This window comes from Patagioenas fasciata, chromosome 1, assembly GCF_037038585.1.
Source record: "Patagioenas fasciata isolate bPatFas1 chromosome 1, bPatFas1.hap1, whole genome shotgun sequence".
NCBI lineage: Eukaryota > Metazoa > Chordata > Aves > Columbiformes > Columbidae > Patagioenas > Patagioenas fasciata.
Window position 1 is genome coordinate 36,984,542 of NC_092520.1, and position 144,179 is coordinate 37,128,720.

General features: G+C 36.8%; 1 protein-coding gene across 9 annotated transcripts; it reads left to right on the top strand.

Moving 5' to 3' along the window:
* The first annotated feature begins 3,070 nt into the window (after window positions 1-3,070).
* On the top strand, window positions 3,071-100,943 carry PCDH17 (protocadherin 17). Of its 9 annotated transcripts, none has more exons than XM_071805949.1 (7): window positions 3,071-3,392; window positions 3,519-8,123; window positions 33,034-33,092; window positions 33,238-33,410; window positions 73,886-73,969; window positions 88,124-88,198; window positions 96,361-100,943. In XM_071805949.1, the coding sequence occupies exons 2-7, from the start codon at window positions 5,496-5,498 to the stop codon at window positions 97,041-97,043; spliced, it is 3,702 nt and encodes a 1,233-aa protein (XP_071662050.1). In that variant the 5' UTR covers window positions 3,071-3,392; window positions 3,519-5,495; the 3' UTR covers window positions 97,044-100,943. The 9 variants fall into 9 exon arrangements, with proteins under 9 accessions (XP_071662050.1, XP_065699047.1, XP_071662052.1 ...); XM_065842975.2 differs by having other exon boundaries at window positions 5,056-8,123; XM_071805951.1 differs by having other exon boundaries at window positions 3,071-8,123; window positions 33,241-33,410.
* The last annotated feature ends 43,236 nt before the right edge of the window (window positions 100,944-144,179 follow it).

Consider the following 144,179-nt stretch of genomic DNA (forward strand, 5'->3'; position numbering starts at 1 on the left):
AAGCTATCAAATACGTAGTGTGTGCTAAAACTTTGACAGAAAAAGTATTTTAAATATATTGTAAAATCATTGAACAAATAAAATATTCATTACTTGCACAGGCGGATTAAAATCAATAAATGCCATTTTGTTGTTATATACTGTCTGATGTAAGAAACATCAGCCTGGCAGAAGAACATGTTAATATACAGGTATAATGTTTTTATCTGGCTCTTTTCAGTCAGGCACCTAAGGCTTTATTGGGTTTAAGAGCCAGAATTTTTAAAGATGTCAAGATGATATAATTTCCAATAAATCATTAGAAATTGATAACAATCAGCCATATCTGAAAATGAGTATTAAAAATAACTCTGTTGAAGTTAACACTAAAAATCACAATGACGTGTAGGTGTTTCATTTATGATCATCAGTCAGTCGTAGGTTTGAGGATCCAATGCTACTGATTCAGATTTCATTTTCCCTCCTCTTAGTATTCCATGTGTGTTGTTGGTATCAATGGGATCTTGTAAGATGCAAGGTGTTTGATAAAAAGGAAGATTTTACAAGCAAAGTCTCCACTTACATTGGCAAAAGGTTATAGAGTTTTTCCCTTAATTCAGAGTCTCTAGTACTTATTCTACAAACTGCAGAGTACCCCAAATTGTATTGACTTCATTGTGGAGTCAGAGTATTTATGTGTAATGCTGAGTCATATTTAAAAAACAAACAAACAAACAAAAAAAAACCAAAAAAACAAAAGCATTCACTAGGCTAGAGAAAAAAAAAAGTGATGGCGACACTAGCCTCCCACCACCTAAAAACAACCAACTAACCGACCAAACAAACAAAAAAAAACCACAGTAAAATTCATGTTGGTGGTTTTCTTTTTCTTTTCTTTTTCACATACATAAAGCGTAAGAAACATTTTCAGAAATATATTACTTAGTACATGCCACTGTAATAGTGAAACTTCTGGTTTATCCTCCTGGTGCTCTGCTGCTCCCTCAGCAAGGAAATTAGTGTCACCGTATGTGTACCCGCTGAGGCATGCACACACACTATATACCCCCAATGCAGCAGTATCTCTAGCACGCTAGAGGGAGCCATTACATAATTGCAATGACCCTTTTTTTTCCCCAATTAGCAGAACTTGCATAGAAAATATCCGGACATCACAAGACATCCTCCAGGTTTGGCATAGGCTAGGGATTGACGAAAGAACAGCACAGGACTCGTGTTACAGTGAAATGAGGTCTCCTGATAGCTCAGAGGCTTACTCTGGTGTTCATTCCATTTTTAAATTGTGCTGCTTTTATAGGGAACTTCTCCAAATAAGTGACTTAGCCAAATACGCCAGTTTCCATCAGCCAATCTGAAGCCCTCATTCAGAAAGCAAAGCCCATTTTGTAAACATATCCTTTATTTCGTCTGTCTGTCGCTCACACACAGCAAGTTGGCACGTCTGAGAGTAGTGATTTTATGCTGCCACTAATGTATGTATAGTTTATTTATATATTGCATTTTATCGCAGCATTAGTTTTATAACGGTTACTAGCGGACTCGTTCTGCATGGCAAGCTATCCGTTTCAAAGATACAAAGGGGTCTTCAGGACGGGAAGATGGGTCTAGAAAGAACACTTATTTGAATTTAAAAACTCGTAAGACTTTCTCCAAGTCAAATGATATTTACGGGCATAGTAACTCAGAAAGGGCTGTGGGTTATCCTGTTGAGCAAGACGAAAGAGTAGCTTCCTTAACTGGGCATTTTAAGAGCCGCTCCTAAAATAATTAAATAATTGTCACAACGTCTTGTAATTGTTCTAGAGTTGATTTTTTTTTTCCTTTTCTCCCCCTAAATGATTCATGCTACTTACACGCTCATCACCCACAGCTCACAAATGGCAGCTTCATCTCAGTAGGCGCGGATCGAGATCATGAGACCGGCGCTCCAACAATCCGAGCACTCACCTTTCCAGCCTCAGTGCTCCCCCCGCGCCCACCGCCCTGGCCGAGAGCCTCCCGCCGCGGCGGGGGAGGAGGCGGGCGCCGCGCGGGGCGGGGAGCGAGGGGAAGGGAGGACAGGGCGCTGCTGCAGCCCCGAGCCCTGCACCGCAGGTCTGCCGCCGCGCCCGTCCCCCGCCCAGTCGTACCGCGGCTCCGCGGGCATCGGGGGATGCTCCCACCCTCAGGACCTGCCCCTCGAAAGAGGGACACCCACTCGGGGCGACTCCCGTAGGGCCGAGGAGGGGGTGACGGGTGTACTCATCCATCTCCCCCCTCTCCGTCCCCGGGGCGGTGGGAGGGTGCGCTGGCATCCCTGGGGACTCGGGGTCCACGCCGCGGAGTCGAGTTCCTCGCCCTCGCAGTGCTTTGGCGGAATGGGGGGGTGTCACGTCCCTGCGCCTTTCCCACCCGTCATCACGGACGACTTGTTAATATGTCTTAAAAATAAATAAATAAAGGGGGAGGTGGTATAGAAATAAATAAATAACGCGAAGCCGGGTTGGGGCGGGGGGGGGGGGAGGGAGGGAGGCCGGGGCGCGGCGCTGCGGTGCGCGGCGACAAGACACCGCAGCCCGCCCGCTCGCCCGGTACCCTTCGCACGTTGCGCGTCTCCCACCGAACCGATCTAATCAATGACACCCAGCGCCCGCCGCGGCCCCGCCCCTCCCCCGCCCGCCCGCCTCCTCCCATTGGCGGCTCGGCGTCGGGGCCGGTCGCCGTCGCTGCCACCGATTGGCTGGCGGGGAATCCGTATCAATGTTTAAGCCGCGGCGTGAGGTGAATAGAGGCAGTCGGCGAGCGGCGCTGGGCGAGCGCGGCGGCCCTACTTGTGCTGCAGTGAGGGAGGCGAGGGGGAGAGAGAGAGAGAGAGAGGCAGAGAGCGGCTCCAACTGTTGAATTTTCGCCGAATTCTCCACTTACCTGCGGGCGGCTGGTGAAATGGATCTGGTTTATGGGAAGTCGGCGTTACTTTCGCGTGCTGTCTGGCTAAGACTGGCGACCGTCTGTTCGAAAACTACCACTCATCAATGAGGCAGAGAAGAACATTCATTTTTTTTCTTCTTTTCTTTTTCTTTTGAAAGCCTCTCTACCACAGGTTGCAGAATTGTGTACTTTGGGTCCGGACTTAAATAAAGGAGAAAAAAAAAAAACAAACAAAACAGTGCAGAACTGAGACTCGGAACTAGATCTGTGAGCTGTATGTTGGGAACCTATGTTTTTACTGGGGTTTTTTGTTGTTTTTTTTTCCTATTTTTTCTTTTAATATGAAACATCTCTGATTTATATGACACATAACACTGAGGAAAGGTGGTTAAAAACACTCAGCAAAGCAGGAGACAGACGCGCCTCTGTGCCAGTGAGTGGATAACAGCCTTGTTTTCCTGATCCTCAGTCTCCCGGAGAAAGAGGTATAGTAAAAGTGTAGCTGGATCCGACACCCTCTCCCATTCTTTTTCTTTTTTTTTTTTTTTTCCTTCTTCCTCCCCCCTCCCCTCCAAAATATAAACCTGATTAATTTTTTCTCCTGTCTATAGAGTGAGTCAGAGAAGCGTTAGGGAGAAGCTGCAACTAATGTCTGTGAAGGGAGGAACAGGAGGCGATAGTGAATGCGATTTGTTCCGCTGGATCTGACTCATCCAGCAGATTGAAGCACCTGCATTTCTGGATGTGCCATTCATGTATTTCTGTTTTTTAGAAGAACCTGAAATAAAATTTAGTTACCCTTCCCCAATACTTACCTATACATTTTATCGCTGGGAAAGGGATATTGGAGGGGGGGAACGCATCTGACGTTGCCACCGCTTTTCTCCCCTGTACAAAGATGCCCAGAGAGACAGTTAAAGCTTGAAAGGATTGCAAAAAACCGCATCACACCAATCGCGAAACTGCATAGTTTTTAATATAAGCGAATTAGTCGTTTAAAAGATCTCCCACTTTATTCATCGCCAGGATTGTTTTTCCTCTTCTTCTCCCCTCCTCTAAATGAAGAGGACTAGGCGGCAGTGTCATTGGAAGGAGATGCTGAATAGAAAGAAAAGAGAGGCACTTGACAGCACAGCCCTGTGAATACAGAGACTGTTTCCCTTTTAGCGAGAGACTAAGAGAGAGAGAGAGAGTGTGTGTGTGGGGGGGTGGCTTTTCTTTCTTTCTTTCTCTCTTCCCCCCCTTCCTTTCTCACTCTCTCTCTCTCGCTGCTTTTTTTTTTTTTTAATCTATGCGTCCAGCCATGGGTTGCCTGTTGATTTCCTCTCGGTTGGAGAGAAAAGCAAACTGGAATTAAACTGCATCGAGAAAAGTGCAGCTCCTCAGACACGCATACGCACAAACGCATAGATACACATAGAGAAAGGATGTGGTGGTGGCGGCGGCTACTGGCCTGTCTTAAAGAAACCCAAGTGTGCATCTGATTGAGCACAGTCTGTGATTTCTCTCAAAATATGTATTTACTGCTAATAATGACGGTCAGCTGGTGGGTTTAATTTTTTTTTTCTTCACAAAAGGACGAATGAGAGGCTGATAGTAGAGGGAGAGAAAGGAAACTACAAATCCGGACACTAGTTTTTGCAGGGGTTTTTTGTGTATGTTTTGTTTCTGCCTCTTGCCCTGCAATCCTCCTTTCCTTCTGATTCGGGAAAGAAAGAGGGTGTACGAGACAGAGAGGGGGGAAATACCGGTGGCAGCGAGATGCAGCTCTCTGCCGCAAGCAATGCAAGATCAGATCTCTAAATGCAGCAAAACACTCTCTGAAAATCAACAACCCCGCGGTGCAATCAGACATTTCACTGCCTCTCACTGCACACGAAGAGGGCTTCAACAACAAGCTGAGACTTTTTTTCCCCTTCTTGTCTCTCTCCCACCCCTTCAGTCTACTCCATCACAAGCGATGAATAGCAAATAAGATTTTCTACCCCTGCTGACAGACTTGTGGCCACCCTCCTTTCCTATGTATATATGAATACACGTATTTGAAAAATAATCTTTTTGATCGTTTTTAGAAAAACAACCACTGCCGCCGATTTTTTATTATTGTTGTTATTTTTATTATCCTTTGTACATCTGCGGGGATTCAAGGATCGGGAACGCTTCGTCTGCCCGGAGGAGAAGATCATTTGCGAATTTTCTGATTTTTTAAATCCTCCTACTGCTGAAGTTGGACGGCCGAAGTAACTGTGAGGGGACTGCAAGCACGGCAAGCGCTTGCTGAAACGTTGCCGAAGCTGCTCCCCCGCCTCTCTGCCGCTCCCCCCACCCCCCTTGCGATTGCTCCCTCCCTCTGAGCTACATGGTCCATTTGCTGCCTCTCATCCTGTGTCTTTGCAGATGTTTTAGAGCAACAGGTTCAGGAACTTAAAATATAGGGGTGGGGAGAGAGAAGGAAAAAAAAAAAAACACACAAAAAAGAGAGAGAGACGACGGAGGAGGAGGAAGAACAACCCAGAGCAGGAGGCAGAGAAGACGGGGACAACCCTGGTCGCCGCTGCAGCTGCTGCTTTCCCCACCCCTCCTCGGGGATGTACCTTTCCATTTGTTGCTTCTTCCTCTGCTGGGCTCCAGCCCTGTCGCTGAAGAACCTGAATTACTCGGTGCCGGAGGAGCAGGGAGCAGGCACGGTCATCGGGAACATCGGCCGCGATGCGCGGCTGGCGGCGGGCTCGGTGGGAGGCGGGATGCTGCCCGCGGAGCGCGGCGCTCCCGGCGGCGGCCCCGGCGGCGGCCGCGGCCCCAAGTCCACCTTCCGAGTGCTGGAGAACTCGGCCCCTCACCTCCTGGATGTGGACGGGGAGAGCGGACTCCTCTACACCAAGCAGCGCATCGACCGGGAGGCGCTGTGCCGACGCAACACCAAGTGCCAGCTCTCCCTCGAGGTGTTCGCCAACGACCAGGAGATCTGCATGATCAAGGTGGAGATCCAGGACCTGAATGACAATGCACCGGCGTTCCCTTCTGACCAAGTGGACATGGACATCTCGGAAAATGCCGCTCCAGGCACCCGCTTCCCCCTCACAAGTGCCCATGACCCGGATGCTGGGGACAATGGGCTGCGCACCTACCTGCTCACCCGTGATGACTACGGTCTCTTCTCTCTTGATGTGAAGTCCCGTGGTGATGGCACGAAGTTTCCAGAACTGGTCATCCAGAAGCCATTAGATCGTGAGGAGCAGAGTCACCACACCCTGGTGCTGACAGCACTGGATGGTGGTGATCCACCACGTTCGGGCACTGTGCAGATCAATGTGCGCCTCATCGACTCTAATGACAACAGCCCTGTCTTTGAAGCAGCCTCCTATGTGGTAGAGCTGCCGGAGAATGCACCACTGGGTACTGCTGTCATTGACCTTAATGCCACTGATGCCGACGAGGGTACCAATGGAGAGGTGCTCTACTCCTTTAGTGGCTACGCACCTGACCGTGTTCGTGACCTGTTTAGCATTGACCCACAGAGTGGCCTCATCCGTGTCAAGGGCAATTTGGACTATGAGGAGAGCGGCCTCATTGAGATTGATGTTCAGGCTCGGGACCTGGGGCCCAATCCCATCCCTGCTCACTGCAAGGTCACCATCCGCCTCATTGACCGCAATGACAATGCGCCCACCATCGGCTTTGTCTCCGTTCGCCAGGGAGCACTGAGTGAGGCTGCCCCACCAGGAACTGTCATTGCCCTGGTGCGAGTCACTGACCGTGACTCAGGCAAGAACGGGCAGCTCCAGTGCCGGGTGCTGGGTGGTGGCGGTGGGCCTGGAGCCATTCCTTTCACCCTGGAGGAGAACTATGATAACTTCTACACAGTGGTCACTGACCGACCCCTGGACCGTGAGGCACAGGATGAGTACAATGTGACCATCGTGGCACGTGATGGAGGCAACCCTCCACTCAACTCCACCAAGTCATTTTCTGTCCGGATCCTCGATGAGAACGACAACCCACCCCGCTTCAGCAAGAACCTCTATGTGTTACAGGTGCCCGAGAACAACATCCCTGGAGAGTACCTGGGCTCCGTCTTGGCCCAGGACCCTGACCTGGGCCAAAATGGGACAGTCTCTTACTCCATTTTGCCTGGGCATGTGGGTGATGTTTCCATTTACACCTATGTCTCTGTCAACCCCACCAATGGTGCTATTTATGCCCTGAGGAGCTTCAACTACGAGCAGACAAAACACTTTGAGTTTCGTGTGCTGGCCAAAGACTCAGGTTCACCCCACCGTGAAAGCAACGCCACGGTACGTGTTACGGTGCTCGATGTCAATGACAATGCACCCCTCATTGTCCTGCCTGCCCTCATCAATGACACTGCTGAGCTGCAGGTGCCACGCAATGCTGGGGTGGGCTACCCCGTGGGCACCGTCCGTGCCCTGGACAGTGACTTTGGGGAGAGTGGACGCCTCACGTATGAGATTGTGGAAGGCAATGAGGAGCACCTCTTTGAGATGGACCCCACTAGTGGCGAGATACGCACCTTGCACCCCTACTGGGAGGAGCTCAGCCCTGTGGCTGAACTGGTGGTAAAAGTCAGTGACCACGGCAAGCCCAGCCTCTCCGCAGTGGCCAAGCTCATTGTCAGGGCCTTGGCAGGGCCCCTGCCTGAGGCTGGTGAGCCACAAGTGAATGGTGAGCAGCATCGGCGACCACACTGGGACTTGTCACTGCCCCTGATCGTGACGCTGAGCACTGTCTCCATCATCTTGCTGGCTGCCATGATCACTATTGCTGTGAAGTGCAAGCGAGAGAACAAGGAGATCCGCACCTATAATTGTCGCATTGCTGAGTATAGCCACCCTCAGCTGGGAGGAGGGGGAGGCAGTGGCGGGGGAGGAGGAGGCAGTGGCAGTGGAGGGGGCAAGGGCAAGAAGAAGAAGATCAGCAAGAATGACATTATGCTGGTTCCCAGTGAGGGCGAGGACAGCCGAGGCCCCCTCAATGTCATGAATGTGGTGAGCAGCCCATCTCTGGCCACATCACCCATGTACTTTGACTACCAGACCCGCCTGCCCCTCAGCTCTCCCAGGTCTGAGGTGATGTACCTGAAGCCTGCCTCCAACAACCTGACTGTACCCCAGGGACATGTGGGCTGCCACACCAGCTTCACAGGGCAAGGGACTAACGCCAGCGAGGCTCCCCCGAGCCGGATGTCCATAATTCAGGTAGGAGACTTTTAGAATACCCTGGACCTCACTTTAGACTCTGGTTTAACTTTACCTTTTGTCTGCAGTGAAATCTGCTGTAAGGCACCACTGAAGGGACCAACACATGTCACTACAGAGAGGTGGACTTAAAGTGGAACCAGACCACATCTGGTGGGTCTGGTTCTGCTGTCACACTGGTGTTTCCCATGTGATTCAAAAGTAAATGCCCACTGAGAGAGAGTTACATCAGTACGAAAGAGGTGCATGTGAGAGCACAGATAGGCATTTAGTAGGTTAGGGGCACTCTGGGGTATTTTTGCAGAAGATCGTCAGACAAAGGTGGGCACTTCCACAGGTTTCACTTTGCTTTGGTTTGGGGTAGAGAAAAGGGAAGATGTTTCTGAAGCAGTCATATCATCTGCAGTAACTAATAGGGTGTGGGAGAAACTCTACACACTGAGGACATCTATTGCAGCAGTGTATTATAGCCCTTCAACCCTGTATGTAAATATGAACTAGCTTTCCAAGATGTGTGTTTTTAATTTTTATAATTTCCTTCTTTAGAATTATACATAATTTTATTTTATTTTTTTTACACATAACAGTAGCATTGGGGCCCCATTGCCTCCTCCTCTTCCCATAAACAACCAAACCTTCAGCGCTTAAAATTTTGCTTAGTCAAATAGAAAGAAAATGTGTGTGGCCATTCCCTTCTACCCCAAATGTTAACAAAACTCACATCCTGTCATAAAACAATAAAACAACTGGTCAGATTTCCAGTAGCCTGAGTAGATATTGATGATTGCTTTGTACTAAGAGACTTACATGCTTTTTCTTCTGCCAGAGCTCATTTAGAAATTACAGCTGGGCTGCATTCTGCACACTGTCCTCTACCAACTTTTGTGAATCTGAGAAATGTCAGAATTTGGACCATTGGATATAGGGTGCTAATCAAAGAATGACTTAATTTTTAGCAGATAGTTTAAAATCCAAACTCAGAAGATGTATTGCAGAGCGACGAACTTGCAGAGTGAAGGTGAGGGCAGAATTTGGCTCCAGTTGATTTAATTTAAAATATTACTTCATGATTAATGCTGCTTAATGTTCAAATACTACAGGTATGTTCCAAAGTGATTTTTAATGTTTGAATTGAAAGCAGGCTCTGGACAATGACTAATAAATATACTTGAAATGTCATATCTGTTTTATCCTATGGTTCTCCTAATATGCTGTTCTGAGTCATAGGGGAGTGAGCTGAGTGTATCAGAAGTGACACAGACTCATTTTGTGCATGAAGCTAGTGGGAAAGAAGTTGCACTGTAGACACTCGATGTACCAAAAGAAAATTCATTATATCTTTGAGTTATCATGCCCTGCCGTCTGTGAACACTGAATGTTCTAGTTACTGCCTGTATCTAATGTTTTAAACAAAATAGAAATGGCCATTGGTATTTGTCAGGTTAAGTAACCAAAATTCCAGCAACTGGTAGCCTGTAAATTGAATATTTATAACTGGAAAAAAAAAAAGGCAAAAAAAAAAAAGCAAAACGGCTGTCTGTACAAGGTCACTGTGAACTAATCATCAACCCACTATTGAGTTGTGTCACAGAAACAATTTCATTTTATGCCTATCATGAATTTGTGTTGCTATCAATTAGGCGAGGGGAGCAATACTTAAAATCTGAAATTGATTTTAACAAAAAGTGACACTTCAGTAAAGAGTTTAGGTTAGGGCACAACCAGAGATAATTTGCTTTAGTATTCATACTTTAAAAACCAAATAACTTTCAATGATACTTGTTTAAGTAATGTCAACTTTTTACTGTAAAATAGAGTTGTCAGAATGCTAAAAAAAACACCACACTTTTTTTCCTACTGACAAGTGTAATAGTTACTAAAAGACAGAAAATTATACTTTCCTACAACCATGTAATGTCTATATAAAGCAATTAATTCATGTATTGATGCTACTGAGTAGTAAAGATTCAATTGTAGTGTAAAATCCCTATGGAAAATATTATTCCTTTTTTTACAGTGTTCACTGTATAATATCAATCATGATTTTTTTCTGAGCTCTATATAAAGCTAAAAGAGGAATTTCCTCCCTTAAAAAGGTGTGTTGTGGTTTCTATGATAGTTTTCATTATGACAACTGTGGGAAATGTTAATCATAACCCCTCATAACACATACTGGTCTATCTAATATTGTGTTTACTTTCCCTGAACATCTACACAGACTGTTTCAGATGTATAGATGGTCCAACCAGTAGATTAGAAAACTTTCATTTCTCCCTAGTGAACAAGCTGTTCAAACATACTTATTGATACTACATTTCATAGTTGTATTGACAAAATGAATACACAGTATGAAACAAGAGCAGTTGGTTCCTGCTTAGGAAAGGCCTAGACTTAAAGTAGCTAGGTGAGAAAATCTGATCTTCTTCACTCTAGTTTTATGTTACTAAAATACATTTTGTATTCTCCATCTCCACATCCCTGTAGTAAATTTTATATAAAATTTGTGTTTAGAATGTAGATACTACTTTGTGTCTGTTCCTATACTTCTGCCTCATGTAAAATTCAAATGACAAACTTAGGAGGAAATAGTAAAGGATTAGCCCTCTCTCTGGATCTACTGTATCCTTAATCACTCCAGGAAACCTATGTCTGGAAAAGCAAATTGCACAGTTAGGAATCAAAGGTATAGCCAGTGGAAAAAAGATACAGATTTCAAACAGCTGCTTCACCATCTCCTTTCATTAGTCAATTCAGAAAAGCAGTCTTCTTTTTTACCTCAGTAAGGGAAGGGTAAATGACTGTATAAATGTTGTCTAGCAAATATTCGCTTTAGTTTTTCCAGATTATTAATGAGCCACAAAAATCTTGCACTATATATTACATACAATGGTACTGGTTGTCTTCACTCTCATTTTCTTGCAAGTGTTTAATGTCAGAATTCTTTAGCAGGAGCCTGTTATTAAAACTTTACGTTTATATATATGTGTGTATATATATATATATATATACACACACACGCACACATACTTACATATCCATGAATATATATATATACATATTAAATATTATATTATTACCTAGTACATCTAATTGAGTCTGTAAATATTTAAAATCAAATAAATAATTTCTTTCTCAGTAAGATCCAAATCCTTTCACTCTTCTTAGGAGTGCGTAACATATTTTTGCTTTGTAGTAAGAGCCAGTAAAGTACATATGCCTTATGATTCCCTTATTTCTCATGAAGAGTATTTTGTTCTACAGATAGCCCAATTTTATATCAATGAATACCTGTGGAATAAAGTGTTACTTAGTGACAATGGGTTTCAGACTGACCCAAAATGACCAGCAGCTGAAGAAAATACTATCTGGTATGTGTAAGAGAGGTGTCATCTTACCTCTCCTCAAGTGACTTCTGCTACATGTTAGTCCCACAGTTTAGCAACTTGTGTGTTTACTCACTACTTTTTAGCATCCAGCTATATGTCATGGTTGTGTTAGTTCTATGTATCCATATGTATCTTCAACATAAAAAAAAAAAAGCAAAAACAAAACAAACAAAAACCCAAAAAACCCTGAACAACTTGTATACATTTATATATATATATATATGTATATAATTTTGGATGGATGTATAAGCAAGGATGCAGTATACCTCCAGTTTTTATTGGTGCAAGACATTTGCACGTTCTTAGCACCTTTGAAAATAGACAGTTGTGTTTTTATGCACATGTGAGGTGGATGTGAATGAAGAACAGTATTCAGTAACATACTGGGAAGTCAGAAAAGCTACATTTTAGCATGTTTCATTGCTTTTAATTTCAGCAATCATATTCTAAATGCACTTTAAAAAGTGCTTTCAAATGTCAGTCAGTTAAAAATACCTAAATATAGGCCAGTGCTATATAATTTTTGTTGCCAGATTCAAAATTCCTTGTGACTTTCGAATCACTTAGGGTCCAAACAATAAATTTTTATTGGGGGAGAAAAAAAAAAAAAAAAAGAAAGGCAGGAGAAAATGGAAAATCTATGTGGCTTTGAAAGAAGGTTTCTGTTCACTCCACACCGTAAAGACTACTGAACAAATTCTGTTTGTCTCATTCTGGTGAGTAAATCAAGCTGAACTACTCACCTGAGTAAGAGAAACAGGATTTTGCTTTATTTTGAAGAGCAGGCTTTAGAAAAAGAAATATCATGTACAAACCTGCATATATATGTTTGTACCTCTCCTACCAAAAAGTTCTGAGTTAATCAGTTTGCCTTTCCCTGGGTGAACAACTCACAATTTCTTCTTGCAGGTTTCCAGTACATAAAAGAATAGATGGATAAAGGGAAACAAAAAATTTCTTTAAACAGGTAGGTCCTGGAAATAGCTTCCTCAAAGTGACATAACAATAGTGTAGAAAATGATCTACATATGCAAAGCATGTTGATCATCCTAGAGATTATTTATTATGATATTTGTGGTGCAGCTTGGAGAGGTCTGCAAATATATCAGGAATGAGATGAGAATGAATAAATAGAACGGTGATCACACCTTTTGCTAAACAAAAGTTAAAAAAGATTGACTGTGTTGGAAGTAGCTCTCAAGCTGTGAATCACCGTAGCTGCTGTAGTAGGTAGTCCTGTAGCATTTGATGATAAAGTACAGATCATTCTTAATACTTCAGGCACCTGATGTGTATGATGTGTCAATAGATTACTGTCAAGTCCCAGTTCAGCTTTGTCACCAGGTATCTAGTAGTACCTAAGAAGATAGAGTCTTCAGGGGAAATAAAAAATCATAAGCTATATTAATGCTGCTCTGTCTCTGGATATACTGCTCCATACTTTGAGCAACTTCTGGTCAGAAATTTCGAGATTACAAAAAGAAGTCTGCAGCTGCTGCAGTGTAAGGAGAAGTAGATTTCCTCACAGAAGTTGTATTTGTTCTTAGTGTTTTAAATTCCTACCTGAAAACAGAGGTATTCATATTTCATTTTTGTATCTTCTGCTGCACATAAGGAACATTATTGTCTCTCACTAGAGCTAGTAGAAGTTAACGTATTGCACCAAGAGGGACAGTTCCACAGATTTGTAAGTTTGCAGGTTCATTCTCTATTATTCCCCAAAATTCGCAGCTGCATATTCTGGGGCTGTATCTAAGGACATCAAATCATCATCAGATGAAACTTCAGAACTACTGGGCTAAGAAGCATTATGGTAGTTTTTACAGTGTTACAAGGCTAGATGTCTTTCAAAATAGCTCTGTGAATGTTTGTATTGTGTAATATAGTCTGCATTTGGTATGATTTTTAGTTATGTCATTCTGTAGCTTTAGTTTTACATATTCAATGAAGTCAATACCAAGGTTGGCTGTGTAAAAATTTCAGGACAGCATCTTTTCTATATTCCTGTAAAACATTATTTCGTTTTTTGCCAAGATACGCTGCATAGTACTGTGACACAAAGTATATATATATTTTAGGACCAGATATGGCAACATACTGCTCACTGTGGCATCCTGTCTGGCTGCTGGAATGGGCAGAGGGAGCAGAATTGGGCTCCTATTCTGTGTTACACCTGCTCTGGTCTTGATCTTGAGCTCCTTGCCAGTATGGTTTATAGCATTATTATTCCAAAAGTTTAATTTCTGATATATAGGCCTGTGTGGGATCTAAACAACTTTCCAAGATGAAATGTGATAATATAGAACAAGAAACAGAATCAAGACATTTTAAGAGTCTGAAGTAGAATAATGATATTATGAGAAAGAAAGTTATATTGCCAGAATGGAAATTCTCATTAACTAATAAATTAAGAATAATAATGTCTCTGCAGAACTTGCTGTTTTATAAAGTATAAGATTTGAAAAAAAAACAGTGCAGTTAAAATAAGACATGAAGCAAGTAATGCAGGATTTACCAGATCATGACTCTCAATGGCTTTTAAAAGTTATCTCAGCTTTCTTCATCCTGGTGCTCACTGTCACTACCTAACCTTAAATGGGAAAATTCACTCAAATTTGTGATTACCAGCATAATTTTGATGAGCCGTGTTGACGAAAGGGACTGTTGTTACTCACATTTCAGTCAATAGCATAATTTTGACTTCATCAATGATTTCAGTGGTTCAAGAGTAAATTGTGACTACAAACCTTACAGAGTGCAGCTTAGCATGATTTGACTCTTTATTTTTAGATCTCAGCCTTTCGTGATGTTTTCTTACAGCTTCTTAACAAATAACTAAGGAGACTGGAATTTAGAAGATTTTTTAATTATGATGTGAACTGTAACACAGTCAGGTGTGCAGCTGAAAGAAGAAATCAAAGACTCCTTTGAACATATTGTTGAATAAATATTTTCATATATTTTTGAAAGTGTACATAATACAATATTATTCTTAAAATTCAGCAAATACTGTTACGTGTAAAAGTATCATTAGACACATGTAAATATTTGCAAATATTACTTGGTATTAAGAAAATAGAGATACAACCTGGCTTCACTAATAAGGAAAAAAATGTCATGAAAAATAATTTCTTTCTGAGTCACAACCTTTGACAGCAAAACAGTTGTGATGTTGTTTTTAAATGAAAATAGACATTTTTTCTCCCCCCCCCCCCCGCTCTCCCCCATTTTTTTCTTTTCACTTACTTCTTCTTCAGGAAGTGTTAACATACTGATAATATTTTCACATATGATTTTAAGGATACTGCTTAGTTTTTTGTTTGTTTTGTTGTTGTTCTCCCAAAAGTTAAAATGCCTTGTCAAATTATTTTTTGGTTCAATATGCAAGACACTCGTTCTACATATAAAAAGTGTATGCATATGGATTGTTGGTTTTTTTTCTGAAGAAAACATAATGGATGCACGGCAAAGGTCTTGAGATACCTCTTCAAAACTGAGGAGTGCCTGCACATGTAAATAAAAGATATTTTGACACTAATATTAGTATTTTCCAACAGGTAAGAATTTTCTGTGAAAAGAACTTGCACAATGATTTGTTGACTGGAGCAGAAACACAGCCCTGTATTTTATCTTTAAAAGTATAGAAGCAATCCTTTGATGTCAAAAGGTCAGAATAGAGTAGTTGGAACAAATTTTTGCAGCAGATAGCCTGAGAGCTTTGTACTGTCAATTGTATCTCTGCTTCAGCTGTAAGAAGAGAAGTGGTGAAATTAGTGCTAAAGGGTTCAAAAATGTGTGAAACAAGTGAAACTCTTAGGGGACTTCAGGCTTTTATCTAAATAGAAAAAAAAAAGAACAACAAAACCAAACAAACAGCAAAAGGTACTAGAAAGAGAGTGGCAAACTGGGTTTGGGGAAAAGTTCCTTAAGTTTAAGTGTTTCATTTGTTATGTTTTTAACGGGGCAACAGGAGATTAACTGGTTGTTGCTGCTTTTGCTGATATGATGAGATGAAACGGAGTAGTGTACAGCCTGCCATAAATCTTAGCCAGGATGCATTGTAAGCCTTAGTAATATGTTTGTAATACTTTTTTTAGTGCAACCTTTGCTTCTTAGTTTGCTGTAGACATCTATCTATCTATCTATCTATCTATCTATCTATCTATCTATCTATCTATCTATCTATTTATCTATCTATCTATCTATCTACCTACCTACCTACCTACCTATCTATCTATTTATTTTTACAGAATAAGATCCTGGATTCATTACTGTAAATCCTATGAGGAAAAAAAGGAAATAGATAATTTTTTAAGTATTTTAGATAAAACACACAGTATTAAGTACTACATTCAAGAACAAGCAAATTCACGTGAATTTTCTCTGTTAATTAGGATATTAGTCAGTGCTTTAAATAACTTCCTTCTGCAGTCATATATTTTCTAGCTAAATCCCAAAGGCTGCTGATATAATTCCTATTCATTAAGGTCACATGAGAAGCATTTCTTTCTGCTACTGAATTACCTCCACTAGTTCATCGTATCACCTGTACAGAAAGAATAGCAGAAGATGAATTCATCTCGCTTGAGTTTAGAAGGTAGATCCTTTTTTGGTCTGGTGATTTGTCCTCAAAATTGAGGACCCCCTCTAATATAAATGTATTGGTATGTAATTTCAGCAAATTATCAGTGTTACTTGTACAGGACAGCATAAAGATCAAATTGCATCTCACTTTCATGCAGTAAGGGGTTATCTTCTCTTTCAACCCTCAAGATAGTCAGTCTCATGAAGGTCTATTTGCAATTTAGTACATTATAAGTGATATAGGCAAGTAAAATTCTTGAAGTAAACAGTATTTTATTTTAGCCATGGACCTTTCTATTTGCTTTGCGATTAATCTATCAGATCAGAATTCCTCTTGTTCATAAAATACTTTTACCCATAATAGAAATGTTTCTAATCACATCCTGTTCCCTGCTGGGTCATTGGATGCTGCCACCTTCATGGCACACCAAAGGAGGACTCCAAAGGGGCGAGGAAAAGCCTTGTTACAAGATACAAACGCACAATTTGAGCTGTGTGGGTGGGACCTCTGATCGATATATTGTAAGTTCTTGCAGTAATAGACATGCAAAATTAGTTTCAGGCAGTGTTTCAGACCGTCTATTGATGTATGTGTGACATGCTTGTATTTGCCTGTACTAGCTCCAGTGACACTATGATTACTGGTATTTGCAGTCCTTGCCCTGGAAGACTTCCAGGCAGTTTTATTGTATTGAAATGACTCTTACAGTTCATTGAACATCCAGCATAACACTGCTGAATATGATTGGCGCGTTTACATATATTTATTAAAAAAATCAGCCAACTAAACTGCATAATTATGGGAAAACGAATCATAACAATAAAAGACCATTTAAGTTAACAAGCTTTGTGATCAAAAGATAAATACAGGTTGGATAAATGAGACTCTAGATGTAACTAATCTACATAAATAGGCTTTGGTCTCATTAGAGGAAAGGAATATATTAAAATAATCTAAAGGTATTAAAAAGCATTTTACTTCAGTATTTTTTTAACATCTAGTTTGATTTTATAATATTTTTAACATCTCTGCTCAGTAAAAATAGCTGTGTTTAGTGGTAAACTACTTTTATCTGGTTTTATTTCTTAATTAACAATGTTTACAGTGCAAAGAAAGTCTAAACTAAAACAAGTAAAGTAACATCATAAGTTGTCATTCTAGTTTGAATGCGTTTTGTGTCAAAAACGTTACACACTTTTTAATGTCTTAATTTAAAATTTTTTAATGTTGCAATGGTTTTTGATTGATTTTTAATTAAAGAAAAACATTAAAGGGAACATTTAAAGAACAATTTCTTGTTTACTGTCTTTATCAGCAGAGAGCAGCCTTTGTAGTGTTTGAAAGCTAGTGCATTAAAAATCAATTTCAAGTCTTCAAAGCTATAAACTCTTGCTTGCTTTGTAGATATATACCAGTTTTAAAATCATTGGAAGCACACTTGACAATTGAATTAAAAACAAAAGGTAAATAATGGGTCCATCAAAATTTGAAGGATTTTAATGTATTTTTAATAATAGTGAAAAGATATTTTACACAGAGCAGACATGTGAATCACAACTCATAGCTTTTAAATGCATAATTTGTTTCTAAAGACAGTTATATGTATTCTTTTATTAATAGAATTTTGTTTCAAACTTCTGTTCATGTTATTTTGTTGTTGTTAATGAATGCCATGATTCAAACACAGAACATGTCAGTCAGTTTCTTTACTTACGATATTTCTGTCTTGTTCTTTGCTGATTGCTAAGCAACCACTTATGGTTAAGATTGTTTAGTTACAACTTAGTTTAAAAAAAAAAAGTGAGCTGAAGTGGGCTAAACAAATTTTCATTAATTCTTAATGAAATTATTTCTATAAAACTTTAAAGGTGACAAAGAACAGAACATTGTTTTAATAATGCATCTAATATTCAGCACTTGGCCTTTGTTCCTATTGGTATTGAGGAAAAGGTTATTTTTTCACAAATCTAGAAAGAGTAGGATGATGTCTTTAATATGTATACTACCATTAGTATTATGTCTTTCAAGGCATGATCCTTAAAACACTTATTCAGGAAATATTTTTATTTAGGTCAATAAAACCATTCAATTAAATAGATGGCTTACAGGGGAGAAGTTGCTGATGTGCATAAGCATGTGCAGGATTCAGTCCAGATCTGCTAGTCTATGTTAGCTGAACTGTTCCCTGTTGCTTCTCTCTTTTCCTTTAAAAACTCTGCAGAGCTGCAAAAGCTGTTCGTTTCACTTAGCCTCCAAATGCATTCTCTAGTGCTCTATTGAGATAGTCCTGATGTCTGAATATTTGATATTTTTGCTTTTTCGCGTAGACTTGTGTAATTTGATATGCAGATTTGAAGATCATAAAAACAATCCTGCTTTGATGATCATGAGCAAGATTATCCAGCCACAGCTGTAAAGTACGAAGTATGTTCTTTTCTGATCTCTTCATCATTTCAGTGGATCAAATGACAATAAGAATATAGCGGAATTTAGAGTGCTTGGGAAACAAGGAATCTAAAAGCCTTTAAAAAATGGCAACCACAAAGCCTTAAAACTATTTGGATTTCTAGACTATATGCCAAATACTACAACTCTTTGTACAAATACATATGGGTAGATACATAAACAAGAGAGCAGCATGGATTCAAAAGAACTATCTAACTGGATAAAAGGCATTATTAACAACCAATGTGAATCTATTTTTTTTTTTTTAATATTGTGTACAATCTGTACCAAGCCGTGTAACACTGTTTTGGAAGATGCTATCAATCTGCCACTTTTGTCACAACCTAGAAAACATCAAGTTTAGAGACAAATGCTGTTGTCATTTTTTTCCTGAGGCAAGAGTATAGGTAAGGAAGGATCTCATTTTCCACTTCATGGTAGAAGTTATACATCTTGCTTAAAACTCTGTATCCCACTATGAGACCTCAGGACTGAAGGTGATGATGAAAAGGAGGTATAAGTCATGTGACATATGAGAATAATCATCACTCAGTTGCTTCCATCAGCTGTGTCAGGTATTAAAAAACACATGATAATTTGCATCTCATATCTCCAAGAAAGGAAAGTATCAGTCACAGCTTTGTAGCCCCTGGGTGGAAAAAGGGGGAAAACAAAGTGTTTTATGTTATTTCTTTCAACATTTCTTCATTTTGTTTAAACACGTAAATATCTTTTGTCTGTTTACAATACCTGCAGCTTCGTTTCAGGCTTAATAAGCCATAGTATTGCAAGGGGCAGAAGTAACTCGTTGAATTTATTTCATTATTTTTTCATTGACCACCTATACATGATCTTTCCCAATAGTATACATCTCATTATTTCAATAATGTGATGGTAATTAAATAATAATTCCTTCAAGCATGAAATAACTCATTTTAAGTACTTTCTAGTGCTCATTAATTTCAATCAGGCATCTAGAATTTTGAAGAAAACTTTGAGTTCCTTTAAAAGATATGTAGACCACACACAGTCTCTTCTTCATCCCCTGATACTGCCAAAGGAACCTTAGGAACGAGTAACTAGATTTCCAGATTGTGACCTACTTGTTAGTCTACTTTACTTGCATGAAAGTAAAGTACAATAAAGCTGTATCTATTATGCAAACGTAAGTTTTAGGAATTTTGGTTAGTATTGGCAAATATCTTCAGATAGTTAAATTGCTTGCAGTCATACTGGTCTTGCTGATATCAGTAAATGAAGAAATAGGCATACATGTTAAATAGCTGTGGGAGAAGACTTTATTTAAAGGAAAGGTTTTGTTCTGATTTAGATTTGGAGCCATAGGTTTTCTATAGTATTTTATAATAAAGACAATTACATAGTAATTTGGGTTAGAATGCATGCCCCGTTCCCCATCTCAAAACCCAATTTGTTACTACCTGTGGCTATTTCTATTAAAAAAGAAACATAATTACTATGAGTCTCAGCAGTCTAAGAGTAAATTTTTGCAATTACAATACCTCCCTTGGGCAGATGTGTGAAAATGGCAGATTAATTCCTGCCAGTATCTGTCTATTCCTTGCACATTCTTAAGGTTGCTGGTAGCTTGGATTATCATTATATTGGTGCTGTTCGTTATGTTGTGGTTAAGGTTAAAGCTGCAATCCTCTTACAAATATTGAGGAATAGGGCTCCATACTATTACCTTGGAAAGTCTGTATACTGAAGTTTGATACATAAGGTCTGAGGAGTAAGATCTTAATTCTATTTTCATGGAAAATTAATGAGTTTAATCTTGATCTTAGCGTACTTTAGATGGGCATTTTATACTTTATTACTTTTTGCCTGAGAAGATTTAAACAAAACCAACCAAAAACTCCAAGTTTACTCATTCCTAGGAATTTATGGTGAAGTTAACAAGATTGCACATGAACTGAAGGCCAAATAGTAGACCTTTAATATCGTATGGCTTTTGTTTTATTCTCAATGGCACAATGACACGTTTATTTACAAAGAACCACCAGTAAGTTGAGATGACCCTGAAATAATGTGAATTAATAATTCCCCATAGAAATAATCTAATTAATTTCCTAATGAGCTTTTCTACTTGAAAACAAATTTTGATGGCACATGTGTAGAAGAATTGCAGGTAAAAGGCTCCACTCCTGGAGAATACTCTCTGCAGCTAAGCACTCAACTCCATGTTGAATTCCAGTGAAGGTGGAAGTCAGTGTGGCTTCATGTGGGCTCATGATCTACCTGCAGGGAGCAGCATTAGTCTGTGTTACATATCATCCACGATAATGGGTATATCCAGATTGAATATTCAGGAAGAGCAGCGTGAATGATCTTAACAAATGCTTTTTTTCCCGTTTGCATGAGTTTTTGTCTGGAATTTCTGTCACTGTACTGTTGTATTTTCATTTCATTTCCAATTTTGAAAGAGACTTACACAGACACACTTACTTCTGACTGTTGGCTTTGGTACTTTCATGAAGTGGACATTATTTAGAAAAGGTTGCATTAGATGTTTTCTTTGAAAGTTCATGACTAAAAAGAAATAAACAAATAAATAAATAAATAAATCCATACGTATTATAAATGCATCCTTCAGTTGCCATTGCATGCATTCTCTTAGAAAAAAAAGTACTTACATGCCAAGTGAACATCCTGCTAATTAGAGGCAAACCCATAATCTAAGCAGTGTAACTAACCCCTCAGTCAAATATTAGCATTCTGTTCAGCCTCTCTAACCCTGGTGAAACTTGCAGCAGTGTCCTAGATGCTGACAAACCAACACTGGTTTGGAACAGAATAAAAAACTGTTCCTAATCCTGGAATCTGTGCAGAGAACACTTCTTATGTAGATCTTCCTTGTCTTAACAATAAATAGTAAATTCTGATTTCACACTCTCGATATGGCAAGCTGTAATGAGAGGGGTAATCCAGATTTTTTTTTTTTTTTAATGCCAGGCTATTAAGAATTTACAGGTCAAAGTCAGCCCCTTAAATACCTTTCAGTTTATAGATTACCTGTGGAGATCCCTAGAAAAGTGAGTGTTGTGTTCTGGGTGAGGTGATCCTATCAAATAAGTTCACTATTTTTCTTGTTTGTTCTGAATCAGAGTCTTGTATTATGACATTGCAATAGGTTAACACTGAAGTGACAGAGTTGTGGATGGTTATACAAAGTCTTACAGCTGAAAGGCTTTATTTTTTCTATCCAAACCTACTTGACCACTGCTACTATATTCATGGTGTATTCAATAAAACTTTCCATTTTATGCAGTACCTCATCATAGACACATGACTGTTATGGCTTTAAAATATATTTAGGGACAGAACCTCTTGCTAAATTTGTGCAAGCCTAAATAATTTATCTTATGTCACAAATGATAAATCAACTCATCACCATTTTACAGTTGAAAATCTCCTTGCACAGGAATGTGAGGCTGTAAATTTTTATGATCTACAATTCTGTTGTAAATTCAACCATTATTTTGGTAGCATATTAAGTGGTGTGTCTTTTTCTAGTGTTAAGAGGAAATAATCATGTCAAGGTATTTGTGTGAAAGTAGGGCTTTTTATTCTGTCATAAAATGTTCACAGAATATCTTGTTGGGGATTTTTAACAAAATGTTGAAATAAACAGTTGCATGACCAAAATAAGAAGAGGTAATAATGCAAGTTTTAACATATGTGATTTTCTTTCTAATTCCTAAGGAGTTTAAGTAAATCATTGCTTTTCTGGGGAAGGATTTTAGAAAGAGGAAAGGGATAAGGTTGCAGTCTGACAGTCACATAGGAAGAAAGCTTTCGAGTTTCTCTTTATGTGTGTTTTCTGTGCAGGCAGTGTGGCTTCAGAATCAAGTCCTGCTCTAACTTCATTGCTTATTTTTTCACTCTGTAGGGAAGAAACATAGAACTGGACTCTAGTGCCACATCCAGTGTTTACTACCTAACTAATCACGTTTTCCTGTCACCGTCATTACAAATCTGTTTAAATGCCATCCATAGAGAAGACCATATGCTGGGTTAAAGGAATGTAACGTTTAAGAGTTTCTTCTCATTTTCTATCACTATTGTAATCTTCTTCCTGCTCCTTTGCAGCTTTCTTCAGCATACAACATATGTATCTGTGGGAATGTAACACGCTATGTAAAGACTCACTTATCCTTTAATTGAAGTAAGCAGACTGATCCAAGGGCTATTGTAAACAATTTGAAAACATCCATTGATCTCAGCGAACCTCAGGTCATGGCTTGTGAGAGTTTTATTGTTGTCTTTAGTGAGAGTATGTGTTGGACAGAAGAAGGTAAACACAGTAGATAGATGTTAACACAAACTTAACAGATATTAAATATCCAGCACCTCTGTTGCCCCTTACTAAATATTGTGAGTACAAAACAATTTGTCACTGTTCAAAGGCCACAATTTGGTCTCCTTCTCCACCACACAGTACTGCAATGTTTATAAGCTTTTATCTGTTCAAAAAAACATTTGTTGCATGTTGCTCTTAGAAACAGGAAAACAGCAGTGATAAGAATAAGACAAATTCTACAACACTTAGTGACTTCACTGAGAATTCCTGCTGAGTAAGAGTTTTGAGAAATGTCTCAAAATTAAAAATAAAATTCCAGGAGCTCACAAATGCACTGTAGAAGCTGTGTGCAGAGAAAAAAAAAAAAAAAAAAAAAATGTTGTTCCCATACAGAAAGAAGGCTTCTAAACACAAAGAGAGAAAAATATCTTTAAAATTATAACAAATATTCAACAATTTCCTTTAATTGCAAGGCACTATTACTAAAATTTGTCTCTAAATTTAATATCTTAATTTCCAGACTTCATATTTACCACATAGACTGGAATGAAAACTCAAAAAAACCACTTAATACTATCCAAGATACACTCACAAATATATTGTTATTTTGAGTTCTTGGTATGATATTTTTAGAATAAGCTGGGTATTGTGATAAGTGCAGATTTCATTCTAGTTACCTAATTGTACTTGAGTCTGTTATGCAGTAAACATAATATCTGTTAAGAATACTAAGACAGACTCAACTTGGTGGGAGCCAGAAATAAAAGGTGCATTAAAGCGTTTCAAATTCAATCATTAGGTTTCATTGCACCCATCTGCTACCAGAAAATATAATTGGCAACTTGATTCATTGACCTTTAACTGTCGTTTTGGACCATGTTTTTGTAAATCCATATTTTAAAGTTAGAATTAGAGAGTTAATTTGATAAGAGAATAAGTACATTTTAACGCAATTACTTTTTTTTTTTTTTTTTTTTAGCAAAAGGGTTTTTGTGGGTGGTTTTTGTTGTTGTTGTTTGTTTGTTTGTTTGTTTTATGTAATCAGGTTGGATGGTCTGCTGTATATTCTGCTAATCCAGTCAAAGTAGTTATTTAATATTGTATGTAGTTAAAAGTAGCTAATGTTCAACTTCATTAAGACTTCTATTAAACAAAAAGCTTGTTGAACTTCTACTTTTTTATACAGGATCTACTGCCTCTTACTAATTATTTCCAGGGGTTTCTGTTACCCTAGAATTATACTTACAAGTTTTAATTCCACCAAGATTATGCGGTACAGTACAAAGACTAAATAAGCATTGAAGTTGTGGAGTGCTTCATATTTTGTTCCTAAATTGTTTTTATCTCTTTTATTTTCTTTTCTGAAGCAGATATTATCTTGCACAGGTGGGTTGGAGTGCATACGTCTTTTAGCACTTCTATAGGTGTGGCACACAAGTAGACTGTCTTATAAAATAACAGCCTTACTTAGAGCAAGCAGGAAACAATGTGATAAATGAGGATGATTCAACGTTTTCTCAGCAATGGTAAACAATTTTACCATTTTGTCATCTGAAGTTTATGTAATGGGAAAAAAAGTAATTGTGTTTCTTTACACAGCAGGATACGATTCCTCAAATATTTATGTAATATAGAGACAGATGTATATAACCTAGACTTATAATCCCATTTCACAGCTTTTCCAAATACTGGGGAGCTTGATAAATAAGAAGCCGATTATATTGGCAGTATAACTCCATTAATAGGATTCGGATTTACCTTATTGACAAGTCAGTACTGTTAATATGATCCAGTATATTAAATTGACGGGAAAACTGGAGCAATAGAATGTATCTGCAGCCTAATTGACAGGGAAGCTCTTTCAAAAGGTTCTTAATGTGGTTTTTATTGACAGAGTAGCTTCAATAAGTACATATCATTGGTGAGCAGTGTAAATATATTGGATGCAACTGTACTAGTAAATTCAGGTGAAGTAGTTACTGTTCTGTTTTACCATACTTCCATCTTTATTTTGTTTTAAGTCGTATCAAGCTCTCTCATAAGAACTTCACAGATGCTTCTTAAAGCACCAGTCTAACTGCACAGCTCACAGGTATCTGACAAGTTGTGAATTATTTCAAACGTGTTCATCATCTTAAGATGAATAGAGGCAATACAGAGCAATGCAATAATGTGTCATGAATTTCATTATGTTTATTTATTGACACTGTGATAGCAGAAGCAGATCTATTGTACTTTCAACTTGAGTTCTTTATGTGGTGTGATGTTTGACACCTCTTCCTATGTTCTGATTTTGCAACTTCTCCAAAAAGTAATACATCTCGAGAGCTCATATTACAATTGTTTTTCTAGTCTCATTTGACAACTTTCCACATTCTCTTCCCAGACCGTGCTGATTTCATTAAGTGCTTACATTTCATGTTTCTTCAGCACAAAATAAAATGAGACTCAGAAACCTGAAACCGTTATGAATAAACAGCAATATGAGTTTGAACGGAAAATCTTCGTGATTCCCCCTTCAGTAGAAGGAAGTTTTGAGTTCAGCTTCCACACTTATGCCTAGTCCCATCTTTCTTAGAGAGAGAAATCTGTATTTAAACACATAACCTGCATCTGCTCTGGCAGAGGAATGAAGGTTTTTGCTAAGCTGACTTCTCTGCTGATGAAACAGCAAATTGCTCCTGAAAGGATTCAATCTTTTATTACGTTAAAAAAAAAAAAAAAAAAAAGTCTGATCAGTGTCTGGTCTCATCCCATCTTTTGAGTGTTTTTCAAGTCTGTTTCCTCATCAAGGTCACTTAAAAATATGTTTCTCTATAGTGACCTTAAATGCTTCTTCAGCCTTCAGGTTTGGTGCAGCCAGCAATGAGGTGAAAGAAAGCCTGACTGGGCCTTGTAGCTTCGAGTCTTAGCCCTGTGTTAAATCCCTACAGACGTCTGTCTTCTTTTGTGCCTTGTGCATTGCAGAGTAAACTCTCATGAAAAATTGAAGAAATAATTGTGTTAAGTAAACCAATAGTACAAACACAACTGAAATATCTGCAGTATCTTAATGTGAATGCTTAAGCAATAAAACAATAATAATCTCTCTTGATAACAAATATAGTAATTGTTAAGAGAAAATAGCACATGGACAGGCATTTATATGGGGAGAATCTGCATTCCTTCACTTACACAAAAGGATGATATTCTCTGTCCCCAGAGTTTCACTTTCCAGAAATCACTTTGTGGATTTGACAGAATAGCTCAGGACCTCTTTTCCTCACAGTATTGCTTTTATCATTCAAGAGAAAGAGAAAGTATGAGCCACCAACACTCTTCAAGAAGGAGTATAGGAGCCTGGTGAATGATAACGCCCTGTGGATCCAACTGGTTTTGTTGCCCTGTGTTTTTTATGTGCTTTTGAAGAATGTTTACATACTCCAGAAATTAACATAAACACACTGTGTGTTTTGTAACACCAAAATGCACATTTTGCAGCTAGTGCGAAACTTTCCAAATATGCATGTCATAGGAATTACTATCTCAAAAACATTTTCAAAATGATAAGAGAGCACATATTAGGACAAGATTTGGGCTATTAAATAGCCCATTTAATTTTTTCCTTCAAAAAGGTAAAAGAACTCTTTAGAAATTTATGTCCCTTTATTTTTTTGCTATTTGGCTAATGCATTTTTTTAATGAAGTCTGGTGAAATTAAACACTACTACATCAGGCGAAGTGTGTACACTTCTATTCTTATACTGAGGAGTCTTTGTGAGAAATTGTACTATATTGAACACAAACTGTTTCTAATAAAATGAAGACAATTGTCTGCTCTTTCAAAACTAGATTTGGCAGAGTACAATTCTTTTGTCTTGAAAAGTGATTGCCATTATGTAAGATCTTTGTTTCATGGGGGAGTGGTGAATATCTGGAATTAAGCTTTTCAAGAAAAGACACAAAAGATGCTTGAGTTAGATATTAAGTGGCAGTGTGATAAAGGTGAGAGATGTTTCATTTCATTTCTGCATTTAATGTTTAATTAAAAAGAAGTTAGAGTCAGTAAAAACATTTGGCTTTATTATAGTTTCAGGTATGAACACCTACATAAAATGGAGTTGCATTGAATCATTTCTGAAAATGTGATTCTTGTTCTTGTAATTCTGAGAAAAAAATTATGAATATTCTAGTAGACTAATATTCATAAATCTCATTAATGTTTTTTTTTCACACATTTTAGAATACATCTTTCCCTAATATGACAATTATTTCTGGGTATAATTTCTCAAGAATACTTAAATATTGCATTTCTTTCTCCCTCTTCTCCCTCCCTTCTTTCTGTTTCTCACTTTCCCTGTCTTTTTCTTTGTAGTCATGTTGATTTTAAGATTTTTTTTTTTTTTTTTTTTAGGAGAAATACTTGTCAAATTGAAAACTTTTGCTTTTATTTTTCTCTGATTTTATCCAAACACTATGGAGTACACAAAAAAAAAAAAAAAATGCTAGAAATCTTCAGAATTGTGGTGTAACAAAGTTTTTTATTAAAAAGACAAAAAAGGGAATTAGCCTACTTTTTATGGGAATTCTTGAAAGCAGAAGCCTTGTGAAGTCATTTACTGTTGTCTTACTGAGAAATAGTAGGGTCCCTGAAATCTGATTGATTAATATGGGGATATAATTTCATTCCTGAGTTTTTAAAAAGAAATACAGATGTGTGCAGAACCACTATGGAACACCTTTGTATTTATAAAAGTACCTAAAGTATTTACAAAAACACTTCAGTACTTAAAAGGAACATATAAGAAAGATGGGGGCAGACTTTTTAGCAGGGCGTGTTGTGACAGGACAAGGGGTAATGGTTTTAAACTAAAAGAGGGGAGATGCAGGCTAGACATGAGAAAGACATTTTTTAAAAATGAGGTCGGTATAATGCTGTCACAGGTTGCCAAAAGACGTGGTAGATACCCCATCCCTGGAGACATTCAAGGCCAGACTGGATGGGGCTCTGAGCAACCTGATCTGGTTGAAGATGTCTCCTGCTCATGGCAGGGGGTTTGGACTAGAAGACCTTTGAAGGTCCCTACCAACCCAAACTATTCTATGATTCTATGAATCTATAAAAATATGAAAACCTTTTAACAGAAATAAATAAATACCTCGTGAACACGAACTTATTAAAAAAAAAAAAAAAGAAAAGAGATTAAAGTAGCCCATTGCTAAACATATTCTCCATAATTCATTGTGTAATACTTTGCCCAGGCTGGTTTGAACTGTTTCCAGTGCTGAAATATTTTTTTTTTCTTATAAGATTATTTGAGGTTAATGGATCCTACAAGGAATTTGTTTCTGATAGTCTGTTCTTGGCCATAATTTTTAATTTTACTTTCTTTAAATGAAACTTTTGGAAATCATAGTCATTCCATAATTAATTAGTAGAACCTTGACAGCTGACTTTCAAGCTTCGAAATAGTTTTATTTTGAATTTATAAAATTCGGTATTCCAAATTCGCCATGTGAGAGCAATACTTAGCAACAATTGTAGTTTATCTAGGCCTTTGTGTGGTCTTAATTCACAAGCCCTAACACCTATAATAGAATGAATGGTTTCACAGACAGTTGATGATAGCAGTTCAAGAATGTTCTATGTGCTGTTCATGTAAATACTGGCCAGTCACTTCTTCAAGTCACTTTATTAGACTGTAGCAATTATATTGTCACATCTGAAATCCCATACCAATAAAAGTATATTTTTCACAGGCTTAATTTGCCTGTTCTTTTACTTTCCCTGAAGTCTCTGATGAAAAACATAGCATAACCAAACTGTTAAGATATTTTCTAAAAGGTAGAAACACTCTTTTTTAAATTTTGCCAGCTCTTGAAAGGTTTATATGCATTCCAATCTCTTTCAAAATTGCATTTTTATGAGCTTCATCCTTCTGAGAAAGCTATATTAAATATGTGTATAGAAATCCTCAGGATCTTTTGTGCAGCGTTGCAGTAATATCAGTGTTCTTAAAATTTCAGACTTACTGTAGTCACATAGTAGTACAGATAGATGAAAGTAAGTATTTTTAAGGGGCCATTGAAGGGACTGTGAAAAAGTATCTGTGAAATGGTTTAACAGCATACTCTAATTGGAAATGAACTGATTCCCCTAATCTGTGAAAATGAACCATAAAACCAGGACCTCTTCTCTAGGGGAGATATGGACAGTTAGGTTGACATCACAGACTTTTTAATTCTCTGGTATCTAAGCAGCTCAGTAGACAGTTGTGTTTTTGCTTTAGTTTTAGAGACCACTTCTTCCAGTATGTTTTCCTCGTATCGAGGAACTTGCTTGTTAGTAGTTGGTGACCTAATACTCCAGTTCTCAACCTTGAGTCACAGAGACAGAAAATGTGACAGTAACTGTCTAACTACAGCGACTTTTAGAGATGGATTGTTTCTGAGGGTTTTCTTGTGGGGGAGGGTGAGGGTGGAACTTGTTTTGTTTCATTCCTCAGGACGTTAATGGTGCTGGCATTTGAGTTATTTTTGGTTATTTATCAGAAGACAGTAACTGCATGTAATCCACTTCTGATGCAATACATCTTACTTAGATTTAGCTATTGCAATTAACATCTTGTTGGTCATCTACCTTGCCCTATAATTATTGGAGAAAGTAAACTCCAGATGTAATACCTACCTAAAACTAGATGCCCAAACAGGATGAATTATCTTGTATGTCTCTAATGCTTATAGAGGGATCTTAGCTGATTAGCTCAGAGTAGGTGACTCACTATTAGATGGTTATCTGCAGGTAAAATGAAACCTACCATAAAACTGGAGGCAAACAGAGAGACATGGTCATTCTGATTTCCTAGAAAGGACTGTATACACAGAGAAGAACAAAGACTTTATTTGTTGTTGATAGATTTTTAAAGTAGCACTTGTTTCCTGGAATTACAGCTATGCAGTGTAAAGAGATATGATTAATACATGAGCTGAAATGTGTAATATCACTTCCATAGATGTTAAAGTGTAAAAAATTTAAGTATATGACCTCTCACTTCAACTGGGATTAAACAGCAAAAAAAAAGTGTTTAAAAGTGTTTGAGGGAGTTAGACATTCATGTTTGTCTGTGATCCATTGTAAATCGTATGCTTACCTTTCTAACATTCCTCTAAACTGCCTAGCTTTAAAATTAAATGTTTTTTTATTGTCCCAATTTTTGCATAGATATTATCATATATGGAGCAATTTTCTCTCTGCTGCCTGCATCTTGGAGTGCTCTGTTACAGCTCATCACAAGTATGATACTTTCATAGTTCACAGGAGAAGGTCTGATGCATTTAGAGCAGAAGGAAAAGAATTCAACTCTGAGCTCTGTGGCTATATATGGTTATCAAGTATTTACATTTGTTCTTTTGCAGCAATGAACTCACTGTGAGATGGCACCCAACTGTTTGTATTACTGCAAAGTACAATATGAAGGAAATTGGTCGAATTATTATCGAGTTAAAGGTCATTAATGATTACCATAAATACAGAATTTCTCAGAAACAGCTCCCATTTTTAGGAGCTGCTAAGATGTGCTGGTAAATTCTATTTTAAAATTTATAGCTTGGCTAGCCTTTTTTTTTTTTTTCCCTATAAAAAAGCAGCATAAAAAAGTATGACCAGTTCTTAGGGTGGTCCAGCTTATAGATAAGTTCTTAGCACCACATCTAAAGAGGTGCTATAATTAATGCCTGGGAAAAAGTCTGGCTTGTCTAATGGCAGAGAATTGATGAAAAGGCAGTTTATAGTGCGAATTTTGCCTGACAACGACATGAAAAACGGAAGTGTTGATTCTAATAGCAGCTGCATTTAGGAGAAAGTAGATATCTTCTGTAAGGAAAAGCATAAGGTCAGTTTTCCTGAACATCCATAGTTGAGATATTAGACCCATAAAATATACATGAGTTCTGCAATTGTAAAGGTTTTTTTTGGGTTAAGAAGTTTCAGGCTCTGTGAGTGTCATAATGATTATATGTGTACATATATGAGATGGATTTGCTGCACATGACAGAGATACTAGCTTACAATTTGAGAAAAGAAAATAATAAATGACAGAATTCAGGCTACTTCCAAAATGTGATGTGCTACATTTAAGACATTACATATAAGGATGCTGAAATATTTATGTTTATGCTTTATTTCTTCCTTTTTTTTGTTTTCAAAATTAAGACAAGCTTTTGTTTTAATTACATCTGTTAAACCCAGGATCTTGTCTGTTTCTAAGCACAAAGCAGTAAACTGTCTCCTGATTGAAGTGACCAGATTTTCAAAAGTTTGAATACTTGTAGCTGGAATCATCAACTTCTGAAACACTGGCTTGGAAAAGCAGTGATATAACACTGGGTTTGATGTCCCAGATCTTCAGAACACCCCTTCTGTAATACAGAATATCACTCGAATTTATGGGCAGTATTTAAGAACTTTCATAAGCCTGTCTCAAATGCTACTAAAGAATGAGTCTCTAGTTGGATGTGAACACCCAGAATTCCAAGTTAGGTGCAATTTCGAGATGATAAAGTCATTGAGAAATATAAATATAGGTATTTTATGCCATATTTTCCAAAAAGAACAGTAAAAACCTGATTCTGTCATATACTTTTTCATAAAAAAGAATCACTGGTAACACATCGGGTTATTTTTGTAACGACATATACATTGATTTGTATTCCACATCTTAAATTAGAAACTACTTCAAAGTGTTCAAACAATGTGTATTATAATCCTAATTTTTGAATAAAAGGATTAAAGCAGAAACAAGAAAGCACAGCATAAATTGGCTTAATAAATGCCAAACACAAGATCATTCCTTTTATTCCGTCCCTTCCCTAAATCACGTATGGTACATAAGCACATCTATTTCACGTATACCTTGAGAGTGACAGGTGACTACATATTTTCTGTTGCAAACAGCAGTGACTGTTAAATTTCGGATGTAACTGCATGTATCTTTTCCAAGCTCCAACATTCCCACCATACAAAGGATAGCAAATATTTCTAATGACCATCTTCTACCTAAAAACCACCAAAACAAAGATAAAAAAATTAAGCGGAGAATGGTAGAGAAAAACAAATATCTAAGAGACCTGTCACTTGTATAAACACTTGTGTGACATTAAACTTTACCTTGGGCCTTCTGCTCCATTAATTGGGCGCTGCCCATGTTACCGATATTGATATGCTAAATGCTGTTGCAAAACTCATAGCTGCAGCAAAGCATAGTGGTGTGACATGAAGCGATGCAGGAAACAGTAGAAGCTCTGTCTCTAGGTCAGCTGCAAGAAGTGACATGTGTGACTGTACAGTATATGGAATTTTGTGAAAGATGCAGTCTCTCTTTCTCTCAAAGAAATTCAGCTGACGATACAAGGGGAATTCAGTTCCCTTTGGCAGGACTCCATGTTGGTCTGGATGCTGTAACTACTTCCACAGTTACTTAACTCATGCTGCTAAAAATAAACTCATGACAGACTTAATGAAAGTATCTTCTTTTAAAAACTACTTGTCTACAACAATCATGTAATGTTCTTGTTTGCATGTGCAGTTCTCATTGTTCTGACATAGCTATTAATACTGATGAAAATTAAAGAGAGAAAATCCAAATATTTTCATACTTGTCCTTTTCCAGTAGGAGTTAAAAAAACACACAGCCAATCAGCCACAGATTTTCTTGATCTTCTTGCAGTTTTTTTCAATTCAAGAGTAATATAGCAATATATGAAATTGTATTACAGCAGTAAGGGCTTCAGAATCCCAGTAGATGATGTAATTATGATTAAAAATAAGTATTATTGAATAATTCACTTTTGTAATATGCAAAAGTAATTTTTTTCTCTCATTTTCAATAACCATCAGTCTTAATATCTAAGTAATGAAAAAACATAAACAGTGTCATCTGTCAGGTTACTAACAGAGAATGCCACTTATTGGAGCCTCATTGTTTACTTTAGCAGGTAATTTGTGGACCGGAATCATTTAATTGTTCTGAGCACATAATTACATGCCAGCATTTTCCAATTTAATTAAAATGTACAAATCTGAAGATAAAGGGAATTTTTGAATTATTAATCATTTCTCCTCTAGGAAATCTTGTTGCTCTGCAGGAGATTTGTCCAGTGTACAACTATACGTATTTTTTTCCTTCTCTTTCACAGACAGACAATTTTCCCGCAGAGCCCAATTACATGGGCAGCAGGCAGCAGTTTGTTCAAAGGTAAGGCCTATTAAATAACTTTCTCGGGTTCCCCATTTGCATTCTTGTCAAAATTGCTTTGCCAGAGTGTACAATTCAACTTAGAACAAGTAAATACAATTCTCTCTCTCTCTCTTTTTTTTTTTTTTTTTAATATGTATTTCAGTAGCTCCACATTCAAGGATCCAGAAAGAGCCAGCTTGAGGGACAGCGGGCATGGGGACAGTGATCAGGCTGACAGTGACCAAGACACTAACAAAGGCTCCTGCTGTGACATGTCTGTTAGGGAGGCACTCAAGATGAAAACTACTTCAGCTAAAAGCCAGCCACTTGAACAAGGTGAGTGAAGCCTCCAGTGCTTACAAAAGTGTAAATTCTAAGCCGTAATTATAAACCTATTAGTACTGCAGTTGTGGTTTATCAGGGCAGAATAACCCACTGATAATTCTATCAGAGAAAACAGTAAATCTTTTAGCTAGCCCAGAGCAAAGAATGCTCAGTATCTTTCGAAACGAACATGAAATGAAACCACAAGTATCTGAAGTAGATTAAAAAAAAAAAAAATAGTACTTTTCTGAAATGATTAGAATATGCTTTATCTCCACTGGCATTGCCTGTGATATATTATATACAGTCCTTCTGCTAAAGGTTGATTTGGAAATTCAAACTAGACATGACTGCAATAGATAAAAGAACTCCAGTCATTTAGATTCCTCACATAGTTTGGAGACGAGGAAAAGAGAAGAGACTTGGGATATCAGACAAGGGTAAAAAAGGGTCAGAAGATGTTTTCAATTCATGGATGTATTTTCCTACTTGTAATGTTGATTTCACAATTAATAGTAGTGTAAGAAGTGTCAAATAATAACACAATCTTTTTTTCAGTGTAATTTCATTCATGTCCTGTGAAGGTACCAAAGATGAGTGTCTGTGAAACAGCTAATATTACTTATATCAGGACAATGCCAATGTTCTCTGCAAACTTTAATTCTGACAAACAAGCATGTTTATTTCCTCAAAATCTGTGTCCAATTCATTTTTTTCCACATGTGTTTTATCTAATTACAAGGTCTTCTATTTCTAAAGAAACACTTTTCTTTTTTTCTTTTTTTCTTTTAAAGCATCAGACAGACTGAGTACTCCAGCAGTGTGTGTGTGTGTTTTGCTTCAGGCTGTAAGCAATAAGGAAGTGCATCACTGAATTATTTTGATTTTTTTTTTGTACGTTTGCTATCATTTTAGATTGTTGTGGGGAAGATGATGCAGCATGAAAGACAGTTAAAAGATTATTAAATAAGTCAGCCTTAATAAGAAGCTGTATTTATAATTAAGCAGAAATGTGTTTTATTAATTGTTGATTAATCAGACTAGTTTTTTGCCTCTTAGCCTAGTCTTATCTGTAGGACAGCCATCAGGAAATACATGTTCAGCTTCATTTTTCTGATTATGTTGAGATTGCAATATAATTTTTGCTGTGTAGGATATTTAGAATGCTGCAGTATAATTTATTCCCTATATATTTGAAGACTGACCCCATATATGACCTTATTTTCCAAGTAATAAGTGTCTGAAATATTATTTGTTCCTAACCTTCTGCCACAGCAATTCTCTGTTTATAATTGGACATTGATCTGTATAAAGATGCTGATTTTTAATAAGTTGTTTCAATGCGTGTCTAAATTTCTCAGTTTTGCATAAGAAAAAGACGAAATCTCCAGATTTGTATTTATGAAGTACAGTTCTAAATTTTTTTAAAGATTTGTTAGGAATTTTATTTATAACTCAAATTAAAAATGTGTGGGTTTTTTTAGAAAAGGACTGTATGGCCAGAGTTCATAATATCGAAGTTTGTCCAGCAGCATCAAGCCCAATACTGGTCATAATTTAAAAACTCTAGTAAGCAGATTAAGTCGACTATTGCTGTTCCATATTTTCACTGTAATGCAGAGTTATATGATGGTTTGCACTTGTGATTATATCTAGGTGAGGGACCCTCTCCATCAACAAATAACTCATTCCAGTGGCTCATATGAATTCCTCACATTCTTACCAAACATATATTGAGTTGTGAACCTTAGTTACTGTCAGTCACTGAACTGCAGCAGTGGGTGTTTATGTAAATTTTCTTACAAAGGAAAAAAAAAAGCATGAGGGTAGAGAGATAAAATACTTTAAAAAGTTGTATTTTTATTGTCTTTTTCCCCCAAATATAATCACAAGTGGTAATGATACCCATTTGTTTACTTGTACAATCCCATCTCAAGTGTGCTGCAATACAATCATTGGCATATTATGAAAACTGAACCTGCAGCAAACACCTTATGGAGTTACAGATCATTGCAATAACAAATGCGGTGCAGTGTGATGTTCCCAATGAAATCAGTGATCGTTTGTCATAAAACCTAGTATAATTAGGTGTCTTAGTCCAAAGTTACTTTTCTCTTTTGAAAAAAATATAAACAAAATTGCCTTCTTCAGTCATAAGCCCAGTTGAAGGAGGGTGAAAAATATTACATATATGATCAGGATAGAATAGGGATTCTACTTTCTTTAAAGCAAAATTGTTTTCTGGGAAAAGAAGATGGACAGCTTGCTAGAAACAATTGTCTGCAGTAGCAACTGGAGCAGTATCAAAAGTTTTGGTTCTGATATCATGCTGGGATGTGCACAGGGATGGGAATTCACTATTTGTAAAAAAAAAAAAAAGTTTCAGTCTTGATTATTGTTGTTTAAAGATATTTAAAATAGTTTAAGTTCTGTTTCTAAAGTAGTGATAATTATTAGATCTGGCATTTAAAAAAAAAAAAAAAGATCAGAACTGTGAATTCAGAATCTCGACTTCAGACTCTCAATTTAAAAATGAGTTACATTTGAGTTTGAGATCCTCTGTATGCAATTCCAAACACGATTGTATTGAATCTGATTCTACTCATATTAGTAATAAGAACACTAGTATTTACCAGTACTTTAACTACACTTTTGAGCAAGTGCAGCCTAGACATAAGAAAATTAAATGGTCATATTGAGACAAAAATCATGTCAGTAGCACCACAATGATTCTGCTTCTATCAGCAATTAATAAGTAGGAAAATTTAATGAAAAATAATTTTTTTAGACAAGACATCTTCTGATTTGAGCATGGGATGGGGGGCAATCAAGCTTACTTTGTGATTTGTATTAAAATATGTAAGACAGTGGATGATAAGACCTCAGTAATTTTACTATTAAAATATTGAATTTCAAGGGAAGTATCTCCAGATAGCAAGTTTTGTCTGGTGGTGAAAGTAAATATTCGCACAAGTGGAAAATATATCACTATGAAATGCTTATGAAAGCTCATCACTTGGCCTTAATGGAAAGAAAGGCAAAAAAACCCTCAAATCTATTAAAGTCACCAGGACAGTAAGTCTTATGTTAAAATAAGCATGCCCCATTTTAGTTATCTCAATCATATATCTTCTTGTTGTGAATTCAAAGCCACTTTCTGCATACCAATATCTAGCTGTCTATTAATCTTACTTATGCTATCTGAATCAGGTGTCTTACTAAGCAGCTTGTTCCATATGCCTGCTACTCTTTCGCTAGAATGGTTTTAGATAGATTTGTTTAGTTTACTTCTCTTTTTTTCACTTCTGTTGCTGAGACTTTAAACCCCATCACTAGTTTGGACAGTTTGAGATCACGCTACTTAGAAGTTTTACAAGAATTAGCAGTTTTGAATAAATCTGTCAAGTTACCAGTTTGTTCTGCTGGAAGTAGCATGTATTATTTTATTAATCACATTTTATATCTAAATAACAGTGATCTTTTTGTTTGGTATGGTTTAAGCATAACAACAATAATCTGTATTTCTTGAAAAGATATACAAAGCTGAAAATTATATCATAAACCGCAATTTATATCTACAAGGAAACAATAAAAAGTAAGATATTCATTTTATACTTTTCTTAGTGAATCATGGATATGTTTACCTTATAATCACTAAAACAATATAGAGTTATGGACTTTTTGGCAGTTACTCGTAAATCATCATCTTTGTTAGATTTTCCCAGGAATCCTTTTTTTGAGTCCGTATGTTTGTGTTTTCTTTCTTTAACATTAATCTACATTTTCACGTGATTGTCAAAAGCATCCAAGAGATTCAGTATCTACAAATCCAGTAGCTTTGTTGTTGAGTTTTTGCTTTATCATTGTACATCTTTCTTTCAACATGTTTGCTTGTTGGCAAGCACCTGCATCCCATAGAGGTGGCATTTCTGCATGCGTTCTTGCCTTGATAACAGTAGTATGGATCCTGAGAATAAATGAAAAGCGGAGGCACCTCCTTGGAGGAAAGGGAAAAGAAAATTCTTCAGTGCTGGTGTCTGAGAATATTCTAGGATCTGTATTGGTCACCAGGCTTCTCTGTAGAACAGCACCATTTTAATCTAAATATTGGTGACTAGTATAAAAGGACTGGAATGTATCTTCAGAAAAAAAAAAAAAAAGAACCTAAAAAATACTTCTTTCTTCATCATCGCAACAAAAAACCATATGTATCACAGCTGATGCAGTCCTGCATGCAACAGTCTTAGGAATAACATCTATATCAGTGTTACAGAATCCCTATGAATACTGCTAACTCTTGTCCACAGAACACATTCACAGAACTAGTTTGTAGTAAATTATGCATTTATATTCTCAATTTCTAAAAAAGAATGATCCCTCAAATTAAGTATCCTGCATTATCCATCCACAGCAGAGTAGAAATTACTAGAACTTTTTACCAAGATTTTTTGTGAACTATCCATTGAGTTTCTTGCCACAATCCTGCCTGAGTCTGTAAGATAATTAAAATCCATTCTGTTTAACTGAGTGAGAATCAGTCTAGACTGCTAAGTGCAGAAAGTTCATAAACCAAATTTCTGCTGTCTGACATCATCACCAATGCTTTCCATGCCATTGGGGATGATAGGTTCTTTTATAAGTACATCATCTTAATGAGATAATGGAAAAAGAAGAAATGCTTCTTTTCAAAGTTCTCAGAGCTGGTGATGTCCTCTGCTGAGAAACCGATGGAGGCTGGACAGAACAGCCCCTATCACATTCTATCTGTGCCCAGACTATTAATAGCTATCAGATTGCACTACTTGTTCTAATGCTGCCTTAGAGTCTTTATGTCCAGGACTATTATCCCTTCTAACTCACCCTTAACATGGTCAAGTAAGATGCTAACTCACTATTGTATGCCAGGACTTTACTTTTACCTGCTTAATTGTTATCCAGACAAGCAACAAGAGCAACTTAATTAACAATTTCTTCCCTTTTCCAAGTATAACTTAGTAGTATCTCCTTCTAGGACCATGAATTCTGGAAACAGGTGAATCCCACCCAAAATGAGATTCTTTTCCCCTTTTCACATGTTCTTTATAGGCAATTTTCTCTCTCCTTTTTATTTTTTTTTTCCCTTTCCTTTTGCTGCTGTGCTTTATGCAAGCACCTGTGTGATCTTAGGTGACAAAGATTAACTTATCTAATCTGATTGACCAAATTTGCTATCAGCACCCTGGAGCTGCTAGATTTTGGCCTCATTCTGATGGTCAGATTTTTTATTTCAGATCAAAAATGTATGTAGAGTTACAGAATTTTCTGAAGAATAAGGCCATATTTATAACTGTTCGATGTCCACTTTAGTGTGTTTTACAAATTCATCAAGACATTTAAGCTACTGCCAACACTTCATTCCTACTTTTCTGCTGTGAGGTCATTGTTCCATGAAACAATACTTCTGAGTTTAAGATAAATGGCAACGTTATTATTGGTCTCATTCTTCTTATGAAGTCCTTGGCAAACGGGAATAATGAAACTCCTACTAGTATTAAACTTTTAAATTGATGTTTCACTTTTATTCAGAGGAGTACTCATAAAAGTTTCAAATGTTCTAAGTGTCTTGATCTCAAACACTGATTTAAAGTTGATCTAGGTAACACCTTTGCAAGACTTCCTTACCTAGGCTGAGCTAGGCTATGCAAATTTTGAGAAATGCCACTTTTTGAGAGACCAGAATAATATTTTCCCCATGAAACTAAGTTAATGAACTAGACAGAGGAACACAGGTCAGTAGCCTTTGCTGCACAGATGATTGTCATAACCTTTCTCATGTTAATACCCAGGAATCAATAAAATATCTGTTGTTTTATTATGTATTGGGCAAATTGTATGATGGATCTGGGCAAAATAAAGAAAAGTTCTATCAACTTTTACATAATCGAAGAATTAAAGATTTTTTTCCTCTGTTGCAATGAATTCAGGTTCACTTTTGACATACTAGTTATGTGAGTACTGATTAGAGATTTCATGAGTGTCGCAGTGTGATGTCAGGTTGACCGAAGCAGAGTCCAGTTTGGTTTAGAGAGTTTTTAGTTTTTAGTCCAATTTGATTTAGAGAGGAGGGTGTTCCCAGGCATAGATTCCCTCTGCAGTGTGTTCTCCTTGTAAGTACATGAGCAGCGTTAGATTACAAGCAAGGCTATCCAGATGAGGAAGAAGAAGTTAAAGGAAGCAGGCGTTTGTCCTAAAATAAGTAAGAAAGGGAAGGGATGGATTAGCTTAATACCTGGACTAGTTATCTGCCTTCATTGATACAAAATAGAAAAGCAGTGCAAACATTCTGACAGCTGAAGTGACAGTGAATACACTTTGCATCAGAGCATCTTAGCCTATTATTGCTGCCTGTTATTGCCTATTATCCTGCTTTTCAACCGGAGTTGAGTTCTACCAAACCAGGTTTTTAATCAGGTCCATGTTTCAGCATCTGGCAGATTATCATCATCATGAATCTAGTAGCAGTGAAGTCTTGTGAATAGCATATCCCACATTCAATTAATGCATTTATCCACAAATTTGTGGGGGGAGGGAATTTCTATAACTGATTTTCAAAACATACAGAAAGAAATTTCTTCATCTGTTCAGACACAAAATGTCACTGTGACACAAAGAAGGGATTATAACCATTCAGCACAGCTTCATCTGTGGACCATTTGGTGCATTAAGCTACATTTTTCAGGTAATTTCATTTCTTCCCTCCATTATTTTTACTTATTTTATAATTACAAATTAATTCAGTGGTTAAAAATTATATTTTTGTCCTATATTTTGTTTTCATTGGAAGTGTCACCACCAAATCAATTTAGATACATCATTACTAATACCTTAAAATCACAGAATCACAGAATCATAGAATTCAAGTTGGAAAAGACCTTTAAGATCATCAAGTCCAACTGTTAACCTAGCACTGTCAAGTCTGCCACTAAACCACGTTCTCAAGCACCATATCTACATAGCTTTAAAATACCTCCAGGGCTGGTGACTCCACCACTTCCCTGGGCAGCATGTTCCAATGCCTGACAACCCTCTCCATGAAGAATTTTTTCCTAATACCCAGTCTAAACCTTCCCTGGTCCAATGTAAGGCCATTTCCTCTTGTCCTATCATTGTTACTTGGGAGAAGAGACCAGCACCCTCCATGCTACAACCTCCTTTCAGGTAGTTGTAGGGAGCAATAAAGTCTCCTCTCAGTCTCCTTTTCTCAAGGTTAAACAACTCCAACTACCTCAGCTGCTCCTCATCAGACTTGTGCTCCAGACCCTTCACCAGCTTCATTGCCCTTCTTTGGACATGCTCCAGTACCTTTTATTGGTAGAGATTGAGGCTGCACCAATAAAAGTCTTAATAAATTTTAGAGTTTTCTTGAATTATATTATTTGCAAATTAATGCATAACATGCAGTTTAAGGTCACAAATTTGTTACCACAAGTCTCATGCCTGAGATGTGAGTGAAAATTCTAACATTTGGGTTCTATAGCTGCTGATGTTCATTCCTTTGTTTTTTGCTTTAGAGGCAAAAAAACAGGATATCCATTCCCTGTCATTTGTGTAAATCTCATTATTTCCTTTTTATACTCTGTTTTGATACCACCTTTCCCAGGGCTGAGCACAGCCATCATACTACAGTTTGTTCTTGGAAGCCTTAGAATCCATCAGTTATCTTTTTACTTTATTCCCATTAGAAGAGCAAGATAAGGATTTGCAGTTCTCACTAAGATGAGGCCCTTCTATGTCAAAATCATTATCTTCAGCTAACATTTCTTCTTTTCATTTTCTTTTTATAAATTGAAAGAAAAGTGGGGGCATAGAAAGATCAACAACTTTTGAAACAAGGAAATCAGAAAATACATCATTTTCATTGTTTCAGGCTTTATGCATTTCCCTGGGTGGTAAATGGATGTTCTCTGCCTGTGCTTACTTTTGTTAATGAAAATTTTAAGACATATATTCATATATTGGATGGACACTTAATTTCATGGAAACTGTAGTAACAGGACTAGAGAGTCTATTCCAGCCTCTTAGTCCGTGTATGTTAATGTCCTTGGATGATGTAATTGCAATTTTCTTTTAATTAAGCTTACACAGAATTCTACTTTAAAAACATATCTATATATATATATAGATATGAGAATGTGTGTGTGTTTATTCAGTTATATAAAGGAGACAATTAAAATAAATACATCTTGTCATCTCCTTCTCTTTTTAAATCAACATTGTGTGATTGAATCTCGTCTTATTGAGCCAGTGGAAAATACAGACATGATAAACAACTGTATTAGTCAAGATTTGATACAACTCCATTCGAGCCATATTCTTGTTACCAAAAGGAAGGAGTATTCTGCAGATGGAATTATTGTAAAGCTAATGTGTACTAATTGGAAACCTGAACTTGGACTGTAGTTATATCAATGGTTTTATGTCCAGCTGGGGATGACATAACAGAAGTGTCTTAAATAAGAGACGGGAGTTAATTATTCCATTCATTAATGCTTCAGTTGGAATAATACTAATTGTATTAAGTTCTTGTTGAACAAAGAGTATCTCCTGATTTCAGTACACAGTAATCCAGTCTGTCCTTTTCCTGGTCCTTTTTCTGTGTATTTACTGCTTTTCTCCAATGCCCTGGTTTCCAGAGAGAGAAAAGTGGTATAATATAATTTGGGCCAGAGTTGCAGCACACTCTAATTAGTGACACAGCCACCATACTCAGTTTGTAGGAATATTTTTAAGGAAGATCTGGACAAATTGAAAACCAACAAGGAGGTAGCATAACAGCAGAAAATAGAGGCTTACAAAACATGACCTGTGGGTGAAGTTTAAAAGATGTTTTTATTTAGAATTTGTATTTGTTTAAATGAACAAAGTCTTGGGGGAAACATAATAAATGTCTTTGTGTATATGAAAAGTTGTTATGAGTAGGATGGTGATCGCTTTTTCTTTTCTTTTTGTTTAATTAGCTGAGAGAGCTATTTAGGTTACACATGAGGGAGAACACTATAAAGATAGTTAGGCTACCCATGTAAGCTAAAGATTCTCCCTTTCTGATATTTTTTAAAACAGGTTAAATACACATTTGTCAGTAGTAACCTAGATTTATTTTAACCTACCCGGGAACAGAGGATTCACTCTAGCCCTGTTTTTTATGATTAAAGGTGAGGATGCGATATACTGTTCAGTCCTGAGTAAAACACACTAAAAGGGAACGCTTGCACTGGCTTGTTCTGCAGGCTTTTGTCTGCAAACATCCTCTTTTACAGGAGGATCTCACCGTATTAGAGAATCACAGAGAACGTGGATCCTGTAGTGCTTCACAACAAGAATCCCTGATATGATAAAGTGTATTTAGCATTTAACATGGACTTTGCTCAAATGCAGAGCTGCAGCATGATTGACTAATTACTGCTCATTGAAACTCTGTCTACTCTCTGCACATCAGTGATATACGCATACCGTGTATCAGCCTCTGTGCACCTACTGCCCATCCTGATTTCCAGAATGGCAGAACAGCTGGTTTCCATTCCCTGCTGCTGCTTTCTCCTATTCCAGCTGCCGCACTCACATAACCTCCCTTCCCCAAGTGGGCTTCATATGGTTTGAAAGCGACTTAATGTACCTCAGTGCATAGGGAACTTTTGATGCATATTTCATCATGTTTCAGTTCTTTCTACAGGAAACACCGCATGCATAACAGATGTTCACTGACTAATATCCTTTCCTGAAGGTGACATGCCCTTTTTTTTGTTTCATCTCTAATGTATATGGAGCTAGTAGTGCCTGAGTGGTACTAAAATACACTGCTCCATGGCTGCCCCTGTGCTGCATGCCAAGCTATATTTAATTCCATCTGCTCCCCTCTGCAGCATGAAATGGAGAGGAGCATATGCCCAGTATAACAAAGTCATACTGTGGCACAGAACAAACAAACAAACAAAACTACCACCACCACCAAAACCCCCAACTTTATTTAAGACAAGTAAATGTATTTTTAAATTTAGGACCATATTCTTCCAGCTTTTTATATGTAAACTCTGTCATAGAAATCAGCCCTCCCTCCCTCCATATATAAGATTCATATTACACCTTTATGATTATTCCAGAAACTACCAATTTGACATGTCTTTTATAGAAATATTTTACTTACAGTAGAAACATTGCACATGTAATGTGGGAAATCATATTATGTAGCCTTTACAATGTGTCATTTTTGGGTGGCTCTCCTAAAAAGGACCAATATTTTTATCTTTGAAAAAAAACCTGCAAAACAGTCTATGAAATAAATTTCTGTCAAATTCTCAGCCTAATTTCTTTTACACACTTAGTATTTGCCCACAGGCAAATAACTTAAAAAAACTCAAACCAGTTTGACTAAAATATTTGTAAGATTTATGTCTATGTTATAAAAAAAGAAAGTTGAATGTGACCCGGAGTTATGTCAGGTACCACTTTCTTTTATCTCTTTTCTCATTTCAAAGTTTTATGACCGAACAACACCTGTCTGGTACCCAGGTAGGAACACTTGGATGCATAGGAAAGGCAAGTATTTTTGAGGGTAGGTACACAGAGTAGAGACATCTGGAGAAAGAAAACTACATTGAACACTACAGCCACTTCTGTGAGGAAAGCTTTGAAGCCATCTTAAGTTGCCAGTGTGTTGTGAATGCTTTTTGCTTCTCAACAGTACCATAGTCAGAGCACACTACTGAATTGGATCATAAAAATTAAAATAGAAAAGAACACATAGAGTTTATACTGTGTATCCTTACATCATTGGAAATGCCATATCATACCATAAAGTATTTTTTCTTCGGCATTCAGGCTTATAATAAACAAACAAGCACATTCTCAAAACATATGTATGGATGGAATCACACTGGAAAGTTCACATTGTATGGTAAAATACATTACAGCTTGCAATAGGCATTGTTATATAAACTCAGGACACTTGCATTTAACAATTATTATTTTTTTCAAACAATAAATATATATAAATACATATAAAGTTTGAACAGAAGTATGAAATACTTTGAAGCATGTAGTATAAACTATTTCAGTTATCACTGTATGGTTATTTCAAGATAAGAACAGAATTTAAATAGTTTGGACTTCTGAAAAAAAGTTTATTTCAAAATTTTCTGGTCTCATAATTTTATTGCAAAAATGAAATCCTACCAGATGTTTAAGCCTACTTATTGATATATCATTATAAAAGTTGTGACAAAGTTGTCTATGGATATATTTTGTTTATTAATAACTAGTGATAATATACTTTAATTATATTCAGAGACTCTTAATCAATCTTTATTATTCATATTTAATTTTAGTCATTTGTTTTTTAATTTCATGTGTTTTATTTTGCATACATTCACACTTTTTCTTACTACGTAAAGAATAGCAGAAATATATATGTTGCTAGAATTTTGGCACAGGTGAATAGTCTATCAAAGATAGGTTAGAAAACCAGCGAAAATTTGAAACCCACTTTCCTCTTGTTTTTAAGAAATCTTACCCCATCACTAATTCACCATTTTTTTTTTTTACAGTAATCTCAGGAAATGTGTAACCTCTGTAAGTAAGATAAAATAAGCTGCTATTTAAAACCTAAATATTCCTTTGCTATTTAATACCTAAATATTTGTTTAAATTCTATAAAGACACCACTTCAAATATCAATAGAATTACAGATCCTTGTAAATTTATTACGGTTCTGCAGCTTTTCACAGTTATACATGACAGCAGTAGTTGGCTCATTGTTTCTTTAAAAAGACTCTTATATTTAAACTAAGTGCCATACAGCTCTTTTCCTTAGTGTAAACTGGATCATTTTTCTGCTATGCAGAAGTATGGAAAGACAAAAACAAAAGGAGTTACAGGAGGAAGAAAAAGAAAAAAAAAATGGAAGCTTAATATATGGAAAGATAACATATACCAAAGAGGAGGGAAAAAAAAAAAAAAACAACAACACAACAAAACCACAACAAAACAAAACACAACAACAAAAAACCTCGAGTAATCAAAACACACTCAGATTTCTTAAGAAAAATGAAACTGTCCTAGTGTTAGAGGTAGAGTGCTTTTGTTGAATATAATTCTTTGTCAAAAGTGATCAAAAATTATTTGTTTGTTTGTTTGTTTGTTTATAGACACTATCTGCAATTAAATAATGCTAAACTTGAATACATCCCATATCAGACATATGCTTGTGGTTTTGCAGTACCGGTTCATCAGAGTTAGCAGAGTTGTAGAACCTTGCCCATTTTGAACCAACACAGTATGATATTTATTTATTGCTATAAATCAACAACACATAACTTTTTATTTTTAATCCAATATCATGCTTTTGTAAAAGATTTTTTAGCTGGACAAATGAAAAATAATTCCTCAAAATATAGGTGGATATATTTTTACTTAATGTTTTAGTGCCTTTTTTCAGTTTACTGGCAAAATTTGGGAACATAGTACTCTGGAAATATAAAGAAAGCAAAAAAAGTTGTGAAGTTCAAGACAACTAAAGACCCTCTCCACAATCTTAATGAAATCCAGGAAATATAAGTTTATGGCATCTTCAAATACAGTGCATTTTACCTTTTCAAAATAGATTAAAAACTAAGGCTCAGATTTTTTCCCAGATATTTAGTCCTTTGTAAGTACAAGGAAACTGGAAAACGTAGACCTCAAGATTTTGTTAAGTAAGAAAAGAGAAATCTTAATGTCTCAAACCTCTACATTTTCAACCCTTTGAAGGAAAAACAGTCCACAAATTCTCAGGAAACTTATCCCTACCATTTCCCCTACCATCTTACTTACCTCTGAGCTCATTACCCTGATTCTTTCTAGTTAATTAGCTGCTGAGCACTTTAGAATTAACAAGGAGAGCAATCGGTACTTCTGGAGCATGATTCATTTGACCTATTTTAGATGAATCACACCCTCAAATGTTCACGCCTCTCTTCTGTCAGGAAAAGATGACTAACTCAGATGTAGTTAAATAATTGTAGATATCTACAATTTTTAAAGATGAATTACAGTTTTTCAGGAACCAGCTTTTTGGACACTGGCTATTGTTTATACCAACTTTTTGGCTTCCGTGTCTCTCATTCATGTTACAAGTGTTAATGGTTCTAGCCCAAGTTTATCGAGGTGCCATCGTCTTTAACTTACTCAACAAATCTTTCCTGTTTCGTCAGAGTCATGATGTGGAGGTGATGAATCTCTCTTCCACATGAGAAATATTAGTTCTGTTTGCACAGTCATTGTTTCCTCTTCCATGTGTATGCAGTTGGGAACTGTTTCTTCACTCACAGAACTGGGTGCCTGCCTAAGATTTACAGTTTTCAGTGCTTTGCTTAAATATTCATCTATTTGGCTTTTATTTGAATTCTTATGGCTGAATTGCTGGTGCCAGAAACAATAAAAAATAATGTGTTGGAGGTTTAAAATTAGAATCTGAGATCAACCTGTACTTTGGCTTCTAAAAAGCCCTGTATACTGAAATGGTTTACTGAAATGAGTCACAGAAAATAAAAAAGCTTGGCTTAGATTACATGGACCTCAAATTAATGTACTTATCTGACCACTGGAACTACTATAATTTATGTTAATTAAATACCAAGGAATTAATACAAACATGAATATAAGGATTAACATCTATATAAGATATCTGTACCTTACATAATGTTAATCTTCAGTAAATTTTTGTCACTTGGTGAGTTGAGGTAATTAATGATTTTATTAACCCTGACTTCTTATTACATCTAAGGCAATTCTTGTATGTTCATTAAATAGCAATGGATTCTGGAATAGCTGTTAATCCCTGGCAAATACACTTAAGAATTAGCTTGCATTTCACAAACATACAGTAACAATCCTTTTAAATCTAAGTAAATATTTATTGAAGATACTTGGGGTCTCTCCTGTTCTATCACAGCCACTGTAGTATGTGCTATTATTGACGGTAAGGAGAGGTTTATCTGCAGGAGAACACCTGCCACTGTCATCTCAACTCCCTCACCAGAACCAGCTGCTGGAGGCATTGCACATGCTGGCACAAAGAAGTTTCCTTCTAACCTTTCTGTACTGTGTCCCTGGAAGAGATAAACTAAACTAAATATATATTTATATAGCTACATGAATATCAGAGTTTTCTGCCAAATAGCTGCATGAACTGGGGTTGTAACTTTTTTCACACTTCCAGATGACATAGCTTTGCTAACTTCACAGTGTAGATCTGGTCTTACAAGCTCCTGTTCAGCATCAATGTTATTAATAGTGAACATAGAATGCTTTCTTACAAGGCTCACACAGATGAAGATTCAACTGCATTTTTGGCAAATTGAACAGGATTGCCAAGAATGTGTTACATACTTTCTCATGTTCAGAGTAACCCTCATAACGACTTTGTAACTCAGAGAGTAAATCTTATGTATTGTACATCTGTCAAATATATTTTGCTCTTGTGTTTGCTCTTTCAACTTATCTGGTAAACAAGTAGTGGAGCAAACATCTCATCTAGATTTTTTTTTCTTTTCACCCTCAAGGCAGACAGAAATTTGACTACTTTCTTCCGATGGTTTTAGTTTCTTTTTTTCTTGTCCACAACACAACATTTTTTTTTAATTAATTATATTTGCAGAGAAAGAGAAGATGGAGAATATATTTATAACAAAAACAATCAAACATCAGCCATTTTATAATTGAAAACCCCAAGATTTTTGTGATGCCCTTAAATAGGTGGTTTTTAATGACTATAAATTTCTATTTCAGAAGTGATGAAAGCATAATTCAAATTAAGATCCTGTTATACTAATTTATGCTTTGCTATTCACAACTAAATTCACAGTTCACAAAATACTACAAGTTTATTTAGTTTACAGATTGGGCAGGCAAAAGTGTGCATTACTGGAAGCAGTATAGAACTTTATTTAATTTACAGTTTTACACAACTTTTCATATCTCTATACATTGTCTTGTACCATTATACAGCAGTAGACGCAATAATGATAGTTTTAATCCCTTAACATTTTTCTGATTTGGGCTTTAGACCCTCAGTCTTTTGAAAGTTAACTAAGATTTTAATTTCCTTTCATACTAAATTATCAGAGAACTTCATTCGAATAAATGTAAGATTTAAATATTATGATTATTCTATTGTTGAAAACAATAGGACAGATCATATTTTGAAAAGGAAGGAAGTTCAGCCTAAACCAATAATTTAGTAATAACAGTTATCATATTAAAGAACTATGGAGAGGGTAGCCAAATTTTCTATTGAACATTTGACTTTTTTACTGTATAGTTTCTGTGACTTTTCATAATCCTGGTTCCATCTGTCTTTTTCTGTATTACTATTCTAGAATAGACTGTAAAATGTTACTCTTGTAAAATGTATCTTGTCCTGATCAAGTCATGCAGTTAGATACATATGCATTTGATTTTTATGAAACTAAATTCTTCATAAGGATTATTATTTTTTTTTTTTGTGCAGATATTTTAATACTTTTTATTAAACTGAAGTAAGCTAGTACTTAAAAAATACCTCCCTGACATTCAGAACAATGGATGTGAAAGCAAGAGTAATAAAAATTGCCAGGAAGGTGCAGTGCAAGCACTGATTCAGTGACTATGAAACTGATTTAAACATTTTCTTTACTATGTCAGATATTAATCTCTAGGAATTTGAAAATATATGAAAAAACAACCTTAATGTGTAAGGGTTAAGATGTGGAAGTTGTGGAGGTGACAAACTACAATGCATCATACAGTCTACGGCAACCTTACTGTATGTTTGCCCTTCACTTACACCAGCTGAAAGTAATTCAATCATCCACCTAGATGTAACATCTGAGTCACCTTGCAGAATTTCCTGTCACTCACCAGCAGTTGCACAAAGACTTTAGGACAATTGCACGCCTGTGCAATTAAGGTTCTAAGGAAAAGAATGCAAGAAAATAAAAAAGACATTTTTCCATCAAACTTGGGTGGATTTTTGTTCCATTAATTTGTCTAATTTTCTTACAGACCACCCAAAATATCCTGCACAACTATCTCCACAGTTTACTTAGTGTGTGTGCAAACATACTGCTGTTGATTGAAACCTGTCACCAGATAATTTCATTGGTAGTGCTTAGTTCTTTCTTTAGAAGAAACAGTAAATAATTGTTGCCTATTAGTCTTCTCAGTGACAATCATGATTCAAAAATCTTTTCATATTTTCCCTTTGTTGTGTTTTTCCAAGCTAAAAAATCTTAGTCTATTTAATCTCTTCTCTTACGAAAGCCTTTTCATAACTTTGATCATCTTTGCTGCCCTTTTTTATCTTTTCAATTCTATTATATTCCTTTGAACATGGCATGAGCAGAACTGCATACAGAAGTCTAGACGCTGCAGCTGTGGATTTAAACAAAGTAATGTTTTGTGTTCTAATCTTTATTCCTTTCCCAAGATTTTTTCTTATTCAAACTGATCTTTTGATGAGCTCTGAGCTGACATCTTTGTTTAGCTCTCCAGAATAACACAGGGGTTTTTTTTAGAGTCCATAGTTTGTGTATTGAGAGTTGTTACTGTTTTTCATCATGTACATTACCTACATTTGTTGACACTGAATCTCATGTGTCATTTTATCGTAGTCATTCAATAGCATGACATCTATCTGCAGCTCTTCACAAGGAGACTCAGATTTTACTACTCTCATTTGTCTGATAACAAAACTATCACAATGCTCCAATTTCATATTTGGGTTCCATATGGCCTGCAGATTTGTTAAGAATCATTTTAACAATTTTCTCTAAAATTTAGTCTATTAATCTTTCAGTGGCAGGCAGTTTTTATGACTCATTTCTATTCCCAAAATAACTGCATTGTGGGAATCTCCCTAGGCTTCTTCCTAGGCTTCCTTTTTTTTTTTTTTTATTTTTGGGGGGTTGTACTTGTGATCTTACCTTCTTTCAGTGTTGTATTATATGCTGATTTGCTGTCAGCCCTACTGATCCACTGATTCTCTGGCAGGCTTTCACTTTTTTTTATTTTACATTTCTATAAAAAGTCTCCTCACTACTTGCTATGTCATGAACATATTATGTTCAAAGCCTTCTCCATCCTTCCCTAAATACTGTAACATTTTGTTTGTTTGACTTTATGCATTTTGCTCTTCCTAATTTGGACGCAATTCCCACTTTTTTAAGAGTATCTTTTTACTTCTAATTGCCTCCTTTGCTCTGCTGTTTCACCATGCTGGCTATTTTTCCGTCCTTTCAAAGTGTTTTTGATAAGTGGTGCACAGTTACTCTGAACTCCCAATATAGTATCTTTAAGCAGTCTGTCATGTTATCTGCGAACATCTAGTCTTTTAGTTGTCCTTTTCACTATCCTTTTAAAAAGCTTTGTCATGTTCAGGTAGTTCTCATTTTTTAAGTTAAGTGTTACTATAGTAATTCTTTTCCCTTTTTCTTTTCTACCTGTATATTGAATTTGAGTGCTTTATGGCCAACATTACAGTGTAGCATGTAGATAATTATATTTTCAACCTAGCCTGTTCAATGCTAAAACGTAAATCAAGTAAGCAATGTTTATCCTCTTATGAACTCTTCTACTAGCTGTTTTAAGGGCAAGGTTCTTCATCATTCCTATATAATTTGTATCTTGGCATTATAATTACATGGTGTTCCACTAGGTATTTTCTCCCTGCTACCTAGGTGAGGTATCTGTTATATCACATTCCTCACTTTGAACCAGCTGCTGCCATTATTCTTTAGACTTAAAAAATGCAAAGAATCAGGTAAACATTTGGTTTTGATCTGGTTACCAGTTTTTATGTGCCCTGTTCAAATGGGATTTTATTTGCTGAAGTTTTTGTTTGCTATTATCTCTTTTTTTCGAGTGTACAGTTTGTAACTTCACTCTGGCTGACATGTTATCTGAGATTACTTGCTTTTTTATGCTTGTCGCCTGTCTTCAATTTTAAAATGCTCTCTTATAACCACTAACCACTAGCCTTTTTTCTGTGCTGGCTTGCATAATGCCTACCCTTCTTGGATGTGTTGTATTCATTATAAACCATAGAATCATAAAATGGTTTAGGTTGGAAGGGACCTTCAAGTTCATTTATTTCCAACCCCCCTGCCACAGGCAGGGACACTTTCCCTTCCACTACACAAGGTTGCTCAAAGCCCTGTCCAATCTGGCCTTGAACACTTCCAGGGATGGGGCATTCACAACAGGGCAGCCTGTTCCCATGCCTCACCAGCCTCATGTGAAGAATGTTTTCCTTATACCAATCTTAATCTACTCTCCTTCAGTTTAAAGCCTTTACCTCTTGTCCTCTCACTATATGCACTTGTAAAAAGTCCCTCTCCAGTTTTCTTGTAGCCCCCTTCGGGTACTGCAAGGCTGATATAAGTTCTGCCCAGAGCCTTCCCTTCTGCAGGTTGAACAACCCCAACTCTCTCAACCTGTCTTTGTAGGAGAGGCGCTCCAGCCCTCTGATTGTTTTTGTGGCTCACCTCTGGACTTACTCCAACAGGTTCATGTCCTTCTCATGTTGGGGGACTCACATATGAGAGCAGAAACATTTATTTGGTTACTAAGTAAAACATACCCTCTTCTTATCTAAGTCAATTCTAAACCCAAAAAAGTATATGATCTTTAGCATCTAAAATCAGAAAGTAGAAAGAGAATCTTTGCAGAAATGTAGAACTGTTGTGGAAATGTAATTCCATTTTTAATTCTTTCTAAAACCGTAACAGAAAGAGAGGTGAAAAACCACCCACAAAGCAAAAACCAACCAGCCAAAACACACAAATAAAAACCAACAACAAAAAAACAACCAAGCAAGAAAACCCCAGCACATTTATTCCAAATCAATTAGGAGAGATCCATAGCTATCTCACTTTCATCATTAATTTTCTTTTCCACTTGTGATTTAACTCACTCAAGTCTGCCTCTTCATAATTAATTTTTATGAGAGACTTGATAGTTACACCTATTAGTAATATTCAAGTAAAAATGCAATGGTTTAGCTTCTTTTGTCTGGGAAGAAACCCACATTATATTGGTAGTTTCCAATTATTGCCACCAATTTCCTATTTTCAGTTCCTTCTGATTTTTATTTTCACACTTCCTTGGAATTTTGGCAAACAAGAATAACATTTTTAAGTATGTGTAGTGGCAATGTTCATTTTTGCTTGATATGTTAGTAATAACGAATATAAAAGAAAATATTTAACTTATATTTTTGTTCTTTCTTTGTTACACAATTTGCCAAATGCCTATTTTAGGCTTATTCCTTACCCTGTTTTCATTTTGACTTTCCTCATCCTCAGAAAAACACTTGCAGAGATCTTTCACAAGTTATTGTTGCAGAATTCCACTCAAGAGTAAAAGCATCCGATTTATCACTATTTTTCTCAACCTAGAAAAATTCTTGATGCTTTTTTCTTTTTTCTGCACTGAAGCAGCTGTGAAAATTTGTCCATAGTAATGTTACAGCTGGATTAGTCAAATCACTTAAAATCTCTGTATAGATATCTTTATTTGGGCTTAAAATACTTTGGCTGAGCTTAAATCACTTCCAAAGTGAATGAAAGTAAAGTGAATCAGGAGAATTTTAGTTCTGAATAGGAATAAGAATAGAAATAAGGAAAAGAATAAAGAGTATAACAATAAGAATATAAGAATATTCACATAGTGGTTTAATGTGATTGAACAAATCTTTGAATTTGCCTGTTTAATTGACAAAGATTAATTTATCAGAGTGTTTCAGTGTAGCCTCAGAGAGAAGTACGTGCAATTTTACATGCTCTGGTGTTCACTGGTGTACTGTGGAGGTATTTCATCAAAGCAATACCTAAGGCTACTTGTCCAACTGATGTCTAATCCTGTTGGTGGGATCTGTTTGGGTTGCTGTGGCTCCTAACTAGGCTGCCATAGCTTCATGCAGTTTGATGCAACTTCATGGCTGGGTCTGATAAAGGGAGAGTCAGAAGACACGAAAGCAGCATATTGGTAATCCATTTTTATTCACTGCGGCTCAGATTCTGTCAGGTAGCACCCTCATAGCCTTACTTTGTGCAAATGGACCATGAGGACTCTGACTACAAGGGTTCTTTGGCCCCCAAACAGACCTCCATGGTCTGGCTACAGGTATACTTGTAGTGTCTTCTATGCTACAGAACAAAAAAGTCCTCTGCTTTTGTAATTACCAAGGATCTTTTTTACACAGAATTTTTGTGAATGTCCCAGGTAAAATCCAGGAAGAGTACTGTGCTAAGCAGAATGATCACACAGCTATGATTCATGACTATGCTGGTTTATGAATCATCTGTTTCAGCCTCGCAGAATGATAGCTGGTCCAGGCCAAAGGTGTGCCTGGTATCATTCTAGCTGTGTGGACATTATAGGTAGAGTAGTTACATGGTATAAACAGTTTTCTGCTGTGGCACTTTTACATTTACTAACCAAGATCTAGTCAAAGAATCCAATCAATATTTTGGGCTCCACAGAGTGTCACTCACGTCTTCTTAGGCAAGGATAGAAGTCTCTCAGTTTATCCAAGAGATTTTAAGGGGTTTTTTTTTGTTTTTTTTGTTTTTTTTGTTTTTTTTTTCACAGATTCTCATTCAACTACAATATATATTTATATTAAAACACTTCATCTGGAACCTTAGGAAAAGCAAACTTCTTTCAATTTCGGGTGTAAAAAGAGGTTACAATAAAACCTGAAACTTGTGGAACGTTTGACCTAGTTGTGTCCTGTTAATAGCTTGCTTGCTGATTCAAACGAGCAATGCCATGAATCCTGTATTCAGAATTTCCTTAGTGAAAGGAACAAAACAGATCTAAATGTAAAGCTGTGGTACACTGCACTGTCAGGTTGAACAGCTCAAAGGTAGACAAGGCTACCTGCAACTCTGTTCAGCTGAACTTGAATTCCACCCTGATGCATGCTGAGAATTAGCATTATACGCTTTATTCTCAGTGGTAACTGCCAGCCGTGTAACTCTTCAAGCATATCCTGCCATTTGTTCTATCCAGCAGAAAGGGTTTTGATTCCAAAGCAGCTCTTGCAGCTATTTCATAGGAGTAGCATGCAAGGAGAGTGAGTTTGGGGAAATAATAAATAAAGTTTGAAAGTATTGTTACATGAAGGGAAACAAAATGACTCCCATTTCCTTGTAAAACACATTAGGATGTAAAAAAATGTTTAAGTCATGTTTCTAGTGAAAAGACAAAGAAAGATGCAGCATATTCATTTTGTTAAGTACAGTATGCTACAGTCCATAAGATCCAGATATTCTCTACCCCTTATTTGAATTTCCAGGTGCCTCTTATCACAGCCTGTGAGAATCGACCACCCAAATAATTTAGATACTGACATGACCAGCCTGTGTGACCTTCTTGTGATCAAATGCTTTCTGGGACAAAATCCAGAATGGGATCTCACAACTCCGCTAAATTTATTTTTATCTCATTGCACTCTGGTTTCCATTAGAAGAATGGAAATTAGGCATGTGGATGGGGAATCAAAGTCAATGTGTACAACTCAGCAGATCCACACCACACAAGTTTGATGTAGCTATGGAGGTGTTCATGACAAGCTTGGCTTTCCAATCCTTAGCTTACAGACATGGCAGTTTTTATTTACTGCTGTTTACCTTCTGGTTTTGTTTACTTTCATTATTATACTTGGCTTTGATTACTTCCTCAGTGTGGGAGAATCTAACTGGAGCCCTGTTTATTTCTTGTGATGTGTCTTTTCCATCAAATGACAGCCATCAAATGAGAACATTGTATTTCTAGTCTTGCGAGCTTCGTACTCGTGAGAGTGGCCTAGAGGGACACAGCTGTCTCGTTGTGCAGTGAACAGAGGATTATTCTCAGATGCATCCTGCTTAGCAAAAACCTTAAATATTACAGCCAGGTTATTGAACTGGCATTGAAATTAAATTGAGAACCAGTGGAAAATATTTATTGTTTATATGATATGTTGTGGCATCTTGTCCTTTTCAACAAATAATTTTCTTGTTCTGTGCATATTATCTATATGTCCTCAAGTCTGATTTTGACATAATGCAAATTCCAGCAGTATGAACAGGAAGAGATTATCACATTTATGGTTGCTATCAAATCCAACTTCGGAAAAAAAAAATATATATATATAGAGGTAAAAATGAGTAATTCCTGTTCCTTTCATTGTATGTCTAATGAGATCTTGAGACTTTGTACTACCTTAGTAAGCATATAGTATATAACTGAAGGAAACAAAAGATATTCCTAGCATATAGATCTTAAGAATGTTCTTTTTTCTTCCATCATCACATCCTTCTTCAGCTGACTGGCCTCGAATCTGCTATTTTTTAAACTTTAGATTTTGTGACACACTCACAATGACATTACTTCAGAAGCAGATGTAGGGCTGAGGTCTATCAGTTTGTGGGTCATAGCAAATATACTGTCTTCGTAATACATGTGGCAAGCACGTAACTTGTGGTCCCAGGTTGCATGGGGAGACTCGTGTCCCCACTGTGAAGAATTCACATCCCAGAAATGTCTTCTGTGACCAGCTTTCTTCAGCAATGAAAGAAGCTGCTGTCTAGGAAGGACAATTCCTAGGAATGCATTAATGTGTTTCAAATGAGAAGACAATCTTTAACATTAAAAGGAAGGACAGAAATGTGACTGCCCATGACAAGCGTTAGCTCCTGGTAAGCACATAGTCTGTCACAGTCTCTCCAGAGACAGAAAGTTACTTTCTGCCAATGCACGGTTCCACAGGTTCAACTGATGTCAACCAGTTAAATAGTCTTGGCTCCATCAACATGGTATGTTTCCCTTTCTCCAGCTGGAGATTTCCTGATTTTTTCTATTCTTTTAGTCACTTGAACCTACCCACCATAGAATTAAAACAGGTTAGAAACACATTCAGAGCAGGTGCCAGGCAGGATTAATCTGGTTTAGCATTACAGATTGAGGAACCACAGCCTAAATAAAGGAGAATTTTGCTTCTGTCAGAACTGGCTCTTTTCTAGTAATGTTTGCTAGCCTGAAAGGTCAGGAATCCACACTTCAAGGTTGCTAAAAGCGAAACAAAGAGATGGCAACTGCCATGTTCTTTTTTACACCTCTGGGTAAAAATCATACTTGTAACCAAACAAAGAAGTTGACAGTGACCTTAGTCTGTTTCAATTTATACAGCTTTCCAGTACTAGGTACATCCTACCACAAAATGTACACAGATGCTGCAACAGAAAAAAAAAAAAAAATCTATTAATCTTTTAAAACAATCAAATCCTTTGAACAAGAGTTCCTGCTAGGTATAGGCAAAATGTTACATGATAGTCTCAAAGTATTTACAATACCTGTTCCTGTAGTTTTGTCCTCTTTTATCTTTTTAATGCAAGTTACTTCTTTCGCATGCAGCATGAATGCCCATTCTGAGGATAAAAAAACTGTAGGTCTTAAAGTTTAAACAGTAGATTTTCAAATTACCAAATCAGGATTAGAGTAAGATGGAAACTATCATTGTGTAAAGCATGAAATACTAAACTCTTAAACTGAATGCAATCATATTACGTATATTTTAAAATAGATATCGTAGTTGTAAATCATATAGAATCATAGAAACATTTCATTTGGAAGAGACCCTCAGCATCATCAAGTCCAACCATAATCTCACCTAACTCTAGCACTAAACCATGTCCCTAAGAACCTCATCTAAACGCCTTTTAAACACCGTCAGGGATGGCGACTCCACGACTTCCTTGGGCAGCATGTTCCAATGCCTGACAACCCTCTCTGTGGAGAGTTTTTTTCCTAATATCTAATCTAAACCTCCCCTGGTGCAATTTGAGACCATTTCCTCTTGTGCTATCACTTGCTACTTGGGAAAAGAGACCAACATCCTCCATGCTACAAACTCTTTCCAGGTAGTTGTAGAGAGCTTAAACAGAACTGGCCTCAGTACTGAGCCCTGGGGAACTCCACTTGTGACTGGCCATCAACTGGATTTGGCTCCAGCCCTCCAGCCAGTTTTTCATCCATCACAGAGCCAAGCCATGAGCTGCTAGCTTCTCCAGAAGAATGCTGTGGGATACCGTGTCAAAGACTTTTCTGAAGCTTAAGTACACAACATCCACAGCCTTTCTCTCATCTGCTAGTTGTCGTCTACTAGTTGGTTCACCATGTTGTAGGAGGAGATCAGGTTGGTTACACAGGACCTGCCTTTCATAAACCCATGTTGACTGGGCCTGATCATATGGTTTTCTTGTATGTGCTGTGTGATGTCATTCAAGATGACCTGCTCCATGACCTTTCCTGGCACTGAGGTTAGACTGACAGATCTATAGCTCCCCAGATCATCCTTCTGACCTTTCTTGTAGATAGGCATCATGTTAGTCAGCTTCCAGTCAACTGGCTTCCCCCAAGTTAGCCAAGATTGCTGATAGATAATGGAAATTGCCTTATTGATCACATCCGCCAGCTCCCTCATCACCCTTAGGTATATCCCATCTGGCCCCATAGACTTGTGGGTGTCCAAGTGGTGTAGCAGGTCACTAACCATTTCCCCTTGGATTTCTGGGGCTTCACTCTGTTCCCCATCCCTGTTTTCTGGCTCAGGCACCTGCGTACCTGGAGTACAACTGTTCTGACTATTAAAGACTGAGATGAAGAAGGCATTTAGTACCTCAGCCTTTCCTTCGTCTTCAGTCACTATATTTCCCCCCTCATCCATCAGGGGACGGAGATTCTCCTTAGCCTTCCTCTTGTTGCTAATATATTTATAGAAACATTTCTTGTTACCTTTCACAGTGGTGGCCAGGCTCAAGTCTAGTTGAGCTTTTGCCCTTCTGATTTTCTCTCTGTATAACCTCACATAATTCTTGTATTCCTCTTGAGTAGCCTGCCACTCCTTCCAAAGGTTATAAATTCTCTTTTTTATTCCTAAACTCCAGTCACAGCTCTCTATTCAGCCAGGCCAGCCTTCTTCCCCACCAGCTCACCTTCTGGCACATGGGGACAGCCTGCTCCTGTGCTTCTAAGATTACCTTCTTGAAGATGGACCAGCCTTCTGGGACTTTTTTGTTCTTCAGGACTGCATCCCAAGGGACCCTGCCAACCAGCCTTCTGAACAGGCCAAAGTCTGCCCTTCAGAAGTTTAAAGTAGCAGTTCTGCTGACCACTCTTTTAACTTCTCCAAGGACAGAAAACTCAATCATTTCATAAACACTATACCCAAGGTGACCTCCAACTGACATGTTGCCCATGAGCCCTTCTCTATTTACAAACAACAGATCCAGTGGAGCTCTTTCCCTAGTAGGCTCACTAACCAGCTGTGTTAGGGAGTTATCTTCCATGCACTGCAGGAGCCTCCTAGACCGCTTCTTCTCTGCTGTATTGTACTTCCAGCAGACATCTGGCACGTTGAAGTCCCCCATAAGAACAAGGGCTAGCAATTGGGAGACTTCCCCCAGCTGCCTGCAAAATATTTCATCTGCCTCTTTGTCCTGATTGGGTGGTCTGTAACAGACCCCCACCAGGATGTCCGCCTTATTGCCATTCTCCTTGACTCTCACCCATAGACACTCAACCCTATCATCACCCTCATCAAGTTCCAGACAATCAAAACTCTCCCTAACATACATGGCAACCCCACCTCCTCCCTTGCCTATCCCTTCTGAAGAGTTTATAGCCATGTAATGCAGCATTCCAGTTATGAGAGTCATCCCACCATGTTTCTGTGATAGCGATTATATTGTAATTTTTCTGCCTCAGGGCGACTTCAAGCTGCTCCTGTTTGTTGCCCCTGCTGCGTGCATTTGTATAGATGCACTTCAGCTGGGCCATTGATTCCACCACCTTTTTCTGGTAAGAAGTCTTAATTCCTTTGTGATCATCATCAAGTGCTTCCAAGGATTCTAACACATCAATAACCCTTGAGTTTCTCTTACTGCACAACTCCCCATCTTGTACCTCCACTGGGAGGGCAGACTAAAGGGCCTCATTAGCACTACCCTCAAATGCTGGCATGTCGACCTTGGGCATGCCTTTGCCACACCTGGTTTCCTCCCCTTCACCCTTCAAATTTAGTTTAAAGCCATCTCAATAAGTCCTGCTAACTCCTGCTCCAGGATCCTTTTCCCCTTTTGAGACAGATGTGTCATGTTTGTTGCTATCAGGCCAGGTGCCATGTAAGCTGACCCATGATCTAAAAACCCCAAATTCTGCCAGTGACACTAGTCCCTCAGCCACGTATTGATCGAATGGGTCTTCCTGCATCTTTCCTCATTGTACTCTGCAACCGTGGGGACAGAGGAGAACACTCCTTATGCTCCTGATCCCTTTACCAAGTGCCCCAAGGCCTTGAAGTCTCTCTTGATTTTCTTTATTTTTCCCTTTTCAGTTTCGTCACTGCCTACCTTAAAAATTACTAGGGGATAATAGTCTGAGGGCCTAACCAGGGCAGGAAGTTTTTTTTTTTACATCTTTAACCCTGACCCCAAGGAAGCAGCAGACTTCCCGAAGAAGTGGATCAGGTCTGCGTATAGGGTCTTCTGTTCCCTTTAGAATGGAGTCTCTTACAACCACAACCCACCCTTTTTCTTTGTGGAAACTGTTTTGGTGGGGGGTGCAAGGTGACCTATCCTCTGCAGCACCTCCAACTTAGTGGAACCACCTCCCTCAATGTTGTTGTTCGGTTCCATTTGCAAAGCCTCATACCTATTTTGCAAGGGAACCTGGGAGGGTGGGGTGGCCACAGTAGGGATCCTCCTCCTTCTGCACTGGGTAGGAACATGCTGCCATTTACCCCCATTCCTCAAGTTGCTGCATTCCACATCCTGAGCCTCATGCCTGTTGGACAGACGCATCTGGGAAGGTGGGGTAGGTAAGGGGATGTTTCTCCTGCCACCCTGAGTGTGGACTTTCTTCCGTTCATTCCTTTCCATTGACCTGCCCTCTTCAGTCAGATAAGGGGATTCCCTTGATCTTTGTTTCTTGCTGGTGGTCTTACCTACCCCCAGGAGGCCAGAGCTTGATTCCACCAGTTATTTCCTTTTCCAACTCCCTGACACTTCTCAACCTTTCCATCTCCTCTCTCAGCTCTACTACTAGTCTGAGCAAGTCATGCACCTGCTTACACCTCACACAACTGTTTTCTTTACTGCCACTCCGTACCAGTGAAAGGCTCTGGCATTCTCTGCAGCCTGAAGTCTGGGTGGCTGCATGTTCCCATGGCAGCTCTGTCTGAGTTGCTGCCTCTTTCTTGTTGAGTGCAGAGTACTTACCTTTGCCCCGAGTGGGTATCATAACCAGCTCCTTCGTAGCCACTGTTGTCCATATTGGTTCACAATGTTTAAATCTCCTGCGGCTGCTCTGTAGCCGCTGCTGTGCTTGTCACTTGTCGCTGACTGATATTTACAGATGAGAACTTAAAAGTTCCCCTATTATTAATTTTTTATTGTTTTATGTTTGTATTACAGGCCTAATCAGATTACAGTTCCCATTTTCTAGTAACTACCCAAGCAAATATGGACTTTCATCAGTCTGGACTGATCAAATTGTGCAGATTTCTGTTCACTTTTTACTTCTGTTTAGAGTAAGGAATTTATGCTCTCCCATATTAAACTGGACAATTATAAGAAAAATATCAAAGAATAATGCATTTTTCTTGCAAACCATTAATGACTACTGTGAAATAATTCATTTCCCAACAGAAAGTTCAGGCTTGTACTACAGGAAAAAAAAAAAAAAAAAAAAGGTAAAATAATTTTAAAGATTCTAACATCTATAGCAGTCAGACTTTGCAAATATAAGTATAGAGACAATGCAGCTGGTTTAATGTGTTAAAATTCCAATGTGCTAATAACAAACTGTAAAATTATTTTTATTTACTTAGTCTAGTTAAGGATCGTAGACAGTCCACTTCCAGAGCATGAGGTTTCTTATCTCCTAGTATGAGAGAAGATATTTTATGGAAGAATCCTAAAAGGAAATCTGTATTTGAAAGAATGTGTAGTTCCAGTAGGGGTGCAAGACCAAAAATTTCCCCTTAGTAGATCAAGAACAAAAATCAGGCATGAATACTACCAGTACTTGCATGTCTTTAAATTCTTCCCACATCTCCAGTTGATTAGCATCTTCAATAAGCTGTTAATGATCCACTCAATTTGTTTTAAATGAGCCTTAAATTTTTAGATCTGGTGTAGTTCTGTAGGAAGTGGGAATTAAGTAGATTTAATTGCCTTTTTTTAGTTTTTGTTTTTGTAATTCATCATTCAAAGGAACATTGTAACAAAGTTTCTCAGTAATCTTTTCTTTGATTTGAGTTCTAGATGCAAACCTGTGTACTAGTTATAATGAATCAGTATTCTTACCCAAGCAAAGCTGTATGTGTTAGGTACCACTTATTCATGAAATAAGAGCTTTTCTCATGCTGCCTTTCAGTGCTTTAAAGTAGTAATTTGGCAGATGTCTTGGCTAGGGCTGTGAGCACATTGGAAAACAAAGTTGACTATGGTTCTGATCGTGAGATGGGTTGGTACTGCATTTTTATTAGCATATTTTTTTTCCTTGTGCTTTGATAGTTTTAGTCCCTGAGGCACAGAGCTGAGAAATCCATATTGTAACTATCATGCCATATAACGAAAACTACCTAAGTGATGATGCAAAATGTATTGTCTTTGACAGTGAACAAGCAAAGACTGGCTTGTGTAAAACTAATTCTTACAGTTTGGGTGTGATGGGCTATACTTGCCACAGTGATACCTGCTGAGGAGCTGTGTTATATTTAGTTGCATTGTAATAGCATTTCTTTCGAGAAATGAATTACATATCTCAGAAGCGATGGTAGAGGCAACCATGGCTGTTACTATGCAGTCAACATTTTATATTCAGGCATAAGCACCTATATTGGTGCCAGACACTAGCTGATCTGTGTTTGTGATAGGAGAAAAAAACAGGCAAAAGGACAGGGAAGTGGGGAGCTGGACATTAAAGTGCCTATCAGCATAAGACTTTATTGCTTCAAAATGAGTAGCACACAATCTTTCCCCATTAGAAAGGAATAAAGCTTAGAAGACACAATAATTAGTGAGTTATTCTACTTCAGTTCATGCTGGACAGTCATGTGGGCAGTACTTCACAGTACGAAATCCAAACTCAGTCTTCTGATGCAGGCTTACTAACATTATAGTCTCTGAATACATATGCAATCAACTTTCCGTAAATATTTGTGCTACATCATATTTTCCTAAGGTAGAGTGTATACAACTGCAAATTTTACATATGCAATGTGGAGAATGATAGTTCATATGATCTTCAGTCTTGAGCAGAGAACAGATCCCCTGTGGCTTCCTGCGTAACCTCTGCAGCCTGCACCTCCCCTCAAGAAGGAGGATAACTAAGGACTGCACTTATCTGGTAGACCACACTTTAGCCACTGCACTTTGGAGAGAAGGAAGTATGCCATTAGCTGAGTTAAAATGAAATACAATATCTGGTATAAAATAGTCACTGTGCTCTCAGTGACCTCATCCCTGCAAGGCAGCAGCTAATCAGCGTTGTCTGGTGGGGTGCTCCTATTATGTCCCCTCTCTTGCAATTCCTATCTGCTCAACAAATGACATATGATCTTTCACCTGCCTTTGTGCCTCCAATAGGCATAAAATCTGACGAGAGGGCAGGAGGAGAAGGAGACTAACCTTTTCAGCTCGATTACAGAGAGAACAATTTGTTTTTGTAATTAGAGCTCAGCAGTGATCTCTCTTTATTTCACTGATACTCAGCTCAGTGTAAACAGAACTCAATTTTGACAACTGTTTAGCTCACGGCATAGTTTTAAAGTATTAAAGGATAATGGAAGACTTATTAGATTAGCTTTTGCCATGATCTTTTAGTGGCCCACATAATTATTATTTGTGATACAGCTGAATGGTTTAAGCTTGTATTATTATTATGCATGAATTTCTGTCTAATACTTTATATACTGTTGATGTGCACTAAAATATGCACTAAGAAGTATACATCTAGTCAGATTGCACAGATATTAGTTGTATTTTCAAGTGGCTCAAATTGTTCTTTTTCTGATTTTATGTCATTTTCACTTCAACAGTTCCTGGCGTTTCTTTTTAAAACAAATCAGTTAAATCATCTTCATCATTATTATTATTCTCAATCATTCTTAGTAACACTTGTGTGGCCTCTACCACACTCCTTTGATCCAATCATTGCATTACAATTCTCCCCCAGCATTTTACTTCTAACATTCCCTCCGTTTCATGTGTGTTGGTATTCTTGCATATTTTTTCTTGCAGTATCACCTTTTTTATCTTTCTTATTTAGTATTTTAGATCATTTTTTCTAGCTACATACTGTTTTTTTTTTCACCTGCTATTCGAATTTTCCTCTTATTTCTGCTTAATTGTACTATGTTCTTTCTATCTCTGATCTTATAATTAGCTTTTGACCTTTGGATCACCTTTTCTCGTATTTTGTGTAAGACTTTTTAAATCTTTTCACCACTCTTCCTTACACAGTTTTCCCTTTCTTTTTTCTTTTTCGATAACTCCATTTCATTAGTTTGACTCCATCTGATCAGAAGCATTGCTTCTAATCTTTTTTTTTATTTCTAGAAAGAATTTTGTATACTGTTTTGTCCATTTTTACAGCTATGTAATTTTTTTGTTTTAAAAATCAAAGTTTCCAACTTCTTGGCAGTTCTGTATAGATTAGGGCAATACATTTGAAGGTGATTACATTATTATCCTGGACATCCAGATTAAATTATTGAAATATATAAGCAAGAAAGAAATTATATGGAGATTTCACATTGGAATAATTGCACTTTCTCTTAAAGCGCATCAGGAAAGTGAGTCTATGTTAGTGACTCAGTGAGCACATTTAACAAAACATGAGTACTAGTCCATGGGTGAAATACACCTGTATTTTCATCTCGGTCTCCAAATGAACATTGGTGGCTCACATTAGGAAAGCACACAGATTGCTTAAGGCAAAGAAAGCTCTCAGGGTTAATAGCCCAAACATCTTTTAAGGTGTTTTTTTTGTGTGTGTGTGTGGTTTGTTTTTTTTTTTCCCCCCAGATGATTTTTTAAAAAATTTTCTCTTCAAAACAAGAGTCCAACAGGAAAAAATTGCAATAGTAACCACAGTCTGTCATCCACCTCTACTGTTTATCTTTCATATATTAATCTTTATGCTGCACTTGTTCCAGTGTGCTACCATTCAGCCGAATGGTGTGTGCTGGTTTTGTTCATGTTAGTTATTTCATGCTTATGATTAGTATTCTTGTTTATTCAGGCAAATTGTAATAACTTAAAAGCATTCAGGCCTTTCAGCCATATTTTCAATTTGGAAGTGAAAGGCATGTATCTCTTTCTGAAGAAATCAGGCTTGTCAAATGGGCGTAGCACAAAAGAGGAGATTGCTATCATCACTGTGTAGTAGAGAAAAAAGGGATTATATATACATATGCATGCCTTGCACATATGCTGCCAAGTTATCATGAAAAGAGCAGGTAGTTTTCTGAAAGTCAACCCTTTCCCACATTGCTTTTATTATGCGTTAGATATTCGTATTACTTCTGTTGATACTCATCACAACAGTACCTGAGAATGTCCCAGTTGTGTATTAAGCTCTTGACTTCAGATGTCTCATTTTGTCTCCAGAAGGAGAAAACAACTGAGTGCCTCAACTTTAAATTAATGCATTTTTGGTAGCGTATATGCCAAAAGACTCAAATTCTAGTTAAAATTTGTAATTCTGGTTGAACTATGAAGTGTCATATTGAGATATATGACATTTCATCTGAGAAACGAAGACCCAAGCAAGGGCAGATCACTTTCTGCTTGGCTGAGACAGTTTTGTAGCCAACCTGAAAAAAGGGAAAAAAGAAATATGCTTTTTGTGACAACTTTGTGCTAACAAAGAACAAAAAAGTTAAGTTACATGATTCATAGAATCATAGAATAATAGAGGGGTTTGAGTTGGAAGGAATCTTGTCACGGAGGCACCCCAAAGTCAGTTTTAGGTGGACAGCAAGTTCCAAAACAGTCTTTATTCTAGCTGGAAAAGTGCAGCCAATAAACCGACTAGAAACAGGGTTTATACAATAAGTTAGCACTCTGACAACATAAAATATGTGTTTGGATATCAGTTGAGGAGATTATAGGGGTACAGAAAAATAAGAATAATGAGGATCCACAGTGTGCATGCATACACTCACAAGAAACAAAACCAGAGCCCTCTGACTCCAGGGTGCCCACAAGAAATAATCACTTGCCTGGGTTAGGCAAGGGCTCACACTTGCCTGGTTAGTCAAGGATTCATTCAAGGATACATCCAGCAAGTAACCACTCATCTAAACGAGGAGGTGAGGTTCTCTCCACCCTGGGAAGACTCCTTAGATGGCATCCCAATCTAAGGGGAAGGCTTCAGTTCACAGACCCGCTGCTCCAAGAAGACCACTCCAAATGAGGCCTTTGGTGGGAACTCCATTTTATAGTCTATTCAGATCTGGCTGTGGGCATTACAACGCGGTCCAGTAGCTTTGCAGCTACTCTGGGCACCTCCTCTGCTAATGACCCTGTCAATTGACCCAGGGTCCTGTTAAGGACCCTGGGTCAATTGATCGAGGGTCACACCCCTCCTGCCCCACCAGTTGGTGGAGGTGAAGTCACCCTGTCCTGGGCCAGGGAGGATTTGACTATCAACACCTTGGTACCACCCTAGGTGTGCATGTGGGGATAGGCACAGAGGGGCACAAAAGGTGCTGAAAGAGCCATCAGCTGCCCCATTGAAGGCTCCAGATCTCAGGGGGATGTGCAACTGCCATAAACCTTTAAAAATTATCTAGTCCAACCCCATACTAAGGACAGGAACTCATCACCCTCATAATAAAAATATTTTGTGTGTCAAATCTGAACCTTCTCTCTTTCAGTTTAAAACCATTTCCTCTTCTCCTGTCACTACAGGACTTACTAAAAAGTTTCTCTTGGTCTTTCTTGCAAAACCCTTTGAATATTGAAAGGCCACAATAAGGTGACCCTATAGTCTTCTCTCCTCCAGGCTGAGCAAACACAACTATCTCAGGCTTTCTTCACAGGAGATGTGTCCCATTTTTGTGGCACTCCTTCACTCCAACAGTTCCATGTCTTTCTTGTGTTAAGGACCTCAGAGCTGGATGCAGTACTCCAGGTGGAGTCTCAGCAGAATGGATCAGAGGGAGAAAATCACCTTCTTCAACCTGCTGGCCACACTGCTTTTGATGCAGCCCAGGAAACAGTTGGCTTTCTGGGCTGTGTGTGAACATTGTCAGCTCATGACCAGTTTTCTTTCACCAGTATCCCGAAGTCCTTCTCTGCAGACCTGTTCACAATACATTCATCTACCAGTCTGTAATGATATTGAGGGCTGTCCAATCCAGGTGCAGGACCTTGCACTTGACCTTGCTGAACTTCATGAAGTTAGCAACTCTTTTTCCTCATTTTTGTTAGCCAAACAAGGGAGAGAGAGCTGGGGCTGTTCAGCCTGGGGAAGAAAAGGCTGAAAGGGGATCTTATCAAGGTTTAGAAGAGAGGGGATCTTATAAATGTTTAGAAATATCTCAAGTGTGGATGTCAAGAGCATGGGATCAAACTCCTTTCAGTGGTTCCCAACATTAAGATGAGGGACAATTGGCACAGACTGAAGCATAGGAGGTTCCATCTAAATATGAGGAAAAACTTCTTTACTTTGAGCGTACCAAAGCACTGGAACAGGTTACCCAGAGAGGTCGTGGAGTCTCCTTCCCTGAAGCCATTGAAAACCCGCCTGGATGCATTCCTGTGCATTCTACTCTAGGTGAACCTGCTTTAGTAGGTGGGTTGGACTAGATGATCTCCACACGTTCCTTCCAACCCCAACCATTCTGTGATTCTGTGAGAGCTTGCTCCAAAAGTATTTTAGTCTCTATATAATTTAACCAGAATTTCCCTTTGAAAACATCTTTTTTTTTCCATTGAATAGGTAGGGAACTTTAAAAGGTTAACTTCTTAATTTATATATCTAAGCAATGTAGCCTTCTGAGAATACAGATTATTTTATTCTTCATAGTGGTACAATTTCAGCCCCAGGAGACTACAGTATAGTTGTGAGAGCTTCACAATACTTCTCTGAGTCTTTTAGAACCATTTACTGTGGTGAACAAGTGAATATTCCTTCATGAGCTGATGTTGTCTAAGTGTCTTCCTGATTACTGTAGCATAATTTTCCTGAGTTAAAGAGAGGTAAAGCTATGTGCTAAAAGCAAGCTGTCAGCTCTTCAGTCCGTGTCATGTCAATTATACCACCTGATATACATGATATATCATCTAATCATGATATATAGATAGGATCTGAAAGTACACTGATAATTATGCTGTTCACCACAAGTGCGGGTCTTGTTCATGGAGGATACATTCTATTATTGCTCATTTCTGACAAAAAAGGTATAGCACATTCTGCCTAGATCAAACAAGTTAGCCAGATCTCATGACTGACAGTATTAAATAATGCAGAGATAAAGGAGTATAAGAATAATAAATGTCTTATCTTTCTCTTTAGATCAGGGGTGTCAAACTCATTTTCACTGGGGGCCACATCAGCCTCATGGTTGTCTTCAAAGGGCCAACTGTAATTTTAGGACTGTACAAATGTAGGAGTAGTATAAATGTAGGCAACCATGAGACTCATCTGACCCCCAGTGAAAATGACCCCCTGCTTTAGACCAGCTACCAGTGTACTATCAAGTCTATTCCGTGACTCAAGTTCAGACTGAATTTTCAAGAATATTAAACTTCTTTAGGTATTTTTTGTTAATTATCATCTTCCTGATCTTTCTCAGGGTTTAGTTGATCAGATAGTGAATGCCAGTTTGTTACAGTTGGTTAATCTCTTAGCATTTGTTAGAATACTGTTTTTGCAAAGAAAAGATGACTTATTTGACTGTTATAGGTAGGATCAGTACCAGCCATCTTCCAGATGTAATTGATTGTCTTCCTGGGTTTCAAAGGGTATAATTCAGAATTTTATAATTCAGATTGTCGTTTTCTTAGGGCATGACCCTCTTTTTTGATGAATAGCTATATTGAATTTTGGGACTTTGGGTAGACACAAAGCTTGTGCTTATTGCTGAAGTATATCCAGCAGTCTAGGAAGCCTTCTGAATGTGAACTATATTTTTAACAAAAGTTCTTTATGGTTATTTAGATCACTGACTACAATTCAACTGTGTATTGTAGGTATTGCACTGATAATGGAGCTCATCACTTTTGTGACTGGAGGTGAGATATGACAAGCTTGGTAAATGCTGATGGAAATAAATCTAAAGGATTTCTTAGTCAGCCAAAAAAACCCCAATGAAATCTCTAGAGCTGTTAAAAAGTAAGAGGTTATCTGAAGTAGATACTGCCAATTGCTGAGACTTAGATATAAAGATTTGCTATGTCTTCATTTAATGATCAACCACTTTTTTTTTTTTTTTTTTCCTGAAGTGGACTATGGGATTTCTTAGACAGCCATGAATATGTATATATATATATATGTATATATATATATATATATATATATATATATTTCTCTTTCTGGGAGTCGAGAAGTGTTTGCTTTCTACCATAATAAGCATGGTCAATCCAAGGCATCCGCAGATTTGTATCCTCTGTCTTGACAGAGAAGGCCAAAGGTCAGGGCAAGACAATCTGTAATGAAATGGCTCATGCAAGAAGGCAAGTGTAATGCTGGAAGCTGACCACATTTATGTCAAAATGTCCCAAACCCATGACTTTTCCATTCCATTATAATCAAGGTATCAGTGAATTCCTTTTTCAATTCTTTAATAAAAGACCCATAAATAAGTACTATTATTTAGTTCGAGTTATCATACCTGAAGAGTTCGTTCTGTGTATAAATATATATATAGCACTAACATAACAGATACAGAGCTGGAGAGATTTGTATAGTTACAAGACTACATATTCAAGCAGCAGATATCAGGCAAAACTTATTTCCTAGAGAACTTTGACAAGAATGTCGGAAAATTCTAAGGTAATAAAATCTGGAGATACAGATCTTATGATGAGGAAGACAATTATCACAATATGTAGAACTGCACAAATATTGGAAACAGAAAAAAAAAATAAATATCAGAAAACAAAGGAAAAAAATTGAAAATAATTCAGGAGGAATTTCACCGATGAATCTGCCAATGTGTATCATGTGGATATTCAAGAAAACAAGACAGAAATCTTTCTTTCAGATGTGTCTAGTGAACTTCAAGCTCAGGATAGAGCAAATTGGCAAACAGAAGAAGAAACAAAAAAATATTAGTATGTCTAATTGAGGCTTGTAAACTTTGTAAAGAGTATATTTTAAAACCAGGAAACTTTCCCTCTTCAAAGATATGAGGACATTACTTTCTCCTGACAGCTATCACATCTTGGTAGAACTTTGAAGAGATGTTGTGTATATATAGAAATCATGTCTTTACTGCTGCACGTGAAAAATTATTTAGCAGCAATTAAAAAATCTCTGTTGTTTGTGAATAGTGCGAAAAAATCTTGAGTTTCATGTATGGAAAGGATTTTTTTTCTTCTAACAAGAAACAACAGTTCTCTGCTCTTATATTTTAAGAGGAACTGATTTTGCAAAAAATTGGCTCCCCAGAATTAACCTAATATACATGCAAAGTTTATGGAAAGTTTAACAAGTAGACATCCACTGTCAGTAGCGGTATTGTGCATTGCTCCTCCTGATGTCATGAATTCATGACCTCATGATATCTTGAAGTCATGATTCCTGTGATATTAGTTGTTTTCAGAAGAAATAATTGTGCACCTTTTTTCAAATCAGCATAGTGAGCAGTGGGGCCAATATTATAAAACTGCGAATTAAATAATTGTAGTAACTTACTGTAAAACTCCTATCAGTAAATGCTGAAAATGAAGACAGTTGTATGATGCTTGGAAGATGTTATGTGAAACGATCTGAGTAGGATGTAATTTGCAGTGCAACAATACAGTATTGCATTACTTTTTTATTCATAGAAACTGTGATGCTGAGCAGAAAAACTACCATAAACTACAGCACAGTTATATCAATCTCACATAAAATAGCTTTTGGTATTTATATTGAAGATGTTGTTGTATTCTGTTGTATTTTTCTTTTATTTTTTTCTTTTATTTATTTATTTTTTAATGTTCCCTCTTATATTCTGGTAAAGTTCAGTTTGAATTTCAGTCTAACTGGATCAATACCAAGAATCCTAATTTTCTAAGCATACCTGAGTGCACAGTAAGTAGCAACACACTACATGTCTGGTAGTTTAAGCAGACTTCCAAGGTAATTTCAGGGCATATCAGATACAGGTTGTCTTTCAGTTCTCACATAGTTTAACATTTCCTGCCTGCTTCCAAACTTCCTTTTCTGCTTTGATTCCTTTGCTGGGAGCAGGTAAGGACAGTGCAGAACAAAAAGAGTTTTCTGCAACTTCAATAATTTAAGATTGAAACTATAAAGAAAGTCCTTTCAAGTGTATGCTGAAGAAATTCGTCATGGAAACGCTTTTTTTTTCCTAAAGTAAAATTTTGCATTAGAAAATAATATTTCCATTACATATGTACATATTTATGGTTAACTTGACTGAGCACATTACAAAAACTATCTATGTAAACTTTCATTATTAAAGGAACTTCTAGCATTAAATATATATATATATATATAAAAATCAAATGCTTTTTCTTGCCTTATCACAAAGGGGGAATTTAAATTGGAGTTTGGTTTTGGTTGGTACACTTTTCTTTTTTTTTTTCATTTGAAAATAATTTTTAACCTTCTGCCTGGGAGGGAAAACAGACATTGTTCAGAAGAACAAAGGAAAATGAGATAATCTCAGAATCTGTGACTATCCTACATGTGATTTTGCCCGAAGAAAAGATACTAATATTTCAGATTTTAAAAAATTCATATTTAGTTAAGAAACACTCTTTTATTCATCTGTGTTAAACCTATTTTACTACTGCTATGACATAATTTCTTTTACTTTAAACCCTGCAGTTTAGAAACTGCAGTTTCGTAACTCTTAAAAAAACAAATGTTCATAGATAAACTAGGAATTTATATGCATCTTCTGTGCTAATTCTAAACTATTTGTCACTTCTTGTGAGAGAAACGAGAGTAGATAATATTTTTTCTCTAGCAGGACCTATCAGATTATGTCGTATCTCATTAATAAAGGGTGGAATCTCATACAACTTTAATATAATAAACATGTGAGTGAAACTCTACATAAATGTAAAAATGTCATACAGTAGACAGGCTGGAAAATATGAAAATCATTTTTTACACAAATCTGCCAGAAAATATGGAAAAATATACAATAGTTGCCTCAAATATCAATAATATAAAAAATAAACCAGTAACAATATGAAATGAAACTCCAGGTTATACAGTCCTCAGAATGAAAAAATGAGGAGTTACAAAACCCGTGGGGGAAATGTTCATCATTGTCAGGCTTGTTTGGATTTGTCTTTTTATAAACCAACTCAGCATTTATGCAATAATTCTATTTAAGTTATTTATGTGAACCTGAAGATAAAATCCTAATTATAATAGGTTGTACATTTGATTACATTTACTGTACTTTGTTTGTTTACATGTATCACATAAAATTAAATGCATTATATTTCTGCATAGTCTTCAGTAATTTTTATCTTCCTTTTTCTCACGTGTGAACTCAAGTGAAGATTTATTAGACTTCTAGTACTGTTTTCTCAATTAACCCCAACTTCTTTAAATATTATTTTTTTTTCCAGACAAATTAGTATCATTTATCTATCTTAATCAGTGAATTATTTGGGAATTCAGAGGAAAACACAATTTTGTACATTTTTCTGCGTGGAGAAAATCTAATATTTTAGTGGACCTTTTGAACAACTATCAGTATAACATTTTCCCATCCTTTTAATCTAAATGTCAAGTGCTAATTACTGAAATGAAGTGTTGCAAAATGAAGAGTATTTATCACGGAACCATGACTACTTTTGAGATGTGTAGTGAGTTTGTGTCAAACATAGAAAAGCAAAGTGAACCTCTTTTGGAAAAAAAGAAACATAGATCGATGTATACTGAAAGATTGTCAGCCTTTATACAGAATGCCTTTAAGTAGTCTGGAAATCTTTCTGGAGTGAGTGTGGTGAGAGACTATCTATTTCTATTGAATTCCTCCTGCTTTAACCGAGCAGTCTGTAAATTTCACTCTTTTCTCTATCACAATAAGAGCCTTTATGAACATGTACATTTCCTAGACTTATTTTCATGCGTTTCCATATGTTGTAATAATATATTTCAAGACTAGGAAAGAAACATGTACCAATGAAATGAGAAGCCAAATTAAAAAAAAAAAAAATCTGCAGGGCATCATTGTGAAAAAATGTTTAAACTGCTTGTTATTAACTGCTCAACCTGTTTTATGCTGGATTTCCACATAATTATGTTACAGCGAAGGGGGGAAAGAACAGATGTTGAATAAAGACTGAAAATAAGAAAATGAGACTGTTAAAAAAAAAAAAAAAAAGAAGTTGTGATTTCTCTCAGCTAGACATTTTTTGGCAAGACTTTCAGACAGCAATCTATTTCTCAACTTCATTGCCCATTTCTGTAAGATTAATGTAAAACAAAATGTTTCTTTTTAAGTCTGATCAGCTGAACAATTATACAGCTCTGATAATCCCCAAGTCAGTCTTTCAGAAAGCAGCTGAATGTTTCCTCAAGCAGTTTCATAAATTAGATTAAATGAATATGATATCAGGTCAGAAACCCTATAAGCTCCTTCCTTGTGAAGCTGTTGATAGCTTATGTAATTAGCTGTTTTTTTTCATGCTTTGAAAATATCTAAATAATCCATAGGAGATACATTTTACACAATCTTTATGGAATAAATGCCACTAAACTACACTTGTGTTTTTCTGTCCCCTTTTCTCACACTTGCATCATGCTTTAAAGCAAACTGAACTATCACTTTTTAAGAATGTCTCAATTTTCTTCTTCACTTTGTTTATAATTTCTGGCACTGGGTTTGAAAGCATTATGAAGTTACTGTCACGATAGAGTTATCTAAAAAAGGGGACTGAAACTACATGCAGAGTTACTATGCTAAACCATGCACATCGTGATTCCTCTGTACACTCCCTTTTACTTTGAGTAGAATATTTATTCCAATTGGAATTATTCCTGAATATGGTCTGCAGTGGCCCTTAGCTGAAAGAATCATGCACTTTAATGCAACTGTTACTGCACTTTTCCAGAGATGGCTATTCAACAAAGTTAAGATAAAATCAGAGACCATTTTGGGAGAGGGATTCACAAGTGAAATGAATCCTTTTCCCAACATTTTAATTTTCTTCCTGTTAACTACAAATATTTTATTTTTCAAGCACTCCCGACTTTGCTTTCCTTTGCTATCCTCACCCTACATACCATCACAAGTAGACTTCAGTCTGTTGAACTGCCTCTTTCAGGTGAGCAAATACTTCATCTGCTAGCTGTCTTCTCTTGTGATCCAAAATTTACATGTGAGATTATAAAGCTATGTAAGGTTTATTTTTTGAAAAGTCATAGCTTAAAAATGCACAGCTCTGAACTGCATAGACTATGTTACTTCTTAAAGAGTTTACAGGTAATTTCATGAAGAAACTGCGTATTTGTATGCGCTTCGTATTCAAACGATTTGGACTGATATTTTCCCTGTAAAAAATATCCAAAATATCACCACCTAATTCCATTTGTGTTTGTCCTGATAGAGCTACTGAAATAAATCATGCCATTTGGAAGATGATGTGAAAAAAAGGACTATGTGAACTTGTATTACTTCAGGTGTGTGGTGTGTGCATGCACATTTTCTAGATACATTCTTATTACAGATCCTTACTGTAATTGCAAGTGAATAGCAGTAGCTCAATGTTATAGTACATTTAATACTGCAACTGTGCAGTTACCACACATCTCTATAGGAATACATGGTTCACTGATACCAGCAGGTTGATGGATCTGTCTGTGGAATCAGAACAAATCTTTCTTATGATTCATTTTTGTCACAGATAAGCCATAAAATGAAGACAGCAGACTGATGGAGATTTAGGTTTTCTGCTCTTGTTTTAAAGAGTAGATGTAGAACAGGTTCTTCTATTTTATAGCCTGAAGCTGAAACATCAACATAAAAGATGTACAGATGTAATACCTGAGAGCTGGGCAGAAGAATTTCTTCCCATTTTTTTGAGATAAGATTAAACACCACACAAATAGTTCATTACTGCCTAATGTAAATTTATTGAAAAGGCACTTTTTGCTGAAGTATGTAATACTTATTCATCTTATTGCTTATTTTACTCCAAGTCACAGATTTCAGCTGAGAATGAAAAGGTTTTTCATGTACAGTTTGCCTATCCATATTGTGAGAATTTCTATACCTGATCAAAAAAATTAATTTTTGAACATTATTTTTGCTTTTTTCCTATGTGAGTATATGTGACTGACTCCATGTCTCACTTGGTGTCATGTAGCTGCAGTCAGTATACAAATATGAGTTTATTAAGTCTGTACTTTGTGAGGAAAAAAACCAGAACTGATTATATTATGCAAAGGTAAATAACCAAATGTAATAACCATTCGGGTTTTGTTCAACTATGGAGATTAATTCCATAGAGTTTTTTTTTTAGTTTGGGATATTTTTATTCAATGAAAAAATAAAACTCTGTACAGTTCAGAAAACTGTATATCAGTTTCAAAATAGCATTGTATTATGTCTTTTGAAGGAGGAACAGAGGAAAAGTAACATGAACAGACAGAAGAACAATATGAGAATAGAAAGACTTAAGAATACAAAAAAGACAATAGAAAGAATTATTAAATAATACATTGTTTTTTATATAATTTACAAGAGTTTATATTTCATGAAAGCGAACATACTTTTCAGAAAGTATTTTTCTTGTTCATCACTACAGATATACATATGTATTTGTAAAAGAACATCTTCTAGAGGTGCACAGAATAAAAAGTCCTACTATCTTCATTTCAGCTCACCTCCTTTGGGGTAAAACCTTGGAGGTCTAGAGGAACTGAAGTTAGGGCTTAGTGGGAGTCCAGTTTTGGATATCTCTTAAAATTCATCACATTTCATTTTCCCACAAAGCTAAATTAGTTATTGATTTTAGATTATGGAACAGGTTACAGTTAAGTATTTTCGCTATATATTTATAGCAAAACTAGTACTGCTAAAACAATCTTCAAGTTAAAATGCTGTGCTGAAATGTATTTTGATTTAGAGCTTACTGGAGATATACTTTCTTTTGCATTACATAACTTTTTTTTTTCTGGTTTTCTTAATACCAGTTTAAAGAAAAGAAACAGACAAACAAACAAACAAAGAAACACAAAACCAAAACACTACACCTAATACAACTGAGCTTAACCACAAACCTTGAAACAGACTAAAATTCAGACTTGAAGGAATTTGTCACACAGTGAGGGAAATAAACTTTTCTAAAAGCTGAACTGGGAGCTTTTATAATCACTTATTTAAAAAAAAAAAAAAAAAAAAGTAATAGGATTTTGCCTTTAAGCGAAGCATGTATAAACCAAACATTCCCTGCCTGTTTGCCAACATGCATTAGGTGCATGCTTGTATATTTTTGTTTGTGCTTTGAATTGTTCAGAATAACCTACTAATAAATATTCTGTTTTAAAAGACTTTTGTTTTGTACTCATGTAGAAAATGACAAGCTTACTGAGTTTAGAGTCTGTTGACCTGAAAGTTCATACTGATGAATTTCCCTTCCTTGTGTGAACTGATCTTTGATGTTATTTAAAATTGTATCCCAATAAGTGATATTTATTGTGGGCTGAAGGTTTGTAATGTGTTGCATGCTGTAGAATGATAAGCCTAAACTTGCAATTCTGAGTTATAGAAACACTTCTCAGCAGAAGCATTGCCTTAGCTTTTTGTCTTCCCCCCCACACCCCTAATCTTTATATTTTGGTCTCATAGAAATATGTTGGCCTCCTATGGTTAATTTTGTCCTGTAATCTCTTGAAACTTCTCCTTTCTTGTCCATTGCTTGTAGTGTAAGAAGCTAATCTCCTCAACTTTTTAAAGTAGCACTAGGAGATCTTTGTCTGCATGGGAGGGGAGGAACATAAGCAAGTTAACTTAAATTCTTTCTTGACTGGTTTAGGGTGATATAGTTTTCATTAATCATGTGTGAGTGTTTTGTTGTGTGATGTAACACAGCTGGGTATAACAAGCTGGAGCGTGTCTTCCAAGAAATTTCAAAACAGATTTCTTGAAAACTGCTGTGAAAGAAATAGCATGTTTTTGTAGCAAAACTGATTAATCAAAATAGGTCTTTCCTAACACAGAAACAAAAAGAATCCAATTAGATGTCAGTTCTGCAGCTCTGCTCATAATCACTGCCAAGATTCTGTGCGAAGTGTCTCATTAAAGAAGACTGATAATGCTGTATTTAGGGTAGGGAACCAAGTATTTTCAAACATTTCCGCGTAAGATGGTAACCTACATCTATATTTAGATATCTGGAGTGCAATTTTAGTCGAAATTTATACAGTTAATTAGCATAGAGATTCAGATCAACTGTAACTATCTACATTAAAGTGCCCATTGTATTGACTCTCTTAAGTAGGTCTCCATGCACTATGATGGAAGTTAGACACCTGTTTGACATACAGACCAGGGGTATGCAAGTGTCAGAACTTGGGGCTATGTCCCACATACATTTCTTAGGTTTAAATGTATATACCTGCCTCTGTGAACAGCACAAAATAGCACTGCCTGCTGAGTGGAAGTATCTGAGTTAGTTCAGTGTCAGAATCAATCTAGATGCATCAGACTAATCTGTTTCTCAACAGGAAGTAATTTAAACATATTTTACATTGATTTGGCCAGAAAGTGATATTTGAAAAACCTAATAAATAAGTCATTTATGGTAACATTCATGATCTCCTAGGTGATTTCCAGATCCTCAAGAAAAAAAAAAATCCTATGTAGGGAGATCAGCTGATTTCTAGATACATTTTCAGTTTTTGCACAAATAACACCATGAAATTCTAATCTGCGTCTGACTGTCTCCCTGATTACCCGTAACTTCTGAACCAGTATCTACCCAAAGAAACAGGCCTCAAAAAGAGTTTCTGGATATAGACAGCTGTAATAAGAGTATATGAGTGCCCAATATAAGTGAAAAACTGATGTCACAGATTATTACACACTGAAGATTCCTGACTGAAGAAAGCAATTAATAATTCCTCAGTTACTGAGAAAGCACCTCCTGATCTGCTCCCTAGTTCACTTCACTGAGGTATGGATTCTGTATGCCTCCGGAAGGTCTCCATAAGAAAGAGGGAAAATGCAAACAACACCAGTATGTTTTAAAAATGCTATAGATTTTACTCTGTGCATGCAAGATAATCTCATAATTCTTGGTATATTTATTAATCACTCATAATTATCACCAGTTGTATTCATAGGACAGGATACACTTTTCTGATAGAATAAGATTACAATATATGTCCTTCCTAATGTGTTATAATGTCTCATTAAATTATTTTCTGTGATTATTTACCTGGTTCCACTCAAATATCTGTGAAGCTGATTGTTAAGAGAAAGCATTTTAACAGATGTCCTTGCACTCTGGGAGGAATACATAATGGAGATAGAATTGTCTTCACACTTCTTAAAATCACCTCTTTTCACCTCTTCATGCGGTGAACACCTATAGCTTGTTGTCACTACACTTGGTTCCAGCATAGGAGGTTTACAGGGTCAAAACTAATTTTCTATCTTTTGTTCTGTTATGCAAGTCTTGTGAACTTTACTCTCATACTTTCAATTTTAACATAGCTTTTTGTACTTTTATAGTTACTTTTATAGTTACTTTTATAAATATTAATATGGTAATTAAATATTTTTCATATGTTTGTTCAACACGTATGAAAATGTATGTATTGTAGACAGAACTTTGTCTCTTTAGTATGTATTCAACCATATCCTTGTAAACTTTATGTTTACGTATGTATATGAAGGTTATTTCTAACAAAGCGTCACTTTGATACAATAAATTGCCTTTGTCCTGTAAATTTGCCAGGCTTACACTATCCCAACCCACTAGTCTCTTGTGCCAGGATCCATTCTGCAATTCCAAACTTATACGCACACCAAAGAGACACAATCAAAAAAAAATTTAAAAATATTGTCAGATAATTATCTTGCAAAATTTTGGGGAGGGTTGAATTTTCACAGACAAAGTTGATGTCTACACTAATAGTAGCTTTTTTGTGTAAGCAAGTGTCACTATTACATGCCCTAGTTCAGGAAGAGAATGCATTCATGTTTGATTTTAATCATGTGTGATTCCACTGAAAATGTGGGAACTTGGGTATTCTTTCTGAAAGCCTATAAAAAGTGAGAGATTAAAACGTATCTTGTAAACAGTTAACAAATTTTATACAGCTTACCCTAGTAAGCACACAGCACATCTGAAGACATTGAAACAAGACAAAATAAGTAAGGTGCTTTGAAATATTTTTGTCTTTTTCCTGTCCCAAACACTGGACATTTCCCATAATTTTGGTGGGTAGAGAAATGCTTTAGGCAGGCAAAAGAAATCTTAAGTTTGCGTGTGTTTTAGCACCCAGGCTATTACTACATTTTAAGACAATCACGTGGCATGAGTTAAGGATTTTATCTATATTACAGATCTGTTCTCAGAAGGCTTTACATTCCCCATTGCAGCCTTTGATAAATCAATTAGTCTCTCGAAAAGTTGGGAGTAGCTGATAAATTCACTTTAATGTTAAATCAAGTACCCCAGAAGATTTCTCTTAATATGATCGCTTCTCAGGGAGCTTAACTCTAGAGGTGATACCTCCCAAATGCAACTTTCTGCAAGGAATATGTGGGCCTTTGGAGCAGATTAAAAGAACTGTCTGTTCAGGAAGAGCTTCTCACCGTTAATAAAGTTGCTTCAGATCATGACAGCGATCTCATCCACTCAGATACCTGTCCATCTAGTTTAATTTAATTTAATTGGCAGCCTTAGGTCCCTCCATGGAACAGATTCCGTGAATATGATGAATGTTCCCAGGAACAGAGAATGTCATTAAACAAGCTGAATTTAACCCTTCCCTTTAAACTTTGTCTTTTGGGATTTCTGAATCCTATTGGCAAACACTGATTGCTGAATCATACTGTGTCTTTGGAGAATACTAATATTACAGTAATGACAGTTCTGATTGTCTGTCTCTAGGAAACGAACAAAAAATATGTTAGGCACAAAACATGAACAACAGGATTTAGTGTGGTAGATAAATGCATGTCCCTGCAGAAATCAGATAGCAAAGCTGAGAGAGGAAAACTCCTAACAAAATAATGCTACTTATTGCTTAGAAACAGTTGGCCTTAATAGGCAGATTGACATTGACCTTCTGTACAGGATTACAGTTTTGCTGGAAGGAAGACTCGAATTTTAGATGTATTCATCCATGTCATCAAAGATGCATGTTGTCATCATAGTCAGAGCAGGCTAAGTGTGACACTGAAGATTAGAAAAAATGCTGTATTTTCCTCTCCAAAGGTAGAAAATAAAAGGTGACAGAAATATACCTATCCCTCTCTCTGTGAAATGCTTTATTCTGTGCTTTTACTGCACTTTGATTTCCTGTTTGAAATTAAATAGGCAATTAAATTCAAGGATAACATTTGCTGTTTGTTTTATAAAACAAATTCCTGCAGTAAGCAAAATAAGTTTATTACTTTAGATATGACTTTTTCAAAGAAAGATTGCAAACAAATTAATTTCTAATTAATTAATCCTAGGAAAATTTAGGGAAGACACTTTATATAAACATTTAGATTTAATATATGATTTCTTCTCCTTTGTTTTTTAACTTGGAAATCAGCATTACATGAGAATGTCTTTTTATTCAGAGTGTTTAATCTATGAAAGAATTGCCATTTGTTTTCCCACGCTAGTTTAATATTTTTTCATATAATTTTTTATTATGATTATTTTCATTTTAATAGCCCTTAGCTTTTTCTACCAAAAAGGTATGCTCTAAAACTGAAACAACCTACCCCAATATACGTTGTACCCCACTATATGTTGTCAATATTAGCATTACTACTCTGTCAGATGAGTCTGAAATATTTCTTGAAATTATATAAGTGCAATGAACTGCAGATAAAAATGTGGAAGGCAGTTTGTAACATCAAGCTGCAATTGAATTTATTTGTACATCATGTAGACCAATAGGTTGTAGTGGCTAAATGTAGCTGTGGTAATATATCATGGGAACATATGATAACACAGATGCACTCTACAGGATTATTGTCATTGGTTTTCCACTTGATTATGTTTAAAGAAAAAATAACGGCTAAATGAGTGTGTCAGCTTTTCAGAGGACTGTGACTGATATTTTGTGAATGAAGTTATTGACAGTTTGGAGATCCTTATTTACCATCCCAGTTTGGCTCTCTGAAAAATACCAATTTAACATTTTTTAATTTAAAAGTACAAGCCAAATTTAAACTGAGAATTTACTTAAAGAAGGAATATTTGGGTTTATATTGGAAGCCACAGACTGAATGAATAGAAGAGTTCGGTCTTACTCAAACTTTAAAATAAGAATTTTGAGATCAGAATTATTTCTGAGAATGGGATCAGTGACTGGTGGGAATTCCAGGTATGCTGCTCTCTATCAATAATTTTTATTTTGTCCTTGAAAAGGAAAGACGTGACACTCTATGATTTAATTTCGGACATCTCAGAAATAAATTTAAGTCTGACTCCAAAATCCAAGGCTAGCAATTCTGTGTTCTCAGATCAGGCAGGTAGGCATGAAAAATCTGGTACATTAATAAGTGCTGTGATTTGTGAAGCTCCCTTCATTTTATTTTCCTAGTTAAGCAAAAGCTAAATGGATGCTTTGGTAGTATTTGCAGAAGATCTGTAGGTATGAACAAATGTAGATGAAAAGGAAAATTGGAATTTAGCATCTTTGCAAGGTACACAGTACTTTGCTGTGTTTACAATTGAGCTACATCTGTGAGCCAACAGAGTCTGAGATGAAAAGCGAGGTATGGCTGGACAGAAAAGTTGGCAAGAAGGACGTTCGCTGTCATCCACCTCTGACTCGAAATTCCAACAGGAGCTAAGATGATGTTCTCATTACATCTAGTGTGCCAGTTTGCTCTGTAGACAAAATATAGTTGATCAGCTGATCTGGATTTCTCTTGATAAGTGTCTGGGAAAAAAATTATTAGTTATTATTAATTTTAAAAAGGCAAAACAAACAAAACCAAACAAAGGAAAACAAAACAACAATAAAACCCCACTTCACACTGTTTCAAACATCTTGCTTGTGTAAAGGTGCGGGCACCTGTACATCAGCAAAGCCACTCCCTGCTACAGTTCTGAACAAAACTAATTTGAAGCCCGACCTGCAGCTCCCAGAAGGGAATGGATCAGCTACAATTTGCCTCAGTGAAGAGCAGCAGATCCCAATATATTCCTTTGGGCATTCAAAATGCAGCACTTTGACACAAATTTTAGTTGTGTAAAAAAAGTAGTAGATTATCATAAACATGGCAGTTCAGTTTAGGGGAGAAAGAAATTTACTTCATTTTTGCGAGAAAAGTAGCTCAGTGGAAAAATATGAGGCATCTTGATCTCACCAGATACTGAAAAAATATTCTGTGGAAATCTCAGCAGTTATATGTGCACGTAATCACTAAGTTGCTTTTTTGCAAGGAGACAATTCTACCAATAGGAAGAAAATGTGCATTATGAGCACATCTTGGAAAAGGGTACTGACTTACACACCTCTATCCAATCTACTTTAGGGAATATTGGGTCCTTAGGCTCAAAACAGACAATTTGCTGAGTGCTGAAAAGCTTACAACAACTAATAGGAAAAGCCAGACTTATGGGTATATATCACTAGCACAGAGCTAACTTCAGGACATCAGCTCCATGTACATTTGGTGAAGATGGTTTAGTTTTAAGTAGTCCTGCAAGGAGCAAGGAATTAGAGTTAATGATCCTTATGGGTGGGTCTCTTTCAACTTGAGACATTCTATGATTCGAAAACAGGAAGGCCCATCTGGGAGGTGTTTTAGATCTGGAACCTATCACCAACATACTGAATGACTGTTTAAATCCATCCATCACATTGCCTCTAGAGACAGCAGAAGAATTCTAGCCTAATTTTAATTGCCAGAAATTAGATTATGTGACAATCTCTGTTTCTTGAAGGAGATTATTCTCTCTCTTATAGTTGCAGTTATGCATCTGATAAAATCAATATTCAACATCTGAGTCTACTTCTTGTTTGTTTGTATCTCTTTTTCAGTTCCTTGATTGACAAGAACTCTCCCTTAAACAACAGAATATATGAAAGCTCTCTCTGTTTTGCTTCCATGTTGTGGGACAGTAAAGCTTAAACAGGAGGGCTGAAAAAGCTATGACCTGTCTTCACGCTCACTAGGATTTAGTGTGCGTGGTAGGAAGAAATCAGGCTCTTCAGAAGACCTCAGCTCTAGGAATACTTTTTCCCTGAATCCTGAATAGACTTACAGCTGCCACAGGAAAGACTACAATTTACAACCTTGCTTAAAGAACTAAATTTTAGTCAAAAACCATCTTGTATACATTTCATTTTTTGCTATCATGAATGATGTCAGATGTCAAATCACCAGCATTTTTTTAATCTTACTTTGCAGGAACAACTCATTTATGTCTGTTTTCCCTATTAGAAGCATTTTTTTTCACTTTGCTGAGGGGGTTGGAGATGAACATTGACACAAAAGTTAAAATAACTTCAAAAGGTCTTCAATTTAGTATTAGTTCTATGCAGCTACCTCCATCTTTTAGAGTATTACTGTTCTGTGTGGTCTGCCTAGGCAAAGCAAAGGATTTGACATGCTCTTTGATCTTTTCAAAATATATTGCAATCTGAAATCAAGTGCTTTGCCTGAGTCTTGGCTTTGCTGGCAACAGTGAGCTGAATAATATGCTAACATGTACAGCCCTCCTAATATCACCTGAAAAAAAGAAAAAGACACATCTTCAGAATTGGTTCAGCTATGTCTGGCAAATGATTACAAGCTCTGAAGTGCAATGTGGATAAAAGAGTGAGGATCAACAATCAAAAAAGAAAAAAAAAAAAAAACGACAATAAATGGGAAAAAAGAATTCCAGCTGAAACAACCTTATTTGATTAAGAGGCTGTACAAAGTGCAAAATGTCATGCTAAGAAAAGAGCATCATCTCTGTTTAAAGTTATTCAGAAGGCAGAGCTAAAATATTTTGCTGATAGCCATGGTGCAGAGCTCTTTGCATATCTTGCCAATAATGCAAAAATAATTCTACAAAATCACATATATCCTTTCATTTATTTCTTTTGCATTAACCATCCAGGTTAGAGGTTTTTTATGCAGTAATACTAGGGACAATTAAGTCTGTTTAACACAGAGACAGATGCCAGATGTATGCATGTAACAGCTACAGAGGAAGCATATGCATAGTATCAACTCTACAAATAGCCGGGCTCCCTAGGCACTCGACAGTTTTGAAGCTAAGGGAGGGAATGTTTTTATGTTATAACATTTTCCCTTGGTGGCAGCAAATTAGCTGCCTTGTATCCATCTTCAATTGGCACTGCAGAGAGTCACTTGAGAGCTTACAAATAAGTTTAGAGCTCTGCTAAACTGCTTCTTAGATACCTGAGAAATGGGATACATAACATGCATGTGGTGTAACAGGCGGACTTGAAAAACAAAAAAAAATTGTTTTGTTTTGTTTTTTTTTTCCCCCCATAAGACAAGTTTTTCTTACCTTAATTCCTTACAGAATTTGTTCAAGATCAGACTGCTTTCAGATATGGTGCTTCACACACAATTTCTGTCTCCTTAGGAATTAAAGCAATTATTTTTCTTAAAAACAAAGCAAAGCTACGTTTTTATAAGGAAACCCAGAAACCATTTTTTAGAAACCATGCAGTAGATTTTTGGGCTTAGTTTTCTCTGCTTCCTATTATCTCTGATACTAACAATTCAAGCCAATAATAACTGTACAGGTCTCTTGCCTTTTCTTTCCAATAGAATAAAAAGTCGGGGGGGGGGAACCCATTAAAAGCAAGTCATGGTGGAAAGAATATATGAACCTGTAAATCAAGTATATATTAAAATGATAAGTTCCTGTAAGTGAAAAGGTCTCTTTAAACACCCCAAGTTGATCATGATATATGTCTAGAACAGGTTTCACTGCGTTTTATAGCATGTATGCCCCACTTCTAGGGGTGTAGTATCTTCATCATATCTACAAAGATTTTCCTAAAGGAAACCAATCAGTTGACACTGACTGACATATTCTGAATCCTTCAGCAGCTTTAAAGGTAACAGCTGCATCTTTTACTTGCTTTCATAAAATGACAGAATCATAGGATGGGTTGAGTTGGAAGGGAGCTTAAAGATTCCAAACCCCTTGCCATAGGCAGGGACACTTTCTACTGGACTAGGTTGCTCAAAGCCCCATCCAGCCTGGCCTTGAAAGAACCTTTGCCAGAACCATGTTTAACTTATGCCTCATTGTTGGATTTCCTTTCTAGGAAAATTCTTTCCGCTCAGGTAAGTAAACTGAAGGCACAACTAAGAGATATTACCTTGACTGCATCTCACTTGGTGGTGATGTTTGTAACTAGCTTTTAAGTTTATTTCCAGTAGTAAAATAAAGTTTCTTATAAGAATGTGGCTCAGACAAAGGGTTGCTAGAGACCAGAAAAATAGCTTCTAACAATTAGCCACCTTAAAAAGTGAAGATACTAGTGAAAACAATGAACACATAATGACAACATCTTTGGAAATAGTTTCCAAATTACCAATTTTTTTCATAAAGATATGTTTTGTCAAATCACAGTATTGCAACAGAAGTTGAAGCTATAAAAAATGCAAAGATGACAAGCAAAAAGATGACTCTCTGTTGAGCATTTCAGCTGCTGCTGCTGCTGCAAAAAGAGCTACTAACAGGAGAGATTTTCTTTATTATTGTTGTTAATATCTATAATCCCCTCCATCCTTGATATATAAGAAAGAGACCTGGAGCTTAAGGTTATTGATGAAGAATCTGGGGAAAGGGAGATGTCAATATTCTGAAGTCATCTTCAGTAAGTGCCTTTCAGAAATTCATTTACAGTTCATGGAGAACCTGAAAATATGGTATTTAATCTGTGTACATGTACAATTCTTTCTGCCAAACTAGTTATATTTAGAGAGTCAGATTTCAAAAAGACATCCTGAATTATTCTTTCTGATTGATCTAATTGGAGCACTATCCTGGCAGAAAGCTAAGTAGGATAGCATTTTGAAACTCAAATTCCTAAGAGTATGGGGTGCTTCATAAATTGGTGTCAGGGTAATCCTATTCCACAAATCTCTTTTGAGGGTGATAATAAAACACAACATCAGCAATCCAATAAACAATAGTCTGGGGCACCATCTAATTAAAAAAAAAAAAATGAATATGCTACTTATCATAGCATAGGGGAGACTTTATATGAAACTCTTAAACAATTTCTTTTTTCCTAAGATATTTCTGTATCTGTATGTCTGAGAGTTCCTTAAGACGACTGGACAATTTAAGGATTTCTCTGAGAGCACCATCATGAAAAGTGTTCTTCCTCCTGTTCTATAGGATGCATTGTACCTCCCAGGAAGTCCAAAATATATGACCTGTATACAACAACAACCTTTTGAAGCAGAGAATGATACCCAGTAGGCTTTTCCATCTATCAGTGTAAAACAGACATGGTCTCATTATGTCTGGTAAAGGAGATTTTGAATGTAAATCCAGGCATGCTGGCAGGAATGTGGAAGAAACTACTCTCATTCACCAAACTGGACAGATTTTGAATGGTTCATCATCCATATAGCCTTTAGACATTTTTGTGAGACCTTGTCAAGGAAAACAGATAGCATTTGAAAAGCTTTACTGCATTGATTCTGTTTTGGACAAAATCACGTTCCTACACAGAACCTGACAGACTTCCATACATGAGAGTCTACCTATAATCAGGATGTAAACAGAGACATCAGAAGGACAGGGAGGTTGTGGAGTCTCCTTCCCTGGAGACATTCAAAGCCCGCCTGGACACATTCCTGTGCGACCTCACCTAGGCGTTCCTGCTCCAGCAGGGGGATTGGACTAGATGATCTTTTGAGGTCCCTTCCAATCCCAAACATACTGTGATACTGTGATACTGTGACATGGAAAGAGATTTCTTCAAAAGCACGTCACATCTCCCTCCTCAGTGGTACTGTCATCACTCAATGTCTGTAACAAGTTGTCATATCTAAATCTGAGACAAGCTTACAAAGTGAAAAGCTTGGTGCCTTCTAATTAAAGATTTGTATATTGAGATAATTGGCAGCCTGTGAGGAAGGCTCAGTGGTGTAATATATAGCTAATCGTTGGTCTTGATGGTGTGACAGATGGGGAGAGCTTCTTTAAATTATGGAACTTTTATATTGGTATTTTCAGGAAATGTCAACAGCATGGTTACATTTTCATTAATGTTGTCTTTCCTTCTCATTCATTGCTTTTGTTAGTCATAATCACTTGTTACTTCTTGTCTCTAACTGTACAATATGTTAATATTTGTATAAGATGCTGCACAATGGGTCTGGTTAATGACTAGATTCCTAAACATTGTTACAATAAAATATACAGTGTTAGTATTTACTAAATATTACAAATTATACATGGAAATTATTGCTACTATAATTCTGACTAGAATTAAAGTTAGTAAAAAAATAACATGAATAACTTGCAAATACTGCAAATGGTTATGCAAATTCTGCAAAAGATTACACAAATTCAACTAGATTTCAAATTTGAGTCATTCCATTTTTAGGTGCCAGTACTGAAGCAACCCCACTATAAAATTTGTAGAACTGCCTTCATCAAGAGTAGGAAAATGTGTTATATTAAAAATGTTCTTTCTATCAGATCTACAAGCCTATTCTGTTCTATTAATTACTGCAGTTTTGTTTTTCTTCTTTTCCAGGAAGCAGCTTTTGGGCTCTGCAACAAAGATTTACTGTTTTAAACTATGAATATGTCAGATTACTAAAGTTTCCCTGTAGCTTCTCAGCTAAGTGCAGGGCTGGCATAGCTAGCCCTTATACTTTCCCTCGCTGCACCCCTGGGCTAGGAAGAGATCATAAAGATGTGATGGGGAAAAGGCCAATATATCTTTTCATGACTGTCATATGGTCTTTTTACTGCAAATTGGAGTAGGTGCCAGTCTGACTTACGGGCAAATATTGGAAACCAAAACTGAGCATCCATTTCAGCCTCTCCTCTTTCTCCACTGATAGGAAGAAATGAGACACACTTTTTACTAGTCAGACACTTTCAACTCACTGCCAGCTATAAACTTTTGTGTTTGTTCCTTTGAGAAGCATAGTGAAAAATTTCAAGGTTTGTGAGCTGTGCCTGGGCCACAGACAGAAATTGTTTTTCTGCTGTGGAAGTTTTGACATTGTTGTGAATTTTGGAAGCAGAGCCTATCCCTGTCTGTGACTCACAGGTCTGATTTGCCTCCAGAACAGCAAGGCAGAGGCCAAAGACCCATTGTTGGGATCTGTGGACCAGCCCGCTGTGAGGATGGAAAATTTTCAGGTAACAGAAATGTTTTCTTGCTCTTATGCTGTCTTTAAATAAAAAAATATATGATTGCCATGAAGTTGTAGACATGAATTTAAAGCATATTTTCATGAGAAAAACATTAAATGTTCTGTAGTGCTGCATGTCATCCTGCAATATTCTTCTAATATTTATGGTTTGGGACAAATGTGAACTAGAATTATTAATAAATCTATAGACCTAGTAGCTTTTTATTGTTCTTGAAGTGGTTTATGTCATGTTAATATATATAAAAAATAGATATTTTCTTTATCCCATGTCCAGAAAACAAGCAAACAAACAAAAAAACATAAACAAAACCCCAGAAACAAAAGAGGATTATAAACCTCAGCAGCTTGCAGTTGTAATCTGGAATCACAGAATGGTTCAGGTTTGAAAAGACCTTTAAGACCATCAAGTCCAACCATTAACCTAACACTGTCAAGTCCATCACTAAAATATGTCCCTAAGCACCTTAACTACCTTTTAAAGACCTGCAGGGAAGATGACTCAACTATTCAACCACTTCCCTGAGCAGCCTATTCCAATGCTTGACAACTCTTCTGGTGAAGAAATTTTTCCTAATATCCAATCTAAACCTCCTTTATAAGGAAGAGATCATGAGATCCAAGAGGTTTAAAAAAGTGCAGTACATTCTCATTTTACTGCCAGTCATTTTACTAATCTGAGCTACATAATTGCTTTGCCTAACTGAAAGGAGCCTTTAAACAGACAAGCCAATACAAATAATCAGATTGGAGACAGCTCTGTTTAATAACAGCAAGCATGTGTATAGAAGTATTTGTTTACCTCTGCTCATTTATGTCAAAATCAATTGTAATTAAACAGGAATCCAACCACAGAAGTAGTACTTTAGCTGATTGTTCTCATCAGAAGTGCCATATAGGCCCAGTGTTCAGGAGATGTCAAAGCAGCCCATTATTTTTCTCCTGCAATAAATACCTACTTAGAGTATTTTCAGTTCTTTAATAAAGGCTATTGTCTATCTTAAATAAGAAAGACACAATTTCATATGGATTCTGGGAGGTTTTTCTGGTCATATTACAGGAATTACTGAAGTTCCGAAAGGCAGAATTATTTATGTTCTCTGTTAGATACGAAATGCCATTTATTGTCCATCTGTTTACATGTGTGTACAGAAAATACAGAACTTTCATATCTACTCAAGCTAGATATGTAAAACATACTTATTTTACTAGTCTATAGCAATTACTGATTTTCGTTTGTTTGTTTGTTTTTACATGGAGTGTTTGTGGTTAGACCAGAGAAATATAAGCTACAGGGAATTCTACACCTTGTTTCATTATTGAGTGAATCTAAGTGGAAATATTTTCAGTAATGAACACAAATTCACAACATCAAGGGCAAAATGAATCTATCTGCTAGGGAAGTCAGTGTGAGCTCCATCCATGCATTCAAAGGCAGATTTCTTTTTCTTTGTAGTGTGAAACAATGGTCAGAAAACGTGCATTACTGTTCGTTCTGTTATGTAATGAAGAACAGAGCATTTCAAGAGTGAAGGTAGATAGTATCAGCAGTGTGAAACTGCAAGCTTCAAGAGAAGATGACATATATTTCAGAATGGGTCCTCCAGTGTATTTTTCATTTTGAGTTGTTAGTTGAAAACCATTCCAGTCACCTGAGTCAGACAGTGAGCTATGCCTGACAAGCAATGATTTTTTTTTTGGCTTTTATATTCATAGAGGTAAAAACAAAAAACAAAACAAACAAACAAAAAGTCAATTAGAAGGAAGTGTTTATGCAATAATAAAAATTAAACATCACCTGTTGAAAGAGAAAAAAGGAATAAATATCTGAAAGATAGGTTAGCATCTCCTGGAACAATAAAAAAACGACAAAAGCTACTGACATTTAAAAATATTTAGTGTTATTCAAGTACTTATCTAGCCGCATTCTTATTTAACCTTCATCAATGAACATGTGGTAACACAAAGCTATTTTTCTAATATTCTGTGAGAAAAACATTCTTAGATGAGAATGTACTTGAATGCCCATTTACCAGATCAAATCTTATAAATTATAGTGATCCAAAATCCATCTGCCTTGTTAAACTTCAAATATAATTTAATAATAACATTTGCGAGTTTTAGGAGGAATGTGATTGTCTAGGTCTAGGTCTAGGTCTAGGCATACGTTCAGACTTTGGTATAGAAGAAACCAGACTTTAAATATATGTGTGCACACATATATTTATATACATAGATATAAATGCATATAAGTATATACATATGTTTAAGGTCTGATTTCCCCTGTGCAGAAGCCTGGACATTTACTATTTCATTATATGAAGTACTTTGATGCAGAGCATATTGATCATCAACTTATAAACACCATATATGAAATATTTCTTGAAAATGATTGCATGTTGATGTTTTACGTACATGTATTGTTTACTGTTTATTGTTTTCTGCTTTGTGTGTGCATGAGTAATTCATATAATTATTTTAAATAATTAAGGTCCCATTAAATTAGAAAAAAATATTGTATTTAATAACTCAGCTTGGCTACATTGAGTCACCATTTAAAAAAAAATCTTGAGTTTCTTCTTTGTTATTGTTAGGCAGATTTCATATAATTAGTGAGTCAAATTAAGATATTTCCATTTTAGCCACTGAGAGAAGCCAGCTATCTAAGCATTAATTAATTAATTTTATAGTGCAATATATTTAGGGCAAAATCAGTACCCATATTTAATTCTGTTCAAAATATTTATGAGGAAAGCATAGGAAATTAAAGATAGTACAATAAAAATATCTTTTGCTTTAAGTTTGCTACAGAAAGCAAATGTTGAATATGCGCCCTCTAATAATGTAGAATAAAACATCTAAGATACGACTTATATTGCATCAAAATAGAGATCTTGCATTGCATTTTATGTGCTGCCAACATAGCTTTCATCCTACATCATCTGAAATCTCTCTCCACTATACATTTCCTATCTAGGTGACTTGCTTCCACATAGCTTGTTTCCTTTTCTTTCTATGGCTGATAATTTAGCAGTTCTATTTTAGTGTATGTTCTCCCCTAATGCATAAAGCACTTCTGACTGTTTACCCTTAAAGCTCCAGAGAGTTAGTGAAACCTCTAGGCTGCTTCTGTTTATTGTACACACTTGCACTGTTAAGGGTTTATTTTCAACAGGAGGGAGACAAGCATAGAGATAAAGACCAGTGGTGCATATCACTGTACCAGCACATCTTGCTGTACAGCAAAGTGTATGACCTATTTTACATATATATATTTATATATTTACCTTTAAATTGATTCTATTTTCTCATATATACTAATTTGGCCCTTGGTGATGATAGTTCATTTTGTGTTTATAGTTTCCGCTGCTAGTACAAAAGTGCCCGTTCGATTTTCTTGACTGTCTGCTAGCTGTAGCAGTCAAAATTACAGGCTAATGGTAAGACAAGCAGCTTACAATATATAATAATCAATGCTCAAAATCCATTTCCTATGATGTGACATAAAAGAGTGAAGTGAAAAGACACAGATTTTCAGGACTGAAGCACCAAAGCTCATGTGATGCAGGTGGTTTTCACTTCAAGGTCATTCAGTATTTGTTTCTTCCTCTTTTTCTGGCTTCATATTTAATTCAGTCATTTCTAGGATGCCCGGGGAGCAGAAATGGAAAGTTAGTCAATACTGTGAGTATGAATGCAAGTATAAAACACGCTTTAGCAAATGCAGGAAATGAGAATGGGAAGGAAGCTATGGCATGCAATATATATAACATACTGTGTGATATATCTCTCTTTTACTTAAGAGACTGCCAACCAAACTTTGTATTTTTCTTGGCAGTAATGAATAATGTAAATACTGTGTAAGAGTTGTCCTCATACCCAGTGTATGTGTACACATGTACATAAAACCAAAGAACTTAAACTCTTAGAACATAACTTAGTTCTAACAAAATTAACTTAATCAGTCTTGAAAATCTCAAAGCATAGGTTTTGCACAGTACTGAATACCTGGTGTAGTTAACTTATTTCCAGTGGCTGAGAACTTCTTTGATCATTACTTGTCATCTAAAGTGAGTTTTTACAATCTCAGTTCAAGGAATAATTTTTTTTTTTTTTAAAACAAATACAATTCAGTCAAGTTTTAGAGTAAGAGACAGTATCAGAATAGAATTTCCTGATATATATATGTCATGTGCATATATATGTTGTAAATATAGATAGCAGAGAGTCATATACAAATATAGGAACATTTATTTAATATATTTTAATATAGCGTGGCACAGAACTATTACCTGAAAAACAGGAAAAGCTTCCCTTCTCAGATGATCTTTTTGTGGTTTAATGAATAGGCTGTAATGTAGTGAAATCTTCCCAGTTGTGTTCACTCGTGGTCTCCCAGTACACTATCAGCTTTTGACACATTAAACATGGCTAGAGAGTTTTATAGGAAGTGCTTTTTTTTTTTTTTTTACAGATGATTAATTGTTTAGGGAAACCTTTAAAAGTGCAAGAAAACAGCATTGCCATGAATTCCATATAAGAGAAAAATAATTTTAGACATGGTTAAACAAAATCCCAAATAAAACACCCTGTATTTCTCCTTACTCTGTAGGTCAAGTTTTAAAACTAAAGGTTGAGCTTTCCAGAAGTCCACACTGTAGGATCAGGAGGAAGAGAAAAATATCAAAATTAATTACTAGAAAGCATTTGAAAAAAAAACCTAAAGTTCTAGAATTAATGACAAAAAGGCTGCACTTGGGGCACTTTTTTGTTTGATTATGTCTATTGGATTTTTGTGATAAAGCATAATCAAACCTGGCTAGTATTAACTATTGCCCATCCCCTGGAAACTTAAAAACTTCCTCTCCAATACTGCTGCCCAAATGCCTTTTAATATATTTTGATTTGGTTTGTTTTGTAGAGTTTTATGTTTTCCTTTCTTTGAGAGGGAGAGAGAGAAGCCATTTCACATGCCTGTTTTAAGCAGCAGCTGTTTGATGGAATATCTGGAAAACTAGATGCAGAGAAATTTAGTGGAGGTGAACTAATGGGTGGAATTAGGTACATTGCAACGTCCTTTATTTGTATGGCTCCCTTTTCATTAAGCAACTGTCACCACATGTTTTATGTCTGTGATGCAAGCAAATGCTACCTCATTCAAGTGACATAAAATAAAACACTGCAAACTTAAGTGTCCTCTTTATACCCTTCCCAGTTTTGTCATTTTCTTACAGTCCCAGGGTGGAGGTTGTCTTTTATTCTTGCTTTTCATTATGATAATTCTAATTTTTCTTGTACGATAAAACCAGCATGCACCTTAGTTTTCATTAGAGGTCATAGAATCCTAGAATGTTTTGGGTTGGAAGAGACCTTGAAAGATCATCTAGCCAACCCCTCTGCTACAGGCAGGAATATCTTTCACTAGATCAGGTTGCTTAAAGCCCCATCCAACCTGACTTTGAAATCTCCCAATGATGGGTCATCCATAACTTCTCTGGGAAACCTTTTCCAATGTCTCACCACCCTCATATTATAGATTTTATTCCTCACCAGGCTTAGATTTTAGACTATTCAAGGAAGAGAGCATGTAACCAGAATGACGCTTTTTCACTGAACTGTATCGTTCACAAGTATCACTTCTGAGTAAATTATCTCACCCTGATTTAACTGATCATTGTGACATAGCACAATTCTATTTAAATTTAATTCACATTTATTAATGTATTTTTTGGAAATGTGGACAGTCAAAGCTGTTTGCACTATTGGATTCTCATAGATCACCTTCAGCGTTTCTTCTGTGTCAGATTTGTGCAGTGCAACGGTCCGTGAATCTAGTGGCAATACTAAAAGTTTACTAGAAATTTATTTTCTAATCTAGAAAGATGATAATCACTTAGTTTTTCCATGTCTTTGGGTAAACAATTTGTTTTACTTTTCTGAAGAGTTGTTGTGCAGGTCTCTGTGTGTGTTTCATCCTTACATTTAAAGATATACCCACAGTTTTCTGTCTAACTGGAATTCTGGGCATTTTTAAAATACTAAGTTAATAAAATAAAATGAATATTTGAACCCATCTGCCTATTTTGTGGAAAAAATTAAATAACAACAAAACTTAATAGTTTAGGACCAGTGTATAGCTGATTGAAACCTGGAGATGATTAAAGGATTTATCCTATTAGCATTGACTGTAGAGTACTGAAGAAAAGGAAAGGAAAGGAAAGGAAAGGAAAGGAAAGGAAAGGAAAGGAAAGGAAAGGAAAGGAAAGGAAAGGAAAGGAAAGGAAAGGAAAGGAAAGGAAAGGAAAGGAAAGGAAAGGAAAGGAAAGGAAAGGAAAGGAAAGGAAAGGAAAGGAAAGGAAAGGGAAGGAAAGGGAAGGAAAGGGAAAGGAAAAGAAAAGGAAAGAAAAGGAAAGAAAAGGAAAGGAAAGGAAAGGAAAGGAAAGAAAAGAAAAGAAAAGAAAAGAAAAGAAAAGAAAAGAAAAGAAAAGAAAAGAAAAGAAAAGAAAAGAAAAGAAAAGAAAAGAAAAGGAAAGAAAAGAAAAGAAAAGAAAAGAAAAGAAAAGAAAAGAAAAGAAAAGAAAAGAAAAGAAAAGGAAAGAAAAGGAAAGAAAAGAAAAGAAAAGGAAAGAAAAGGAAAGAAAAGGAAAGAAAAGGAAAGAAAAGGAAAGAAAAGGAAAGAAAAGGAAAGAAAAGAAAAGGAAAGAAAAGAAAAGGAAAGAAAAGAAAAGGAAAGAAAAGGAAAGAAAAGGAAAGAAAAGGAAAGAAAAGAAAAGAAAAGAAAAGAAAAGAAAAGAAAAGAAAAGAAAAGAAAAGAAAAGAAAAGAAAAGAAAAGAAAAGAAAAGAAAAGGAAAGAAAAGAAAAGGAAAGAAAAGAAAAGGAAAGAAAAGAAAAGAAAAGGAAAGGAAAGGAAAGGAAAGGAAAGGAAAGGAAAGGAAAGGAAAGGAAAGGAAAGGAAAGAAAAGAAAAGAAAAGAAAAGAAAAGAAAAGAAAAGAAAAGAAAAGAAAAGAAAAGAAAAGAAAAGAAAAGAAAAGAAAAGAAAAGAAAAGAAAAGAAAAGAAAAGAAAAGAAAGCAACTTGGATCAGAGTTATGCTTTTTCTAAAAAACAGATTTAAGGACTATTTCTGGAATTCTCCTTATCTTTGGCAGTGGGTTAGAATCATGCATACAGTTGAAAAATGGTAAATGGTAGCCTAAACATATTCTATTAGTGTAAAGTGACAGACAGGGTAAGTTTTTTTTAAAGAACAAAGTTTTCTTTATGTCTCTGAAATGTGGAACAGAAAGTAGCAAAATTTATGTTCTAAAAATGCAGTGAATAAAAAAAATCTTATTTAACCATATTCTTTGAAATAAATAAAAAATATAAAAACACTATCTGAAAACATCAGTTCAAATAGTGTGTCACGTTATGTCATTCTTCCAAATTGTGTGTATTGAGCAAATCCATTTTCACTTACTTGCACCAAAACAAAAAAGGGGAAAACTGATTGCGTGATCCATAGTCATGTCCTATAAAACTGCAATATGCACTTTTTTACAAACTTATATTTAATGCATACTGATGGAAAATTCTAGTTCTCTGTTCTCAGCAGGAAAAGTAGGGGTTTTAAGAAAACCTTTTTATTTTGTGACTGTCACAAAACATAACAATTATAGACAAAATAGAGGTGACAAAAATGAAAAGCCAGCTTGCTGATTTTTATGAAGTGTTTGTATTTCCAGAAAGGCAGTCATTGCTCAGTTATTTGACTGGAAAAATTAATCCCGATAATGCCTTTTGAGTTCCTTAAGTACTGTTCACTCTTTTCTAGCGTGAATTTTACAGAACAAAGCCTAACAGATTTCTACAGCAGATTAGTTTACAGATGAAGCTCAATTCCACTGAGAATGATTCTCTAATGACTCCTTTATATTTCCATTGGGCTGTGTGAATGCTTTAATACCCAGAGAACAAAGTAAAATAAATCTATTGTCTCAACTAGCAGGTTTATGGAATCTTTCTGAAATATTTTAATTATAGCTTCTTCTTTTTCTCTGTAATTAAGAAACCAGAAGTCAAGTAAGCCCATCACATGTTGATCATAGCCTATCCATTAAAGAAATCCACTTATAATTAGAGTTTTTTTCTCTTTCTCCTTTGTTTTACAGAGCAAGAAGAATGTGTTAACTGCACAGATGAATGCAGAGTGCTTGGTCATTCTGACAGGTGTTGGATGCCACAGTTCCCTGCAGCCAGTCAGGCTGAGAATGCAGATTATCGCACAAATCTCTTTGTACCCACAGTTGAAGCTAACGTTGAGACTGAGACATATGAAACTGTGAATCCTACTGGGAAAAAGACTTTTTGTACATTTGGGAAAGACAAGAGAGAGCACACTATTCTCATTGCCAATGTCAAACCTTACTTAAAAGCCAAACGTGCCCTGAGTCCTCTGCTTCAGGAGGTTCCCTCAGCATCGAGCAGCCCAACCAAGACATGCATTGAGCCTTGCACCTCAACAAAAGGACCACTGGATGGTTGTGAAGTTAAATCAGGAGCCTTGGCTGAACCAAACAGCCAGTACTTGTCAACTGACAGTCAGTATCTATCGCCTAGTAAACAGTCAAAAGACGCTCCCTTCATTGCAACAGATCAGATGGCTAGGGCCTTTGCAGATGCGCATTCCCGAGTGAGCCGAGACTCGAGTGAGATGGACTCTGTTCTGGAGCAGTTAGACCGTTCAGCCCGGGATCTAGGCAGGGAGTCGGTGGATGCCGAGGAAGTTGTAAGAGAAATAGACAAGCTCTTGCAGGACTGTCGGGGAAGTGACCCTGTGGCCGTCAGAAAATGAGGGGGAAAATAAAGACAGGCTAGCAGTTACGTTCCTCTTCTGCTGATTAAAAGTAAATAAATAAATCAATCCCCTGTTTGTAACAGATTTACAGGAATGAAGGAAGACCAATGCTGCTTTAAGGCTTTTAGTGAACATCTGAAGTGCCCACAAGTATGTTCTTTTCACTGCTCTTTCTTTTTGACAGATAACACTGGTTTCATTTTGACCAAACTTTCATTAGGACAGAGTCAAGTACACTAAAAACAAAACAAAAGAAGGAAAGACGGTGCCATTTTGACAATCTGATAGGAAGGTGGGAGAAAGGTGGAATGGAAATACGTCTGATACTTAAAGACTGTCCTCAATAGCTGATGCTGACTTTACTGTTTACGTATAAACCCCAAGAAAAACAGGGTTGAATAATTCTGATCTGTGGTGAGTTTCCAGCAGTCACCACAGACTTCTACTGAAAGTTCTAAAAAGAGTTCTTGTAGTAGTCCAAGAGACACCAAACATTAACATTCATTTGTGGTAAACATTTCTGTACAAAGCTATCTGCCACAAATATGGAAAAAAAAAAAAAATGAACAAGAAAATAGCAACAAAAAAACCATTCCAGATCATTATTCAACAAGACATATCCTGATCATCCGTAGAACACTTCATATCATATTAAGGTTAAATGTAAAATGATATAGTCCATCTTGTCCTGCACACACATGAACTAATTCACTTGATAAAAAGAAAATATGATTTTAATATCTATTTAGCATTTTAGTGTCCAACAAAACTATAAATAGTTAGTGGTAAGTTTAAAAAAACTGAAGTAAAATAAAGTTTGAAAAAAAATGTTACCTTTAAGGGTAATACACAAAAGAAATTAACATTATTAACACTTTTTTATTCATTTGTGGACACTAAAATAGCTCAGGAAAGTGAAAATGTCTTAGACATTCACACAAATCACATGATCATTTAAATGTGCAAATGTAAGAAGATTCAGTGTGTTTACATCAAATTACATATTTTTATTGATTTATTGCAGATTCAGTGCATATGAGCCAAATTGTTGAGTGTATAAGAGCTATATTGTGTATTTTATTAAATTAATATATAGTTGTGTTGCAAAAATATTTGGGCTTATATTGTAAATGGCAAGTGTTGCCTCAGTAGCTGTCGAACTCTATGAGTTTTGTTTTTTCCTGCTTCCTTTTCCCCATGGATTGTGGGAAGCAGCGCCTCAGAGCAAAGTCTCTTGTTAAATGTATGGTCTACGAAGTACTGCAGTACATAATCTGTTCAAAATGTGTTTGAGTGAGCTGATGGAGCTAACTGAATGGCCTACAAATACATCCATCAGTCATGGTTATGTGCAAGTCCTTGTAGAAGCTTCTATTGCAAACCCATGTTTAATAACAAAAATTACACTCAAACAAACATTTGAGACCTCCTTGTTTTTTTCCAAACATATGCAGCCAGCCTGTTTAATGTAGGATATTTGACCGACTTCTTAAGAGATGCCACCATTGTCAAAGTTTTTCTATGAAGTTCATAGAGCTGAAAAAATATGCCACTGCTAAGGTGGCACGGACAGTATTTTATTTGATTCTTGAGAATGTGAAATTGCTTACTGTAGTTCTAGATATACACTGCTTATTTTTTGTGGGGGAATTTTTAGTTTGGTTTTCATTTGTTCTGAAAAGTATTCAAAGAATAAGTTGGGATATAATTTCTACTTTTTATTATTTTTTCTAAGGGTGTCTTTATGCATTTGAAAAATTCAAAATTGACTTCAGATGAAAGTTAAAAAACAATCCACAATCAAAATGAACTTGCACAGAACAAGAAGAGACAGAAGAATAAAATCTTTAGCTCAGGATTTGTCCCTTATATGCTTCAGATACTCTGTTTGAAATACCACTGTGACACATTGTTTAAAAATGGTGCATTTGGTTGATTAAATTTAATCTATACCATACAAATGTATATAAAAGTGGTTGGCAATCTTAAATCCCACAAAGCCATAGTTTTCACCAGTTCAAGAAAGAAAGTTGACGCAGCACCCTGTTCTGATGATGGGATTGCTGTTGAATGGTGATCTTAACTAGTCAGTCCTACAATGAATTGTATTCGGGAGACAACCATTCTGACAGTTCACTTTAAGCTCCTGCTGTTAGAAGTCTACAATTACATGTAAAAAAAAAAGGATCTTGTACATGTTTTTTCAATCTACTCTCCATGTTTTGGACAATTTATGTATCTCAAATGTGGTGTTGTCTGTGTTATATAATTTTTTCTTTCTTTTTGGCCAGGAGATCCAAGATCAGTTTTGCTTGATAGCTTGATAGCTTGAAATTCCATAGTGGAGAGGATTTCTTATTATTTGATAAGTCTCTTATATGTATTTCTGTGGTGCCCATCACTTTAGTGTCTGTGCACCAAGTATTTAGCTCTGACAGTGAGATTCATTATTCAGCAAAACCTAAGCCAGTATGTAAATGCAGTCAAGTGATGGAAATTTGTGTATTTTAGAAATCATTTTAACACTGAGTAACCAATTGTACAATTCATTGTATGTTTCTGAAGACATAAAACCACAACATTCTGAGAAAGGGCTGTGCCAATGTAAGAGGAATTTACCTTAAGGCTCTCTGTCACTAGTGATTTACTAGCTTTAGCTGTTTAACACATTATCTGTATTTAGTAGTGATTATTTATTTACCACTCTGAGGTAATTTAGAATTCATGACTCATAGCTTTATAGAAGAGTTTAGGAAATCTTGCTTCTATTTAATTTGGCTGACAACTGCCTTGTGTTTTAGATCTCTGGCGTACTGTTCCAACAAGGATATCCCAGATTAAAAAAATCTGTTTCACAATTTAGAATGGGTGCATAATGAATGAATAAACCAGTAGATCTTACACAGTGTGAGTTTTGCTGGTTCAGTCAAAATTAACATGATTGTGTGTGAAAGAAGTACTACACACAAAAAATTTTTAAAAAATAAGTTTTTCCATAGTATCTCTACTGTCATCACTGGAGAAAGAGGCAGCAATGAAAGATAAAAGTTTATGAGTTATTTCTCTCATTCCTTACATACATGTTTTGTAAGACTGAAATAATATATCTGGCAAATAATTATAGATAGAATGGTCGAGTTAAGGGAGGCAAGTTAAGTAACTGATGAAATTATAATGTACACTCTGAATAGTGAATAAGGCATTCTATACATATTTTTTTTTAATTTTTTATTGATGACAGCCAGCAACCGGGAGTTCCTTAAACATTTGGCCAATCAAACTAGGACTCAAAATCAGACTTCTTTTTTTTTGTTTTCTTGACATATTTTTCAGGAAAAAGCTTCTCCTGAACCATGAAATGCCACTGGAGAATATAGGTTTCCAGTCTAAATTACTCCTAGAAATCAAACATTGCTCATAGTGGAGCAGGATGCATCATTCAACCAAACTTTCAAGCTGCTTGCTGTCCAATGGAAGGGAAATTGCTGAGGTCAGAAAGGAGTCTGAAGCCTGGCATAATAAACACCCACTCATTATTGTTTAATTACTTTCTTTTGACATCAGGCAGCGGTCATTATTGCATTAATTCAAATGGGAGTTTTGGCTATCAAGATTTGATGATTTGAAGTGTAACTGAATGAAACCTGATTAAGGTTTTGACTTCTCTGGCCCAATTGTGATACAGGTTGGCATTTGCACTTATCAGCCCCTGTCTCCCCATATGGCTCAAAGTTGCACCAATGACTGGTGAATAACACACACACACAAAAAAAAAAAAAAAGCAAAAAAAAAGCAGCATACATTGTATGGATTATCTCAACCGCTATTGTTTAATGGCTGTGTTTAATGTGACCTATCTGGAAAATGAGGACTACGAATAAAAAGCAATTACTAATAGTGGTGTTGCCTGCTTTTGCATTCATTAACACAGAAGAAATGTGTTAAACACTGCATACCACAGGGAGCCTGATGGTAATTACTTTGGAAAAGCAACTTGTGGCAATGTGGCTGTTACAGCTAGTTATCAGTTTGCCAAAAAAATGACAGCTCCTGCTTCATTTATTAGAAATGTGTAACCATTTTCTCTCAACAGGAAGGTGGTAAAGAGTTTTCATCAAGCTGGGTAGGTTTATCTTTTAAGCAGCTGATGTGCTGAATCCCTACTGGCTGTTATTTGCTTACAGAAAAGTGGAGCTGAATAAAGGATAGTTTGGTTTAGTACGCTGGTGTGAATTCACCAAAAACATCATAAATAAAGATTCAAGTTTTCAAAGACTGTAATCTCAACATGAAGGATCAAAACACTGCTTCTTGGGTATGCAAGTGGAGAAAAAAATCTGAGGAATGTGAAGGGTTGTGTTTTACTTTGTATATATATATAGATATTTAAATGTCTTTCTGAAGAGCCAGAGTTACAAACAACATAAAAAAATGTTGAAAAAAAATGACTAAGTTCTATGTCTCATCGTCTGAGCTTGTTATAGTTTAACAGTTTCATTAACCTGTTCTTTATTTTGTTCTATTTGAGCAACATGATTAATACCTCAGAGTATCTGGCTCTTTCTGTCTGCTCCTGTGTGACTATAGCAATGACAAACCAAACAGCATAAAGACTTCACACCTTTTTTTTTTTTTTGGTGGGGTGATTTTTTTTGTTTGTTGGTTTGGTTTTGTTAGTTTGGGATTTTTTACAATAATTAGGTAAATAGGTATTGCTTTTCACAGCTAAACAGAATTTTAGTTTGTTCAGAATACTACAGATATTACAAAGATTTGTGTTAGTCCTGCAGGCAGAATTACCTTTTAGCCATTTCGTGCTTCCTGCAACTCTCTTTGCCAGAAAGAAAACTAGTCTGCATCTAGTTAACTGGCTATCCTGGGCAGAGAAAACTCCTACCTGTTTTTTGTTTTTTTTTTTTTTTTTTTCCCTGTTACATGTATTTGTCTTTTTACAGGTTGAACCTCAAAATCTTGCAAGCCAGTGTCTATTCAGAGTCCTGCCAGAATGTACCTTACATTGTTGAAGACCTCACCGAACATGCGATGTTGCTCTTATTGTCTTCCACTGTGTGTAATTCAGAGCTTGGCTGGATCCACAGTATATGCAGGACCAGTCATAAACCATCCTGGCTTTTCTGTACCCAGAATACACAGTCATTGATTTCTCATTTGGAAAGTGGCCAGTGTGTCAAACAGAGATTCTTAGATCTCCCTTAAACCAACCGTGTATAACTGCTTCAGGGTGTTCACTCATGGGATAAATACCCTATCCTTATCCTTTATTGAATCTAAGACATGAAAGCAGCTGAAAGTCTATTTCTTCATTTAGTAATGTTTCCATAAAAATGAAATTTCTTCAGTAGAAAGAAGGAATGGCTCTCTGTTGTATGTACAGCTTGATTTGTGAAAGGTCACCTTAATATCAGTAGTGCTTGCAGAAATGGATCAGGGAATTAATGAGCCATCTAAGAGTTTTCTGAGATGTATATTCCATAATGCATATGTTATGATTCAGGGAAGAGAGTTCGGTATCTTGGTTTATTTATTGCCAATGGTTCTCAATAATGCCTGGCTCACAAAAAGTTAGTTCAAGTTCTGGGGAACATTTTTCTCTGATTGGAAGACCAATTCCTTATATATATATATTTTTTTTTTTATATATATATATATATATTTTTATATATATATATATATTTTTTTTTTCCCCCCTAAATATATGCTGGTCAAATTGTGAGACCTTTGTTAGTTTTAAAAATGAAAATAGGGTTCTGACATGATTCTTTCTTTTAGGTTCTTTGGGCTACAGATAATACTTTCTATTTGGAAAACTCCAAAATGACCATAAACATTCTGTGATTTATCTTGGTAAGAAGGAAGACTATAGACATGACTTGAAAAATAGATTACTGGACAACGGATCTAGGTTTTGAACTACTGAGAAATGGAATAATTAAAATTCAATTTCTGAAAACATACTGTATTTAGTACCTAGAGCATTAACTCCGTAGAAATTTTATTAAAGTGCACCTACTGAACTACTGCCAGGAAACCAGAGGATCAGTCAGTCAGTTATCCTCAACTTTTTCCAAGTTAAAACCAACACTGAAGTTGTTTCTGGAAATCTGTTGATTGCCAGTGTGGTACAGAAAATATATCTGCAATATGTTTTCAAGAATAAATACTCCTAAACAAATTTGCAACTACGTTTTATAATAGCTGCAAATTTTTCATCTTTTTAAGGACAATCACATACACAACTCTTTTGAGTGGTTTCATTTGAGAGTGATAAAAAATAATTGTGTTGACATCAACATTAAAATAGAAACACCATATCTCTCTGACCAGCAGAAAATGACATTTGTCTATTTCTGTTATTACTGTCTTTAGGAAAATGTTCCATACATCTATTTTTTTAACCCTTTAGCAACAGGCATCTTTTATGATTCTACATGCTATAATGATTTCTGCAAGTGCCCCTTCTATTAGTCACCACTCCCTCCTTTTCATATGTCCATTTAAAAGACTTCACATTGCAAACTTGTTTCACATAGAAAATTTAGAGCAGATTCCTCATCTGTCTTCAAAGATGTTTCACACTTCATACCATATAAACAAAAAAAAATATTAACCATAATGTTTGTATGTAAGACCTCAGTTTATTTCTTAAAATTATTTGGTTTTAAATTTGGTCATAGAAAATTTGCTAAAATGTATTAAAACTATATTTTTATTTTCCAATTAAAATCCTTATCTTTTTATTAAGAAATTCTTCATTCACTAATGTGAGTTTAGTGGGAGAACCTGTTGAGTGGAGTATCACACTTAGTAAACTAATCAGTTCTAAATCAGGATGTTTCCTTGATAATCAAACATAAAGCTATTTCATCTTCTGTGAAAATTGTTTATTTCATTTTTTAACTGAAATTATGATGAAAAAATGATCTGATACATATATTATGGGTAACTAAATAATGCATTTAATATCTTCTAACTATAATAGGGTTCATAACAATGCACATTGTTTAAGCACTGTCTTAGACCAGATGAGAAATTGTATTTACTCTGAACACCCTTCAAGTTTCTATGCTTAAAAACATATTTACTACAGGAATGATTTTCTATTCCCTTGTGTCTCATTCTAAATTGAGAACAAAATGAATACAAACCATTGTTATATCATTTAATAAGGATTTGTACAACACCAAGTTAATACAGTAAATACAGCAGAAAAGAGTACATGTGAAACTATTTTAATAACATTACAGAAACACTGTGTTGAAAGAGATTTAGAATAGAGATTAACAACAGTTAATAAGCATTTATCTTTGACCAGAAGATAAGCTGCTTAAAAACATTGAGGCTTTGCTTCAGTTCAAAGTCTGTAGTAGAAGAAAACTCCAGAATAAGGGTACTATCCAGATTCTGGGTTTCTTTTGTGTTATTGTTTTCTGGAACAGACTCTAGAGGTTGGTAATTATGCTTCCATAATAACTTTTGCACCTCCATGGACCAGTGTAAGTGAACTAAGCACCCTGCTGTATACCAGCTCACTGCCACTCTGTGCTTCAACGCTACCTTAGCAAAGTCTGTTTAATTCACTCATTTAGGGATGCAGTATGGATAGAAAGTGGAATTGTTTAGTTGACTTAATCTTTTTGTGTCAAAGTAAGACACAACAATCCTTTAAAAGGAAAAGAACACTTATCTCTTGCAAAAGTGTCTTTGAAAAGTAGTCTCCAGAATCAAAAAGAAAAGCAAAACAAAATAAACTAAAAGAAAAAAAGAAAACAGAAAAAATGACAAATATAACCTTGTTCTTGGACACTTTTTCCTCCACAATTCACTGAGTAATGCTGTTGATGATTATAAATCTACCAACATTCTTCTCTAAATACACTTGTTGCAATGGACTAGAATAGGAGAGAGGAATGAAAGATCTAGAAATCCAGGTAAAGCCTGTATAATGCTAGTAAGTACATTCAGTGCTTTAATTTTGAAAAAAAAAAAAAAATCACCTTTCTTAGAAGATTAATTCTCCAGCACTTATTAATTATCTTCTCTGGACTGCTAAATCTTAAAACCATTGCCACTGGAAAAGTCATTGTGGCTGGAGGCAGAAATCAAGATAGAGGAGGAAAATGAATCTGATGTTTTGAGTAGACTTTCAGTTCTTATTACTTCTTATCTCTTTAGTAGAGGTGAAATGTCAGGGACCAACCATATTACTGCAACAGTAGGAGAAGCAGGAACGACTGGAGAATGTCTGAATCAAGCGCTCTTGTTCAAAAAGCTTTAGTGGAGATTTGCCAAGCTTACTGTGGGATCAGGAATGTAAACCTGAGACAACTCTGCTGATAACCAGTAATTCCTGCAGTCTGAGAAGTTGTTCACATCACCTCCTGCCTGGAAGAAATTCAAGCTTCTATGGGCAACAACAACACTCAACTGCTAGGAGCCACCAGGTGCTGCTGCCAAATCTTGAATCCCATAGCTTCTTGTAAGCGGATGCCAGCTTTCCTCATTCACTTGCTTTATTTCCTTCATTCTGAGTGTTTGTAAGGCATACTAGCAAATGCTAGTTCACATTTCCAAGCCTTGAAGGGTGGTCTGGATAAAGACCAATCCTTGTTCAACGCATGTGTTGGTTAGAACAGGATGCATTTTTGCAGCTAGATAAAATTCAGTTAGAACTGTATTTGAAGAACCACCTGTTTGCTCAGTTTGGGATTTTTTTTTTTTTGTGTGTGGTTTTTTTTTTTTTGGTTGTTGTTGTTGTTGTTGTGGGTTTTTTTTTTTTGTTTGTTTGTTTTTTTCATTTTATGAATAATCCAGAAAATGTTGAACAACAGTGAAGATAAAAGTATGCACATTCTTAACAACAGCATAAATATCACAATCACTAGTCCAGACTGAAGATTTTATTTGGCATAACATGTACAACTATGCAACAATTATGTAAAAATTGAAGTTATTACGATTAATGTAATTAATATACTGTGTTACCAGCTGACTCAAACTACTTTGCTTAGCCTCCTTATCTTTAAAGACTGCACCAGAACAGTGGTAAAAGTTATGCTAGAATCAGTAAAGCACATCAGCAGCCCTAGGATTTCTCTCTACTAGAGAGAAAACATGTGTTGCAGGCTTGTTGGATTTTATTTGTGTTGGAATCTTGCTATTTAAAAAGAAAAGCGAGAAAAAAAAAAAAAGCAGTAAAGCAGTATAATTGCTGATTTTCCACCACTGCTTAATCTAATTCCGTTCTTAATGGTCCATTTGCATATCAGAATTTGCGTTTCATTTCACAGAAAAATGTTATGACTCCACCTGCCTTAGTTCAGAGAATGTATCAGAAAAGGAAAACAAGAGCACAAACAAAGGAGTGACAAATCACTTATCTTTACTAAAACAACTTAAATCTTGAAGGAGAAGGTAATACATGTGTATGATCTTTACAGGTGAACCAAAAGTGCAACAACTCCCTCACCTCCCTCAGTTTCATCCCTCAGTTTCCATTTTATTGGGTTTCCACAGCTCAGAATATGTGATTTTAAAATGTACTGATATCATATACCACCATTCTCATAAAATTTTATTCATTGTGAAGACTGTGACAGAGAATGTGCAAAGAAATACTCAGGCATAAAGTGCCTTATCAAACTCTAACGCTGCTAAACTATCTTCCTATTGACTTGGACCTAATCCAGACACTAGAGATCACAGACAAATTCCAAGCTATTAAACCCTGCTCACAGTGAGGTGATCAAAACAATAACAAATTAAAGATATTTTTTGATTGAGGGTTTGTATGTATTTCATTATATTTTTGCGCTTCCTTCAAGGCTCAAATCCTATGGATGACAGCTGTCATTTTAAAGGTGACTCATTACATTCGTTTACAAAGTCCCCTAACAGATGGAAAGGTCTTTGTTTCCCAAGGAACACTGACAGGTTATGATTTGCAGAGCTTTTAATCATTTTAAAAAAACTTATACACATCTGCCAATTAGTCTATTCAGCAATGTTAATAATACAGTAAGCAATCTGAGAACACTTCCCTTTTCTGAAACAACGACTTTTCTATCAAGACTGGAAAAGTGGAACAAAAACACTTTTGAAGAGCTGTTTTCTTCCGAGAAATGAATATAAGTACCAGTATCTATAATAACAGTAAAAATTTGTTTTCAAGGTACCTGCCCACAGAGCTTTTTTCTTCTCCTCCCTAGCTACAGTGAAGCTATAAATCATTAAAACATACAACAGATAAAACATGACAAGTTGGAATCACATGAATAATTAAAACCGAAGTCACTGTGCAGAACTGATAATTTTGGTCAGGTACAGAATAAGGGCCTTCATTGCGGTGCTTTTTCTTGTCCTGATAGCAACCACTTCAAGCTCACAAGGCTTCAGAATAGAGACAGCAGATGTGTGTACCAGGAGATTTGGTGCCTCTGCCTCATGACTAAAACACAGCTCATTCATTCATTATAGACCTGAGGACACAGTTCCCTTATGTAAACTAGATATTACTTTTGCAATGGTATTACAGGACATCCATGTAGCAGTTACACAGTCTTTACAAGGCAATAACACCAGTTTTCTTTCTGAGTTGTACTAAGTTCAACATCAGCAAAAATCTGAGCATCTAAATGAAAAATATTTTGCAAAAACTAGAAAACTTTCTAGTAAAAATATTTCAATAATATCTCATAATTAAGTTCTTTTAGAATTAGAGAGGTTTTTTTATTCTGGTTCCTCCTGTCAAAAGAAAAAAAAAAAAGCCCTATTCATTTCAATGTAATCACAACTTAACTGTATCTTAATAACAGAACTCCTCCAGCTTTCAAAGCAGATCTCTCAATGGAAGATTTTTGTGTCATCAAGCAGTTCTTAGTACTATTTAATATCAATACAATAAAATTTGAAGAGCCTAGAGAAGGAGTCACAGCTTCTTTTTAAGGACTACTGATTAGTAAAGTATTTTGTGTCACAAATGTATTACAGAAGCAAAACAAAGCAATCCAATGTTTTGGACAGAGAAAATTGTACTATCTCCAGAACAGTCACAGCTCAAGTAATAAGACTGAGAATTTATAGGTTACAGTTTGCACAGGCAATATGTGCTGGAGCCAGGGATTTAACTTCAATTTCTCTAGAAGTCTAATCAAGACCTTGAACTACTGCAACCACCTTTTTATCTTCTTCTGGAAATCCAGATAGTTTATGGATCAGAAAGGCAGTTGTTAGAATTTAGCCATGTTCCACAACAATTCAACCCTATCGTTTAAAATCTTCTCTGTATATTATGAATAATTTATCTGCCATTCTTTCGGTGACAATATAGTCAAGAAGGGTGTTTCCCAATATTTTCTTAGGGGCCTTAGGGTTCTAAGGTCCTTGACATCTTTGCATATGTTCTCTTGGAAAGAGGATGGACTAAATTCAAATGCTATTCTGTAAAGTAAAATAAGTATAAGCTGGCACCATACAGTTTTGTTATAATGAAAACATGAGGTGGTTGCCATTACACAGTCCTGCACTAATGAGAGCAGTAGGAGTCTAGCATTACAATGGTCTAATGAAAACAGGAAATGGCTGGCATTAGATTGGTATAATGAAAACAGGAGGTGGTTGGCATTACACTTATACAATAAATAAATTAAGATATCTGGTCCTAGCAATCTCATCTACATTATATATGATTTCAGTGCGCAAGAGAGAGGTTTATGCAAAGTCAGGGCCAGTGACAGTAAAGAACTTTCTTTGTTGCAACGCTTCAGAAGCAGAGGGTGTCTCCATGCATCAATGAAATAAGGATGTGGTTTTAAAAATTGATACATAATCTATACAGATTCTTCCTTTTATTTAAAAAACAATCAAAAGCAATATATTTTCTGAAGCCTGTCCTGCTAGAATACGAAAGAGCAGAGTCTGGTTGGAGGCCTGTATCTAGAAGAGTGCCTCAAGGGTCCGTACTGCAACCAGTACTATTCAACATATTCATCAACGACTTGCATGAGGGAATAGAGTGCACTTTCAGTAAGTTTGCTGATGACACCAAACTGGGAGGAATGGTTGACATGCCAGAAGGCTGTGTTGCCATCCAGCGAGACCTGGACAGGCTGGAGAGTTGGGTGGAGAAAAATTTAATGAAATATAACATGGGAAAGTGTAGAGTATTGCATCTGGGCAGGTACAACCCCAGGTTCCAATATAAGTTGGACAACGACCAATTAGAGAACAGTGTAGGGGAAAGGGACCTGGGGATCCTGGTGCACAGCAGGATGACCATGAGCCAGCACTGTGTCCTTATGGCCAGGAAGACCAACATCATCCTGGGGTGTATTAGAAGGGGTGTGTTTAGTAGGTTGAGAGAGATTCTCCTTCCCCTCTATTCTGTCCTGGTGAGACCACATCTGGAATATTGTGTCCAGTTCTGGGCGGTCCCTCAATTCAAGAAGGACAGGGAACAGCACAGGGCAACAAAGATGATTAAGGGCATCTCCCTTATGAGGAAAGGCTGAGGGAGCTGGGTCTCTTTAGCTTGGAGAAGAGGAGACTGAGGGACAACTTCATAAAAGTTTATAAATATGTGTGTCATGAGGATGGAGCCAGGCTCCTCTCGGTGACAACCAATGATAAAACAAGGGGCAATGGGTACAAACTGAAACACAGGAAGTTCCACTTAAATTTGAGAAGAAACTTCTTTTCAGTGAGGGTGACAGAACACTGGAACAGGCTGCCCAGACAGGTTGTGGAGTCTCCTTCTCTGGAGACATTCAAAACCTGCCTGGACATCTTCCCATGTAGCCTCATCTATGTGCTCCTGCTCCGGTGGGGGGATTGGAGTAGATATCTTTTGAGGTCCCATCCAATCCCTAACATTCTGTGATTCTGTGATTTTGTAAAAGGGTAAATAAGCAGCTTCCAGAAAGTGAAATTACTTACCGCTCCCCAATTTGGGCTGAGTGTCCGATTGTTAAAAACACTTTGGGGCATTTCATGTAATGTAGAGAATGAGACCAAGATGAAAAGTACATGCTCGGGAGAAAAAGAAAAAAACAAAACAAAACAAAACAAAAAGTTTAGCACAAAATCAATCATTCAGCTAATGGGCTTTCTTCTAGGAGCAGAAAGGTCCGGTGTTTTTGTTCCTTTTCAAGCTAACCTCTCTAGTTGAGTCTTTTTAATTATTATTGCACAAGAGGGTCTTCTTTGTAGCTCTTAGACAATAAATACACAACCATCTTCCCTTTTATTGTGACTTTTAGAGCCATCAGGAACTGATTGATTCTTGCTCTCCTTAATCTGGCTGAATTCACCATCAAGTTCGTATAGTTCAAGGCCAGTACATTGAGACACTGCATTGATACACTCATACGGTACATTTCAGCCTCTCAGTCTCCTGTTTCTCATCTTCAAGCTCAAACACATTGTTTCTGGACACTTTCCATTGAAACCAAGAAAGAAAATGAAGCAAGAAAATGTTTGGAGTATGATTTTCAAAGCAGCAATTAGCATGCCGGAATGCTCCAGCATAAAACACTGCACTTCCTGCAGCCTAGTATTCTGCCGATAGCTTTGGTTTCCGCACTCAGATTGCAGTGAAAATATTCCAGTCAGGTAGCTCTGAGTGAAACAGCAGTGTGATGCAAATAAGGAACAGATAATCAAATCAAACTTTCTAATCGAGTTTTGCTATCCTGACTCTCTTATTTCTCTCTAGCCTGCAGTTTGCATGTTGTTTTACAACACTGCAGAATTAGCTTAAAGAGTAAATACTTGTGAGTTTATAGAATCGTGTCATGTCTCACATATCCTGAAGAACGATTGAAGGAAAACAATTGTTTTGTGCTGCTTCTATTATTACTTTAATTTCTTCCAATCTTCGGTGTGATACAAATTGAATCCTTTAGAAGGAGGGGAATAAGAAATGAAGAAGAAGCCAGAGGGATAAAACAGGGTGAATGCTGTTAACAAATTTTTACTTTCCTTTTCTGTTGTTTTTATTTCTTCATCAAACAACTAAAGAAAAAATAAAAAGAATAGTCATACCTTACAGACCAGATCTTAAATTCAGATGTATGGGACTAGAAGCAGCATATGCCTTAGAAAATCTGCTGTTATGCATTGTGTGTGCAAACCACAGACGCGGCTTAATCAAGATAGGAGGTGACACGTGCCGTGCATCTGAGATTAGTGTCTGGCCGTCAGCCATTAGTGCTGGCATCCCAAGAACAGACTCAGTTCTCTGCCAAACTTCTGCTGAGATTTGGATTCACTGAATCCGACTCACAGTCTTTAATCCCCCCAAGCAGTATCTCTGTGTATTGTGGAGCCTGCAAAACATCCAGGTGGTGGTCCAGCCATGTCAGTGCCTGCATAAAATCAAGAAGGAGAATACTCTGTCTAAGAGTTTTACTGCTCAGAAAGCTTCTAGCTCTCCATTGTTCAAGTCTGAATGTCAGAGCTGACCCCTCATTTTCTTGTGTTTATTATACTGCAGAGACAATAGACATATTTCTCATTGCATAAGCCTTCCAAAGTTTTTGAAATATTTGAGATCTTACAAACATTGTATGCTATAAATCTACTTGATGGGTCTCATCACTCTGTAAGCAATATTTTTCATTAGCTTTGCAATAAAATGGCATTTTGCCCTATTTTCAAACTAACAAATTTTGTCAGGGTTGGCATCTTTATTGCATTACCAAATATATCAGTCAATACCACTTCGTGTAATTGAGTCTTGTTATATGATTCAGATAGTTATTTAGACTATGGATTTTTCAAAGTCAAATTTTCTGGCAGAAAGAATATTGTTTTAATAGAATTTTAGATAAATAGGTAGGGTATCACTGTAAGTATTAGACTTGATTTAAGATAATGAATTGACCTCTCCATGTATAATATTCAAGATCATGTATAATTGTGTTGCACCGAAAAAGCTGTATAAAGCCATTTGGCTACACTTGATTTCTGTTTCATGCTGCATACCAAAACTAGAACTTGACACTCACAGTAGAACATTAATGACTGTGACAGTGAAGTCCCTATAGAAGCCTAGGTTTTAGGTGTTTTAAATAATAACAAGGAATATTCTCCCTTCTGGGTTTCTAAGCAAGTAAGGAAAATGGCATTATGAAAAAGGTGTCTATATTTTAATGGAGTGCAGAAATTAAAATTTAAGAAGTCTGGCAACACACACACACACATACAAAGACAAGAATCATGGGAAAGTGAAAGATTTAAAACTGAGCCATGCAGATTCAACTAAACTACATTCTGAGCCAAACTTTTTTCCTAGACATATTCACTTATAACAAAAGAGTAATTGTGTATTACTACTCAATCAGTTAATTAAAATTTTCCCATTTTCATTTGCCTCTGTAATCTCATTTTGGACAGACCATTAGATTAGAGATATAGAAATGGCATCTAGACATTATTTCCCTATGACTGTTTTCTGCTTATTTTTGCATATGGAAGAAATACTTGTAAAATCTAGATAAGTATTTAGAATGCACATATCTTAGCCAAATATAAAGACTGGATTATAATCAGCACTTCTGTGCAACAGAGCACTTTCTTTTTCCACATTACTAATTCAATTTAATTTGTAGATTATTTTTATTTATTACACTCTTACAACTTTCCTGTCATTCCCAAAGCAGATAAAAGATTTCTTACTTTAAGGCACTATCATGTCTTTGGTGGTAGACACTGAAAATTTGTAAACTATCTATGACCATGAGAGCTTCACAGTTTAAATATAGCTGAAATTTCCAGTGTACACAAAAACTATTTTACTATAGTACATAGTTGTGCCAGATTGAATCAGCTAAGCAGAACTCACCCTGGCCAATTCTTGGGACATGTCCAAGGGAAACACAGTGAGATCTACTAAGTAAACTGCACTGTTTACCAGGTGTTACTGTCCTTTTCTTCTAAACCAACATTAAACTAATCAATATTAATCTAAATTATTTCACTTGATAAGTTACCTGTCTTTTCAGAGCTTATGTCAGGAGCTCTGCTCTCATTCTCTCCCTTCTCATCCTATGATAAACTGAAAATTTTGTACAAAGTTTATATGGACTATTTCCAAATGTTCTGTCGCCTATGGCATTCCATGACCTTGAACATCTATTATATGGCTGCCAGAGTTAACAGAAACTGAAACTGGTGCTCCAAGTGGGCTACACTTCTACTACCATCCTGGTTTTGTGAAGAATGGCGAGCTTGTCTTGCCTTGAGCTTCCTCTTTTAGGCTTGCAGATAAAACCATGGCATAGATTATGAGCGGCTGAATGGCAGTTCTTGCAGATAAACTATATTTACTTACAGGGAGTTTTGGACCAGAAATCAGTTTGAATTATTATATTAGCCAAGAAAACTTTTTATATCCTCAAGGAAAAGTTGAAGTTCTGCAGATATGGTGTAATTGTACTACTATCATTTTTAAGGAAAAAAAAAAAAAGTTAAATACTTGAATACAGAATTATATAATAGTCAAATTTACTGAATCTGGCCATGCAGGTAGTTTTACTATAACTAACATTTGCGCAGTTATTACAATAATGAAAATTGTTTACAAAATATTACAAAATGGGCACGGATTTTTCTAGATTTTCTGTAATTGACACACTTGCTTGTGTCAGATGTAATTGTTAGGTAAAAAATTTCCTTGTGTTTGGGCATGCTAGGAAATCTAGTAATAGGTAGAGAATAACTTTAGTTTATAACCATGTAAAATTTTGTCTCCCATTAACTGTGCATTCTTATTATGTTCAATGTTATTATTATATTAACCAAGAAGAGATTTCATATGCTCAGAGGAAAGCTGAAGCTTTCCAGGAATGGTGTAATTGTACTTCTTTCATTGTTTAAAAGAAAAAAAAAACTAGTCTAGTCTGGTAACAATATCTCCTAATGCAAGTGCTGGTGGGCTGGGCCGGGATAGTGCTCAACTCATATACAGTGAAGACCTGGTGGCAGTCTCGGAGGGCAGCTTAGGTTGCAGTGTCTCTGAGATAATTAAGTTAGGGACCTAGAGGTGAAATCGGAAGACAAGTGGCAAATTTTGGATTCTGGACTTTACAGCTGCATATTTCATCTTATTCAGGATGTTGCTTGGGAACCATTTGGGAAGCTGCCATGAAGGAAAAGGAAGTCAAGGAGAGTGAGCTGATTTTTGGAGAGTTCTTAAAGACAGTTCTTGAATTGATCATAGAATGATTTGGGTTGGAAGAGACCTTTGAAGGTCATCTAGTCCACCGCCCCTGCAATGAGCAGAGACATCAACTAGATCAGGTTGCTCAGAGCCCCATCCAACTTGACTGGGTTTAGTTCTATTGTTCTGCATCTTTGTAATAACCCTTTTTTTTTTTTTAATTTGTCACAGATTTCATTTTCAAAAAAAAATTAAGTGAATACAACAGCTTTAGAATCTAATTATTAAGAAAGAGAATAACTGATACTGGAAATTAGATCCTTCCAATTGCTCTCTAAAACAAAGCTCAGAAAAAAAAAAAATAGACAGAAAGATTTCTTCTAAACTTGAAATGACTAAACATACCTACTTCTGTTTTACATTCTGTCATCACTCTCAATGGTTTATTCATCAGATCAAGTAGATAGTTAGCACGTCTGAATTTAATATTTTTCTGACTTAGCTGTGTTTTCCAGGACACCAAAGGTGCCTTTGTTAAGTTAGAGCTCTGGGTATACATTCTAGTTTCTACTAATAGGTCTGATGGAATGCAGATGACGTTTAGAAAGCTGTGGATTTAATTAAATACACAAGTGTCCAGAACTGTGTCCTGTGACCTTGTCTCATGGCTACCTTTTTCTCCTTCTTTTATCTCAACATGGTGTCCATTGTGTTTTTTTTTAAAAGATGATAGGAAGAATGATGGGAGGTTCCAGGGAGAAAGAATACCAGATTTTCTTTCCCAAAAATGTATTATAGTGACGTTTCTGCCTGATATTTCTAGTTTCAACAACTTCAGAACTCAGCCAACTTAATAATTTACTAAACTATGCCAACTGCAAAGAGAAGAAACAAGATGTGTGGGAGACCTTTTATTTTTATCTGTATAGGACAAAACCTTTCAAAATCTTTTCTAAAGCAGTTTGTCTCTTCTGCAGAGAGAATGAAAGGGGAAGCAATTTCCACTCAGAATATCTCAAAGTGGATCTCTGTGTCTATTATGCTTTCCCAGGTTTTAACTAAGTCACCTGATAATATATGACCACACTCAACAAGGACCTGTACAGCTTAGAAGTGCAATTTGCATTCAGTGTAACACAGAGTTCCATACACAGTTTTATGTATCATTGTATTCTAATCCATGTGGTTTCCCTGGATGCCTCCTATATAAAGTAGTCTTTCAGTAATTATTACCACCTGCTTCTTAGCACCACTCAGCTGTACTGCTTTTGAGCCACCTGCAGCAAAATATATAGAGAAACTAGCAATCAGAATAAAACAAAGAAACAAACAAACAAAAACCACAAACAAAAATACCCCACAAAATTTCTTTCTACAGAAACAAGAGTTTTTCAAAACAGGATATCTCTCATTGTTTATGCTCCACAGACACTAAAGAAGGAACTGAAGAGTGGGCGTGAGTGATCAAGTGCTTCCCATCTTGGTTACTATACAAATGGACAGGTAAGATGCACCTTTGATACCTTGGAACTTTACTGACCAAAATTATCTCATTCCAGAAATAGTGGAATACTTGCAAAACTTACAGTGGGATATGCAAAGGAACAACACACAATTTATTTACTGTGTGGATAAGTGGGTATCTTTATTACAGTAAGAGGATATCAAGTTGGTTTTATAACTAGGATGGTAACTGTATTTTGCAAGACATACAGACGGTGTTCTAGCCAAAGGATAATCCTAAATTGTACTTTGCTAATGTGTCTTGTTAGTGCTAAAGACAAACTTTTTCAGTTCCTTGGATTACCTTGTGTAAGGGTAGAAGTGGGAAGGAAGTGGAACTTCTAAAGCAGACAGTTGTTCTATGATGGTGTTTCTACTTGCTATGTAGCATATGCATGTGTTGATGAACTAAGCAATAGCTGCTTTATTGGCAATATTCAATGTTAAGACATGGAGGCTGTGCCTTACAGAGGGAACTTTACCTGTAGCAAACAACAGATAAACGCAACATCTCATCCTGCTTGAACCCTAAAGGAAATGAAGCAGGTATCCACACCACATTTTAAATTGTCAAATTGGAGTACAAGAGCAGCATATATTAGAGGTATTAGCACAATTCTCCATTCAAGGCAATCAACTTCTCAACTTTTTTTTTTTTTTTTTTCTTTTTTAAACTAGGTTAGCTATCTCTTTGTACAGCACAAACACACACATAGGAAGGTTACAGCTGGCAATTTCTACGTGCGCCTGTGCATTCTTCTAGCTTGGCAAAATTCCTAACAAGGATGTACGAAGAGTCATAAAGTGCCTTGTTCTCACCTTGATGAGCACTTAAAATGTAATTTACTGTTGCTCTCAATTATTGTAGATTCCACAAGTGTTTACTATTTTGGGCATCCTGGAACCTCACAGCCAAATGATGATGAATGAATGTAATGATTTCTTCTGTTTTAACAGAAATCTGGTGGTAGGGTAAAATAAGATATTTAGGCTAATCTGCATGACTACGTCTTGAAACTTTAATAAACTGTCAAAATGATGTGCTAACATTATGGTGAAGAAGATGCTCCAGAATGACAGCCTTTTTTTTTTTTTTTTTTTTTCCAGGGAATAAATTATTTCTTTCAAACAAACAAACAGAAGAAGAAAGTGGCATATTTTGCAAATGTGTTACTTGTATTAATTATGTAGATGGTCCTCTTTAGTTGTGCAATTACATTCCCATCTAGGACTCAAGGAAGGGATTCAAGTGCTTAGGAATTTGACAACTGCTGTCTGCTTTACTCATTAACATCACATTTCTTCTGTAGGCAAAAGATATTAAAAACCTCCAGCAACTTTAATCAAACTTTTGGATGTGTTGTTATTTTTCTTTCTTTTGCTTCCATCCTCCTTTTGTGTTTTGCTCTTTGGCCATGAAGGGAAGCAACTACTATGAAATAAAGTGTTCACTTCCTCTTTTCTATTGTCCCTTTATTGAGTACTAAATCACTTCCAGACTAGCATTAGATCTAGAGTGTGGCTAAATACACACTGTCTGTATTTTGTACAGACCTTGTTGTTATGCAGGTATGTCGGGTATTCTCAGGATATATCTGGAAGATCTATCTGTACTGACTCTTTTTTTATGCATCCTGAATAGGTTTAGATGAGAGTTACCTATACGCTCCTGCCAGCCAAGACAGTGGCAGCTCCAGATGTTTTCCATGGTAGGACTTCAGGTGAATAGTTGTATTTTGTAGAATAAATCATAAAATCATAGAGTCATAGAACAGTTTGGGTTGAAAGGGACCTTCAATGATCACCTAGTCCACCCCCCCTGCAATAAGCAGGGACATCTTCAAGTAGATCAAGTTGCTCAGAGCCCCGTCCAGCCTGGCCTTGAGTGTTTTCAGGGATGGGGCATCTCCCAACACTCTGGGCAATCGGTGCCAATATTTTAACACCCTCATTGTAAAAAAATTGTAACATTTGTTCCTGATGCAAATCCCCAGGGAAACAAACAAACAAAAAACCACCACCACAACAAAAAAAACCACCTCCTTTGAATTACACTGTGTGGAGCCTAATATGCCACATAGGATGAACAGAACCCATATTTCCTTTTAACATTTTACTACAGATAGAATTGGACTGTGAACAAAATAAATATCCAACAAGACAATGTGCATTTTTGTTCTGTCTAATGCTTTCGGAGCATATCCTGTCAGCAAATTATGAGCAATTTCTCAGTATAGACTTTAGCAGAAACAGACTTTGCCTTTTCGTCGTTCCTCTCAGACTTTGGACACAGATCTTGGATCCAGAGATGTTTTCACCTTCTTTCAGGAAGGAAACTTCCATTCTGACACATGGTATTGCAGACGGTAAATCCTTTGGACAAAGGAATAAGACATTTAAAAAACAATTTTGGAGAGATAGATTAGCTTCTGGAAATTTTCTATACAAAAATGTAAATGGCACAGATTTTATTAATAAATACCTTCTAGGTTTGAAAAACAGTTGCTTTTTAAAATTTGTGTACATAATGTGCATTCTGTGGGAGCATTCAGTGAACATTAAGCAGACAATATTACAACTTCATTTAAAATAATGATGACAGGATTTTTCAATCGTAGCAATCATCGTTCTTTAAAGATAATATAAGAATAAAAAAAAAATACGTATAGTCAACTGCAATAGAACAGTTTAAACCATTTAGATAGATGAAGAAAATTTTCCCTTTCTACTAAACAGGATAAAAAAATACAAAAAAGAATGATAATTTGGATATGTTATTTACTGACCTAATAGAGAAATTAGAGAGAAAAATTCTCTGTCATATGCAGACAGTCAAACTAGATGATTTATAATAATGCTTTCCAGCCTCAGCATTGATGAATCTATGAAATACTCATACTTCAGAACATACTATGATTTCCAAATGATGACAGTTAAGAGGAGACCTCTTTAATGAGAGGCTTATTCCATAACTTTTCACTCTAGGGAACTATTGCAGCTTACACTAAAATATTTGGCACTGGACATGTCAAAACAGAACATCATGTTGAGCAGACTCCTGCTCTGATCCAGAGTGTCAGTAGGTTCACAAATCCATATAATCAGAATGCTACAGGGAAAGCTTCTTGATGCTGTTTTGTTTTAACAAAGATTCTGAATGGGCTTATTTACTCTGTTCATAAATATTTGATAACTATGCTTATGCAACACAAATGCATCATTATTTAAACTAATCCTCAGGGATAATTTTTGCAGTTTCAATGTTTTTTATAGTACCATGCTCTTTGTATAATTTTGGTTTTGAATGTCTGCTATAACTAACTCTTCAAGGCAATACAAAGAGTATATAAACTCACAGATATCAAAGAGAAGGTTTAGGCTTTTTTTCATGCATGTGTGGTTTTTGTTTGTTTGTTTTTCCATTCTGATACTATAAAATTAACCTTAAAATGTAATATTCACTCATGATGTGCTAGGACACAGAATCATAAAATGGTTAAAGGATGCTATTTGGGGGTATTGCCATCTAGTGCTACAGGAAATTTATTCCTCTGTAAATGCGCTTGTGTGTATATCCCTAACCCAGACCATACAGACTATGTCTATACCGCTAAAAAAAATAAAGCCAAGGTCAATTCTGCACCCTAAGACACAGATTGGCTCACATTCACATTTTTCAGAGCTAGCTACCTCTTCGCAGGTCAGACTCATCTCATGGGACACAAATCACTCAACCTCGGATCTCCTCTAGAACCTGTGTGATGCCCATTAGGTGTGTTTCGATGAATGGGGGTGAGGGGTGTTAATTCAAAAGGTTTGAAGTAATGTGTTAGGGGTTAGCCTACACTAGAAGTTTGAGAACATAGTATTTTTGAATCCAGGACAATGAGGAGTAAGAGGATTGTGAGGACAAGATGTTTCACAGAAACCAGAAGGCACCTGATTTGCAAAACAAACAGTTTTAGATTTTGAAAGGCGTATTTGTTATGGGTTATATCATATTCTTTCAAGCTACCATGCTCTATTTCACCTTGTGAATAATTAGTCTTATGTCTAGTGCCACCTGCAGTAGTCATGCTGTCAGTTAGGTTACTCTTAAGCAATATTGACAGCAGGCATTTCTCCTTGCCTTGACCAGCTGTGACAAAATTTATCAAAGGGGTTCTGTTCTGGAGATTTGAGGGAATGCATTCTCCATTCCTATCTCATGGAAGTCTTTGATCTCTCTGCTAAAAGTGCTCATTAGTGATGATGGACATGGGTTCAAAAGAAACCTGACCATCATTGCTTTCCTTTGATGATAGAGGAAGTACAGATGATTATTTTTTGTTTTAAAACGTTCATTTCTGTGAAACATTTTCTCTTTTTCTTTAAGGGTTTTAAGAGGTAAACTATGTTGCAGGATACCCATAAGTTTCTGGGAAAACTCTGAGTCTGCAAAACTGGTAGGAGTTGCATACTCTAATGCAGATGCATTACTCAGACCCAGAAGAAAGTCTTAAAAAGAGAACTGCAACTTTTACAGTGTGTATGGGGATCTGGAAAGAGATCTAATGCCCAAACTCTTCAGCATCAGAAAAGCGATGAGAAACTGATCCTCTGAGTTTCTGTAAATTTTACGTTACACTGTCTCAAGATAGCAAGCAGCAGTCTTGAGGAAGTTATTCAAATCAGAGAAAAGCTCAGCCTCTGGAGGTACCTGTTCTTGGATATCACTCAGATTTTGAACATTAGGTTTTATAAATGCCCCTCAAAAAGGACATGGGAAAGATGTCATCCAGAGTAATTGTAAACTGATGGATATCCAGAAGAAGTTGATTTAGGAAATGAAGAAATCCAGTAAAACCAAGCCAAACCAAACAAAATAAAGAAAAAAAAAAAAAGAAACAAAACAAAACAAAAAAAGCCAACCCACTAAAATCATAAAAACTATAGAGTAAGTGAGTAAGAAACTTTTTATTCACTGTTTTTCATTACTCAGGATCTAAAGAGCACCTTAGGACATTAATAGACAGTAGCTTTATAATGATCAAAAAGAAGTACTTTTTTCATACAATATGTAATTAAAAAGTGAATCTTGTTTTCATAGGAAATAGATAAAACTCAGAAAGTGCAAAAAAAAAAAAAAAAGTTCAGAAAGTGGAAGTCCTTCTGTAGCTATTAAAGACAGCGGCTTGGATTAAATTTCCAGTTCAGAAAGTCCTAGGCAGTTGATATCTGGAACAGGAAAGGAAGAATGGGGAAGGTATCACTTCATCCTTGCCCTACTTGTGATCTTCCCCTAATAATGCATTGCAGCCTCCAGGAGGTTGGGTTAAATGAACCCTTTGTTGTTTTCTGCTATGGAAACTCTAATATTTTTTGAGAGATGTAGGACTTTCACAAATGGCACCTTATAGACTGAATTTGGTACTGAATCAGCTATCTCCCACTTGAGCTAGATTTAATTTGAACCTCTTTATTTGTTTAAAGAAATAGAACCTAAAACCATGCACTTTCACAGGGTACCCAGGTAGGCTGCTTGACTGAAAACTACCTCGAGTTTTGTGATGTTTTGTTTGAGATACTGATTATATTTAAATAAATAAATACATGCATATTTTTATGATGCATACATCTATCTGTATAAAACTCAAGCATGTTCTGTCCTAAGTTGAACACAATGAATGTTTGTGTCTCTTTATTTTTTGCACTAAATAGGATAGTGGGTAATTTCTCTTAGCCTAATGTAGATGGTTTTAAAAGACAACAGTATCTACACACTGCATGGGAGTTATCTCTGGTCTCCAGGGCCAAGTACAATGACTTCTGCCCAAACTGTTTGGAACTAGTCCCTTCTACATATGATTCACGATATCCTTGCAATGTAACATCTGACTCAGTGTCTCCTCTGAGCCTTATGTTAAGATATTAGCACTGGTTCACTTTTGCATATTATTTGCTTTGAAGTTGGAAATGTCTGGAATAATATCAGGACTGTATTGCATCCTGCCAGACTGGTGTTCCCATTGTCTGAATCTGAGGATATGTCTTGGGTGGACAGGTTCATTTGGATTACTGAGATTTTGGAGATTGGGACAGGAATTCAGACCGGTTCAGTATCATCTACACTGCATTTTAGGAGTAGTCTTTGCCCAAACAATGTTTGAGTTTTGGCTAAGCTAAACTAATTCAGCCACTCAGAAAGAGTTAAAAATAAAAGAGACTTCTTTGTAAGTGTGAGAAAGTAGATGCTAGTCACTTCATAGAACTGTAGAATCATAGAATACCTCTAGTTGGAGGGGATCCATAAGGATGATCAAGTCCAGCTCCATGCTTCTTGCAGGACTACATAATCTAAACCGTGTGACCAGATGCTCTTTGAACTCTGGCAGACTTAGCACTGTAACCACTTCCCTGGAGAGGCTATTCCAGTGACTGACCCCCTTCTCAGTGAAGAACCTTTTCCTAATGTCCAACCTGAACTTCCCTTGGCACAGCTTCATTCCATTTTCTCACGTCTTATCACTGGTCACCAGAGAGAAGAGCTCAGCATATCCATCATAAGAAAGACACTGAAGTACTAGAGAGAGTGTAGAGGAGGGTGACAAAGCTGGTGAGGGGCCTGGAGCACAAACCTTGTGAGGAGTGGTTGAGGTATCTGGGGCTGTTTAGCTTGGAGAAAAGGAGACTTAGGGGAGACCTTATTGCTGGCTACAACTACCTGAAGGGAGATTGTAACATGGAGGGTGTTGGTCTCTTCTCCCAAGTAGCAAGTGATAAGATGAGAGGAAATGACCTCGAGTTGTGCCAGGGGAGGTTTAGATTGGATATTAGGAAAAAAGCCTTTCTGGAAAGGGTTGTCAGCCATTGGAACAGGCTGCTCAGGGAAATGGTGGAGTTACCTTCCTGGAAGTGTTTAAAAGACGTTTAGACGAGGTTCTTAGGGACATGGTTTAGTGCTAGAATTAGGTTAGATTATGGTTGAACTCGATGATCCTGAGGGTCTCTTCCAACTGAGGTGATTCTATGATTCTATGATCTCTGCTGCCCCCCTTCAGGAAGTTATAGACCGCAATGACACCATCCCACAGCCTTCCCTTTTCTAAGCTAAACAAACCAAGTGACCTCAGATGTTACTCATAAGTGTTGCCCTTGAGACCTTTCACCATCTTGGTCACCCTCCTCTGGACATACTCTAATAGTTTGGTGTCTTTCTTATACTGAGGTGCCCAAAACTGCACACAGTACTCAAGGTGGGGCCACACCAGTGCATTGTAGAGTGACACAATCACTCCCCTCGACTGGCTAGCTATGCTGTGCTTGGTGCACCCCAGGACACACTTGGCCCTTTTGATTGCCAGGGTACACTGTTGACTCATAGTCAATTTGCCATCAACACAAACCTCACATCTCTTTCTGCAGGGCTGCTCTCATCTCCCATTTTTTATGTGTAAGTACAATCACGTGCTCTCGTCCCCCAGTTTTTAGGTATAAACAGAATCCTGCATTTGCTCTTGTTGAATTTCACATACAGACAGCGATTGCCCAGCTCTCTAGTCTCTGCAGATCTCTCTACAAGGCCTCTCTGCCTTCAAAGGAGTCCACAGCTCCTCTTAATTTAGTGTCATCAGCAAACTACATTTGATTCCTGTGTCCAGATCATTTATAAAACATGAAAGAGCAATGGCCCTAAAATTGAGCCCTGGGGAACCCCAGTGTTGACTGGTCACCAGCCTGATATAACTCCATTTATTATTATCTCTTGAGCCCAATCTATCAGTCAGCTACTAACCCAGCATATTATGGACTTGTCTCGTTGTGTGCTGGGCATTTCATCCAGAGGGATACTGTGAAAGAGAGAATCACAAACTTTGCTAAATTCCTGAAAAAACAAAACAAAACAAAACAAAACATATCTGTTGGCTTCAACCACATCTACTGGCTTCAACCATACATCACTTAACATATCACATTTTTGTGAGGAAGGTGGTTCTTTCACCCCCTGCCCCATAACTGCAGTCTTTATAATGTCCTATTACTACTTTTCCCAACTAACTTCAGTCAAAAAGTGAATGAGCTGCAGTCAACATCATAAAGTCAAGGTGACTAGCTGAATCCTACCAGTCTGGTGATGACTAGAGTGATACCCAAAGTGATTCATTGCTCACCCCACACTGTAATGAGAACTCAAAGATGTAGCTTTTTACAGAAGCAACTTAATCTTAAAATCTGCAATTAAGAGTGTGGTTTCCATGGAGACAGCTGTGAAAGATGCAATGAAGTTGCAAAATAAACAAACTGTAGAGTGTCAGACACATAAATTAGCCTGAAAGCAAAAGAAAAACCCAGGAGCAAACAAGGTATGAATTGTTTTCTGCACTGTAACTCCTCACATGACCTTAATGTTTTGCTATAAACACGAGCAATTCAGTAAAAGTAACCATGGAGGATCATATTTGCAAGAAGTGTTACATTTCATCAAGAGATAAGCATGTGAAGCTAGAAAAGGAAAAAAAAAAAAAGAATAATGCATTATGCGATGGATATTAGCAATGGCCAGGGCTCTTCCTTACTGTATAATAATAGTGAAATGAAATCTGGTTCACTTTTTAGAATACAGTTCAGGATGTCTGCAGATAATAGTTCACCTGCATACAGAATGTATTGTAGGAAAAAAAAAATGTATCTGAAGAATAATCACTAGTGATGTAAAAATCAAACAATATGAAGTTACAAAATGCTAGTAATAAGGTTGATTTAATTCAGTTTAATATTTAGATGTCTAAATGTAAGTGGAAAAAATATTTCCCTGGATGTTCTCAGGGACACTCAATCCATTTATAAAATAAATTCATTTCAGGAGAACTGAATCACTAAACATGCAAAGCTAAGGCACAAGTTGTTTCAGCACCTGGAACTCATCCTGTGACACCATCTTCATCATCTACTGTGTCACTCATATTGTATCTAGTTGGGAAGGCTGCTCATTTAGTATTTCCCTGATACAAAATATGTGGCGTAAAGCCTTGTTTTGTGCATGTTTTTCAGATCCTTCTTCGGACACATTCATTTTATCACAGACTGTTTCTTCAATAGAGTTTTGAACACTAAACAACCAAAATGTCTTCACCCCTGCCAACCTGTGTTAATAGGATACTATTTTACAGGTGAAAACTAGCAGACAAGCATGTTATAGTCAGATGTCCAATTTGAGATAGCTAGTATCTTATTATTCAATGTACTTGGCATTAAACTTCTGGTTTATGTGTTGAGACCACAGCTTCCAGCACTTCTGCAAATCAGACACACAGATCTTGAATTAGACGAGAGTAAGAGATGCTACAATCTAGGATGACTGAGTCTTTCTTAGGAGAATTTTAGGGTTTTATTCAGTGGCTATAGTGTAAAATGAAGAAGTAGGCTAATGTCACGATTTATGTCTCTTACTCAAAATGTTGCTTCAATGAGAAACTAAAAATCTTAAATGCCACAGGGTCCACCATCTACAGCAGTTCAAAAGTAATTTTCTCTTTCCTGAACTGTAAGAAATGTTCAAATACTTCTCCTCTGCTTGAGACAGGGACAAAAACTTTCTTTTTCCTGCACAAGTAACGAGACACTATTATAAAGAAAGCGTAAATCATCAGTTCATTTTTAAGTGAAAATGTCTGTATTTTGTACAGACCTCATAGTTATGCTGGTATGTCTGATATTCTCAGGACGTATCTGGAAGACCTATCTGTATCTTTATTTATGCATTCTGAATAGGTTTAGGTGAGAGTCAATAGGTTTAGGTGAGAGTCCCTCGGGCATGTCAACTGCACCACTCAACTTGGTGTTACCCACAATCTTACTGAGGGTGTTCTTGATCTCACTGTCTATTTAATTGATGAAGATATTAAACAGTACTTGTCCCAATATGAATCACTGAGCGGCACCACTTGTCACTGGTGTCCAGACACTGTATCATTGACCACCACTGTCTGGGTGTGACCATCTGGCCAGTTCCTCATCCACCAAACAATCCACTCATCGAAGCCATACCTCTCTAATTTAGAGAGAAGGATGTTGTGGAAGACCATGTCAAAGGCTTTACAGAAGTCCAGATAGATGACATCTGTCACGGAGGCACCCTGAGGCTACTTAAGGGACAACAGGGTCCAAAACAACTTTTATTAAACCGGTGAGAAACAGGGTTTTAGCACCCCAAAAGTGACTTAAATATAGGTTCAGGTATCAGTTGAGGAAAATTATTAAGGGGCAGAAACTAGTACAACAGGAGGTCCACAGTGTGCATGCACGTGGCTTCACTCAAAACAATGCCGGAACCACCCCCGAGTCCCAGAGGAGTACACACTTGCCTGAACACAGTGCGGGATTATTCTTAAAGAGATATAGGTACTCGTAGTGAGTACGGAAAGTCTACCCTCACGATTGTGCGAGGGTAAATTTATGATACACTCGCAATCCTGCGAGGGTTAATTTACTTACACGTGCGAATGTGCACGGAATACTACACGTGCTTATATGGAAGCACGGGAGGAAAATACACTCGCGATTCTGCGAGGAAATAAAGTTACACTCGCGATTGTGCGAGGAAATAATTTAAAGTACTCATGCAAATGTGCATGGAATATAAATACACTCGCGATTGTGTGAGGAAATAATTTTATACGTGCTTGTATTAAGCACGGGAAGTTACACATGCAAATGTGCACGGAAAGGATAAATATACTCGCAATCCTGCGAGGGGTTTTACTCACACACGTGGCGGCAAGGCAAGCGGAGTCTCCATCCCGTGGAGGGGGGCTCTCGGCGGCAGCATCTTCAGCTCGCGCTCCGAGAGACCGGCGACAATGGGCCCAGTCTCGACGAGAGAGTCCCGTTTTTATACTGGCTGATCAGACCTGACTGTAGGCATTCTAGAAGCTTCTCTGCACCCCCACACCGTGTGTGGGGTGCCCCTGAAGCCTCCAAACATCCCCCACACTGGTCACAGGTGCCCAGCGGTTCACTGGCGCCTTGGCAATCCCTTCTCCTAATGGCCCTGGCCAGGGTGCTCTGGGCCAAACAAAAGAAGCTGTTAGCCTCAAGTAGTAGAGAGAGGGAGATGTGCCTGCTCCCTCCATACTGAAGGAGGGGCGGGGGAGACAGGGGGGTTTGCATTCTGCCACAACATCCATAGCCCTTCCCTTGTCCACTGATGTAGTTACTCCATTGTAGAAAGTCACTGGGTTGTTCAGGCAGGACTTGCCCTTGGTGAAGCCATGCTGGTTGTCTCGAATCACTTCCCTGTCCTCCATGTGCATTAGCAAAGCTTCTAGGAGGATCTGTTCTGTGATCTTCCCAGGCACAGAGATGAGGCTGACAGGTTGGTAGTTCCTGGAGTCCTTCTTTTAAACATGGGTACAATGTTTCCCTTTTTCCAGTCACCAGGGACTTCACCTGACTGCCATGACTTTTCAAATATAATGGAGAATGGCTTGGCAACTACATGATCAAATTATTTCAAGATTCTGAGATGCATCTCATCAGGTCCCATGGACTTAAGCACATTCAGGTTCTGTAGGTCATCACAAACCAGATCCTCAAATGAAGACTCCCAGGTTAGTTCTGCTGTTTTAAAGTTAGACACTTAAAGATGCGCTTTCCAGATCAGCAAGGAACTGCAGCAGCAGGCTTCTCCCTGCGGGTATACCGGCAGGGAGTCAGGGGTGACCTCAAAGTGGACAGTGTTCTCACTGATGCAATGAAGTTCTACAGAGTCTGAGCACAGTGAGCAGAGCTGGTGGCTGGTAGCCAGGTCCACCAACAGCTCCTGTCATGGCAATCAATACATTAGGTCCAGAATACATTCAGGGGATGCTATAAGGGTCAACAAGACACAGGGACAGTGACAGGGACAGAGGCAAGCTGCAGAGTACTTCCAAGGGATCCAGGAATCCAGGAAGAAACCTACCCACAACATAGGTCTGAAGTCCATCCAAGCGACAAGTCTGGAGACAGGTACCCCTATAAAGTAGACCAAGCAGTATCTGAAGGCCTAAGGCTGAGTTGGAATTTGGCTCCCGGGCCTGTGGTCAGAAACCAGTGGTCAGGTGAGGATGCTTGGGGTCATTAAAATCTGTTAGTGCATCTATCACTAAAATTTAATATTTAAGATAATTCTGTGCTGGTTTTGGATCTTGTCTTCCCTCTAGCCAACTTATTTTTTTTCCACTATGTTTTATGCAAGTTTTTGTTTTTGTTTTTGTTTTTTCTGAGTTCCATTTCTTTTTGCCTTTCTTCTACATGCTTTCATTCTGGAACAATCCTTCTGAGGGGTGATAATATGCACAAAACTCACTAGGTAAGGTGACACTACTGATTTATGGAAAGGCTTCATACATTTTGCCATATTAGTTGCTTTTTATGCTATTCCTCCAAACAGCTTGGTAACCTTCTTGATTTCACTGACTTATTTACAGAGTTGCCCAGGTCTCAGGAGTTCCTGAGTTCCATCTGGGACCCAAACAGACTCCAAGCCACAGACAATGTGCTGCAGCACATTCTATTTACATTCAGTATAGCCTCTATCTTTCCAAGATATTATCTGAGCCTTCTAGGAGTCCATTCACTTCAAAACAGCTTGACAATTGGTTTACATAGTTTTGAATCAATTATCATCTGTGAATGCAAAAACTGTAAAACTGGATAGCAGGTAGTTTTTCTTTCCTAAAGTTTTTCACAGAACATTATGGTCTTGATTGACAACATATGTCATCTTTCCACCTCACTGAACAATCATCTCTTCCAGATCATTAATAAAATGTATTAAAGAGCATGGAGTTTAATATAAAACTTTGGAGCACCTCTCTGTTAATGCGCTGGCATTTTTTTAAATCCTCCCATTTTCTGTTTCTTATTCAGTACTGTCAGTTTTATCTCCCTTAGTCTATCTTTAATATTAAAAATAATTTGTACTACACGTATCACCTGTAATTTTCCAAGTTTTTCTTTCTTTGTCTTTGAAACATCTTTCATCTGGTTTAACAGAGACAGTTACAATAGTCTAGATGTTGATATTGATCTAATCAATGAAAAGATGCTAAGCAGCCTCATATTACTGATGTCTTGTGTTGGATAAAATTGTATGAAAAGAGGTGGTATAAGTGTAAGAGACATATAATAAATACTGTCTGTGCCAATTAATCTTGAATTTTTTCCTGATCAGTGTCAACAGTAAGAATGTCTGTACCAATATTTCAGATAGACTATATTCCATTAGTTGAGAATTTGGGGTGAATTATCACAGAATTTTGTTAGAAAGCTACTAGAGTTGAAAGAATTTGAGTTCATGCACCTGGCTTGTTGTGGAAAGGAGGTGTACTACTGTTTTGCCCATTATAAACTAAATATGGGATTCTGACACTGTCTTTTGGTATAACCAGTCCTGATGGGATGTGTTACATGCGCTCTGTAGAAAGCTTCTGAACTGAACCATTTTTGGAACATAATAGGAGGAGCTCTGAGGTGTAATGTTTTTTTCAGCCACATTAAAATGGGTTTGGTTTAAGACAGAGAATCTAAAGCTTAAGAGTCTGACTCATTTTCTGTGGGTACCTATATGTCTCCCACTTATAAAGAGGATACCTCATAATAGGTGCCTAATTTCAGTGCTGAGGTAGGCAGGATGAACCAGTTCCTAGACAGAATCATAGAATCATTTTAGTTGGAAGAGACCCTTAAAATCATTGTGTCTAACCATAACCTAACTCTAGCACTAAACCATGTCTCTAGGAACCTCATCTATATGTCTTTTAAACACTTTCAGGCATGATGACCCAACCACTTCACTGGACAACCTGTTCCACTGCTTCACAACCCTTTCCATGAAGAAATTTTTCCTAATATCCACTCTGAACCTTCCCTGGCACAACTTGATGTCATTTCCTCTCATCCTATCACTTGTTACTTAGAAGAGTCCAACACCCTCCATGCTACAACCTCCTTTCTGATAGCTGTAAAGAGCAATAAGGTCTCCCCTCAGCCTTTCCCCTGGATAAACAGAAGAGTTTAGCACCTAAGAGTGGAGCTTCTATGGATACAGGGTCACCTCTGAAATCAGACACAAGATGAACTGTGATTGTATTTTTAGTACCTAAACTTTCATCGACATCCTACTTCAGACACTTATGTTCTGGTTTGGATTCGACCAGTTGACAGTATAGGACAAAACCTAAGCTGAAGTGAACTCATGCAACCGTACCAGATAATGGAGGTAATCCCAGTTCTTCTAGCAATTTAAAGCTCAATCTATAGTTCAGATTTATTATTCCATGTCCTTCACAAGCAGCAGTGCACCAAAAGCATCTTGAATATAGACAGGCAAATCTGGTTTTTATGTTGACCTCAATGAAGGAGGTTTGCAGAAGCTCTCTCCCATATTACTTTGTAAAGTACCTCTCTTTCTGACATGGAAATTACACACTTCAAGATGTAACTAAATACATTTATAACAGGTCTAAAAAGGCATTTTTAGGCAAGATTCTAAAGCTTAGGAATGCTTCCTCATCTGCGGTATATAACCCTTATGATATGATCTATGAGAGACACACAGATGGCTTGCTGCCTTCAAGACCATAATTTTGGTTTTTTTGGTTCTATCATTTCTCATTAAAAAAGGTTCAGAAGTTAACTGGGAAATTAATTATTTTGATATTTTGCAAAAAAATCCAGAGCAGCTTACTAAAAAACACTAATAATATAGATAAACAATTATGAGGGTATGCATATTGCAAAGTTATATAATCCTTAAATGTTATTGTATGTCTAAATTCAAACCTGTATTCTATATTTATGAACAGTTTGGACTGATTGTAGTGGGTGTCACTATTTTTCTTTCTTATCACTGACTTATGTATAGCCTTAAACACTTGTGTTTATTTCAGTCTGAGAGCCACTTAATGCTAAGCAACCTAGCCTCAGGCCCTCAAAATTGACTGGGTTGCCTCCTCCAGCTTTTGCCAGCTGCAGATCTGACCATATTTAGAAAAGCAAAAAAAAAGAAGAAAAAAAAGAGAATAAGAGCAACATAGCATGATAGAATATTATTCATTTATTTAGTGCATTAATGTCAACAGAGGAAGCTAATAATAATTTCATTATGTTCTCTCAGAACATTTGGCTTTTTATCTTTATTATACAGATTATATTGTAGTAACTATAATGGTCCTCAGAATCAGTTTTGCATGCGATTAAGATGCCCATATGTTTTTGAAAGTTGAGCCATAATCTTGTCTAACACTTTTTTTGCTTCGTTCCAACAACAACAAAAAAGAAGTCGTAGACTTCTTTTTTTTATGTCCCTAGGTTCATATGTGCCTATTTTTTACAACATAAGAGCTGTCCACTCTGTCAGGGCTCATGATGACTACATAGAGGACTGTTCTGAACTCATATAGTCACGCACTAAAAAGTTGTTAGCAATTTATCAATGTAATAGCTTAAGGTAAAAATGCTCTAGGTAAAAATACATGTAAGAACATACCAGAAGTGGATGACACCAATTGATTTGCCTACATATTATAGAATATTGAATGCCTTATTGATGGTTCTTCCTCTCATAATGATATTATAAATATTTCAGCACTGAAATCAGTTTATTGTCTCCTTTGCAGAACCAATTTCACATTCACTGAATCTGTAACAGAGTACTCATTCCCCATCTTTCCACTTCACAAATAAAATCAGACCAAATCCTAGCAGTTCTTTTAAGCTTAAACTTATGAAGACAAAAAACAAACAAACAAACAAAAACCAACCAACCAAACAAAAACAAGCAAACAAACAAACAAAAACCAAACAAAAAACAACAACAGAATACTGCTTGCTAGTGTCATAATTTACATGATTTGGTTTAGCTGAGGTTATTTCAATCAGGAGATGTGGAAAAAGACAGCAAACAGTTGTGTCCAATGAAGAGCTAATGACTTGGAAAGGTAGATGTCCATATCTAGCTTCTTAGGTTATCTTCTCATATGCCATGTTAGAGTACAGAGACTTAACAGCCTGCATAGATGAAGAGATGGCTTCCTCTCAGCAAGAAATGTCCATAACTACACGTAAATGGAAAAATGAAAATCAGACTATATGATTTGCAAAAGTAATTTTGGTGTTGTGTTATACAAAATAAGGTTTGGTTTTGGTGGATTTTTACTGTGGACATAATTGTCCTTAAACTGTTGTAATTCAGTACTGTGATTTACCCTGACGGCTGTTTTACTGATACGATAACTTTGCGTAATTAATTATTCATTTATTTTTAGTCTTGCAACTGACTGGTCAAAGTCTAAATGCTACAAAACATATCTACTCTGAATTAAGAACCGACTACAGCGAATAATCTGGTTGTATGTTTCGGTTTAGCTAAATCTAGATTTCAAAGCAAACAAAGAGATCAGCCCAGCTCATAACTGTTTTAAAGACAATTTTTCACTGTGTAGGGATTTGAGATTGTGGCTTTGAAATATGAAGTTTGGAAAAAAAAAATGTTCAGTGCTTGAAAGCCATGAACTGTAAAGACAGAAGCTCATATCTAATTTAGGAGGTTTGGCAAGTGTTGTATTCATTGATTTTATGGTTAGTTTCTATCCTTTTTTTTAAAGTTAAAACATCACATGGAGTGCTGTAAAGCATAATACAAGTTCTTTCCATTCTGTGGTGTGGATATATCCTGATTTTTGGGCATCCTTTCACTGTCAATACTTACATCTGTTGCTTAAAATGCTATTCCTGGTACAATTATTTTTTAAATGCAAACCCATATGTGTGATCTCAAGAGAAAATGGTAAATTTTACCAAATGGGCATCCCTAAATTACATGCCATCTGCAGCTAGTGATGAGAGGACTAAACCCAGTCAGCTGTGATCTTCCACCACTGCATCTATCATTTTGATTTGCTCTAGGGAAATCAACAGCTTTTGGCTTGAACTTTTCCCACCCCAAACAGGTTATTATGGACTGGTTAAAATGGACTGGTTAAAGAATTATCTCTTTTATCTGCAGCTAGGCATCAAACTGATTTCTTGTGGAAATCAGCAGCAAAACTGAAAAATTCAGCAAAGCAAAAGCTGGCACATACTCTAGCACTGATTCAGATTTTATGATGTATTAGTGTGCAGCCGAATTAACTTGGAAAGACTATAGAAATATGTAAAATATGGAAGAGAAATTTAAGAAACACTATTATTGCCTATGCAATTGTAAATTAATAGTATTAGAAAAAAAACCAATGAACTTTTCCGAACACCACATTCACATTCTGAAAGGAAAATTGCCGAAGTGGGAATTACTGTACTATAGCATGTGAGATGCTAGGATTATTTTAGAGAAGTAAATAATAATTAAAAAAAAAAAGTAGGAAAATACTACATAGATGCTAGCTCACTGAGGAAAAATCCCTCTGAAATTCCATTTGTATCACTGATCTTCCACTATTAAGTGTCCCCTGTTCACTGCTACCTTATCATAGAACAGTTTGTGTTGAAAGGTGTCAGAGACATCTTTCAATAGACCAGGGTTCTCAAAACCCCATCCAATCTAGCCTTGAACACTTCCAAGGATGGGGCATCCACAGCTTCTCTGGGCATCCTCATGATAAAGAATTTCTTTCTCATATCCAATATAAATTTACCCTCTTTCAGTTTAAAGCCATTAGTCCTCATCCTGTCACTACACATCCTTGTAAAAAGTCCCTCTCCAGCTTTCTTGTAGGTGCCCCTTAGGTGCTGCAAGGCTGCTATAAGGTCTTCCTGAAGCCTTCTCCAGGCTGAACAATCCCAATTCTCTTAGCCTGTCTTCATAGGCGAGGTTCTCCAGCCCTCTGATCATCTTTTGGCCCTCCTCTGGATTTGCTCCAACAGGTCCATGTCCTTCTTATGGTGGGGGCCCCAGGTTTGAATGCAGTACTCCAGGTGGGGTCCCATGGGAGTGGAGTAGAGGAGAAGAATCACCTCCCTCAACATGGTAGTTACACTTCTCTTGATGGAGACCATGGTACGGTTTGCTTTTTGGGCTGCAAGCGCACTTTGCTAGGTCACGTTGAATTTCTTGTCAACCAGCATCTGCAAGTCTTTCTCCTCAGGGCTGCTCTCAGTTCACTCTACCCCCAGCCTGTATTTGTTCTTGAGATTGCCCTGACCTATGTGAGGGACCTTGCATTTGGCCTTGTTGAACTTCATGAGGTTTTTACAAGTCCACCTCTCAAGCCTGTCAAGGTCCCTTTGGATGGCATCCCTCCCCTCCAGCATGTTGGCTGTACCACACAGCTTAGTGTCTTTGGTGAACTTGCTGAGGGTGCACTCAGTCCTACTGTCCATGTTGCTGACAAAGATATTAAATGGCACAGGTCCCAATACCAATCCTTGAGGAGGGCCACCTACCACTTGGACATCAAGCCATTGACTGTAACTCTTTGAGTGCAACCTTCCAAACAATTCCTTACCCACCAAGTGATCCATCTGTCATACCAGTGTGTCTCCAATTTAGAGACATGGACGTCATGCAGTACAGTGTCAAATGCTCTGCACAGTTCCAGGTAGATGACATCAATCACTCTTCCCTTATCCAATGACACTATAACCCTGTCATAGAAGGCTACCAAATTTGTCAGGCATGATTTGCCCTTAGTGAAACCTTAATGGCTGTCACAAATCACCTTCTTATTTTCCATGTGCCTTGGTATAGTTTCCAGGAGGATCTGCTCCATGATCTTGCTGGGTACAGAAGTGAAACTGACCAGCCTGTAGTCCCCTGGGTTTTCCTTTTTTCCCTTTTTAAACATGGGGGTTATGTTTCCCCTTTTCTAGTCAATAGGAACTGCACTGGACTACCATGACTTCAAAAATATGATGGATTGTGACTTATCAACTTCATCTGACAGTTCCCTCAGGTCCCATGGACTTGTGCATCTTCAGGTTCTTTAGATGGTCTCAAACCTAATCTTCTCCTTCATTCTCCCAGCCCCTGCCTTTGCCTTCTGCTACTTGGGCAGTGTGGCTAGAGCACTTGCCAGTGAAGACTGAGACAGAAAAGCCATTGAGCACCTCAGTCTTCTCCATATTCCAGATAACCAGGCCTCCTGTTTCCTTCCAGAGAGGGCCCACATTTTCCCTAGTCTTTTTATCACTAATGTGGCTATAGAAGCTTTTCTTGTTGCATTTTACATCCCTGGCCAGATTTAATTCTATCAGGGCTTTAACTTTCCTAATCTGATCCCTGGCTGCTCAGACAATTTCCCTGTTTTCCTCCCAGGCTACCTGTCCTTGCTTCTACCCTCTGCAGGTCTTTTTTTTTTCAGTTTGTCCAGGAGCTCCCTGTTCACCCATGAAGGTCTTCTGGAAATTTTGCCTGACTTCTTCTTTGTGGAGATGTATCGCTCCTGAACTTGTAAAAGGTTATGGTATATTCCTTTAAAGTAATAAAAGTTATTGTGAGATAGTTAAAAATGCATTTTAAACATTTAACTGGAAATATACTGAGATGCACCTTGCTCTTTCTAACCAAAGGCTTGGTAAATGTAAGTGTGTAAACCTTGTGAGCCTTACTGAACACTTCCTAATTTGTTCTTATTTTCTCCCTAACTAGATAAACCAACAAAATCAGAAGAGAAGATCTTAGAGCCAGATCTGAAAAACAACAACAACAAAAAACAACATATCTTTGTTCCTCATCCACAGAGCCTCAAATGCTACATATAACATGAATTCATTTTTATCCATTAACTTCTTGTAGCATTTAAATGGCTACATTTGTAGGAATGAAAGGTATAACATGCAGCATGCTGGAGAGAAGGATACATGAGGTACACCCTGTGAGACACTGAAAGAAAGGAATGTCTGAAATCCTACTCTTCTTTTGATCTGAGAGATGTGTGTGTCACTGGGATTCAAGATTCAGAACCTCTTTTGAAAAACAGCTGTAGGTATCTGTGTGCAGAAGGGCGACCTGGACTGAATATCCCCAGTACAGGTAGACACCTTCTCAGAGCTGCGCAGGTGATCAGCTCCTTGTAACAGGTGGTATGAGGAATCCTCTTGTTTATCTGTCGACTGTTTTCATGTGGCACAATATTAGACAAGCAAGATCTTAGAAAGATTGTACTCTACCTGACTGCAGTCACTTTGGTAGGGTTTTGATACCTCTTTGTGAATTAGGTATCAAAAAATTAAGACACACAAATTCTGAGTGTTTAAATTAATCTTTTGGTCTTTCAGCTGTGTTTGTTTTCAGGTTCTGTCCTCTATGCAAGAATTTTAATATGCACATTTGGCATGCTCTAAGAGTTTCTGTAAGATCAAATCCCCCAGGGTATTTAAGCAAAGGAATGACTGGTGTCTCTAAATAGCTTTATTCAATGGCTAGGTTCTGCATTGCTCAAACTTGTTAGAGTTTCGGTGCCTAATGTACATGTGCTACAATTCGGTTGCAGTCACCTAGGGAGACTCCTTTAAGGTCACAAAGTAAGGGATCATGAGAATTTTGGATTTTCTAAGATATGCTGAATGGAACTCTTAAGGATAACAACTTGAGGATTTTGATTTCTAAATTACATGTGTATTCAAAGTTAGATGCCTGCATTCTTTTTGTGCTTTTCATTAACTTTTTAATGCTCTAGTTTCCCATGTGTGAAATGTAAAATATATCTCTCTTCCATAACAGAGTGCTATGAAAGAAGATAATTTAAAGATTGTTTATCCTCATCTCCTACAGCAGCCTAGCTGATAAGATCTCTGATAAATACTTCAAGTTTGAGATAATGTTTAGGATTTTCAGATATATTATGAAAGAAAAAGGAAGAAAACCAGAAGATGGAACTAAGAAGATAAATGAACTGGGAGATAAGGCATTATATTTTTTTTTTTTTCCTGGCTTTCTATGGTCCTCTTGCTCACTGATTTTCTTAAAAGCTTCTGCATAAAGACTTAAAGGTATTTCAGTGCTAATCATCTTTCCATTCCACTTCAAGTCTTACAAAATTCAATGCCTAAACAACTTTAAAAATATTTTTATTTCTCCCATAAGTGATTAAAGATTCAAAATTGAGAGGTTCTGAACTTGCATTTGTAAAACACTTTGAATGACATTTTCCCACTGAAACCAATAAACAATGTGAATTGCTCACTTCACTTGATTGCTCAGTGGTGTATCATCAATCCCATATTATTATAAGCATAAGTGTTTTAACAAATGTGTAATTTTTTGGGAAAGAAAATAATCAATTACAACCAAAATGATAAAAAAACAAATAAAATTGGTTATTATGCTAGGGTAACTTGCTGTATAAACTACTTGCATTATTGTAACAATTAAAGCTGGAGCAAAACCCAAAAAATAATATTGTGAGGCAAGAGAAAGCAGTCACTAGCAGGGAACAACAAACTCATTTGTAATAGTTTATGTACAGTTTGTTATCACCAATGTACTTTACTAAAAATATATGAACTGATAGCTGACTCCGACTACAAAATCCATCAAGCATTTACTGTAAGTGCTTAAACATGACCCTGCAAGCAGCAGAAAGCAGGAAAAGGTGTTTGGATTCTGAAAAATCTGCTGCAAAATAAGCTATACTATTTTATTTCCCTACTTCAAAGAGCCACAGGACTGTCACAGTGACTTTTCCAAATTATGTACTTTCTCTCAAAAGTATTGCTCACTTAGATGTCTGAAGAAAGGTGAGACCTTTCTATTGATTTTCTTCAAGTGTTTTTTTTGCTGGTGTGCATTCCTCAAGACTAATGTTTGGACCCTCTCACAGCTTTGCACCATTACCTTTATTTATTACATTTACCAGAAATGTTTCCTCTTTGATCTCCAGTACTTAAGATTTTGAATGGCTGCAACAGCTGGAGAAAGATCAACACTCTAGTGCTACCAACTAAAGCTTGCAATAGATGACATGATGTCATTCTCTAAGTCAATGACGTTCGGAAATTTTATTAGTATATATTTTTACATAAAGAAGAGAGATGAATGGTAGAAATGTCAAATTATTTTCAGACAGTTTTTTATTATCAAAGGACAAAAACATGCTTCTGTGATGTCAAAAAATACTTTTGTTATTGACTTTGGTGAAGACAGGATTCCACTCAGAATACTTTCACTTAATAAGGGGAGAGGGAGGGAAAAGAATGAGGAGGAAGACTTTCAATTATATTTTATATGAACTCTCTGCGATTGTAAAATCCATAAAACTCGCCTACACATGCAAGATGAAGGCTGGTTCCTAAATAAAGGGGAACTGACATCTAATCTATCAGAGAAGATGGGTAGGATGGTAAATTTTAGCTAAATCAAAATTCTACACTTATGAAAAATCCCTTTGTGCCCCCAGTGTTCATGCAGAGAAGCCTGGAGCTGTTAGGGTTTCATGTCATAGTCCTGTAGCCATGCTGCATGAAACTCAGCTGTACTTCAGAGGGATGATGGATGAATTGACACTGCAAGCATTCAAACAATGATCTTGAAGGAATCTGAGTATTTTAAACTCTCATTTATTGCATCATTTTTTCTGCCTTGCAAACCTGAATATACTTATGATAAGTATTTATCCTTCAGTTTCTATTTGAAGGCAATTCAACAAACCTAATTTTTGTAGGTAAACACTAGCAACTACAGGGAAATGGTGCTTTCAAGATTGTATGGAGATGCACTTCTTGGCCTTAGTACCATTCCTATCAGTATGAATATCCTGTTTCTGAGATTTTATAGTATTTTATTGTGACAACATTGAGTGAAATATTTCCTTTATCTGTGTTTTTGAAAAAAAAAATAATGAGGAAGAATAGTATTTCTCTATATATCTCTTTATCTTCTAATTGCCTACCTGCCAGAGAAGAAGATTAAAATATGGAAAACTAACAACTTCCATGAAAGTGAAAACTACGGTTTTGTTTTCTTAAAATTTTAAAACAACAGAGAATGTAAGTGTACGGTTTTGTGAAAAGTATGACTGTGATTTTTTTTGTGTTTGTCCCTGAAGTTTTTTCTCTTTCTTTTGGTTCCACATCAGGTAAAATCTAATTTACATAGTTCATTTTGTGTATACGTAAAAAATACATTCACAACCTGTAATTGCTCCCATACTTGTGATGCACTGCACCTGGATTGCTCCTCTGAGACAATGAAAACTTGTCTTATCTCCCTAACCTACTGTCAAAGAGGACATCACTATGCAGATTCTGCTCTTTGTTTGGGGCACACACAGAAGGGATGCAGTGTGAGCTATGGAGCATGGAAATATTTTTCCACTCACTCCCATACAGAAGACGGACAATGGAGAGCCTTTTATAGAGTGACTGAAGTGAAGAGCCAACAGGGTGAATACACAGCAAGTACAGAGAATATAAGAAAGAAAACTGCAGGAGATGGGGAGGGAAGAGAGACTGGCTGCCAACTCCCACTGCTTTGTCTTCACTCTCTCAATGTTGTCCACTATAATCTGGATTTTGCCTTTATTCTTATAATTCAATATGCCCTTTGGAGTGACCCAATCACTGCGACCCTTTTGGAGTCTGCAAGCACAGCAGATGCTAGCTTGTGCTGCATAATAGAAGGGTACATTCTCATTGTTGTGTTCCAAAGAGACTGCTCTTGCTGGTTCAGATAAAGTGAGAACCAAACATAATCTTCACCTATGCCTTCATCTAAATGAAATAATATTGTCATTGTTTGTTTAAGTGTAATTTTCCATAAGGTAGCCCCATCTCTGATTTATATCTGTACTCATAAACTGAGAACAGGTGCATTTTTAGGCATTGCAGGCAAAGCAGTCACAAATTGCTCAGGAAAAGTGCTAGATGGAGAAGAACAAAGTCATGCCAGATCATGTTCTAAAATTTAGTACCATAGATGATAATGACCAGCACCCAGACATATTATGAGATATGCACAAAATTACTGGGATAAACATGGTCACTGCTTCCCTTTCTAACAGTTCTGATCTGTGATGAGAAGTTCCTTCCCTAGAAAAATCTTTTTTTACATGTTGCTATCACTTCGAAGTATGAAATTTGTCATCTTTTTGCCAGTTCAGATAGAATAGTATGAGGCACCATATCAGCAATATCTAAGAACAAAGCTTTTCACTGAATTAACTTTACATGTTGAAGCACTTTAGAGCTTTGAAACATTTGCAGCAGGAGTCACCTTACCTTCAGATATCTATAATGTGCATATATATGTACATGTGAGCTACTATCTGCTCATTTCTTCAGTGACAAAAGAGAGAAATAGGCATACTCTACGTGTGCTTTAACTGGACAATTTTAGCTGCCTGCTTCAGTCTGGCTGGACTCAAGTTCTAAGAGTGCCTGCTTTTTTTTTTTTTTTCACTGACTATAAGGGTAAACTATTTCAGACACAGGAGCAAGCTAAAATGCAGTTTACTGATTGAAGAGACAGATACAGCTAAAGAACAGTCTGATTAACTCTCTCTGCCTTCATGTTTGAACAAAAGGCTTGCTGAAAAGTAAAAAGCTACCCTAAGTGAAGAAATCTACCTTTGGTCAGATGAACCCTACACTCAGTAAGATTTAGTGATTTGGAATGTATGATTCCTCCTAAAATGAAAAGGAAAAAAAACCAAACCAAAACAAACCAAACCAAACAAACAAAAAAAAAAAAAACACCACCAAAAAATAAAACAAAAAACCCACAACAACAACAACAACAACAGCAGCAAAAAAGAAAGGCAAACTATTTTGTATTCTGAGCAGGTAAATTCCCTTCCACAGTGGTCTCACAGAGTTTATGCTATGGGATTGCCATGCTGATTCAGCTGTGATTGAGCTTTCCACACTTACTAGAGGAGAATGAAGCCGGTTTTATCCTTATTTAGTCCAAATTGTATTTATTTATATAGTCTAGTCATGTTGTCCTTGTTTTAAAAAGGTTTCAGCTCCATCTGGAAATGTTTCATCCCTTTTTGCAACTCTTTTTAGAGACCTCAAGAGGATACTTTTAGGTCTTGGAGTTCTGTTAAGCTTCAGATGTTCTAATTCCTTGATCACCTGTTCTGGCTAAAACTTACCTCCTTCAATATTTTTTTGCTCTCCTGGGAAATTTGTGTCTGTTTCTGACATCTGTCCCCAAACCTTCTGTGTGAACACAGAGGCAAAGAATTCATTTGATTGTGCTTTAGTTATGTCTGTCTCTTCAGTCAGTAAATTACTCAGGCCAGCTCTCAGAATTCCCACTGTCCCTTCCAATGACCTCTTGTTCAATATGTACTTGAAAGAAAGAAATCTTTGTTATTTATCTTAACCTCTTCTGCAATTTTCCTTTCATTTCATATCTTTGTTATTCCTAGCAGATTGCTGTGTTTTCTATTGTGTTATGTCTTCTAATCTCTTACCCTCATTCTTTTAATATCTTGCATTGGCCTCTTTGTGGTCTTTGAGTAACTTCTGTGCTGAGTCCTTCGAACTTTCCTTTCAGAGGCTGCTGAATTGGTTAGATAGTTCTGTCAATGACAGAGCACACTGTTTGAGTACTGTGTGGCATTCTGAGCTCCACAATTTGAGAAGGATGTGAAGGTCCTTTAATGTGCCCAGAGGAGGAAAGCAACAAAGCTGGTGAAAGGGCTGGAAGGAGTGTCCTATAAAGAGAGGATGAGGACTTTGAGTTTGTCCAATTTGGAGAAAAGGAGCCTGAGGGGTGACCTCATTGCTCTCTACAGCTTCCTGAGGATGGGAAGAGGAGAGGGAGGTGCTGATTTCTTCTCCCTGATATCCAGTGACAGAAAACCTGGGAATGGTTCAAAACTGTGACAGGGAAGGTTTAGGCTGGACATTAGGAAGCATTTATTTAATGAGAGTGTGGTCAAACACCGGAACGGGCTTCCTAGAGAGGTCATTGGTGCCCCAGGCTTGTCCATGTTTAAAAGACATTTGGACAATGCCCTTAATAACAGGCTTTACCTTTTGTTCAGCCCTGAATTGATCAGGCAGGTGGACTAGATTGTAATTGTGTAAGATGACCCTTCCAACTGAAATATTCTATTCTATTCTATTCTATTCTATTCTATTCTATTCTATTCTATTCTATTCTATTCTAGGCTAGGCTAGGCTAGGCTAGGCTAGGCTAGGCTAGGCTAGGCTAGGCTAAATTTATTCATCAGTGCTTTCCACCTCCTCATTGTTTTTCTATAGTTTTATTTCATTTGATTACACAAAACACACTAGCAATCTTAAAATGTGCATGGTGGAAATAGCAAGGTGTGTACATCTGGTGTTTAAGCATACAGGAGGCTGTTTCTAACTTCACCACTGACTTGCTGTGATCTTGGAAAAAAGTCCTGTGGACAAGACATAAGCCAGACTATACATCTGTGAGTGTCAAAGTGATAAAAGTGAGAGAGTGGGCTGGCAGATCGTGGTCACATAAATTAACAGTTTGTCTCAGTCATTGCACCTTGTTCCCTCAGAGACATGAAATGAGGTGCTATAATCCTCAATAGAGAAACATACATAGCATGTTTTATAAAACTATCTTACTTTTCTGAAGGATGCTTCCCAAGTGCTCTGGAGGTATTTAGGGTGAGTCACTATAATCCTGTTCGCCACCACCAGTCTCCAACTAAAAACTATAAGGAATTTTTCTAATAAATAAGTATCTGGAAGTTCTGTATATAAGGAAGTTAAAAAGTGGATCAGAGTACAAAATAGCAGCTCCACACCTGGTTTACCACCTCTGTTCTTATGCAGCATAGTTAGAGATGCTCAAGAGCCTCCTAGAACTTCATTCTGAGGAAGGGGGCAACTTGGAGTACAACAGAAGAAACAATTTGAACACCAAGCAGTTTACACAAGAGAACTGTAGAATGAGGGATTACAGATATTACTCACACTAAAATCTATAGCAGCATTTTTGAACAGAGAGTTTTTGTTTCAAGTCAAAAGTTTATAGTCAGGAGTTTTTTCAGTTCTTAATTTTTCAGAGAGAAGTCAACGATTTCCACAGGGAAAGAAACAAAATAACATAATCTTCCAACTAGTTTTGTTTGTAACAAATGTATGTTTTTGTAAAGTGCTTTTAGCCCATCAGATAAAGGTCACTGGGGAAGTGGAAAATGTCATTAAGAAATTCACTGACTTGATTTTCCACAAGTTTAGGCTTCATTTGCCAGCTAAACACTACACTTTTTTGTCTACAGTGAAGTCTGTACAAGATTCAAAATGAAATTAGATTGCATATTCTAGTTCTCTGTTGGTATTAAGGTCACACCAAACCACATCTATAAATTACCCAGGCACAGTCAGTTCTTAATGCAGCCCCTAAGGACACTCCAGTGCAGTGGCGTGAAGGGAGGATTTATCTGGCTTAGCATTAGGCATAATCATTCCAGGCCACGCTTTCCCCCAAGCAGTCTTACAATACCCCCAAAACTGAGGACAATCCACCTGATGCAATCCTTCTGAGACCCTGACTTGCAACAGCTGCCAGAACCCTTGACAAACCCAGCCTGCTCCCCTGCCATCCCTGTGATTGCACTCAGGCTGTTTTATTCCCTCGACTCTCTGAAGCTTCTCTGAAACAAGCCCTTTGCACTGTTTCTTCTCTTTCTTATGTTGGAAATAAACCCACCTGCTCAGTATGAGATGTATAGATCACTAGTACCCATTAAGGAGTGAATTAGTTTAAATTTTTTATTACTACATAATTTCTGAAGATCCAGCAGGTATGGTCAATCCCTGTTAAATACAGAGGGATTCTGTTATAGGGAAGTTTTACTCTCAGGGATTGCAGCTAAGCAAGACCTTGTACAGGGAATTAACTCAAACCAGCTTGGAGGGCATTCTAACACTGACAGAAAAAACATGAGGTTATTTCGATCTTGTAGCTGCCCTGAGAGGCTCTGAATAGTATAGTAAATGGATCTAGAAAGGTTGGATTTAGGAGTCAGGCACGCAAATACTTCTTAATAGCTTTTCTGAGAAACTCACTGCTGATAATATATGGAGCAGGAATCTGAAACCCAACCTAGTGCTGTAAATGCCAAGGTATTCCACAAACAACTGATGTATTCTTTATGAATAGTCCTCGATGCTGCAAGTCGTATGTTCTTGCCTAATGCTCTGGAGAAAAATACACTAGGAGTTTCACAGTGAAAAAGTCTTTCATTAGGACATGTCACTTCATGAAACTCTTCTAGAGCAGGTTGGATTTCATGGTGTGAGATTTCCCTTAAAATGTCCAATAATCAAAGCATCTGGGCATTTATCTGCAATGCGAGAAATTTAAGTTAAAGACATTTTTTTTCTGCCTTTTTTCCACAGCTCAATAAACACCTTAGCCAGATTTTTATTAGCTGTTTTGGGGTCACTGTCCTCTCTTCATTTATACTAGCTTGTTTCTTTCTGTATGGATAATTAAACAAGCATTGGAATGAAACTGCAGTTTTGGCAATACAGAGCTTTCTGAAAATTCA

Coding starts and splice junctions, on each gene's coding strand:
- PCDH17 (XM_071805949.1), top strand. CDS start 5,496: ATGTACCTTTCCATTTGTTGCTTCTTCCTCTGCTGGGCTCCAGCCCTG. Junction 33,093..33,237: donor AGGCAGCAGTTTGTTCAAAG/GTAAGGCCTATT, acceptor TATGTATTTCAG/TAGCTCCACATTCAAGGATC. Junction 33,411..73,885: donor AAGCCAGCCACTTGAACAAG/GTGAGTGAAGCC, acceptor TTATTTTTCAAG/CACTCCCGACTTTGCTTTCC.